Source organism: Lithobates pipiens, unplaced genomic scaffold, assembly GCF_037356315.1.
Source record: "Lithobates pipiens isolate NorthernLeopardFrog02 unplaced genomic scaffold, aLitPip1_a1.2 Scaffold_23, whole genome shotgun sequence".
NCBI classification, from domain to species: domain Eukaryota; kingdom Metazoa; phylum Chordata; class Amphibia; order Anura; family Ranidae; genus Lithobates; species Lithobates pipiens.
This window is the reverse complement of record NW_027507785.1, coordinates 107713614-107857792: the sequence shown is the minus strand read 5'-3', so window position 1 is coordinate 107857792 and position 144179 is coordinate 107713614. Positions and strand designations below refer to the sequence as shown.

Sequence of the window (144179 nt, the reverse complement as noted above, 5' to 3'; positions counted from 1 at the left end):
AATGCACTAAATAGTGCTGCAGCCCATTGGTTGCTGGTTTGAAACAATCAAATGCTGGTTTTCCAGCAGGACTGTTCAACCAAAGTTGGTCTAATAATCCTACTTCTGTTAAACAGCGAGGCTTATACACGGATATAAATTAAGTAAGAACCTGATGAATCTTGATACATGTATGGTAAGCTTTACATACATAGCTAAGGAGTAGCATGCACTATGGTGGCAATGGTGCAGAGGCTCTATGAGCCTGCAGATTATTGCCACCAAAAGGGAGGAAGGCCTAAAGAACTGCAAGATCAACAGGTATTATCTGATAGAGGATATTATAATAAGTAATCTGAGCTGCTCTTCACCATTAACATAATACACTTAACATCACAAATGTGAATATATCCTAAAAGTGACAAAAATGCTCTCTTTCCTGAAAGGCTCCATGGCAGCATACGTGTGGGTAGCCCCGCCTCCACGATTACCCAATAGGACCCAACTCCCATAAATCTTTGCTCCCGGCTACTATCAGTGTTCCTTTTTTGTCCTCCCCAGTAGGACCAGATGGTTTCTTTCCTGGAAACAAAACTTCACGACGATCGATTGGCTGATTGACTGAGAATTTTTCCTCCGATAGGCCCTGACTGTTAAGCAGGGTATGGAGAGTATTTGCAGAGTAGCGCTGAAGAAAGGATTTCCTACCTTAGTGCGCACGGTCTGTGTCCCGTTGCTATGGGTGACCATTATCTGCTTGGAGGTATGGCGTGTGTGTTCCAGTCCGTTCGGCCAGGTGATCGTTGGTGGAGTGGTAAGCCTTTTATCTATCCATGGCAGCATTGTATTTGTGTGTATTTCTCTTGTTTGTCTTGCGGTCTCCTCCATGCCGTTTGCGTTCGCTTCTGCGTTCCAGCAAATCTCTCTCCTACTTCCGGGTTATGCAGGCGTTCTGCGCATGTGCGAACCCGGTATGAGACCGAGGCTTGGTTCCCGCGCATGCGCGCGAGCGCCTCGCGTCTGACGTCGGCGATGACGTCACGGGCGCCAAATTTAAAAGGCTTTGGAAGCTGTCAGAACCCTGGGAATGTTTGCAGTGGTCGCAGCGACTTCCCGGGGCTGTCAGTGCGGCGGTTTAAGGTAAGAGCATGTCCCTTAGGCTGGGGAAATGCTTTAAAAAAAAAAAAAAAAAATGTATTTTTATTTTTCTCTTTGGTTGCAGTGTTTCTTAAACTGTGGGTTTATTTTGAATATGGACGCCTTACTGCCTCCTAGTGGCCAGCCCGCTCATGTTAGGTAGGTCTTTAGTATTTATGTTTTTTATATAATGGAGAGAGTGTTTGGCATAGGTAGGTTTGACTGTGTATCTTTTTCTCTCTCTGTCTGTTTGTTTTACCCTTACAGCCCTTCTGGGTCTGATCCACAGCCTAACACCTCTAGACGCAGTGGATCATCAAGATCACACCGCCATAAATCCTCCAAGATCTAGCCAGCATAGGTCAAGGTCTGAACAGCGTGATAAGAATTATTCTCACCCCCCTGCTGCTCACTCCAGCAAGCATACGGAAAAATCATGCTGGGGGTGCAGGATGCCTGTTCCTTCAGACAAATCCTTATGCGATCATTGCTTCTCCAAAGCTGCAGATGAAAGGGATGGTGCAGACCAGCGTTTGGAGTCAATAGTAAGACGGGTTGTGAAGGAGTCTCTGCAGGAGAGGGACGCTCTACAGCTGTGTGAATCCCCGTCAGAATTATTGGCTCCTTCACCTGGAGAGAACCCATTGCAGGAGACATGGGAATCCTCTCAGCCAAGCCGCCTATCTGCTCCCATCTCAGACAGTGAATCTGACTGTGAGGATCCTGGTTTAGGATTTGACTATGGACTGGTGCCTTCATTGGTCAAAGCAGTGAGAGAGGCTCTGAAGTGGGAAGACCCTATTACTTCCCCACCAAAGCAGAGAAAGTTCTTTAAACAGCTCAATAAGGAGCGACAATTTTTTCCCTTCCTTTCAGAGTTGGGTGACATTATTACCGAGGAATGGAGCAAGATGGATAAAAAAGGGTTCCATGCAGTCAAAAATCCTGAAGTTATACCCTTTTAAAGAAGAGGATGTGAAGCACCTGGAGTCAGCACCACTGGTGGATGCAGCGCTCATGCGTTTGGTGAGATATGTAACCCTACCCTTAGAGGATACGGTATCCTTTAAAGATCCTTTGGAAATGCGGATCGATTCAGACCTTAAAAGGATATATCTGACTTCTGGAATGGCTTGCAAACCAGTGCTTGCAATGGCAGCGGTATCCAAGGCCATAGAATCCTAGGCTGATTCTGTAGAAGAATTCCTGAGGGGTATTTCTATTGAATCAGCAAAAGACTCCCCTATTCAAGAAATCAGGATGGCGTCTGCCTTTTTGGGGGAGGCATCTATTGATGTTATCCGCCTGATATCTCGGGATATGTTAGCAGCAGTCTCCGCTCGCCGTGCGTTATGGCTCCGTCCATGGCTGGCGGATCCAGCATCCAAACAGGCCTGGTGCCGTATTCCCTTTGAGGGGTCATCTTTGTTTGGTAACAAGCTGGATACTGCCATATCCCGGGCTACAGGTGGGAAATCTGGGTTTCTTCCCCAGGACAGACGTCTTCAAAATCAAAGGCGTCCATTTCCTAGAAGACAAGGCCCTGGGAGGCGCGGAGCTATAGACCTGGTCGAGAATTCTCAAGGTCATGGAGATCCAGGCAATCTTCTTTCAAAAATACCTCAAAAGGGGGTTCGTCCGGCAAGCAGGATTCCGCGAAATCCTTTTGAAATTGGGCCCGCTCAAACTTGTCAGGTGGGGGCTCGTCTTCTCCACTTCAGGCATGTTTGGGCGGCCTCAATTCGGGATTTTTTGGACTGTTAAAACAATTTCCTCAGGTCACAAGTGGGGTTTTATCAGCGCCCCAAGGCTAAGATTTATTCCCACAAATCTTCCAGAATCAAAAGAGAAGAAACAAGTCCTATTGACCTACGTGAACTCTTTACTGGATCAAGGCGCAGCCGTTCCCGTTCCAGAAGAAGAACGTGGAGAGGGCATGTATTCCCCTTTGTTTCTGGTTCAAAAGAAAAACGGCACATGGAGGCCGGTAATAGATTTGACCCATCTCAATTCCTTCATTCGCAAAGAAGTTCAAGATGGAATCTCTGCTTACCATCCAGCAGTCCGTGTATCTGGGGGACTGGATGATATCAGTCGATTTGAAGGACGCTTACTTCCATGTTCCCGTGGCAAAGGAGTTTCAACAATACCTCCGCTTTGCAGTAGGCAATCAACATCTTCAATTTACATGTCTTCCCTTTGGGTTAACAACGTCCCCATGGGTCTTCTCCAAAGTTCTTTTGGCAGTTGTGGCCTTTCTCAGAGTCAAAGGTGTTCGTCTCCACCACTATCTCGACGACCTTCTTCTACTATCCCAGAACAAAGATCAGCTCTTGGAGCACAAAGACCTAGTCATCTCCACTCTACAGGAGTTTGGGTAGCTTCTGAACTTAGAAAAGAGTCACCTAGATCCAACTCAGTCTCTTGTTTTCCTAGGGGTGCAGTTCAACACAGCGGAAGGTACTATCGCCCTTCCAGAAGAGAAGGTTGGAGTCATACGAGACAGGATTCATGCAGCCCTTGCAGCATCCCATCTCTCGGCTCTCCAATGTCTGAGGGTGATTGGCACAATGTCAGCCACCATTCCCATGGTAAAGTGGGCCCAGTGGCACACTCGTCCCTTTCAGAAGGGGTTTCTACAACAGTGGGACTTATCCAGCCAGACACAGCGCATATTCCTCACTCCAGCCATGAGGATGTCTCTTCTTTGGTGGCTGCAGGGGAAGAACCTGCGCAACCACCATTTAATCATTCCCATCTCATGGGTCACGGTAACTTCAGATGCCAGCAACCGAGGATGGGGTGCTCACTGTCTTTCGGAGGTCGCTCAGGGCAGGTGGACATTTCCATCACAAAGAGTCGTCTCCAATGTTCTGGAGCTAAGAGCGGCCTTCCAGGCGCTTCGGTCATTCCACCATCTGACAGCGAATGCCTCGGTCATGCTAAGGTTGGACAACACAACCGCGGTGGCTTACGTAAAGAAGCAAGGGGGAACTCGCAGCTGGTCCCTGTTACAGGAGACGGAGCCAATAATGAATTGGGCTCAGAAGAATTTGTCCAACCTTTCTGCAGTCTACATCCCAGGGGTGCAGAATGTTCAGGCGGACTTCCTATCGCGTGTCGAGTTGGACAACAATGAGTGGTCTCTACACGGGGAAGTATTCGATTGGCTCCTGACCTTAGGATTGTCCCTGGAAGTCGACTTGTTCGCTTCCCCGTGCAATCGGAAGCTTCCGAAATATTACTCAAGGTTCAGGGATCCTCAGGCATATGGGATAGATGCCCTCACAGAACATTGGAAGTTTCAGACAGCTTACGCCTTCCCTCCAGTTCCGGTGATCCTGCAATTCCTTCGGAGACTCAGGTCAGAGAAGGTGGAGATTCTCGCAGTGATTCCTTTCTGGCCCAACAGACCTTGGTTCCCTCTACTGCTGCTCCTCAGTTATCAAGAGCCAGTTCCCCTGCCTCTCAGGTCGGATTTGCTATCTCAAGGCACAAGGTTACATCCATGCCCATCATGTCTGAACCTCAAGGTATGGTTTTTGAGAGGGAAAGGCTAGAAGCTCTTGGTTGTCCGGAAGAGGTCATTCCAACCCTTCTCAATTCCAGACGCGGGAGTACTAATAGGGTATATGAGCGCATATGGTCCAAGTTTTCAGCCCATATGTCCTCCAGAGAAAATTCTTGCAGTTCTCCAACAATACAAGACATACTAAGCTTTCTCCAAACAGGCCTTGATTTACCTCTAGCTATCAGTTCATTGAGAGTCCAAGTGTCGGCTATTTCAGCCTTTACGGGTATTTCCTGGGCAAACCATGCACTGGTACGACAATTCTTCAAGGGAGCTACCAGGCTCAGACCCCAAAGAAAACCAAGGTTTCCTAAATGGGACCTCCCTTTAGTGCTGGATTTTCTCTCAAACCTTGGAAAGGATTCTACGGAGCCTCTGTCCATAAGGGATCTCACTCTCAAGACCATCTTCTTGGTAGCTATAACCTCAGCCAAGGGAGTTTCTGAGATTAGGAATCTAGGTTCGGAGGAACCTTTTCTGACTTTCTTTCCAGATAGGGCAGTATTGATTCCCATGTTGGGATCGAATCCCAAAGTAACCTCGGTCTTCCATGAGAATCAGGAAATTGTGCTTCCCACTTTCAAGAACTCAGAGAGTCAGGATGTTCATCCTCTGGACGTAGGACACGCGCTTAAACAATATTTGGAAGTCACAGCTCCTTTTAGACAAACAATTTCTTTTTGTTCTCCCTCATGGCAAGAATAAAGGATTGCGAGCTTCGGCTAGATCTATCTCTACCTGGATCGTTCAGATCATTCAGAGGGCATACAGAGCAAAGGGCTTGGCTCCTCCTGAGGCATTAACGGCTCATTCAACACTGAGTATTTCAACATCGTGGGCAGCTTCTCGCCATGTGGCGCCTGAAGTTATTTGCAGAGCAGCCTCTTGGTCTTCTATTAATACCTTTGTTTCTCATTACTGTGTAGAGCCAGCGGCTCTGTCTTCTGTTAATTTTGGTTTGCAAGTTTTGTCGGTTGACAATGCAAAATAAACTTTTGTTCTTTGCTCGACATTTTGCCCACCCGGGTGTGTTTGGCGAGTTATTTCCCACAGGTATGCTGCCATGGAGCCTTTCAGGAAAACGGAAAATTTATATCAAATACTTACCGTAATTTTCCTTTCCTGATAGGCTCCATGGCAGCAGGAGTTCCCTCCCAAATGTCTGGAGTTGGCTAGTTACGGAACACTGATAGTAGCCGGGAGCAAAGATTTATGGGAGTTGGGTCCTATTGGGTAATCGTGGATGCGGGGCTACCCACACGTATGCTGCCATGGAGCCTATCAGGAAAGAAAAATTACGGTAAGTATTTGATATAAATTTTCTGTTTTGTAATCAAACACAATTGCAAAATCAAAAATTGCCTAATAGGAAAAAAATCAAGTTCATATATAGTGTCCATATATATATATATATATATATATATATATATATATATATATATATATATTTAAAAAATGTACTAAGATAAAAAAAAGTGTCTCTAAAAAATTAATACTTAATGATTCCCACAAGTAATGCTCTTAAACAAATCTGTGACTTGTGTTCCCTCCACCGGATGTGCTCTCACCTAGGGTATATGACCACAATTTTTAAATATGGTCTATATAGGCTTGTGTTTCTTCCAGAGGACTAGCAATGTGCCAAATCACAGGGTTTCACAAGGAGTTTCTTGACCTGCTGCAGCAATTGTGGATGTCTTCATTTACCAACATATGAAGAAAAGGAAAACACCAAAAATAGTGCTTTATCCTTAAGATTTATTTATTTTGCAATAAAAAAACTAATTTTTTAGACATACACTCACTTGGTTTAGGTGCTACCAGCAGACCAAACTATGCCTAATGTCCATAAACACATACAGAGTCATCAGAGTTGTCACTACACAATCCTCTCACTGGTATAGCTACCGCATTGTCGATTCCAGATAGTCCCCCTGATGAAGCCATGTGACCCTGTAGCGTAACACGTAGGGGAGGGGCTTGATGATGTCATGAAGCTCTACAGAATAGACAGTGGCTTACAGACACTTTAACATTGGAGCGTAATTTATTCACAGTAAAAAGTCCCCCAAATAATCCAGCAATTATCTAAATAGTACAATTATTTTATTGAAAAAGGCCCCAAAGTGCCCCCCAAATTCAGCTATCGACGCTGGATTGCAAGTGTTTAGCCGAAAAAAAAAAACTTAAAAAAAAATGATGTGCCTGTGTGCACTGTAATGAATGATGCATATTGGGCACCATTCTGAAAAGGACCCACACCAGACATTTTAAAAACAAATAATCCACATAAGAATGTAATTATTGCACTAAAAAAAATTGCCCCAAATTAATGTAATGCCTACTTGCACAGTAATGAATCACTTGTACAAATCTCCATTTTTAACAAGAACCCAAACACTCATTTTAAAATCAAGAAATCAACATTAAAGTGTAATTATTTGCCTGAAGAAAGCTCCCAAACTATTGTAGTGACAATGTGTACAGTAGTTGAAGTGATACTAAAGACAATTTTTTTTTCTTATACTTACCTGCTCTGTGCAGTGGTTTTTCACAGACGCTCCTGGTCCCTCCCTCCTGTTGAGTGCCATCCACAGCAAGCAGTTTGCTATGGGGTACCTGAGCCCAGCCACTGCTCTGTTGTGTCCATTCAGACAGGGAGCTGTGGTTTGGTCCCGCCCCCTCTCACTTCCCATTGATTAACTGATTTTGATTGACAGCAGTAGTAGCCAATGGTGCCGCTGATGTGTCTCAGCCAATCAGGAGGGACAGTCCTGGAGGGTGGAGGCACTTGTGCACATCACTGGTTCAAGTTGAGGCTCAGGTAAGTATTAGGAAGGCTGACGGGGGCTACTGCACATAGAAGGTTTTTTTTATCCTAATGCATAGAATGCATTAAGATAATAAAAAAATGTTTGCCTTTACAACCACTTTAACCTCCTCGCGCCCGCCCTATGGCCGAATGACGGCCGTAGAGCAGGCGCATTCGTCCGGGCGGTCGTCCCTGGACGGCCCGATGTTTACTTCCGCAATGCGCGCCCCCGCGGGCGCGCATCGCGGAAGCTCTGTGTTCGCCGTGTCCCCCGGGGACAGGCAAACACAGATCGCTGTAAACGGCCAATCACAGCGGCCGTTTACAGCGTGATCGGCGTGTCCAATGGGAGATGATCTCATATGTAAACATATGAGATCATCTCTCGGCGCCGCTCTCCTTCCTCGCACTGTCTGTGCGAGGAGGGGAGAGGGGAGAGATGAACGGCTGCAGCGGCAGCCATTCTGCCTGTGGGGGGAAAAAAAAAGTAAAAAAATAAAAATAAAGTGCCATCCGCCCCCAGCAGTGCCATCCGCCCCCAGCAGTGCCATCCGCCCCAATGCCATCTGCCCCAGTGCCATCTGCCCCAGTGCCATCTGCCCCAGTGCCATCTGCCCCAGTGCCATCTGCCCCAATGCCATCTGCCCCAGTGCCATCCGCCCCAGTGCTACCTGCCCCCAGTGCCATCCACCCCAGTGCTACCTGCCCCCAGTGCCATCCACCCCAGTGCTACCTGCCCCCAGTGCCATCCACCCCAGTGCTACCTGCCCCCAGTGCCCCCTGCCCCCAGTGCCACCTGCCCCCAGTGCCACGTGTCGTCAGTGCCACGTGTCGTCAGTGCCACATAGTGCCATCCGTCATCAGTGCCACGTATCAGTGCCATTTGTCATCAGTGCCACCTGTCAGTGTCACGTGCCATCTGTTGTCAGTGTCACGTGTCATCAATGCCACTTATCAGTGCCATCTGTCATCAGTGTCACGCGTCATCGGTGCCATGTATTAGTGCCATCTGTCATCGGTGGCACATATTAGTGCCATCTGTCATCAGTGCCACGTTTCAGTGCCACGTATTAGTGCCACGTGTCATCAGTGCCACGTATAAGTGCCACCCGTCATCAGTGCCACATATTAGTGCCATCTGTCATCAGTGCCACATATTAGTGCCATCTGTCAGTGCCACCTGTCATCAGTGCCACGTATAAGTGCCATCATTGCCACGTATCAGTGCCATCTGTCATCAGTGTCACGTGTCATTGTCCTGGTGCTTCAAAAGTGTAATAAATAGTCAACAAGTTAGATGTGTAATTTATGTTCCTAGAACACATGATGGCGCTACCTGCATGTTGGGCCTCTCTATGTGGCCAGGCTGTGAAAAAGTCACACACATGTGGTATTGTAATACTCAGGAGGAGTAGCAGAATTTTTTGGGGGGTGTCATTTGTGGTATACACATGCCACGTGAGAGAAATAACCTATTACAATGACAATTTTGTGGAGAAAAAAAAAAATGAAAAATCTTAATTTTGCAAAGAATTGTGGGAAAAAAATGACAACATCAAAAAGCTCACTATACCTCTTACTAAATACCTTGGAATGTCTACTTTCCAAAAAGGGGTCATTTGGGGGGTATTTGTACTTTCCTGACTTGTTCGGGTCACAAGAAGCGAGATAGGCCACCAGTACATCAGATGTGATCAATTTTGTGCGATTCGCACCACAGCTTGTAGACTCTCTAACTTTCACAAAGACCAAATAATATCCACTAATTTGGGTTATTTTTACCAAAGATATGTAGCAGTATAAATTGTGACCAAAATTTATGAAGAAAAATTAATAATTTGCATAATTCTGTCACAGAAACAAAGAAATATGCGTTTTTTTTCCAAATTTTCGGTCTTTTTTCATTTATAGCGCAAAAAATAAAAACCCCAGAGGTGATAAAATACCACCAAAAGAAAGCTCTATTTGTGGGGAAAAAAGGACAAAAAATTAATTTGGGTACAGTGTTGCATGACTGAGTAATTGTCATTCAAAGTGTGAGAGCACCGAAAGCTGAAAATTGGTCTGGGCAGGAAGGTGTTTAAGTGCCCTGTAAGCAAGTGGTTAAACCCTTTGAGCTGTTTTTTCAGCAGAACCCTTACACCAGCCAAGAAATGAAAAGTGTTTTTAATTTAGTGAAGCCCCGAAAATATATATACTGTATATATCTATATTTAAATTTATATATGAAATTGTTTATCTAATAGGTTTATTCATTATGTATTTAATTATTTATTTTTCCTATACACTTTGGTAATATAATTTGTTTGAGATTCATAAGGATTATAGGATCCACTTATATTTAGGTAGCGCCACATAACCCCCCTTTTTCTTTGATTATTTATTTAAGAGTGTAGAGAACACTTTTATGCATGTGAGCGGCTTTCTAGAATTATAAGATTAGTAATTAACTGGCGAGGTTTGTGCGCACCAGTACTGTTATTTTTATCCCGAAAATATTGTAGTGCGTGTGTGCATGGTTTTTAAAGAGGAACTACAGTTTGCTCACATAATTCCTAATAAAAACATCTTTGCCATTCTAAAGCTTCCCTCCAGTATTACAGCGCTGCCCCATTGATTTCAATGGGGAGCAGCGGTAAACACACCGCTCCTTCACTGCTCCAAAGAAGCTGCTGGCAGGACTTTTCCCTGACGTCCTGCCAGCGCACCGCGGTAGGGCTTTCACACTACAGACAATGGTGCAGCTTTTTTAGGGCGGATTGCAGGCGCTATTTCTAACGCTATAGCGCCTGCAAAACGCCCTGATGTGAAAGGGATCTGAGAGAGAGAGTTGCGCATGATGTCATAAGTCTAGGCTTTTTATCAGACACGAAACAGGAAATGGGCTGTATGAGGTATTTACTGTCAGAAAAACAAAAACAAAAAACAAGGGCAGAAGATTTAATAGATGGAAAGATGAAAAAATGACTGAAGATTCACTTTAAGCACGTTTACTAAACACTAAATCCCAGCCACCCCCCCCCCCCCTTTTTTTTGTAACCCTAACTGAAAGAAAAAAAATAAAATCTCAAAATTTGCAATTAAAAAGCAGCTCCTCCCCCTAAAAAAGATGGGACGTGCAGCAGCCAAACAGTCAAGGTTGTTGCTGACATATTCTTAAAGCGGGATTCCACCCTAAAGTGGAACCTCCGCTGATCGGATCCCTCCCCCCCTCCGGTGTCACAATTGACACCATTCAGGGGGGAGGGGGGGTGGAGATACCTGTCAAAGACAGGTATTTTCACCCACTTCCGGGCATAGACTCCCGTGGGAGTCTACGCCATTTCCTGCCCTGCCGCGCTGTCTGCTGGGACACACACGGGTCCCAGTGACAGCGCGGAGATTTCCTATTGCGCGGCGCGGCTCGCGCATGCACAGTAGGGAACTGGGAAGTGAGGCCGATTCGCTTCACTTCCTGATTCCCTCACCTAGAATGGTGGCGACAGCAGCCGAGAGCCGAGCGATCGATCGGCCTCGGCTGCCGGCATCGCTGGAACCCGGGACAGGTGAGTGTCCATTTATTAAAAGTCAGCAGCTGTAGTATTTATAGCTGCTGGCTTTTAATATATATTTTTTTTTTTTGGTGGAATCCCTCTTTAACCACTTGAGACCCGCAATACGTCTATTGACGTCATGGGGTTTCGCTGGTTATATCTAAATGATGCCTGAGGCCACAGACATCATTCAGATATTGCCGTTTTCAGCCAGCGATTCCCTACACCATAAGAAAGATCATAGCGGCTTGCTGTGGATGGCACTCAACAGGAGGGAGGGACCAGGAGCGTCTGTGAAAAACCACTGCACAGAGCAGGTAAGTATAAGAAAAAAAAATTGTCTTTAGTATCACTTCAACTACTGTACACATTGTCACTACAATAGTTTGGGAGCTTTCTTCAGGCAAATAATTACACTTTAATGTTGATTTCTTGATTTTAAAATGAGTGTTTGGGTTCTTGTTAAAAATGGAGACTCGTACAAGCGATTCATTACTGTGCAAGTAGGCATTACAATATTTGGGGCAATTTTTTTCAGTGCAATAATTACATTCTTATGTGGATTATTTGTTTTTAAAATGTCTGGTGTGGGTCCTTTTCAGAATGGTGCCCAATATGCATCATTCATTACTGTGCACACAGGCACATCATTTTTTTTTTTTTTTTTTTTTCGGCTAAACACTTGCAATCCAGCGTCGATAGCTGAATTTGGGGGGCGCTTTGGGGGCCTTTTTCAATAAAATAATTGTACTATGTTGATAATTGCTGGATTATTTGGGGGACTTTTTACTGTGAATAAATTATGCTCCAATGTTAAGGTGTTAAGTCACTGTCTATTCTGTAGAGCTTCATGACATCATCAATAGAGGTCGACCGATATATCGGCCGGCCGATATATCGGCCGATATTTGCCGTTTTTTAAATAATCGGCATCGGCCGATTTGAGCTGATAAAAAGCCGATTTAGAACTACAGCGGGACTTTTCTATTACAGAAGTCATTTCAGTCAGTGTGAGTTGCCTGAGTCGTCATAGCAACACTTTCCTCCTCTCTGGGCAGGCTGCCAAGAAAAGAACTAAATGATACAATGTTTACACTTGAATGAATGAAGTCATCTCTGTGTGTATAAGTTCTCAGTTTAACCATTTAAAGACTAAATCTTTTCTGACACTTGTTGCTTACAAGTAAAAATCTTGTATTTTCTGCCAGAAAATCACTTAGACCCCCCAAAAATGATATATATTTTTTTAGCAGAGATCCTAGGGAATAAAATAGCGGTTGTTGCAATATTTTATGTCACACGGCATTTGCACAGAGGTCTATCAAATGCATTTTTTTAGGAAAAAAATACACTATTTAAAAAATAAAAATAAAATAAAAACAGTAAGGGCCGGTTCACACAGCGAGGCGCGGCGAGGCGTCTCCGACTTGCCTCGCCGCGACCTGCGGGGATCTCAGCGGCGACTTGCAGAGGACTTCTGTATAGAAGTCAATGCAAGTCGCCCCCGAAGTCGCCCAGAAGTAGTACAGGAACCTTTTTTCTGAGTCGGAGCGACTCGAGTCGCTCCTCTCAGAACGGTTCCATAGTACTGAACGGGGGCGACTTGCGGGAGCGAGGCGAGGCGAGCTGTGTCGCCTCGCATCGCATCGCTGTGTGAACCGGCCCTAAGGGCCGGTTCACACTGCAGGCGCGGCGAGGCGTCTCCGACTTGCCTCGCCGCGACCTGCGGCGACCTCAGCGGCGACTTGCAGAGGACTTCTGTATAGAAGTCAATGCAAGTCGCCCCCGAAGTCGCCCAGAAGTAGTACAGGAACCTTTTTTCTGAGTCGGAGCGACTCGAGTCGCTCCTCTCAGAACGGTTCCATTGTACAGAACGGGGGCGGCTTGCGGGAGCGAGGCGATGCGAGTCGTGTCGCCTCGCATCGCCCGCTGTGTGAACCGGCCCTAAAGTTAGCCCATTTTTTTTTTTCGTCCAAAAGTTTTGACTACCTGTTTTTATTTAATATATAGGTTTTTTTTTTTTTTTTTTATCTAAATCATACATACAAGTAAACTGATTGGGGGTTTTGTTTTGTTTAATAAATGTTTAAATGTAAGAAATTTTCTGTATCACGTATGAAGGCCGCTTTCACACTGGAGCGGGCAGGCGTTGATGGTAAAACGCAAGTTTTAGCGGCTCTTTACCATCATTTTAGCGGTGCTATTTGGCTGCTAGTGGGGCACATATAACCCAGCTAGCGGCCAAGGAAGAGGTTAAATGCGCCCATGAAGCACTGCTGCCAAATCGCATTGCATGCGCTTCGGCAGTGGTGCCCATTCATATCAATGGGCAGGAGTGGTGGAGGAGCGGTATACACCACTCCAAACGTGCTGCTTGCAGGACTTTTTTTTTAAGATCCTGCCAGCGCATTGCCTCAGTGTGAAAGCACTCTGTCTTTCACACAGACTGCAGGGGAGCCATTTTACAGGCGCTATTTTTAGCCCAAAAGCGCCTGAAAAACGCCCCAGTGGGAAAGGTGTGTTAGATCAAGGGGGATTAAAAAATAAAAAAGGAAAAAAATAAATAAAATAAAATCGGCCTAACATATCGGCCCAAAAAAAATCGGCATCATATATCGGCTATCGGCCGCCATGATTTCTAAATATCGGCATCGGCATCGGCCAGAGAAAAACCCATATCGGTCGACCTCTAATCATCAAGCCCCTCCCCTACGTGTTACGCTACAGGGTCACATGGCTTCATCAGGGGGATTATCTAGAATCGACAATGCGGTAGCTATACCAGTGAGAGGATTGTGTAGTGACAACTCTGATGACTCTGTATGTGTTTATGGACATTAGGCATAGTTTGGTCTACTGGTAGCACCTAAACCAAGTAAGTGTACGTCTAAAAAATTTGTTTTTTTTTATTGCAAAATAAATAAATCTTAAGGATAAAGCACTATTTTTGGTGTTTTCCTTTTCTTCATATGTTGGTGAATGAAGACATCCACAATTGCTGCAGCAGGTCAAGAAACTCCTTGTGAAACCCTGTGATTTGGTACATTGCTAGCCCTAGACCTCCTCTGTAACCCAAAATATGTAACCAGTAAACAAAATGTAAAGTGTCGCCTATGGGGATTTTTAAATACCAAAGTTTGGCGCCATTTCACGAGCGCGTGCAATTTTGAAGCGTGACATGTTGGGCATCTATTTACTTGGCGTATCCTCCTATTTCACATTATGCAAAAAAATTGGGCTAACTTTACTGTTTTTTTTAAGCATGAAACTGTTTTTTTTTCTGAAAAAAACGCGTTCAAAAAATTGCTGCGCAAATACCGTGCAAGATAAAAAGTTGCAATGACCGCCATTGTATTCTCTAGGGTCTTTGCTAAAAAAACATATATAATGTTTGGGGGTTCTATGTAATTTTCTAGCAAAAAAATTAGGAATTTTACATGTAGGAGAGAAATGTCAGAATTGGCCTGGGTCTGAAGTATATCTCCCTGGAAAAACAATCTGTTCTGTGTTCCACATTTGCCATTGGAGTGTACACAACACAGCTTTTCTGTGACTGAATATAAATATGGATCAGCAGCATTTAATTCTCCTAATGCCGCATACACACGATCAGACTTTCCGGCAGACTTGGTCTGGCGGACCGGAATCCGTTGGACAATTCCATCGTGTGTGGGCTCCAGCGGACTTTTTTTCCCCAAAAGTCAGACGGACCTAGAAATAAAACATGTTTCAAATATATCCGACGGACTCAAGTCCAACAGACTAAAAATCGGGAAAACCGTTTGTCTGTGTACTAGTCCGACGGATCAGATACGACACAAGGGCAGCTATTGGCTACTGGCTATTGAACTTCCTTGTTTAGCACGTTTACGTCATCACGTTCAAAATGAACGGACTTTCGAATGGACTTAGTCTGGTCATGTGTGGCTAAGTCCGTTTCGTTCAGAAAGTCCATCGGACCTCTGCCAAGTCCGTTGGGAAGGCCGTCGGACCTAGTCCATCGAAAAGTCCGGTCGTGTGTACGCGGCATTAGAAACACTCCAAAATTTCACGGCACAGCACACTGTTAGGGCTCATGCACATGAGCAGCCAGGGGATGATAAAACTAGGAGGGTGAGCTGTAAGCAGTTTTACTTCCCCCCAACACCTGCCTGAACAGCATGCATTGCCGTCCATGGAAGTCATGGAGGCCACCCCAAAATCACCTACATGATAGCAGTGTGGTAGGGCAGCATTTGCAAGGATAAATCAGGTGGCAAGGAAGCGCCATATCACCACCATGCATTGCCACACTTGTGAATGAGCCTTTTGTGTATCTGTCACTCAGTGTTGGTCCTTCTAAGCCACTTATAAGCCAATGGACTACAGTTCAGAGGCCAGAAAGTGTATTGTTGTAAATTGGTTTCTATAAGCTTGAACAGCCACATTTCTTTTCTCCAGCCACGAGCGACTTGGGTTTGGTCAAACCAAACCAACCTCAACCCAAAGCTCATCACTAATAAAAAACAGCAAATATTTTCTCTGCAGTTCTAAATTAGCCTCTAGGAATACCATTGTGTGGATTTAAATCCACTTGTTGGTACTCAACTCTGCAGCCTGTAGGTTGAACACTAATGCCGTGTACACACGAGTGGAATGTCCGACAGAAAAAGTCAGACGGGAGCTTTTCAAAAACAATGCATGCTCTGAAGCAAGTACGCGGAAGCTATTGGCTACTGGCTATTGAACTTCCCTTTTCTAGTCCCGTCGTATGTGTTGTACGTCACTGCATTTTTGATGGTCAGACTTTGGTGTGATCGTGTGTACGCAAGACAGTTTCAGCAGAATTCCGTCTGAAAAACCTTCAGAGTTTATTCTATTGCTACCATTGGATGAATATAAAGCAACAGAAGCCCTGGGTACCTCTCCCAGAACCCAGATGGGAAACCCTGTTCTATCCATTCTGTAGAATGATTTTTAATATCTGTTATATAAATACAAAAAAAAATTATAATAATAATGTTCTTGAACCATCTTGACAGCACTTTAAATGTCAACAGCTCTTCTCATCAGATGCAAACCAATCAATAAACAGTATAATTATGCTGTAATTTGCTGTCTCACCCTTTCAGGTCCAGCTAAATCCTCTGTGCCAGGTCATTTTCACTGGTCAATAATTGCCTGTGGACCCTTCAACAGGTAAATTAATATACTATATCATCATGATCCTTTGTGACCTCGGGGAGGAATGTTAAAATTTAATCATTTTATGGATGCACCGCAATGAAAAGGTCAACTCAAAGGACTAATATATTGATCTCCCAATAAATCACTTTATGTGAACTGACACATCAGTGTAGAATTCCCATGGTTCAAAGTACAAGGGATTTACTGTAAATATACACTCACTAGCCACTTTATTACTGTAAATATACACTTACTGTAAATATACACTCACTAGCCACTTTATTAGGTACACACTATATATAGTGTGGGGCGTGTACTAAACCCCCTGAGCTATAATTGGCCACAGGCATCCTGCCTGTGGCCAATTATGGCTCTCCTTGCTGCCGGCGCTGTGATTGGCCAAGCATGCGGGTCACAGTGCATGCTTGGCCAGTCATCAGCCAGCAATGCACTGCAATGGAGCAGTGCATTGTGGGGCGTGAGCGACACGCGAATATGGTGCAAAACGGCCCACAAAGTTCTGGTGTCATGGTTATGCAATAGAGTTTGTCTGCTTACCTGTCTCCATGTGTTCATCTCTAGAGACCAGCCGACCCTCACCTGACTGCTTTTGTAATCCATCCTCTGGCATGGCTCCACCCTAGCTCCTATCAGAGAAGTCTATATTAACCTGTGCACTGCAGGCCAACCCTGCTGGTCATCCTTTGTGTGTTTGGCTTCCTGTTACCTGCGGTGTGCTCTTCTGTTGTTCTGTTACCGACTTTGGCATGTCCTTGACTATCCCTGTTTGCCTGTGATCCTGACCTTTTGGCATGTCCCTGACTATTCCTGTCTGCTTGTGGCCCCGACCTTGGCTTTATCCCTCACTATCCCTATCCTCCTTTTGCCTACTGTGGGTGTGAGCTGGGGGTCGCGACCTGGAGCCAGTTGCAGCCCAGTCCATCCTCACCACTAGAGGCTCTGGTAAACACCTGCTGGCTCTTAGACTCCGCGCCCCAGGGAATCTTACGCTCTAACCCCGCTAGGATCCGTCTTGGTGTTCTGGCGGCCCTGCCTTCCTTATCACCTTGACTCCCATCCGCAGCAGTCAGCCATAGGGTCCACAACCTTGCGGTGCACTCCTGATCCCTACGGTGTGCATCTGTCACCTGGCCTCAAGGTGACCTGACATCTGGCTTCGCCGAATGGGAAAACACCCAGTGTTCGAGTCGAACATGTGTTCGACTCGAACACCCAGCTCATCCCAAGTTACAAGGTCTCAGGTGTGAATGGGGAGCAGGTGTGTTAAATTTGGTGTTATCACTCTCACTCTTTCATACTTGTCACTGGAAGTTCAACATGGCACTTCATGGAAAAGAACTCTCTGAGGATCTGAAAAAACACAAAGATGACCTAGGCTATAAGAAGCTTGTCAAGACCCTGAAACCAAGCTGCAGCACAGTGGCCAAGACCATACAGCGGTTTAACAGGACAGGTTCCACTAAGAAAAGGCCTCACCTTGGTCGACCAAAGAAGTTGTGTGCTCAGCGTCATATCCAGAGGTTGTCTTTGGGAAATAGATATATGAGTGCTGCCAGCATTGCTGCAGAGATTGAAGGGGTGGGAGGTCAGCCAGTCAGTGCTCAGACCATATGCCGCACACTGCATCAAATTGGTCTGCATGGCTGTCGTCCAAGAAGGAAACCTCTTCTAAAGATGATGCACAAGAAAGCCCGGAAACAGTTTGCTGAAGACAAGCAGACTAAGGACATAGATTACTGGAACCATGTCCTGTGTTCTGATGAGACCAAGATAAACTTATTTGGTTCAGATGGTGTCAAGCGTGTGTGGCAGCAACCAGGTGAGGAGTACAAAGACAATTGTGTTTTGCCTACAGTCAAGCATGGTGGTGGGAGTGTCATGGTCTGGGGCTGCATTAGTATTGCTGGCACTGGGAAACTACAGTTCATTGAAGGAACCATGAATGCCAACATGTACTGTAACATACTGAAGCAGAGCATAATCCCCTCCCTTCGGAGACTGGGCCGCAGGGCAGTATTCAAACATGATAACGACCCCAAACACACCTACAAGACAAGCACTAAAGAAGCTGAGGGTAAAGCTGATGGACTGGCCAAGCATGTCTCCAGACCTAAACTGTATTGAGCATCTGTGGAGCATCCTCAAGCAGAAGGTGGAGGAGTGCAAGGTCTCCAACATCCACCAGCTCCGTGATGCTGTCATGGAGGAGTGGAAGAGGACTCCTGTGGCAATCTGTGAAGCTCTGGTGAACTCCATGCCCAAGAGGGTTAAGGCAGTGCTGGAAAATAATGCTGGCCACACAAAATATTGACACTTTGGGCCCAATTTGGGCATTTTTACTTAGGATTGTACTCACTTTTGTTGCCAGCAGTTTAGACATTAATTGCTGCGTGTTGAGTTATTTTGGGGGGGACAGCAAATTTACACTGTTATACAAGCTGTGCACTTCTTTACGTTGTAGCAAAGTCTAATTTCTTCAGTGCTGTCACATGAAAAGATATAATAAAATAGTTACAAAAATGTGAGGGATGTACTCACTTTTATGAGATACTGTTTATAAATACACTAAATTGTCAAAAATCATAATCCATAGGGCTCAACATTGAGTTGGCACACCCTTTGCAGCTATAACAGCTTCAACTCTTCTGAGAAGGCTGCTTACATGGTTTAGGATTGTGTCTATGGGAATGTTTTCCCAGAAGTGCATTTGTGAGGTCAGGCACTGATGTTGGACAAGAAGGCCTGGCTCACAGTCTCCGCTCTTATTGATCCCAAGGTGTTCTTGGGGTCAATAAGGTCAGGACTCTGTGTAGGCCAGTCAAGTTCATCCACCACAAACTCGCTCATCCATGTCTTTATGGATCTTGATTTGTGCACATATTTTGGTGAAGGGGGGATTATGGTGTGGGGTTGTTTTTTAGGAGTTGGGCCCCTTACTTCCAGTGAAGGAAACTCTTAAGACGTTGGCATATCAAGATATTTCGGACAATTTCATGCTCCTAACTTTGAGGGAACAGTTTGGGGATGACCCCTTCCTGTCCCATCATTACTGTGCACCAGTGCACAAAGCAAGGTCCATAAAGACATGGATAAACAAATTTTGGGTGTAGGAACTTGACTGGTCTGCACAGAGTCCTGACCTCAACCCCATGGAACATCTTTGGGATAAATTAGAGCACAGACTGCAAGCCAGGCCTTCTCGTCCAACATGACTGCCTGACCTCACAAATGCACTTCTGTGGGAAAGGTCAAACATTCACATAAACACACTCCTTCCCAGAAGAGTTGAAGCTTTTATAGCTGCAACGGGTGGGCCAACTCAATATTGAAACCTACGGACTAAGACTGGGATGCCATTAAAGTTCACGTGTCTGTAAAGGCAGGTGTCTCAATACATATTTTATATATATATATATATATATATATATATATATATATATATATATATATATATATATATATATATATATATATATATATATATATATATATATATATATATATAATTTAACAGGTGAGAAAAACGGCACTATGGCAGTCAGGGCTGGTGCAAGGATTTTTGACACCTTAGGCGAAACCTAATTTTGCCATCCCCTCTGGCTTGGCTCCACTCCTGACTCCACCCCCTTTTCCCTGCCCATCTATACCCCATCTATTTAATGAAGCGCCCATCAAATTCAGCCCACCAGTTTGCCTAGTGGTAGCACCGGCCCTGATGGCAGTATTTTAGTGCATGCAATCAGGCCTTCCCAAGTGGCCATATATAGAAACAAATGCTTGGATTGCAGCACTTAAAAAATGTAAAGGTATATTCACATACAAGTAAGTTTCATATCGTTGTTTTGGGCTGTAAGGCTAGTACCCTTCTTCCGGTAGGAACAAACATGAAATGGCAATAGTTTTACACAGGGCTTTTTTTCTCAAACAATAGGAGCTGGAACTCAACCACGACCCCCCAAAACCCCTCCACCCACACACACCCTCCAAATCACATCACATAGTGGGTGTGGTCAGTCAAATTTCATGAACAGTAGGAGGGTCTCAAAGGGGCATTAAATACCAGGATTGCATTACATACAGAGTGCAGAGCTGTCACTTGTAAACACAGAAACCGGACTTCTACGTTTACAAGTGATTGTGGTGAGCAGGCCCCTCCCAAGGGTCTGAGACAGAGGTGGTGGAACTGAGTTCCACCATGTTCACCCTGAAAAAAAGCCCTGCTTTTACATCTCTTTATATTGATACAGTTTTCATCAGGAATCAATTAGGTACTAATTATACAATTAAACAAAATAAAGAAATTTGAACAACTCCATCCTAAATCCTAGATAAACAGTTAAACGAGATGCAATTACCCTCCAACATCCCACAGAAAGTATTCCGTTAGCAATCTATCACCAAAAGACAGATATATATATATATATATATATATATATATATATATATATATATATATATATATATATATATATATATATATATATATACACACAGGTATTCCCTACAAATTATCTACAAATGACTTTATCTAAGATAAAATCTTTTAAATATATCCTTCCATTCTTTTAATATTAGGAAAATCTATTTATTATAGTAATAGATGTAAATCAAAGTCAGAGTTTAAGCCCCTAGGTTGTAATGTATGGAGGCGATTTATACACTGTACTTCCAGTTTTTGTAACCTTTCCACCTCGTCTATTTAAAGGAACTGAATCAATTACCATATATCTAAAGCCGCGTACACACGGGCGGACTGTATGGCCAACTTAGTCCGTCAGACAATCCGACGGACAGTCCGTCATACTTTCGAATGAACGGACTTGATCACACACACCACTTTTTGAGCGGACTAATACGGCGTACTAAGTCCGCCATACTATCCGCCCTACTTTTGAAATGAACGGACTCGCCCACACACGCGGAGGAAAGTCCGCTCATTTCGAGCGCGTCTTCAGGTAGGTGGGCCCACGAAGGAGATGTCGCTGGCCCCGCCGCCTGGTATGGACTTAAAGGGGAACCCCAACGCCGAAAAAAATCGGCGTGGGGTCCCCCCCAAGTCCACAACAGACCCTTGTCCGAGCACGCTACTCGGCCGGCCAGGAAAGGGGGGCGGGCGAGCGCCCCCCTCCTAAACCGTACTAGGCCGCGTGCCCTCAACATGGGGGGGTGCCTTGGGGAAGGGGGGGCCGCGCGGCCCCCCCACCCCAAAGCACCTTGTTCCCATGTTGATGAGGACAAGGGCCTCTTCCCGACAACCCTGGCCGTTGGTTGTCGGGGTCTGCGGGCGGGGGGCTTATCGGAATCCAGGAGTCCCCCTCTTCGGTTCTTCTGCCGGGCCACTGCGCCTTCTTATAGCTCTTTTACAGGCGGTGGCCCGGTCTTCTGTCGCCGCCGCCGCCGCCTTCCGTTCTTCTTCTTCTTCTTCTTCTTCTTCTTCTTCTTCTCCAGGAGATGTTGCCTCGACGATCTCTCCGGCCAGAATGCCAGGGACGCACTGCGCGGCCACTTATATAGGGACAAGGGGCGGTGTCACATGGCTTTATGTCACATGGGTTGGTCACATTGGTTGATGTCACATGGGGACTATGACATCGTAAGGGGGCGGGGTCACCATGTGACACCAAGCCATGTGACACCGCCCCTTGTCTCTATATAAGTGGCCGCGCAGCGCGGCCCTGGCATTGTGGCCAGAGAGATCGTCGAGTCAACTACTCCTGGAGAAGGAGAAGAAGAAGAAGAAGAACGGAAGGCGGCGGTGGCGGCGGCGACAGAAGACCGGGCCACCGCCTGTAAAAGAGCTATAAGAAGGCGCGGTGGCCCGGCAGAAGAACCGAAGAGGGGGACAAGACCCCCGAAGTCGGGAGAAGAGGCCGGCGGCGAGGAAGAAAGCCGGACACCTCCGCTAGCAAAAGAGCTACAAGAAGATAGCGGAGGAGTCCGGCGAGAAGACCCCCGAAGACGGAAGACCCCCCGGAGCTGTGCAATAAAGCATTTTATCTCGTGTGTTGTGTTTTTTTTTGTACTTTTATTTTACAGGTGAATGGGTAGGGGTACATTGTACCCCATACTCATTCACATAGGCTGGGGGCCGGTATCCGGGGGCCCCCTTATTAAAGGGGGCTCCCGGATTCCGATAAGCCCCCCGCCCGCAGACCCCGACAACCAACGGCCAGGGTTGTCGGGAAGAGGCCCTTGTCCTCATCAACATGGGGACAAGGCGGCCTGGTACGGTTTAGGAGGGGGGGCGCTCGCTCGCCCCCCTTTCCTGGCCGGCCGGGTAGTGTGCTCGGACAAGGGTCTGTTGTGGACTTGGGGGGGACCCCCACGCCGATTTTTTTTTTTTTTTCCGCGTTGGGGTTCCCCTTTAAGTCCATACCAGGCGGCGGGGCCAGCGACGTCTCCTTCGCGGGCCCCGCCTACCTGGATACCCGCTCGAAATGAGCGGATTTTTCTCCGGGCGGGAAAAGTCCGCTCATTTCAAAAGTACGGCGGACTGGCATACACACGGGCGGATTGTCCGCCGAAATGCGAGTCCGACGGACAGTATTACGGAAATTCCGAAATACTTAGTCCGCCAGACTGCACGCTGAAAAAGTCCGCTGAAGCCCACACACGAGCGGACTGTCCGCTGAAATGTGTTTCGGCGGACTAAGTTGGCCAGACAGTCCGTCCGTGTGCACGCGGCTTAAGTTGTGAGACTGTATGTCACAGTTCCACAAAGTTTAAGTTAAGTTTATCCCTTATTGAATATTTGTGCCTGGCAATTCTCTCCTTTACCTTCTTTGTTGTTTCACCCAAATATAAAAGGCCACATGGACATTTAATTATATATATATATATATATATATATATATATATATATATATATATATATATTACGTATGACGATTGGCACATATAATATCCCTTAATTTCTATATTATTGCCTCATTGCGGATGTTTAAAGTATTTTCCTTTTATCATTGAGCTGCAATGTATGCAGCTCAAACCTGGGTATGATCCATTATAGTGTGGTCCCAGGAAGGTTGAACTAGACATGTTTTGATGGAATTGATCAAACCTAACAAGTCTACTATATATGTTTCTACCTTTTCGATACAGGAAAAGGGGGACTACTAAATTCAGGGATTTTTGGAAAGTTTTCCTTTTAATATGTGTAAATGTTTCTTAATAATGTTATGTGCACAAAACGAGTATGGATGGACCGGATGGTATTGTGACACAAATGGTAACATTTTGTCCATTCCAATCTTTTTTTTTTTTTTTATTGGCCACATTTCTCCTTTCCCCTTTTATAGTCTGCATCGGATAACCCCTCTATTTTCATTCAGGCGTTTCTCCCGATCTACTTGATTACTGACAATCCTATTAACCCTTATTAGTTGACTTTTTGGGATAGATTTAAATAGCCCAGGGAGGTGAAAGCTTTCATAATGTAATAGTTGGTTACGATCTGGTTTTGTGTCTAGATCACTAAAGAGCCTGCCATTTTTCAACATTATACATGCATCCAAAAACTGCATTTTTTCTTGACTGCAGGGCTACTGATAGAAATCATGGGGCCCCCAGTACAGCCTACCTGATGGGACCCCCCCTCAGCCCCACCCTCAACCCCACCTCTGGCCCCACCCCAGACTCCGCTTTGAAACAAAGTGCTGGTTGTACTGGAATATTAGCGGCCCTGTCCCACCCCTTGCTTTAAGACCCAGTGAACGGGCTGAGATGGGTGGGAAAGAGTTAATGATGTCAAGAGGCCTCCATGTCTTACTTTGTAAACTTACAATCTGTTTATTTATATGCATTGTATTAAAGCATGCAGCAAAGTCAGTATAACTGGCAGACGATGCAGATATGTGGGCTCACAAAATATATGCATGGCTCCTTTATGTTTGGAAAATTATTACTGCCATCAGAACCTTATCACACAGGTGCTTTGCTACATGACAGGGTCTCTTAAAAAAATTCAGTGATGACAGAAATATGTAATCAGCCATTGTTGACCATTGCTTTTGAAAACGCTAGTTGCCTTCCTGGCATGCTGATGCATTGGCTTATTACATTCTGATTTAGATCGCTAGCAAAATTAATTAAAGTGGGTCTTATGCCACCTACACACGTAGCGGACTATCCGGCGGACTTAATCTGGCGGACTTCCCACCGGACTGTCCGCCGGACTTTTCGAACAAGCTACTTGCCCACACACGGCAGTTTTTCAGCGGACTAATACGGCGTACTAAGTCCGCCGGACTATCCGCTGTACTTTTGAAATGAACGGACACGCGGAGAAAAGTCCGCTCCTTTTGAGCGCGTCTCCAAGTAGACGGGGCCAGCGAAGGAGGCGTTGCTGGCCCCGTCACCTAGTATGGACTTAAAGTCGGCGTGGGGGTCCCCCCCAGGTCCACATCAGACCCTTGTCCGAGCACGCTACCTGGCCGGCCAGGAAAGGGGGTGGGGATGAGCGAGCGCTCCCCCACCTCCTGAGCCGTGCCAGGTCACCTGCCCTCAACATGAAGGGTTGCCTTGGGGAAGAGGGGGCCGCGCGCCCCCCCACCCCAAAGCACCTTGTCCCCATGTTGATGAGGACAAGGGCCTCTTCCCGACAACCCTGGCTGTTGGTTGTCGGGGTCTGCGGGCGGGGGGCTTATCGGAATCCGTGAGCCCCCTTTAATAAGGGGGCCCCCGGATACTGGCCCCCCACCCTATGTGAATGAGTAGGGGTACAATGTACTCCTACCCATTCACCTGTAAAAAAAAGTTAAAGAAACATAACACACAAGGGTTAAAATAGTTTATTGCACAGCTCTTCCGTCTTCGGGGGTCTTCTCGCCGAATGATGATGTCCCCACCCATTATGATGTCACAGTCCCAGAGGATGCTGGGACTGTGACATCATAATGGGCGGGGACATCATCCGGTGATGTCCCCATATAAGTCGCCGCGCGCCGCGTCCCCGTCATTGTGAGCAGAGACATCGACGAGGCAACATCTGAAGAGAAGAAAAGAAGAGAAGAAGAGTAGAGAAGAACAGAAGATGGCGACAGCAGCGATAGAAGACCGGGCCACCGCCTGTAAAAGAGCTAGAAGAAGGCGCGGTGGCCCAGCAAGAATAACCGAAGAGGGGGACAGGACCCCAAAGAGGGGGCAAGACCCCCGAAGTCGGAAGAAGAGGGCGGCGGCGAAGAAGAAAGCCGGGCTCTGCTAGTAAAAGAGCTAGCAAAAGATAGCGGAGGAGTCCGGCGAGAAGACCCCCGAAGACGGAAGACTCCCGGAGCTGTGCACTAAAATATTTTAACCCTTGTGTGTTGTGTTTTTTTTTACTTTTTTTTACAGGTGTATGGGTAGGGGTACATTGTACCCCATACTCATTCACATGGGGGGGGGGGCGGTATCCGGGGGCCCCCTTATTAAAGGGGGCTCACGGATTCCGATAAGCCCCCCGCCCGCAGACCCTGACAACCAACGGCCAGGGTTGTCGGGAAGAGGCCCTTGTCCTCATCAACATGGGGACAAGGTGCTTTGGGGTCCCCATGTTGAGGGCACGCGGCCTGGCACGGCTCAGGAGGTGGGGAGGGCGCTCGCTCGTCCCCACCCCCTTTCCTGGTCGGCCGGGTAGTGTGCTCGGACAAGGGTCTGATGTGGACCTAGGGGGGACCCCCACGCCAATTTTTCGGCGTAGGGGTTCCCCTTTAAGTCCATACCAGGTGATGGGGCCAGTGATGCCTCCTTCGCTGGCCCCGTCTACCTGGAGACGCGCTCAAACTGAGCGGACTTTTCTCCGCGTGGGAAAAGTCCGCTCATTTCAAAAGTATGGCGGACTAGCACACACACGGCCGTACTGTCCGCCGAAAAGCGAGTCCGGCTGACAGATTGGAGTGCAAAAATACTTTCTTAGTCCGCCGGACTGTTGGGTAAAAAAAAGTCCGCCGGAGGCTACACACGGGCTACACACGGGCTACACACGGGCGGATTGTCCGACGGACTTGAGTTTGACGGACTTTTTCACCGGATTGTTTGATCGTGTGTATGCGGCATAATATTTCAAGAAATATTTGCTGATTTACTTAGGGCCCCTCCTCCATGCTACAATGCTGCAGTACAGTTATAAAAAAAATTGCTTTAACAGATGGGAGGGGCTTATGGGGCATAGTTATATACAACCCAAGACTCTGAGAAGTATGTAATGTACAATATAGTGTATATAGTGGAGGAGTCTGTAGAGGACTAGGGTGTGCAATGCATGGAGTGTAAAGGTAAGGAGTATGTAACGCATTGCAAAGTTTGGGTGTAGGCAACAAAAAGTGTGGGGGCTACAAATTTACACTGCTATACAAGCGGTACACTCGCTACGTTTTATTGTAGCAAAGTGTAATTCCTTCAGTGTTGTTACATGAAAATATATAATAAAATATTTACAAAAACGTAAGGGGTGTACTCACTTTTGTGAGATACTATATACTGTATTTTTTTTATTTTTTTTTAAATGTATTAAGGAAATAAATTCCGAATGACCTCCAATTATTCTAGGGACTTTATATGAACGTATGGCTCAGTAAGGCTGATCGTTCCATCCCTGGGATTTTAAATGAAACTGTGGCCTGGTAAGGTCACACATTTCAATCCCTTGTCATATCAAAAGAGGGGGGGGGGGGAGGAGGTGGGACTTTCTATGAAGCACGTGGTTGCAAAAACGATAAGTTGGTGAACATATTGGAATTTTTATTGATTGCCCAACAATATAACTGAGCATAACAGATTAATACATATAACAATAATATCATAAAAAGACAAATACAGTAATATAGTACATCAGATCATAATTGAGTAATAGTACATGCTATGGCAAGCAAGAAACCTTCCAAAGTTCACCGGAACGTATATGGGGTTTAAGCAGTAGCATCCAGTAATACTTGCAAAATCTATGAGCTGCTTGGTCCCATGGTGATAAAGTATTGGAGGTGAGCTTAGTATTCAATTAATATGGGTTGAAAGTATAATATATGGCAGCTCTACGCGTTTCGTGGCTGAGAGGCCACTCATCAGGAGCAAGCACAAGGTGTATCTGTTGGTAAAAGAAGTTAAGCTTAAATAATATGATATAGGCACACATATATATAAGGATGGGATAAAAATATACCCTAGCCAAATACCTGTTGACTACTCCCTAGTTCATGTGGTGATGGTGTGGTACCAGGCACCAAATCCATCCATATGAAAGCACCCCACAGTGGGAGCCACGGCGGACGTGTGTATAAATATATATGTATTAGTAATGGCGGTGATCCACAACTTATAGTGGGACTGCAATGTTGCAGGAGACATTCTGACACTTTTTGGAAACCAGTGACACTAATAACGTGATCAGTGCAGCAATATGCACTGTTACTGTACTAATGACACTGGCTGGGAAGGGGTTATACAGGGCGATCAAAGGGTTAAATGTGCACCTAACCAGTGTTTTAGTGTAAACTCTGTGCTGCTTTTACTAAGGTAAGCAATGTTTTATTTTCCCCTGCTTTGCAGGGAAAGAAACATCATCTTTTCACTGCTAACAGGACAGAACTCTGCCTTGTTTACATAGGCAGAGTTCTGCCCTGTGTGTCTTCAGGACACGGTGGGTGCTGGAGGTCATCCATTGGCCAGCACTCGCTGATCAGCATCTGATATGTCACCGCGGCAAACGCACCAGGGTGCACAGGCGCCGCCCCCTCTCTCCAGCCACCCCCTATATGTATCATGGATAGATTCATGCATTGCATGAATCTATCCGTGGCCGCCGCTGCCACCCCCTATTCAGGCGTCCTGCCCCTTTTCGGATGCCGGGCACCTGAATTACAGCTGCGGGGGTGTTTTTAACAGGTTCTAACAGGCTTCAAAAAAAGGTAGACTGCGAGCGCAGAGCATTGTGCTCAGAGCCCACCCAGGTGTGTTAGAAAAATTAATGCATATTCACTTTTCTAACACTGAAACACCTCTCAGCAAAATAGGACGTGTGGGTCTAAAACTCATCACCTGACTGGATGAAGGCACAAGCGATCCCATTAGCCGCCTAGCAGAAGACGAGAAGAGATGCGATGAGGACACAGGAGCCGCCTCCTGACTCGTGCTACCCGTCCCACAGCTCGCGCCTATCACCTGCTGCCTGACCCGCCACCACAATGGGGTAAGTGCTGGGCAGACAGCAGGTGGGCGGGTGTCACAGTTGGTTGCATATGATGGGCACAGTTGGCTATATATGACGGGTACAGTTGGCTGCATTTATTGGCACAGTTGGCTGCATATGATCGGCACAGTGGCTGCATATGATGGGCACAATGGCTGTATATGATGGGCACAGTTGGCTGCATATGATGGGCATAGCGGCTGAATTTGCTGGGCACATTTGGCTGCATATGATGGGGCACAGTTAGCTGTGTATGATGGGCACAGTTGGCTGCATTTAATGGGCACAGTAGCTGCATATGATGGGCACAGGGGCTGCATTAGCATATGATGGGAAAAGTGGCAGCATATGATGGGCGCAGTTGGCTGCATATGATGGGCACAGTTGGCTATATATGATGGGTACAGTTGGCTGCATTTCTGGGCACAGTTAGCTGCATATGATGGGCACAGTGTCTGCATATGATGGGCAAAATGGCTGCATATGATGGGCACAGTTGGCTGCATATAATGGGCACAGTGGCTGCATATTATGGGCACAGTGACTGCATTAGCTGAGCACAGTTGGCTGCATATGATGGGCACAGTGGTTGCATTTGCTCAGTACAGTTGGCTGCATTTGCTGGGCACAGTTGGCTGCATATGATGGGCACAGTGGCTGCATTTGATGGGCACAGTGGCTGCATGTGAGGCTGCATTTGATGTTTTTGTTTCAGTATGTTTCAGAATTTTTAAGTTTGTTGCGTCCCCCCAAAAAATTTTGAGCACCAGCCGCCACTGAACAGCAGGAGCCTGTGGCTCCCACTACTCTCAGCCAGGACAGCTCTGAAGTCGTGAGAGGAGCCAGGTAAGTATTTAAGCATGGGGGGGGGGGGGTGGGCAGGGTGGAGTAGAAAAGATAGTAGGGAGTTTATTACCTAGATACGGAGGATGCAAAAAGAAACAAAAAACTTTAGAATCACTTTAGTAAAACAAATGTACGGTACTTATTTAAATGTAATTTTTGTTTTGCTTAGAGCATTAGATGATGGAAAAAGGGGGAGAAATCATAAAAAGCAAATGCTGTAGAAATAGTTCTCTCAGTATTACAAATGCTTTTATTGTAGGCTGTGATCGAATTTTGGAATGATTGCAGATAGATATTACATCCCTTTCATAGTCTGTGGTGTTGTTTCTCATTGCTTTAACTTTAAAATGAGTGGAGAAATGAGATGGCAACATCCAGGGAAGCGGGTGTATAAGACTGATATGGTTGTGGTGTTAGGACTGAATGAGGCTGCTAAAAATATATTAAATCTAAAGGTCACCCTGCAGTACATTACTGTCAGTTTGATGCGTAAAATAGTGTATTATCAGCCTGTGGCAAATAAAAGAAGGGTATTCAAATGAGTTACTAAGAAATCATTTCCTTCCTGGCTCCTTTGAATGCAAGATAAGTCTGGAACATTGGGTTCGTTTTGAACAGTTGAGCGCAAGTTGCAACTTTGCTGAGTTTAAGAAAATTGCACTGGACAAAGGTTAGTAGCACCGGACACAGGATAGGTAATATAACTGTCATTCCAGGTCTTGCTTTCTCTATCCTTGTATATACTGTATTTTTTGGCGTATAAGACTACCTTTTACACTTAAAAAAAATGCCCAAAAATCGGGGGTCATCTTATACGCCAGGTATACAATGCTGACCAATGGATGTCAGCCCCCAAATGTCTGCTAATACTGTATGTGGCTCCAGCTACAAACAGTATACGCCGTTGAGCCAATCCCGGCAAGCGATGTATTCGATTAATGAATACAGAGCCTGCATGGATTGGAGTAACAACCTCTGGCTTTGAGAGAAAGAGAGGAAAGGGCTGATAATGCTACAGCCTCTGCCAATCCAAGCAGGCGTTGTATTCATTATAATAATACACCGCTCACCATACTTCCCTGGGTAAATCCATTCACTGATCTCCTACTATTATACATCCTGCTGTTTGCCTTTGAGGTCCCAGGCACCCAAGAGGGACAAGTAAATCTGGGACATACGACAGGGGGTTTATTAAATGCATTTTGGTGGACAATTCCCATAGAATGTAACCCAAAAGTGGTATAGGTTTGGTTAGTGAAAAATTCTACTTTCCAGAGTTGTGGCATTCAATAGATCTGTTTGTGTTATTATTGTTTGATTTACTTTATGACATATCACAGCATGGCGGATGAGTAGTTGGCATTCTTGCTTTGTGTTTTTTAATGGTTCTAATGTTTTTTTTAAATGGTGTTGCCTCAGAAGGGGGGTAGTCTTATACCGCGAGTATTGCCCAAAATCTATGTTTTCACTTGAAAAATAGGGGGTCGTCTTATACGCCCAGTTGCCTTATACGCCGGCAAATACGGTAACTGTCATTCCATGTCTTGCTTTCTCTATCCTTGTCTATGGATTAAATAGACTGATCTCAATGTTTGCCATATTCTTAGCATTTGGTTAATAATTTTCAGTATGCATTAATCTTATTTTTTTAACCCATAAAAAGTATTAACATAATAGCCTAATACAGCCTTTTTCTACCAGGGTGCCTTGAGATTTCTTTAGGGGTGCCTTGGCAAAATGCCTAAAAATGTATCAAAAATTGTATACAAGCCAGCAGGTGAATCAAGCTTGCCTTTTAATTATTCAAAGCCACAGGTTTTCATTGTGCACCATTACGACTTTCTAGACACTGGTATCCTAACAACCAATGACTTCATCGATTTAATAAGGAGGATGTCTGTTGCCTCCACAGCATCTTTGTTTGACCCTCCTGTGCCCATCTGCCTTAGCACTGCGGTAACATTAGCAGACTTATGGAGAGAATTTGAGGGAGAAGAGAAACATTGGAATACTAGTCAGTATCCTTGTGCAAAAGTGTATTTACTTACAGGAGTTGTAAAGAGAATTTTTAATTTTTTTTAAAATAACAAACATGTTATACTTACCTCCACTGTGCAGCTTGTTTTGCACAGAGTGGCCCCGAACCTGCTCTTCTGGGGTCCCTCGGCGGCTGTCTCTGCTTCCCCCCGCAAGTACTTCTCACATTCATGCGAGTTCCCTCGCATGGTGAGAAGCACTTGCGGGCGCGCTCCCGTGATACAGCTGGCGGCTATAGCCGCTCGCTGTATCACTCGGCCCCACCTCCCAGCGCGCCACGTCATTGGATGTGCTTGACAGCAGCATGAGGCAATGGCTGAACTGCTTTCAATCCATCCACTCCAGCCAATCTACGGCCAGGCTGAGTGGTGAAGAAGATGTCGGGGGACGAGCGCAGGACTTTCGAGGGGTCAGGTAAGTAAAACAGGGGGGGTGGGGGGGCGGCACTGTCAGATGTTTTTTTTGCATTCTATGCATTAAGGTGAAAAAACTTTTACCTTTACAGCCGCTTTAAGAATAGAATTGAATAAATCACACCTAATTTTGGGTGCCCTATGTGTGGATGTTACTACATTTTAGAATAGGGTGCCTTGAGATTGTCCATCATTTTAAAAGGTGCCTTGATTGAGAAACACCGCCCTAATAAAGTGTATTACAATTTCTTCCTCTATCAGATAACAATTTTATGTGTGGTTTTAAATGACGGGGATGTTTTTTCACCTGCAGTAAATGTTAGGTGAATGACACATTCACTGCTTTATAATAATGCCTCTTAATGTTTGTATTTGTATCTGTTCCTTTCCTTGTAATAGCAAAATACATAAGCTTCAGCGCAGCCTGTAACCAGTGCTAGGATACTTTATTACTACTCTAAATACAATAATATTACTATACATTCTATAGTTTAAAACTTCAGTCTTCAATAAACACACAAACACCAGGAAGATTAAACTGCTGTAAATGTTGGGTGAAAGTCACTTTTACTGCTTTATATTATACCCCTAAGCTAGGGCGATCAAAGGGTTAAATGTGTGCCTAACCAGTGTTTTAGGCCGCGTACACACGGGCGGATTGTCTGGCCAACTTAGTCCGCTGAACCGTGTTTCAGCGGACAATCCGCTCGTGTGTGGGCTTCAGCGGACTTTTTCAGCGGACAGTCTGACGGACTAAGTCTTTCGTAATTTCCGTAATTTTGTCCGTCCAAACTTGGTTTCAGCGGACAGTCCGCTCGTGAGTAGGCAAGTTGGACGGACTAAGTATGACGCATGCCCAGAAAGGATTTACAGGGCGGACAGGGCGGAAGCGCTCGGTCTTGTAAAACTAGTGTTCGTATTGAAGCTAGCATATTCGTCATGCTGCTAATTTTGTGTTTTTTTAATATAGCCCGTTCTTTTCTTCTTCGTAATGCAAGAAAAGTGAAGTAGCTTTGCTGCTTATATTCACACAGAGTTATACCAAATGTTTTTATTCATCCTCATCCTATGATTAATCTTCCAATTTTAGAAAAATATATTAAAACATAATTTAAAAAAAAAACCAAAAAAATAAAATAAATAAATATATATATATATATATATATATATATATATATATATATATATATATATATATATATATATATATATATATATATATATAAATTTAAATAAAAACCCCCCAAAAAAAAAAAAATATATATATATATATATATATATTAAAAAACACATTTTTTATATATATATATATATATATATATATATATATATATATATATATTTTTTTTTTTTAATTATAGAATTTATCTATTACTATATATTTTTGGAACTACTATTGTCAGTTAATTTTTTTTGTGGGGGGGTTTGAAACAAGATGGACTTGCATTTTTTTTTGGCCAAGCAGGACTATGTAAGTAGAGATAGATAAATAAATAATAAATATTTATTTTTCGTCAGAACAAAACTAAATCAAGAGGGAGGCAACACTGGAGACAATTTTGACGTTTGTGAAGCCTTTTGTCCCCCAGGCACACATCAAGTGAGTGGCCACCAAAATTCAGAACCTGTGTAACATGTAAATAGGGAGCACAACATGGTCCTAGAATCCCAAAGACCAGGAACAGCAGCAGATGAGATCTATGTCCCCAGACTGTGGTACTACAACAGCCTGCGTCTTCTTTCAGAGCAGACTGAAGCCAGGCAGTCACTTCCGACTCTTCCGTCTAGCCTTCCCTCCACGCTTCGCTGGAGGCTGTGCCTCTGGTGGTGGACTTGTGGTAGGAGGAGGAGGAGGAGGAGGAGGAGCAGTAGGGTCTGCGTTATACAGTTTGGTGGTCGGTGTTAGCTCACCCTTCAGACCCCGTTGAATGGCATAAAAAAAAATGGCTTCGCACAAGTTGCGCTGTGCTTTTTCCATTTCTAGTAACTTACTAGCCAAATGAGTACCGTAGGCCTCCTCAGGATTGGGGGGTTTGCTCAGCACTTGGGTGGCTTGGCGTATAAGTGCCAAGGACTCCTCCTCTGTACGTGTCATCCTCCTGGGCCTTTTGCTGGCTAGGCGGAGGGGAGGGACCTGGCTTTCGGTCCGACTCCTGCTGGGCCCAGCTAGCTCCTGCGTGTGGCTGGTCTCCTCCTCCATACCACTGGTCCCGGCCTCCTCCTGGGTGAGCTCATCCTGTGTAAAAAAACAAAGCAATCAATAAATAAAATATGTCTATATTTTGAAATCATCAATCACTAACAATTTTACAGTTCTCACTTGCAAATACATTTGTCTTGAAATACAAAAGGCTATCATTTTGACACCATCATTTTTCCATCAGTTCACCAAGATTTGAGCCACATTTGTGGAAACTACTGTATCCTTCTATCTAATTTAATTTGTGATGAAATCCTAGATTTGGAAGCAATTCAAACATTGAACTTGACATCATTAATATTTGAGCAATCCTAACTTTAGAAACTAAAATATACCTGGCTACAGCTGGGCGCATCAACTTCGTCCAGCAAGGAAAGGTCTGGATCTTCCAGGGATGGCTCACCTGAGGTGGAGGGAAGGGTGGAGCGAAGGGTAGACGGAAGAGTAGAAAGTGACTGCCTGGCTTCTGACGTGTCATCCAGAAAACGCAGCCTGTCATAATACCACAGCCTAGGTACATAGACCTGACCTGCTGCTGATCCTGATGTTTGGGACTCTAGGATCTTTTTGCGCTCCCGCCTATACACGCTACGCAGGTTCTGAATTTTGTTGCTCACAAAGTCAGTGTCTGCCTGGGGGAGTCGGGTTTTCACAAACGTCAAAACTGTCTCCAGTGTCTTCCTCCGGCCAGGACGGCTAGAATATTGTGGGTGTTTGGAATCCCAAAGGCTCCTGTGTGACTCTATTATATCAATAAATGTAGAGAGGAAGGCCTCCTCCTTAAAGGGGTCTGGATTATATTTTTGCATTTCGATTTCTGAAAAACAAAAACAAAAAAAAATACATAAATAAATAAATACTAAAAAACAAAAAAAATGTCAGACCAAATGCACACTATTTATATTGTGACAATGTAGGCGAGACACACACTACCACACACGCTACCCCCCCCCCCCCCCCCACACACACACACACTACCCCCCCACACACACACACTACCCCCACACACTACCACACACACACACACTACCCCCACACACTACCCACCCCCCCCCCCCACACACACACTACCCCCACACACTACCCCCCCACACACACACTACCCCCCCACACACACACACTACCCCCCCCATACACCGACCTCCCCCCCCCCCCCCACACACACACACACACACACACACACACACACACACACACACACACACACACACACACACTACCCCCACACACACACCCACCCCCACCCCCACACTACCACACAAAACACCAACCCCACTCAAACACCAACCCACATAAAAATCAATTAACCATCAATAAGATGAAATTTCACTATACACATTCCTAACGCAGGCTTAAAATTAAAATAAAATAAAACGATAACTATCTTACCGTCGCGTGTAGCACTCGCTGCTTACGTTCGGACAAGCGTACGGCCTCGCGGCAACGCTTTATATACAGCGCATGCGTTCAAGCTCCGCCTGCGTCGCCCGCCCCTGACGTTCCGTGTGACCGTATTTCCCCGCCCCTTTTACCCTCGTTCCGCTGTGGGAGATTGATAGGTGAAAATGGTGGACGTAAATTCAATGAGCAGCGCGGAGGAAAGCCCTGAACCCCATGCTTCCGGAGAAAGAAAGAGATATAAGGCCACAAACATGGCCTTTGAAGAGATGGTGGAGATGGTGGCTATATTGAGAAGGGAGGATTATGATGGGGAAAATGGCCGTACCCCAAACCCAATGTCCGGAAAAGCGGCATCATGGATACGGTCGTAACAACTTTGCAGAGCAAATTTGGGGTACGAAGAGGCAAGGATCAGCTCCGGAAACGATGGTCCGACATCAAGTCCAGGGAGCCGGACCAATATCATCGCATCAAAAAGGCCCTGAAAAAAAGTGAGTAAACTCCGCGTTTATCGTGACTGTCGGACATAATCGTTCGTATAGGTATTATATGTAAATCTGGCGAATTTGATCGTTCGTGTAGTTAATAGTTCATGCAATGAGCGAATATGCTTGTTCGTATATGTGGACGTAAATAGCATGAATTTGTATATGGTGTAAATTTATCTGGTGTTGGATTAGATTTTAATTAGTTAATCATTTTTTTGTATTGTTCATGATAAACTGAATTGTCACACTCAGTTTAGGATATAAATTTTTAATAAAGTTTCATAAATTAATTCAGTGCAATGTAGTCTCAATAAAAAAAAAAATGAGATAGATAGATAGATAGATAGATAGATAAAATGCTGGTTCAACATCTGGACTGGGAATCATTTAGTGTAGTTTGGGACATCATAGAACATTTTTTGACATAATCACACACAGGTACTCCAGGGGATGATTCGAGTGTGTCCGTCTGTGAAACTTGGACAAAAGATATAAAGTATCACAGTTTGGTTAAAGGCTAGGTTCACATTGCTGCAATGTACGAGATCGAATGTGATTTGCACCGCACTGCAGTGCAAATCACATGTGATCTCTGTGTGATGCGATTTCAGCCATACATATAGTATGGCTGAATTTGCATCGCATCCGGCCCAAACTTGTACATGGCCCTTTTTTTAGTCCACAGCCGAATCGGATCACATGGGTGTTCACACCATGTGGTCCGATTCCTGTCCGAGTTTAAAGATTGCACTGTGATATGAGAACTAATTTGGAGGTGTCAATAAAACTTTAAAATGACACTCCCAGCAGGTCACATAGGGCAGTGTGAACTGCCTCCGGGAGGCATGCGATGCGTGAAACCACAGTAGATTTGCAGCGTTCGCACATCGCAGCAGTCTGAACACAGCCTAACTAAAAAAATGTCATTTTAATGATGTATTAAACTAGGAGCTTGTAATAACCAGCTAATAATTGTACACCACTTCAAACCAATGTTTCATATTCAAATTTCTGAACTCAAATATCACTGTGCTTAAAAGTATCCCTTTTTTTTTTTGTTTTTTCATTCTCATAGGGGAACAAAGACTCAGACAAGAGGCGGAGCAGCCCAGGACCCCCCGACCTCACCAGCCTGATTGGGCAATTAGCCCAAGCCCCGTGTCGGTGATGGAGCTGCCCAGCCCTGTGTCTGTGAGGGAGCAGCCAAGCCCCATGTCCATGAGGGAGCAGCCAAGCCCCGTGTCCGAGCTGGATCAGCCCAGCCCAGGGCTAGATGTGGAGGAGGAAGAGGTGGTGGAGATACACACCCCACAAAGTGAGTGTCTGACAACCCAGCTTAAGGTAAACAATTAATGGCTGTATATTTTAACCAATTTTTTATCTACACATGTTTTTAGGTGATGATCTGGTTGTGGAAGGACAAGCCGCGGAGCCATTTTCCACGGACAGTGCCCAGCGATTGATTGGTGAGATCATGGCCTGGAATGGCCAGATTGATCGAATGGAGAACCAAATTCGAAACATCCAACGAGAACTGGACACTATGAGGCAGGGAATGAAGAACATGATCGATGTTTTAGGGAGAATCTAAGCCCCTTTTCCCTAAAACCCAATCGATCATGTTCTTCATTCCCTTGTAAAAAAGTTTTTAATGTTTGTATCACATTGTTTTTAGAGGCCAAATTTTGAAGATGCACACGGTGTGCCAACATGTGCTATGTGCCATCAGAGGATCGCAATGTACGCATTTGGTGTTTGCAAACCCTTCCTCGTTCTAGTATGTGAGAGGAAGGGATTGCACCCACCAAACACGTCCATTGATCACTCATGATGGTACATAGCACATGTTGACATTACCAATTTTTGGTGTGCATCTTCAAAATTTGGTTTTACCCCTTGTTTTCTGTAAATAGTTAAAAATATGATTTTATGTATTTTTTTGATAATTGTATTTTATATATAGATATATCTATATATTTCTATGTTTCCAAAAAAACAAAAAAAAACAAAAAAATTACAAAAAAAAAACAAAACAAAAAGAAAAATATCTAAAAAAGAGGCACTGGTTGGAATGTGCACTATTAAAAAATCCAAAAAAAAGATGTGTGTGTGTGTGTGTGTGTGTCTACTTCTTTCAATACTCAATACCAGTTTGGGAAGTCATTTTGTGTTTTCTGTCACAAAGGGCCTTATTTACTATTGGCAAAAACCACTTTGCTATACAAATGCACTAGGACAGGAATATGCAATTAGTGGAAATCCAGCTGTTGCAGAACTACAAGTCCCATGAAGCATAGCAAGACTGACAGCCACAAGCATGAGACCCAGAGGCATGATTGACTTGTAGTTTTGCACCAGCTGGAGGTTGGCCAATTGCATATCCCTGAATTAGGACAATGTAGGAGACAAGCACCGTGAAAAGCAAACAAGAACCAAACTTAAAAATTTGAACAGACAATACATATTTCAAGAAAAATAAATTTTTATTGCACAGCTGGCATTGGAATAGCCCCCCTACCATTAAAATAGCTGACATAGCGGTCACGCACCTCACGTGCTGTTTGGGGGGCTAAGCCAGGAAGGGCATGATCCAGCCCTGTGAGTTCTGGGAATATTAGTCCGGCCTCAGGCCCAATAGGCTGCAGGTACTGGTTCCCTGAAAATTTACGGAGAAAATTGTGCAGAATGCAGCAGCACAGAATCACATAATTCAGTTTATATTCTGCTAGGTTGATCGCTGTCAGTAACAGACGGAACCGGCTGGCCATAATGCCAAAGGCACTCTCCACAACCCTTCTTGCTCTGGCCAGCCGGTAATTAAAAACCCTCCTCTCCGGGGTGAGGGTCCTTTGGGGGAAGGGTTTCATAAGATGGTCACTCAGACCGAACGCTTCATCAGCTAGAAACACAAACGGTAGACCCTCCACATTCTCGGCATCTGGTGGCAAGTCCAGGCCACCAGTGATAAGACGGTGGCAGAACTCGGTCTGCCTAAAGACTCCTCCGTCAGACATCCGGCCGTTCTTCCCCACATCCACATAAAGAAAGTCACATTGTGCTGACACCCCCGCCATTAGCACCACACTATGGAACCCCTTATAATTCCAATAGTAGGACCCCGAATGGGGTGGGGGCACAATCCTCACATGTTTCCCGTCGATCGCCCCTCCGCAGTTGGGAAAGTCCCAACGGGCAGCGAATTGGGAAGCCACAGTCTGCCATTCCTGTGGCGTGGAAGGACACTAGGGAGTCAAACACAGGAAAAAAAAATTAGTCATTAAATAAAAACAATTCATAACAAATAAAACTCAAAAACATTTTGGAACAACAGTTAAACAGAAATATTGCAAATTTTTTTCTGCAAAAAACCCAAAAAAATAGGCGGACCAATTCACAGATTAATCAGCCCTCTGATGGACCAGGGGACATAAGTTAGGTGGGTGAGTGGGGTGGGGGGACTAATTAATGAGTATCCAAAACCTGCAACCAATTTGAGTGGGGTGGGGGGACTAATTAATGAGTATCCAATACCTGCAACCAATTTGAGTGGGGTGGGGGGACTAATTAATGAGTATCCAATACCTGCAACCAATTTGAGTGGGGTGGGGGGACTAATTAATGAGTATCCAATACCTGCAACCAATTTGAGTGGGGTGGGGGGACTAATTAACCACTTTCAGACCGGACCATTTTGCTGGTAAATGACCAGAGGTCTTTTTACAATTTGGCACTGCGCTGCTTTAACTGGTAATTGCGCGGTCATGCAATGTTGTACCCAAACAAAATTTGCATCCTTTTCTTCCCACAAATAGAGCTTTCTTTTGATGGTATTTGATTGCCTCTGCGATTTTTATTTTTTGCGATATAAACGTAAAAAGACCGCAAATTTTTTAAAAAAATGATATTTTCTACTTTTTGTTATTAGAAAAATCCAATAAACTCAATTTTAGTCATACATTTAGGCCAAAATGTATTCAGCCACATGTCTTTGGTAAAAAAAAAGTAAATAATTGTATATTTATTGGTTTGCGCAAAAGTTGTCACATCTACAAACTAAGGTACGTTTTCTGGAATTTACGCAGCTTTTAGTTTACGACTGCCTATCTCATTTCTTGAGGTGCTAAAATGGCAGGGCAGTACAAAACCCCCCCAAATGACCCCATTTTGGAAAGTAGACCCCCTAAGGAAATTGATAAGTGGCATGTTGAGCCCATTGAATATTTTATTTTTTTGCCTCAAGCGATTGAATAATGACAAAAAAAAATTTTTTTTTTTTTTTTTTACACAAAGTTGTCACTAAATGATATATTGCTCACACATGCTATGGGCATATGTGAAATGACACCCCAAAATAAATTCTGCTGCTTCTCCTGAGTACGGGGATACCACATATGTGGGACTTTTTGGGAGCCTAGCCGCGTACGGGGCCCCGAAAACCAAGCACCGCCTTCAGGCTTTCTAAGGGCGTAAATTTTTGATTTCACTTCTCACTACCTATTACAGTTTTGAAGGCCATAAAATGCCAAGATGGCACAAAACCCCCACAAATGACCCCATTTTAGAAAGTAGACACCCCAAGCTATTTGCTGAGAGGCATGTTGAGTCCATGGAATATTTTATATTTTGCCACAAGTTGCGGAAAAATTACAAACTTTAATTTTTTTTTATTTTTTTTTCACAAAGTTGTCACTAAATGATATATTGCTCACACATGCTATGGGCATATGTGAAATGACACCCCAAAATAAATTCTGCTGCTTCTGCTGAGTACGGGGATACCACATGTGTGGGATTTTTTGGGAGCCTAGCCGCGTACGGGGCCCCGAAAACCAAGAACCGCCTTTAGGTTTTCTAAGGGCGTAAATATTTGACTTCACTCCTCACTACCTATTACAGTTTTGAAGGCCATAAAATGCCAAGATGGCACAAAACCCCCACAAATGACCCCATTTTAGAAAGTAGACACCCCAAGCTATTTGCTGAGAGGCATGTTGAGTCCATGGAATATTTTATATTTTGCCACAAGTTGCGGGAAAATTACAAACTTTTTTTTTTTTTTTTTTTCACAAAGTTGTCACTAAATGATATATTGCTCACGCATGCCATGGGCATATGTGAAATGACACCCCAAAATAAATTCTGCTGCTTCTCCTGAGTACGGGGATACCACATATGTGGGACTTTTTGGGAGCCTAGCCGCGTACGGGGCCCCGAAAACCAAGCACCGCCTTCAGGCTTTCTAAGGGCATTACAGTTTTGAAGGCCATAAAATGCCAAGATGGCACAAACCCCCCCCAAATGACCCCATTTTGGAAAGTAGACACCCATAAATTTAGGGGTACACTAGTGAGACTAGGTAATAAATGGCGGGTGCCCTGAAACTATAAAAAAATAACTAACCAACCAGCGTCACCTGTAACAGTTATATGGTGATCACTGGTGAAAGGGTTAACTAGGGGGCAATCAGGGGGCTTTATGCGGTAGTATATGGGGGTCCCTGGCACTATAAAAAGCTGCGGCGAACCTAAATACCTACCTGCCTAACTAGCGTCACCTGTGACAATAATACAGCGATCAGAAAAATGATCGCTTATTAGGCTGGGTTCACACTGGAGCGATGTGGGAACGCCGCGAATGCGCGGCGGGTTCCCGCATCGCATGCCTCCCGGCGGCAGTTCACACTGCCCTATGCGAACTGCTGGGAGGGTCAGTGAAATGTTAATGACACCCCCAGATCAGTTCGCATATCGCAGTGCGATCTGCAAACTCGGATCGCATGGTGTGAACACCCATGCGATCCGATTCTGCTGCGGACCAAAAAAAGGGTCCCGTGCGAGTTTGCGGCGGGTGCGACACGAATTCAGCCATACTATCTGTATGGCTGAACTCGAATCGCACAGAGATCGGATGTGATTTGCACTGCAGTGCGGTGCGAATCACATCCGTTCTCATAAACCGCTGCAATGTGAACCCAGCCTTAGTGACACTGGCGACGGGGGGTGATCACGGGGTTAAACCTTTATTGGGGGGGTTAGGGGGGTACCTTAGAACTAAAGGGGGCTAACCCTAACTGCCCTAACAGTTATTACAGTCACGAATGACACCCGCTGGGTGATCAGGGGGTTAAACCTTTATTAGGTAATAAATGGCGGGTGCCCTGAAACTATAAAAAAATAACTAACCAACCAGCGTCACCTGTAACAGTTATATGGTGATCACTGGTGAAAGGGTTAACTAGGGGGCAATCAGGGGGCTTTATGCGGTAGTATATGGGGGTCCCTGGCGCTATAAAAAGCTGCGGCGAACCTATATACCTACCTGCCTAACTAGCGTCACCTGTGACACTAATACAGCGATCAGAAAAACGATCGCTTATTAGGCTGGGTTCACACTGGAGTGATGCGGGAACGCCACGAATCCGCGGCGGGTTCCCGCATCGCATGCCTCCCGGTGGCAGTTCACACTGCCCTATGCGAACTGCTGGGAGTGTCAGTGAAATGTTAATGACACCCCCAGATCAGTTCGCATATCGCAGTGCGATCTGCAAACTCGGATCGCATGGTGTGAACACCCATGCGATCCGATTCTGCTGCGGACCAAAAAAAGGGTCCCGTGCAAATTTGCGGCGGGTGCGGCGGGTGTGGAGGGTGCGGCGAATGGCTGAACTCGAATCGCACAGAGATCGGATGTGATTTGCACTGCAGTGCGGTGCGAATCACATTCGTTCTCATAAACCGCTGCAATGTGAACCGAGCCTTAGTGACACTGGCGACGGGGGGTGATCACGGGGTTAAACCTTTATTGGGGGGGGTTAGGGGGTACATTAGAACTAAAGGGGGCTAACCCTAACTGCCCTAACAGTTATTACAGTCACAAATGACACCAATGCAAAAAATAAAAATAAAAATGACATTGGTGTCACTGTGACTGGGGGGCAGGGGTAATTGGGGGGGTGATCGGGGGGGTGTGAGTGTGCCTGGCATGTTCTACTGTGTAGTGTCGTGTTGGTGCAACTCACCGATCCTCTCTCCTCGGTGTCGGAACGAAAAATACCGACACGGAGGAGAGATTACATCACTTCCTCTCCTGTGTTTACATTACAGGAGAGGAAGTGATGTCACGGAGCATTTTCATTCGTCGGGAGCGATCGCGAGGGGGTGGCCATGAATGAATGGCCGTCCCCTCGTGCGGGATCGCTCCCGAACGAATACCGACCGCCGCGGGCACCGGCCGGGGGCCCGATCGGGCCCCCGACCCGCGGGAAGGCAGGGACGTACATGTACGCCAATATGCCTGCCCGTGCCATTCTGTCGACGTACATCGTCGTGCGGCGGTCGGGAAGTGGTTAATGAGTATCCAATACCTGCAACCAATTTGAGTGGGGTGACTAATTAATGAGTTGACAATCCATATATATATATATATATATATATCTATATACACACACACACACACACACACACACACACACAAAGGGTGTATACAAAGAGTATACAAAGGGTGGGGGGGCCAGTAAAATAGTACAATGGAGCTGACAATATGAATTATAGAGAAAAACTGTCTCGGCTGTGGGTGTATAGGGGCCCATATATGCACATGGGACACAAAAAGGTAAAAAGCTCAAAAAAAATGACACAAAAAAATAAAAAATAAACCATCAAAAAAATAAAAAATAAATAAAAATGCATGCATTCATATAAAGGGGACATTCACATCATATTCCTGTCATGGATATTAAAAGTCATGATGAAATGAATACAAACATACAATGCATATAACGCATATAATGCAATATTAAAAGAACAAACTTACCTTCATATATTCCTTCTGCAGGACCCGAATAATGGCAGAACAGGTCTCTGGAATAATGATCCCCAGAGCCTGGGGGGAGATGCCTGTCGAGAACTTGAGGTCCTGAAGGCTTCTCCCTGTCGCCAAGTACCGCAACGTGGCGACGAGTCTCTGCTCCGGAGTGATGGCTTGCCGCATGCAGGTATCCTGCCTGCTGATATAAGGGGTCAGCAAAGCCAGCAGACGGTGAAAAACGGGGTCCGTCATCCTGAGATAATTCCTGAAATCATCAGGATTATTCTCACGGATCTCACGGAGTAAAGGCATATGCGAGAATTGGTCACGCTGGCGCAACCAATTCTTTGTCCATGAACTCCTCCTCACCCTGTTCACAGACTGGGCTCGGGTCAATGTATTAACCCCAACACCAAGCCCCAATATAGCACAAACTCGTTCCCGAGTACGTCCACTCTCCATGGCTTTGAAACGGTCGGCTGGACAAACAAGCTCAACTGAACGCACTGAAGAACAGTCAGACCTATGAAGAACGACCTGAAACCCAGAAACGAGAGGACCAGAAGCGCCTAATAACAGGTACAACTGATCCACACGTACCGAAAGACAGATACAAACCTCACAGGTAGACTGCGCCGCAGTGAACGGACAAATTAAGCTGAAGTCTGAAAAGCGTGAATCGTCTCTAACCAAACTTCTACTAACGCAAAGTCAGCAGAAGGAGCCCAAAGGGTGCTTTGCTGTGTCTTGGACTTCCTATTTCTAGTCCCGTCGTACGTGACGTACGTCATCGCGCACGCTTTCAGCGGACTGTCTGTTCATCGTGTGTGGTCAAGTCCGTTCATTCAAAATTTGGACGGACTGTCTGTCGGATTGTCTGACGAACTCAGTTGGCCAGACAATCCGCCCGTGTGTACGCGGCCTTAGTGTAAACTGTGTGCTGCTTTTACTAATGAAAGCAATGCTTTTTTTTGTTCACAAAAAAAGATAATCGGAACTCATACCATCACTGAAACAATCAAAGTGGTCATGATTTGTATCCCCTATTATGTCTCTCCTCCGTTTACAGGAAGCTACTACCATAGCCAAAGACAGCATTCAACAAAAAGAGGGGGTTACCTTTCAAGTACAGTCAAGGGTTAACCATACCCGAAAAGAAAAAGACAGCTACTATGGCTGTAGTGGACAAATATAGGGTAGTACTAATTCATTCAAACTTTTTATTAGTTAACAAAAACAGACCACACAAGTATAAAATCACATTGCCCTATGACTAAAATACATAATTTATGTGTGAATGGTTCCCCAGAATAAATATCTAAAGAAAACAGGCTTATTTCGTATAGCGTGGTTGACGGAGCAACCAATTAATTCATGTCAGGTGTTACCAATGGACTATCACCACTTGAACAAGTCACTTTTCTCTCCATCAAATCTTATTTAAATCTTCTGAAGTTCTAATATTCCAAGAGATATGTTATTTCATTAACCACTTAAGGACCGCCGTATTGCCATTCTACGTCATCAGAATGGCACAGGCAGGCACAAGCACGTAGATGTACGTGCCTACCTTCCAGCGGGTGGGGGGTCCGATCGGACCCCCTCCCACTGGCTACGGCGGTCCGTTTCCCTCCGGGAGCGATCCGTGATGAGGGGATGGCCGTTGGTTTCTGGCCACCCCCTCTCGATCACTTCTGGCCAATGACGAACTTCCTCCCACTGTGTATTGTTTACACAGGAAGGAGGAAGTGATGTCATTCTCCTCGGGGCGGTCTTTTTGACCGGACTACGAGGAGAAGACACAAAGTAAGTGCACCAAAACACTACACTGACACATAGGTACACGTAGGTACAAAAATCCCCCCCTCCCCCCCCCCCCCCCAGTCACAGTGTCACTGATTGCATTAATCATTTCTTTACTGATCAATGCATTCAGTGTCAGTTGTAAAAGTAAAAACTGTCAGGGCAGTTAGTGTTAGGTCCAGGGTAGCCCCCTATCACCCCCCAATAAAGATTTAACCCCCTGATTGCCCCTAGAGTTAACCCTTTCACCCCCTTTTGCCAGTGTCACTAAGCGATAATTTTTCTGATCGCTGCATCAGTGTCGTTAGTGTCGCTAGGTAGCTAGTTATTTTTTTAGGTTCACCGCCAGGTTTTTATATCGCTACGTACTCCGATATACTACCCAATAATGGTTTTAACATCCTGATTGCCCCTAGTTAACCCTTTCACCCCCTTTTGCCACTGTCACTAAGCGATCATTTTTCTGATCGCTGCATCAGTGTCGCTACTGTCGCTAGGTAGCTAGTTATTTTTTTAGGTTCACCGCCAGGTTTTTATAGCGCTAGGTACCCCGATATACTACCCAATAATGGTTTTAACATCCTGATTGCCCCTAGTTAACCCTTTCACCCCCTTTTGCCACTGTCACTAAGCGATCATTTTTCTGATCGCTGCATTAGTGTCGCTACTGTCGCTAGGTAGCTAGTTATTTTTTTAGGTTCACCGCCAGGTTTTTATAGCGCTAGGTACCCCGATATACTACCCAATAATGGTTTTAACATCCTGATTGCCCCTAGTTAACCCTTTCACCCCCTTTTGCCAGTGTCACTAAGCGATCATTTTTCTGATCGCTGCATCAGTGTCGCTAGTGTCGCTAGGTAGCTAGTTATTTTTTTAGGTTCACCGCCAGGTTTTTATAGCGCTAAGTACCCCGATATACTACCCAATAATGGTTTTAACATCCTGATTGCCCCTAGTTAACCCTTTCACCCCCTTTTGCCAGTGTCACTAAGCGATAATTTTTCTGATCGCTGCATCAGTGTCGTTAGTGTCGCTAGGTAGCTAGTTATTTTTTTAGGTTCACCGCCAGGTTTTTATATCGCTACGTACTCCGATATACTACCCAATAATGGTTTTAACATCCTGATTGCCCCTAGTTAACCCTTTCACCCCCTTTTGCCACTGTCACTAAGCGATCATTTTTCTGATCGCTGCATCAGTGTCGCTACTGTCGCTAGGTAGCTAGTTATTTTTTTAGGTTCACCGCCAGGTTTTTATAGCGCTAGGTACCCCGATATACTACCCAATAATGGTTTTAACATCCTGATTGCCCCTAGTTAACCCTTTCACCCCCTTTTGCCACTGTCACTAAGCGATCATTTTTCTGATCGCTGCATTAGTGTCGCTACTGTCGCTAGGTAGCTAGTTATTTTTTTAGGTTCACCGCCAGGTTTTTATAGCGCTAGGTACCCCGATATACTACCCAATAATGGTTTTAACATCCTGATTGCCCCTAGTTAACCCTTTCACCCCCTTTTGCCAGTGTCACTAAGCGATAATTTTTCTGATCGCTGCATCAGTGTCGCTAGTGTCGCTAGGTAGCTAGTTATTTGTTTAGGTTCACCGCCAGGTTTTTATAGCGCTAAGTACCCCGATATACTACCCAATAATGGTTTTAACATCCCGATTGCCCCTAGTTAACCCTTTCACCCCCTTTTGCCAGTGTCACTAAGCGATCATTTTTCTGATCGCTGCATCAGTGTCGCTACTGTCGCTAGGTAGCTAGTTATTTTTTTAGGTTCACCGCCAGGTTTTTATAGCGCTAGGTACCCCGATATACTACCCAATAATGGTTTTAACATCCTGATTGCCCCTAGTTAACCCTTTCACCCCCTTTTGCCAGTGTCACTAAGCGATCATTTTTCTGATCGCTGCATCAGTGTCGCTACTGTCGCTAGGTAGCTAGTTATTTTTTTAGGTTCACCGCCAGGTTTTTATAGCGCTAGGTACCCCGATATACTACCCAATAATGGTTTTAACCCCCTGATTGCCCCTAGTTAACCCTTTCACCAGCAATCACAGTATAAGTGTCACTGGTGACGCTGGTTAGCCAGTTAGTTATTTAGGTTCCCCGTCAGGTTTTTATATAGCGCCAGGGACCCCCATATACTACCTAATAAAAATTTGAACCCCCTGATTGCCCCTAGTTAACCCTTTCACCACTGATCACCGTATAAGTGTTACGGGTGACTCTGGTTAGTTTGCTTTTTATAGCATCAGGGCACCCACCATTTATTACCCAATAAAGGTTTAACCCCCTGATCACACGGCGGGTGATATCAATTAGGTTTTAGGGTCAGGGTCTGCGTCGCCCCAGGAAGCGCTAGGTTAGTGCCAGTACCGCTAACACCCACGCGCAAAGCATACACCTCCCGTAGTGGTATAGAATCTGAACAGATCAATATCTGATCTGATCAGATCTATACTAGCATCCCCAGCAGTTTAGGGTTCCAAAAAAACGCATTGTTAGCGGGATCAGCCCAGATACCTGCTAGCACCTGCGTTTTGCCCCTCTGCCCAGCCCACCCAAGTGCAGTATCGATCGATCACTGTCACTTACAAAACACTAAACACATAACTGCAGCGATCGCAGAGTCAGGCCTGATCCCTGCGATCGCTAACAGTTTTTTTGGTAGCATTTTATATTTAAATCCGGAAGGCAGTGCTTGGTTTTCGGGGTCCTGTACGTGGCTAGGCTCCCAAAAAGTCCCCCACATGTGGTATCCCCGTACTTAGGAGAAGCAGCAGAATTTATTTTGGGGTGTAATTTGACTTCTGCCCATAGCATGTGTGAGCAATATATCATTTAGTGACAACTTTGTGCAAAAAAAAAAGTTTGTAATATTCCCGCAACTTTTGGCAAAATATAAAATATTCCATGGACTCAACATGCCTCTCAGTAAATAGCTTGGGGTGTCTACTTTCCAAAATGGGGTAATTTTGGGGGGTTTTGTGCTATTTTGGCATTTTATGGCCTTCGAAACTGTGATAGGTAGTGAGGAGTTAAATCAAAAATTTGCACCCTTAGAAATCCTGAAGGTGGTGATTGGATTTCGGGGTGCCGTGCGCGACTAGACTCCCAAAAAGTCCCACACATGTGGTATCCCCATACTCGGGAGAAGTAGCGGAATATATTTTGGTGTGCAATTCCACATATAACCATGGCATGTGTGAGCAATATATCATTTAGTGACAACTTTTTGTAAAAAAAAATGTTTTATTTTTATTTTTTGTCATTATTCAATCCCTTGGGACAAAAAAAAAAAATATTCAATGGTCTCAACATGGCCCTCAGAAAATAGCTTGGGGTGTCTACTTTCCAAAATGGGGTCATTTGGGGGAATTTTGTGCCATCTTGGCATTTTATGGCCTTCAAAACTGTGATAGGTAGTGAGGAGTAAAAAAAAAAATGTATGCCCTTAGAAATCCTGAAGGCGGTGCTTGGATTTCGGGGTCCCGTACGCGGTTAGGCTCCCAAAAAGTCCCACACATGTGGTATCCCCGTACTCAGGAGAAGCAGCAGAATTTGGGGTGTCATTTCACATATGCCCATAGCATGTGTGAGCAATATATCATTTAGTGACAACTTTGTGCAAAAAAAAAAAAAGTTTGTAATATTCCCGCAACTTGTGGCAAAATATAAAATATTCCATGGACTCAACATGCCTCTCAGTAAATAGCTTGGGGTGTCTTCTTTCCAAAATGGGGTCATTTTGGGGGGTTTTGTGCTATTTTGGCATTTTATGGCCTTCGAAACTGTGGTAGGTAGTGAGGAGTTAAATCAAAAATTTGCACCCTTAGAAACCCTGAAGGTGGTGATTGGTTTTCGGGTGCTGTGCGCGACTAGACTCCCAAAAAGTCCCACACATGTGGTATCCCCATACTCGGGAGAAGTAGCGGAATATATTTTGGGGTGCAATTCCACATATAACCATGGCATGTGTGAGCAATAAATCATTTAGTGACAACTTTTTGTAAAAAAATTTTTTTTTTGTCATTATTCAATCCCTTAGGACAAAAAAAATAAATATTCAATGGGCTCAACATACCCATCAGCAATTTCCTTGGGGTGTCTACTTTCCAAAATGGGGTCATTTGGGGGGGGGGGGTTGTACTGCCCTGCCATTTTAGCACCTCAAGAAATGAGATCGGCAGTCATAAATTAAAAGCTGTGTAAATTCCAGAAAATGTACTCTAGTTTGTAGACGCTATAACTTTTGCGCAAACCAAAAAATGTACGCTTATTGACATTTTTTTTACTAAAGACATGTGGCTGAATACATTTTGCCCTCAATGTATGACTAAAATTTAGTTTATTCGATTTTTCTTATAACAAAAAGAAGAAAATATCTTTTTTTTTCAAAATTTTCACTCTTTTTCCATTTATATCGCAAACAAAAAAAAATCGCAGAGGCAATCAAATACCATCAAAAGCTCTATTTGTGGGAAGAAAAGGACGGAAATTTCGTTTGGGTGCAATATTGCATGACCGCGCAATTACCAGTTAAAGCAGCACAGTGCGAAATTGGAAAAAGACCTCTGGTCCTTAAGGTGTTTATTGGTCCGGAGCTGAAGTGGTTAAATATTTTGTAAACAATATGCAACAAAAAAATGTCAAGTTCAAATACTGATGGGAAAGAGATCTTTTTCCATTGAAAGAAGGGTTTTGTGGATGACGCGTTTCGCAACGGCACGTTCCAGTTGAAGCTACGCAAGATGCCATTGCGAAACGCGTCGACATAATCACGGACTACAGGCACCTAGAATGTTACCCCCAGCATGGAGAGTGGTTGCTTATGTCAGTGCTATGTAAAACTAATGGACACGGTAAAAACCATTTACAGCGATTCAGTGCTCTGCCGGACGCCTTAATGTCTGTGACTTTTGATATAGCAGAGGACACTACCACCTGAACGGAGATCCAGAAAAATGCTGATAGCCCACCAGTATTGTACTGAGATATCGGCTAAGTAAATTACATCAACATATGCCTGTATTCTGATTGATTGGATAGGCTGAACAGCACTGTGTTGGGCATTGTCCTGTCCTCTGGAAATCTGAATAAGAAATTAGGATGTTTAATCACGGTTGTTAACCTGGTAAACTGCCAGCAATCGATCAACGCTCTGTCAGAAAGTGGTAATGTAGTAAAGCTCTGTAAAACTGAATAGCTGTAAGAGAGATAAGATGGCTACAAGGCTATTTAAAACCACTGTTTCTACAGTCTGCTACTTTGTTTGGGACTGAGGACCTGTATTTTGATACAGGAGACATCCGTGGAAGCTTTCTGTGATTTAAAATCATCCACAAAACTCTTCTTTCAATGGAAAAAGATCTCTTTCCCATCAGTATTTGAACTTGACTTTTTTTGTTGCATATTGTTTACAAAATATTTAATGAAATAACATATCTCTTGGAATATTAGAACTTCAGAAGATTTAAATAAGATTTGATGGAGAGAAAAGTGACTTGTTCAAGTGGTGATAGTCCATTGGTAACACCTGACATGAATTAATTGGTTGCTCCATCAACCACGCTATACGAAATAAGCCTGTTTTCTTTAGATATTTATTTTGGGGAACCACTCACACACTGAGCTCTTTGGTATAGTATAAATTATTTAAGTCTGGTAATAAGGAAGATTGTTCCCATAAAGGAGCTCAATGTGTGAGTGATCTGAGTGGCGCCTTGTCCATTTTGTTTGTCTTATATGTGAGTCTTTTTGTTTAAATGTATCTAGATCATTGGTTGTAGGACGCACTAAGGGTACACGTGTTGGACTTTTTGGTGTGTCGCTATCCGAGGTCCAGCAGGGTCGGATGAATTTTAGTCATAGGGAAATGTGATTTTATACTTATGTGGTCTGTTTTTGTTAACTAATAAAAAGTTTGAACTAATTAGTACTACCCTATATTTGTCCACTGCAGCCATAGTAGCTGTCTTTTTCTTTTCGGGTATGGTTAACCCTTGACTGTGCTTGAAAGGTAACCCCCTCTTTTTGTTGTTGTTTTTTTTTGTTCCCCTCCTTTCTAGGGAAAGAAAATCCATATTTTCCTTGCTAACAGAACAGAACTCTGCCCTGTGTGGCTTCAAGATATGGTGGGTGCTGGCGGTCATCCATTGGCCAGCACCAGGGGCGTTGCATCCATAAAGGGCGTTGGAGCGCCGCCCCCCTCTCCTGCTCCACTCTAATCACCATAGACAAATTCATGCATTGCATGAATCTATCTATGATCGTTGCTGACACCACCTATTCAGGTGCCCGGCCCATTTTTGTGTACCGGGCATCTGAATTACACCAGTGGGGATGTTTTGCTCTAATAGGCGCCCAAAAATGTGAGAAGCGGGCGCAACGCTGTGCATTCGCTTCTCACTCAGCTGTATCTCAGCCAGTCAGGTTGCCAGGTCTGTGTTACCTGTCACCTGATTGGCTGAAATGACAGGCGCTATGATTGGACGCCTATCGGGTGGCCAATCATAGTTGAGGTCGAGAGGAGAAGCAGGCGGGAGAAGACATTGGGGTCGGGGAAGAAATGGAGGACACTGCTCGCCACCTGCAACGTCACCTGCTGCCCACCTGAGACAAGGTAAGTGACATGCAGGCGGCGGGGGGCACAGTGGCAGCACTTGGGGCACAGTGGCAACATTTGGGGCACAGTGGCAGCACTTGGTGCACAGTGGCAGCATTTGGGGCACAGTGGCAGCATTTAATGGGCACAGTGGCAACATTTGGGGCACAGTGACAGCGTTTTATGGACAAAGTGGCTGCGTTTGTTGGGCAAAGTGGCTGCGTTTGATGGGCACAATGGCTGCGAATGATGGGCACAGTGGCTGCATTTCATAGGCAAAGTGTCAGCGTTTGACGGCACAGTGGCAGCGTTTGATGGCACAGTGGCTGTGCTTGGTACAGTGGCTGCATTGATGGGCACAGTGAGGCTGCAATTGATGTTTTTTTTTTATTACTACTCCAAATACAATAATATTACTATACATTCTATAGTGTAAAACTTCAGTCTTCAATAAACACACAAACACCAGGAAGATGAAACTGCTGTAAATGTTGGGTGAAAGTCACTTTTACTGCTTTATATTATACCCCTAATGCCGCGTACACACGTAGGACTTTCCAAACGAGCTACCTGCCCACACACGGTACTTTTGCGGCGGACTAAGTACGGCGTAGTAAATCCGCTGGACTATCCGCCGTACTTTTGAAATGAACGGACTCGCCCACACACACGGAGGAAAGTCCGCTCATTTTGAGAGTGGCTCAAAATGAGCAGACTCAGCGGCGACAGCGGCAACAGAAGACCAAGCTACGGCTTGTAAAAGAGCTAGAAGAAGGCGCGGTGGCCCAGCAAGAAGAACCGAAGAGGGGGACAAGGCCCCCAAAGTCGGAAGAAGAGGGTGGCGGTGAAGAAGAAAGCCAGGCTCCTCCGCTAGTAAAAAACGAGCAGAAGATAGAGGAGGAGTCCGGCGAGAAGACCCCCGAAGACGGAAGAAGGCCCAGTGCAATAAGACGGAAGAGCTGTGCAATAAACTATTTTAACCCTTGTGTGTTTTATTTTTTACTTTTTTTCACAGGTGAATGGGTAGGGGTACATTGTACTCCATACTCATTCACATAGGGTGGGGGGCCGGGATCCGAGGGCCCCCTTATTAAAGGGGGCTCACGGATTCCGATAAGCCCCCCGCCCGCAGACCCCGACAACCAACCGCCAGGGTTGTCGGAAAGAGGCTCTTGTCCTCAACAACATGGGGACAAGGTGTTTTTGGGTGGGGGGGCCGCGCAGCCCCCCCTTCCCCAAGGCACCCCCCATGTTGAGGTACAGCTCAGGAGGGGGGGGTCGCTCGCTCGTCCCCACCCCCTTTCCTGGCTGGCCGGGTAGTGTGCTTGGATAAGGGTCTGATATGGACCTGGGGGGGACCCCCACGCAGTTTTTTCGGTGTAGGGATTCCCCTTTAAGTCCATACCAGGTGACGGGGCCAGCGACGCCTCCTTTGCTGGCCCTGGCTCCCTGGAACCACGATCAAAATGAGCGGACTTCTCTCCGAGCGGGAAAAGTCCGTTAATTTCAAAAGTATGGCGAACTGGCACACACACGGCTGTACTGTCTGCCGAAATGCGAGTCCGGCGGACAGATTGGTGTGCAAAACTACTTTCTTAGTCCGCCGGACTTTCGGGTAAAAACACACGGGCGGATTGTCCGGCGGACTTGAGTGCACCAGACTTTTCCACTGGATTGTTTGATCATGTGTACGCGGCATAAGAGTTTGTTTATATGCATTCAGAATTTATGATAGACCCAGCCAGGACAGGGGCTTTTGGAGGGGACTGCAGGGTGGCCTCTTGCATACTGACTATGTGCCCTGGCTTTTAAGGGAACACTATTCTTTGGAAGGTGTATGCCTGGGGGATCCGTGGTGTGGTCTTGTTACTGATTCAAGTTCATGTCTCCCCAAAACACACAGACTCTGAGAACTGAAGGTTCCAAATACATATTTGGGGCCTCTATGCCTCAAACCAGCAAGGACTGTAGATGTTAATGTAATCAGCTCAAACCACTGGGGTTGTCTGCCATAATGTGTTTATTGTAAGTAGGTCTCTCCCATTGTGTGCCTCCATATTCCTCCCATTGTTAATTAGATCCCCTATTGTTTCTGTCCGTCTTCTCATCTATCTGTTTATACAGGCATACCCCACTTTTAAGTGCACAATGGGGTTTATTTACTAAATCTTCAAAAGCAAAATCAGGCTCACTTCTGCATAGAAATCAATGAGCTTTCATGCTTTATTACAAAAGCTTAATTGAATAAGCTGGGGTTAGAAGCTCATTGGTTTCTATGCAGAAGTGAGCCTGATTTTGCACTTTTCAGCTTTAGTAAATAAACCCCATTGTGTACTTAAAAGTGGAGTATGCCTGTACTTGTAATAATGTGTATTGTACAGTACTTTGTATTCAAGGTTGTATGTGCCGAATGTTCTGGTCACCTAGGCTGGTTTAAGGGCCTAGATAATTAGTTCATGTTAATTATATCCCTGTCAGCTAGATGTGGATTAGCATATAGTATATGTTGGTTGAACATTAGTTATGTTAATTATATTCCTGTATACAGTTTCCTTTGCAAACGATAATGTGATCAAGCTTCTATCTGATTTTGTGTGGTATATAAATTCTCTGTGAGTTTTCAGTAAACATTTTATGTTTTTCACCATCCTACACTGCGTCCCGACTAATGACTGGGTGGGGTGCAGAATCTTGTAGTGTTCTGTTACCGGGCAAAACTTATACGATGGACATACTCCTCTTGAGTACCGGGGTCTGTCACATACATAGACTATTTTATTATGTCCTGCCCCGCCCATAGTCACATGACATCCGCAGGAGGGATTTCCCATCCTGGGCGGGCATCATATGAGGTCCTAGGGGGCGCATGTGCTGCCACGTCACTCAGGAGCCGGTGCGTGATGTCCGCCAGGCAACCGCAATTGCCGGTTACAGAGCCAAGACGTGGATCTGTGTGTGTAAACACACAGATCCACGTCCTGTCAGGGGAGAGGAGACCGATCGTGTGTTCCCAGTACAGAGGAACACTACTCAGTCTTCTCCCCTTGTGAGTTCCCTCCCCCTACAGAATCCCTTCCTAGGTAACACATTTAACCCCTTGATTGCCACCTAGTGTTAACCCCTTCCCTGCCAGTGACATTCATACAGTAATCAGTGCATTTTTATAGCACTGATCGCTGTATAAACGTGAATGGTCCCAAAATAGTGTCAAAAGTTTCCGATGTGTCCGCCGCAATGTCACAGTCACAATAAAAATCACAGATCGCCGCCATTACTATAAAAAAAATAATAAAAATGCCATAAATCTATTCCCTATTTTGTAGATGCTATAACTTTTGTGCAAACCAATCAATATACGCTTATTGCGTTTTTTTTTCCAAAAATATTTAGAAGAATAAATATCGGCCTAAACTTATTTTTTTAAATTGTGATATTTATTATAGCAAAAAGTAAAAAATATTGTGTTTTTTTTTCAAACTTGTCACTCTTCTTTTGTTTTTTGCGCAAAAAATAAAAACCGCAAAGGTGATCAAATAACACCAAAAGAAAGCTCTATTTGTGGGGAAGAAAATTATAAAAATTTAATTTGGGTACAGTGTTGCATGACCGCGCAATTGTGATTCAAAATGCGACAACACTGAAAACTGAAAATTGGCCTGGGCAGGAAGGGGGTGAAAATGCCCTGTATTGAAGTGGTTAAATGGTTAAATGGGCATGCCAATAGAGCTTGGGACCATGTAAACAAATGGGCTCATTTACTAAAGGGTTTAACGGATATAGGGTGAGCGAGCCCTAAGGCTCTGTTTAGATGTGTCGCTAACATTGCCACAACACTGAAAAGTGATCCGTGGTGGATCACTTTTCTGAAGCACTTGACAGATGGTGAGGAGGTGATATGTCACCTTTCTATCTATTTTATGTGTGTGCATTACACATGTTAATTTAAATGGGTAGTGTTCCTTGACGTATGCAATAGGGGGTATATTTTTTTGCAGGGGCCAAAAACATTGCAGCTGTGGCATGCATGCACCCCTGGTTAAATTTATTTTGCAGCTTGGGGGTGGGAGGAGGGGTTGGTAAAAACATGGCTCAAATGCCAGTTTTTATTGCCCACCCAACTGCAAGTGTAGAGAAGCCCTAAAAGATTTGAGAATCTTCACTCAAATGAAGCCCCATACACACTATCAGTTTTTCTGCTTGTTTTTTCCTTCAGATTTACCAAAACCATATAATATGAGGTCAAACCTTAGGAGTTTTCATTTGTAAGTAATCAGGCAGACCCTTGCACTACATGGTTTTGGTAAACCTGAAGGAAGAACTCAGCAGAAAAACTGATAGTGTGTATGGGGCTTAATTGCGTGAATATCCACTTCAATTGTCCAATTAGGTGAAATGCATCTGCACAAGTTTGGGTATTCGAAGTAAACAGTAAAAATAATTTCAATGTTCAAACAATTTTTGGAGTGAAGATTTCAAGTTCCTCGCTCACATGGGTGACTCCTCGCTCACATGGGTGTCTTGCTCAAACAACTGTTTTCTATGTGTGCTCCTTCCACCATACAGGTGCATTTCAGAAAAATGCAACATGTCTGTAGTTTCACGCAACTCAAGAAACAACAGTGCGTTACAGCTAACAACAGTGCGCCACAATGCATTGCTGTACATATAGGTGAATGGAGTGTTTGGCAATATTAGCTGACTGAAAAGATTTCCCAGCCAAGGTGGGATACTGCCCCCCACTAGGGCGTATAATGCATTGAGTGAGGGTGGTATGATATTCAGGGGTGGGGGTATGCAGTAACTTCCCTGACCCACCCTCTATACCGTATACTGTATTTGCCCCTGATCTTAATGAAATGATACAAGATGCATGTTAATGTAAGTATCACGTTTAAGGTTAAGTTAAGGGTAAAGTCTGGACTAGTACAAAGGAGAGAGTTAGAATCGGGCTAGGGTTTAGCTTATGGTTCAGACAACAGTAAGCACGAAAAATTACCTTTGGACAGAGGGTTATACAGACCATACATGCTACAATTCTTAAGAGATTAGTTGTGCAATCAATTGCTAATTGATTTAGACAGATCATTAGACCATTTGAAACTTGGATCATCAACATATGAAGGTTTTCAATGTTCAAATGGTTTTGATCAGAATACTAACATTTATGGGTAAAGTTGATCCAGGGAATATCCGATTGACTCGCAGGGTATCAGGAAGGAATTTGTTCCCCTGCTGGATCTAATTGGTTCATGCTTTTTTTTTTTTTTGCCTTCCTCTGGATCAACTGTGGGTATGGGATTGTGTATATAGGATTGTAAGAAAAAAGCTTGTTTAGCTCGGCTTCTCCTATGGATCACAGGAGTGCAATTCGTTTTGCACCCACGTGACCCATTTTCAGCAGAGAGCGGACTGAAGTCTATGGGATTATGTAAACAGGATTGTATGCCCAATTAGCCATTTTCCCTCTTTGGTGTCATGTAACTCGTTAGTGTTATTATTTAACTATTATTATTATTTTCCAACACTGCCTTAATCCTTTTAGGCATGGAGTTCACCAGAGCTTCACAGGTTGCCACTGGAGCTTTTCACTTTTACCCTAAGCTTTTTTTATCAAGGAGGTGTGTTTGGGGTCGTTATCATCTTTGAATACTGCCCTGCAGCCCAGTGTCCGAAGGGAGGGGATCATGCTCTGCTTCAGTATGTGACAGTACATTTTGGCATTCATGGTTCCCTCAATGAACTGTAGCTCTCCAGTGCCGACAGCACTCATGCAGCCCCAGACCATGACACTCCCACCACCATGCTTGACTGTAAGCAAGACACACTTGTCTTTGTACTCTTCACCTGGTTATCGCCACAAACGCTTGACACCATCTGAACCAAATACGTTTTCTTGGTCTCATCAGACCACAGGACATAGCTCCAGTAATCCATGTCCTTAGTCTGCTTGTCTTCAGCAAACTGTTTGCGAGCTTTCTTGTGCATCATCTTTAGAAGAGGCTTCATTCTGGGACGACAGCCATGCAGACCAATTTTATGTAACGTGTGGCGTATGGTCTGAGCACTGACAGGCCGACCCCCCACCCCTTCAACCTCTGCAGCAATGCTGGCAGCACTCATACCTCTATTTCCCAAAGACAACCTCTGGATATGATGCTGAGCACGTGCACTCAACCTCTTTGGTTGACCATGCCAAGGCCTGTTCTGAGTGGAACCTGCCCTTTTAAACCACTGTATGGTCTTGGCCACCGTGCTGCAGCTCAGTTTCAGGGTCTTGGCAATCTTCTTATAGCCTAGGCCATCTTTATGTAGAGCAACAATTCTTTTTTTTCAGATCCTCAGAGAGTTCTTTGCCATGAGGTGCCATGTTGAACTTCCAGTGACCAGCATGAGAGAGTGAGAGCAATAATACCAAATTTAACACACATGCTCCCCATTCACACCTGAGACCCTGTAACCCTAACGAGTCACATGACACCAGGGAGGGAAAATGGCTAATTGGGCTAAATTTTGACATTTTCACTTCGGAGTGTACTCACTTTTGTTGCCAGCGGTTTAACATTAATGGCTGTGTGCTGAGTTATTTTTGAGGGGACAGCTGTACACTCAATACTTTACATTGTAGGAAAGTGTAATTTCTTCAGTGTTGTCACATGAAAAGATATAACAAAATATTTACAAAAATGCGAGGTGTGTGCTCAATTTTGTGAGATACTGTATATCTTCACTGTAAAGCACAAGGAAGTTCTCCTATGTCATGGACATTTGGTCCCTCTGTACATATCTCCTCTCCCAACAGAAAGAGGAGCGGAGAGCTCCACTCACGGAAATGCAGTCTTAATTGGATTTAAAGCTCGCAGAAAGAGTAGATGTCCAGTAACTTTGAACTACCATGTGATTGAACTCCTGTTCATACATCAAAAATCTGATCATAATTTGCGCCTAGTTCATAGCTAATTTGGTACAGTAACTGAGAGGTTATCAACAGATGGGTTCTGGTCTGCCACGGGCAGTTGTTTAAATGCAGGGTCTGCGAATGCCAATAAGGCAATATCTGAGGTGGGAGAGACTGAGAGCGATCCACATATGTGCTCTTTCCAGTGTGCCCAGGTGGAACCAAAACTTCTTCAGGTGTCCCTGCAGGTGGCAAGCCACTCTTCTGCCTCCCTAATCTTTTTCACCTTCCCAAGCCACTCCGTTTCACTCGGAACTGTGTTTATAGCTGGAAAGAAGCGGAATATGGAGGAGAAAGTATTAGAAGAATTGGGAAGGTCTATCCTGAGTCCATCCAACATATGTTTACGAACCATTACCCAAAAGGGTTGGACAGTCCCACCATATGTGGAGGAACGTTCCCCTCTGTCCACAGCCCCTCCAACACAAATCAGAAATCGAGGGGTAGATTTTAGCAAGAGTCGTGGGCAAATGGTACCACCTAGAAGATAGCATGTAGTTATTTTCCTGTGCCTTGGACTCCACTGAGCTAGAATGTGTCAGATGGTACAAATGCTGCAGTTGTTACATAATTACATAGTAGGTGAGGTTGAAAAAAGACACAAGTCCATCAAGTCCAACCTATGTGTGTGATTATATGCCAGTATTACATTGTATATCCTTGTATGTTGTGGTCGTTCAGGTGCTTATCTAATAGTTTTTTGAAACTGAGACCACAGCCTGTGGAGGGGAATTACACATCCTTGCCGCTCTTACAGTAAATAACCCTCTACGTAGTTTAAGGTTAAACCTCTTTTTTTCTAATTTTAATGAGTGGCCATGTGTCTTGTTTAACTCCCTTCTGTAAAAAAGTTTTATCCCTACTGTGGGGTCACCAGTACGGTATTTGTAAATTTAAATCATATACCGTATCAAGCGAGAGAATAAGTTTAGTGCCCGCAACATTTCTTCATAACTAATATCCTCCAGTCCCTTTATTAGCTTTGTTGCCCTTCTTTATACTAGCTCCATTTCCAGTATATCCTTCCTGAAGACTGATGCCCAGAACTGGACAGCATACTCCAGGTGTGGCTGGACCAGAATCTTGTAGAGTGGGAGAATTATAGCTTTATCCCTGGAGTTAATCTGTTTTTTTAATGCATGCCAATATTACGTTTGCTTTGTTAGCAGCAGCTTGGCATTGCATGCCATTGCTGAGCCTATCATCTACTAGGCTCCCAGGCCCCTTTACATCCTAGATTCCCCCAGAGGTTCTCCCCCCCAGTGTATAGATTACATTCATATTTTTGCCACCCAAATGCATTATTTGACATTTTTCTACATTAAACCTCATTTGCCATGTAGGTGCTCACCCCATTAATTTGTTCAGATCTTCTTGGAAGGTTTCCACATCCTGCGGAGAAGTTATTGCCCTGCTTAGCTTAGTATGGTCCGCAAATACAGAGATTGAACTGTTTACTCCATCCTCCAGGCCATTTATGAACAAATTAAATAGAATTGGTCCCAGCACAGAACCCTGTGAGACCCCACTACCCACCCCTGACCATTCCGAGTATTGCCCATTTATCACCACCCTCTGAACTCGCCCTTGTAGCCAGTTTTCAATCCATGTACTCACCCTATGATCCATGCCAATGGAGCTTATTTTGTACAGTAAACATTTATGGGGAACTGTGTCAAATGCTTTTGAAAAATCAAGATTGGAAGCTCTCACTGAAGATCATGCTCCCATTCTCTAATGAAATATGGTTTAGAAATCGACTTGGCTGCATCTAATAATTGAATAAAATATTTTGTATAACCACAGAGTGGTACTTAGGATACTGTTAAAGAACTCTGTGCCACGTCCTATAATTTGAGACAAAAAATTGGAATGGAGGGCTTGGACTTTGTAGGCACAACCACATGGGGTATTTGATATGTAAAAAAATGTTGTTTATTAAAGCGGGAGTCCACCGGGACTCCGCGTTTTTTTTTTTTTTGTAAAAGCCAGCATCTACAAATACTGCAACTGCTGACTTTTAAAATAGTGACACTTACCTGTCCAGCGCGCCCGCGATGTCGGCACCCGAAGCCGATCGCTAGGTCTTCTGTCGGGTCCTGCCGTCGCCATCTTGGGTATGGAAATCAGGAAATGGAGCCTTTCGGCTTCATTTCCCGGTTCCCTACTGCGCATGCGCGAATTGCGCTGCGCAATAAGGACGCTCCCCGCTGCCTCTGGGAGCTGTGTGTTTCCCAGCAGGCAGCGGGGCACTTGCGGGAAGGGGCGGGCACTTGCGGAAAGGGGCGTAAGTTATGCCCCTTTCCGCAGAGAGCTGTCCCGGAAGTGGGTGCAGTTACCTGGATTATCCAGGTAACTGCACCCCCCTCCCCCCTGAAAGGTGCCGATTGTGGCACCGGAGGGGGGGAGGGTTCCGATAAGCGGAAGGTCCACTTTAGGGTGGACCTCCGCTTTAAACATAGAAAATACATTTAAAACACTATATCAGCAATATAGAAAGTCAATGTAACAAGATTTAACAATATACTGTACATAGCCGTAGGAAATAGCTTAATTGGCTTGGAGGTGAAAAAACACTCATTAAATAGTGAGTTTGTTGAATTCAAAAATTAGGCTTTGCAGCAGATTCAGGTGGTAATAATATCCTGGGCTGTTACGCGCCTTGCGCTTCTTCAGGAGCATCAATAAGACTTAATGTATTTGACGATATAAGCAAAAAAACTAATATGGATAGTGAACACTTAATGACTAAACATGGAGATAGTGTTAGACAGGTGATCAATGATTAATTGGTGATCATGTGAGCCAGAGGATCCTGAACAGCCCATAAGTGTTCAAACTCCATAAGAATGGATCTAATCTGCGATACACGATGTGTCAAGGCAACAAAGTCCGCCAGCTGGCAGTTCTCCAGAAATCAAAAGGGAAATTCCCGTATCATTCCCTGAGGGTAACAAATGGGACTATGGTATGGCCCTCCACAAAACGTGTCAGGCTGACTATACCGTCCCTCGCCCAAGTTCCAAAAGAGGACAACCGCTCCCCTGGGGTAAACCAAGGGAATCCCCCTATTGGGGCCAGCGACGGAGATGTTGGGGGAGCTAAAGCCAAGGAACTACTGAGTCTGTCCCAGACGTTCAAATAATGGGTAGTCAACAGGGACACTCAATCAGAGAGACGTCTGTTCATCAATGGAACCCAGGGAGCATACGACAGATTGCGGCCTGCAATGTTTTTTTTCCAGTGAAACCCATAATTTAGAAGAAACATTACATTTCCAGTCAAGTATACGTTGCACAGCTATCGCTTAATAATATTGGAGAACATTAGGCAGACCCAAGCCCAAGTTTTCGCCTGGATCGCTGCAGCAATTCCATGGCTAATCGTGGTCTCTTGCATAAACATATGAAAACATCATAGCCATAGTAAGTATACAACCCTATCTGGCTGCCTTGGCAGCTTAAAGAGGAGCTCCAGTCTCCCCATAAACATTTGAAAGTCAGCAGCTACAAATACTGTAGCTGTTGACGTTTAATATAAGGACACTTACCTGTCCAGGGAACCCAGCGAAGTCCGCACATGAGCCAGTCCGCACAACTGGCTTCAGGGGCATCTTAGGTAAGGGAAACCATCAGCTGCAGGTAAGTATTCCAGCTGAACACAGTGTCCCCAAATAATTCCTACTGCACTGCGCTTTGTGAATGGAACTGCAGTCTTCTGAGACCTGTGTGTATCTCAGAAGGCTGTGAGGGATAAAGGAGAGGCCGAACATCCTCTGTGAAAACCAGGTATCCCCCCCAGAAAAAGTGCCAAATGTAGCAATGGAGGGGGAAAGGATGCAAACAAGTAGGGGCTGCCTGTTTTTATTACCCCCAAACTGCATATTTAAACCTAGCCTTACAATTGTAGAAAGGGTATGAGCGTTTCCTCTCTCCATTCCCAGCCTGCTGATAGGACAGCAGTCTAACAAAGTACAATTGCATGTAGTGCCCCTTACTAGCCCACAGTCCACCCCTCCATCTACCAGTCTGAGTGCCCCTGTATAGGAGATTGCAAGAGAACAATATCAAATTCAAAGTCAAATTCAGGTACTGAGATGGCTTTCATTAAAAAAAATATTTAATGATTTATTAATAAATACATAGCTGCATTCATTTGTGTCTTTTTTTATTTCCCAGATATTCATTAACCAATAAAATGTCAATAAAACACACTGAAGATTTCTGTATATAATAGATCAACTTTTATTTTAGTGGTTACATCAGACAGATTTTCATCATGGCAAGGAATGATCTAATTGGAAAAAGGGCATTATATTTTAATTATGACTCAATAATTGTTCTTAATGAAGTTGACAAATTTACTTTTATGAGCCATATTTCACCCACAGACAATTAGCTTCAACTTAAAAAGTTTCAGTCTTTTGCTACAGCCGGATTTTTTAATTAGAAAGGAGCTGGTGAGATGTGATGCAAATAGCACAATCTTCGGCTTTCACTCCTAATCTCCCACTTTTTATAGCAAAAAAGTCCATTACCTGGGCTATTAACATGTGGCTTCTAAGATTCACACATCTAACACAAAGTGAATGTTTGTAAATGGATTCGTTTAATTAACCAGATACATTTCTAATGTACAAAAATGAAGCTATTTTGCCAGTTTCTTGTTTAAATGTTACTGATTTTCCTTAATATATATATTATAGCATGAATTTCTTTTCTGCAATATTTCCACATTATACTGATATGATAATTTCCCAGTAAATTAGACTATTAAAAAAAATCTATATTCACAGCATACACTTTTATATTATAACATCAGAACTGTAATAGAAATACAAATTACAGTTATTTTTGACAATTCAATATAAACTTACTTGAAAACTCTCCTTTGATGTTGTGAGTGCTATCTATCTGCTGGCCATCTCTTTTATTTAGTTTATTTATTTAGTTTGATATAGAATGTGAAAAGGTTAGAGCCACTGTCAGGATGTTTTTGCTGTCAGTGTTTCTTCTGGGTAGATTTAGCATTTCTATTTTTTCTGACGGCTATTGTCTTTCATCATATTCCATCCAAGTAATGGGAAATGCCAAATTTTTAGCCATCACATGAACCAAAAGTGAAGGTAAGTCATTCAATTGGAACATCTTAACCACATCTTAACCAGTTACTTAACCACTTCCTGCCTGGGCTATAGCCAAAAGACAGCTACAGCACAGGCCTAATTTGCCAGGAGTGAGTATATAGATGTCCTCTCGTGATTGTGCTTTGGACTCAGCTGATCAGAGATCGGGGCGAAGGACCAATCACCAGGTGATCAGCTGTGTTCAATGACAGCTGATTATGGAAATAAACACAAACTGGTTATCAGCTGACAGCGTGAGAAGAGAAAAGGAGAGCCAAACTGGCTTGGGTTGAAGGGACATTGACGCTGATTTTCAGTGCAGTTCCAACAGTGCCTACCAGTACTGCCAATCAGTGCCACCTACCAGTGCATGTTAATTTTGCCTACCAGTGTCCATCAGTTCTGCCTTTCAGTGCCCATCAGTGCTGCCTATCAGTGCTGCCTCCTTATCAGTGCCAATTATCAGTGTCCATCAGTGCCACCTATCAGTGCCCATCAATGCCACCTATCAGTGCTCATCAGTGCCGCCTCATCAGCCCACATCAGTGAAGGAGAAAAATTACCTGTTTGCAAAATTGTATAACAAACTTTAAAAAATGGGTTCTTCTTTCAAAATTTTCTGTATTTTTTCATTTGTCCAGCAAAAAAGTAAAAAACCCAGTGGTGATTAAATAGCACAAAAAGAAAGCTCTATATGTGTGGAAAAAAAAAATTCATTTGGGTTACAGTGTATGACCGTGCAATTGTCATTCAAAGTGCGATAGCGCTGAAAGCTGAAAATTGGCCTGGGCAGGAAGTTGCCATGCACTAATAGATTTTTGATAGATTCGTACTAAAACTCATACAAAACAATTGCACAAAACTTCTCAGCATATTTTATGACTTAATGTATCTCGAAAGCACTTTAAAAATTTACCAGATGATTTGGAAATAAATGGACTTCCCTGATCCAATACCACATACACTGTTAAAAATTTGTTCATTCAATAAAAAAATTTCATCCCGCTTTTCCAGTTTTCTTGTCACTGCAGTTAAAAAAGGAGAGCCAATTTGACCCCACTGATAATTATAAAATAGAATGAACGAAAAATGTCGAAATTCTGCTAGTGTATGGCCAGCTTTACTTCCTGCTGTGATTCTGGGACAAAGCAATTCGGCGATGCATCGCTTTAACTGACAATTGCGCAGTCATGGGACGTGACTCCCAAATAAAAAGTCTGGTCGTGTGTACGCGGCATTAGTGAACACTGATCTCTGCTCCAATCACAGGGAGCAGAGATCAGTGTCACTTGCTGTTAAGCAGAATGGTTAGATGCTGTTTACTTCCGCATCTCCACATTCAGCCTCCCCGTGAGATGATCACGGGTATCCCCGCAGCGATCGAGTCCGCGAGACCCGAGTCTGGACTCACGGGGCCCCGACCGGCATGTGCGCGTGCCACTGCCGGCGAGCACACAATGGCACTGCGGCAATTTTAAATGGACGTACCGGTATACCAATTTGCCTGTCCGTGCCATTTTGCCGACATACATCATTAGGGATGAGCCGAACACCCCCCTGTTCGGTTCGCACCAGAACCTGCGAACAGACCTAAACTTCGTGTGAACTTTAGAACCCTATTAAAGTCTATGGGACTCGAACGTTCACAATCTAAAGTGCTCATTTTAAAGGGTAATATGCAAGTTACTGTCCTAAAAAGTGTTTGGGGACCCGGGTCCTGCCCCAGGGGACATGGATCAATGCAAAAAAAAGTTTTAAAAACGGCCGTTTTTTCAGGAGCAGTGATTTTAATAATGATTAAAGTGAAACAATAAAAGTGTAATATTCCTTTAAATTTCGTAGCTGGGGGGTATCTATAGTATGCCTGTGAAGGGGCGCATGTTTCTGGTGCTTAGAACTGTCGCTGCACAAAGTGTAATTTGTGCAGGAAAAAAGTCTTTTAAAATCACTTGCGGCTAAATTGTCGGGTCTCCGTAATACAGAGAACACTCAATGAGTGTTCTCTGTATTAGCCGACAATTCATTCATTCATTGATTAAAAAAAAAAAAAAAAAAGCGTGGGGGTTCCCCTAAATTCAATTACCAGGCCCTTCAGGTCTGACATGGATATTAAGGGGAACCCCGTGTCAAATTAAAAAAAAAAATTGACGTGGGGGTCCCCCCAAATATCCATACCAGACCCTTCAGGTCTGATATGGATATTAAGGGGAACCCCGCATCAAATTTTTAAAAAAAATTGACGTGGGGGTCCCCCTAAAAATCCATATCAGACCCTTTATCCGACTGACGTTTCTTATATTGGGAGGGCGGGGCCACCCGTCACCTGACCCCGCCCCTCTGACGCTGCAGAGGGAAGCCAGGGGTTCCCCAGTGACGTGTGGGTGACCCCGCCCCCTCTGATGTAACGCAGGTTTCCGTTACATCAGAGGGGGCGGGGTCACCCACACGTCACTGGGGAACCCCTGGCTTCCCTCTCCAGCGTCAGAGGGGCGGGGTCAGGTGACGGGTGGCCCCGCCCTCCCAATATAAGAAACGTCAGCGCTGTGCTCTCTGCAGTGTCTCCGGAGAGGAGACAGAAGAAGGATGTATGGACAGCGCTGGACTGAGAGATTCCCCCGTCGCTGGATATGATCATCCATCGCTGGACCCCGGAGATCCGTCGCTGGATAGCAAGAGTGGATTAGCACCGCTGGAATCTTTTTTTTTTTTTTTTTTTTTTTTTCATTTTTAATAAAGGAATTTTTCAAAAGTGTGTTTGTCTTATTTAACCATTTTGACACTTTCTTTGTGAAATGGTAGGGGTACTTTTGTACCCCCTTACCATTTCAAACAGGGGGGGGGGCGGGATCTGGGGGTCCCCTTGTTAAAGGGGGCTTCCAGATTCTGATAAGCCCCCCGCCCGCAGACCCTCACAACCAACGGCCAGGGTTGTGAGGATGAGGCCCTTGTCCTTATCAACATGGGGACAAGGTGCTTTGAGGGGTCACAGACCCCCAAAGCATCCTCCCAATGTTGAGGGTATGTGGCCTGGTACGGTTCAGGAGGGTGGGGGGGCCGCTCTCTCGTCCCCCCCTCTTTTCCTGTGGCCTGCCAGGTTGCGTGCTCGGATAAAGGGTCTGATATGGATTTTTAGGGGGACCCCCACGTCAATTTTTTTTAAAAATTTGATGCGGGGTTCCCCTTAATATCCATATCAGACCTGAAGGGTCTGGTATGGATATTTAGGGGGACCCCCACGTCAATTTTTTTTTAAAATTTGACAGGGGTTCCCCTTAATATCCATGTCAGACCTGAAGGGCCTGGTAATTGAATTTAGGGGAACCCCCACGCTTTTTTTTTTTTTTTTTAATCAATGAATGAATGAATTGTCGGCTAATACAGAGAACACTCATTGAGTGTTCTCTGTATTACGGAGACCCGACAATTTAGCCGCAAGTGATTTTAAAGGACTTTTTTTCCTGCACAAATGACACTTTGTGCAGCGACAGTTCTAAGCACCAGAAACATGCGCCCCTTCACAGGCATACTATAGATACCCTCCAGCTATGAAATTTAAAGGAATATTACACTTTTATTGTTTCACTTTAATCATTATTAAAATCACTGCTCCTGAAAAAACGTCAGTTTTTAAAACTTTTTTTTGCATTGATCCATGTCCCCTGGGGCAGGACCCGGGTCCCCAAACACTTTTTAGGACAGTAATCTGCATATTACCCTTTAAAATGAGCACTTTAGATTTCTCCCATAGACTTGTATAGGGTGTTCCGGCTTTTCGAATTTGCTGCGAACAGCCCAAATTGTTCACTGTTCGCTGAACAGGCGAACAGGCAATGTTCGAGTAGAACATGAGTTCGACTCGAACTCGAAGCTCATCCCTATACATCATCATGCACGGGTCGGGCAGCGGATAATAAACCCTTAAAAGTAAGATTTATAATGGCAAAGAATAGAGAAAAAACTTCATAAAGACTTCTCCTCTGTCTGTCAGCAACAATGATTTCATCACTTCCGGTTTTAGAGCTGTCATTCCCTAGCTATTACAGCCAGGGAGGCAGCTAATAGACCCCGGATATCTCTATAAAAAGAACCTGTCACCTGCCCAAAGCTATCAGTGAGCGTGAGTGCAATAATTCATTCTAAACTGGTGAGCCTGTGAAGGCTTTCCAAGCGTATGAAAAAAATTAGGCATTGAAGTTTGTCGCAATTTCACGGGTTCGTGCATTTTTGAGTCTTGACATGTTTGGTATCTATGTACCATGATTTGCAAAAGTATTCACCCCCCTTGGCATTTTTCGTGTTTTGCATTGTTTAGGAGATATCCCCTGTATCAGCAGGTGCCGATGTCATTGGCACATGTGCACTGAAGCAACGGCTCATACATGCCGTGGCTTCAGCTGATGCCGGTGGCTCCCACGCACACGTGCGGGAGTGACGTCATCGCGGCTCCGCCAAATCATAGCGCCGGAGCCCCTCAAACTCCAGGAGACATGTCACTGGGCAGAGTAGTGTGTCTGGGCCGCTGCAGGGTTTTCCCTCTAAGGTGAGTATTTAAAAATGAGCTAGTATGCTGTGCATACTAGCTCATTATACCTTTTTCTTGCAGGGTTTTATTTATTTTTTTCCTGGATTTACAACCACTTCAACACATTTAGCAGCATAGAAGTGATTTGTTGTATCTATGATTATTAGCTCATAAAACAGTGTTAATATGTGGATATGTCTCATCTGAGGGCCAACTTAGTCAATTTCATGGTTTCTATTTCGCTGTGGTCTCTGAGCTATCTCTTCTCTGACTAAAGCAGTAATTTAGCTGCAGTTTGTGCCAGGTGCCTCAACGTAATTTGCATTTTCTTATGGACATTTCCACAATTAGGTTTGTATTTTAATATTACATTTCTCAGCCGAGTGTCCAATGGAAATTACCTTAAATTGATATGGCATTAAAGACATTTAGTTACTGACATTCATTTACTATACTGATAACACTTGGTTACAACTTCCGGAAATAACCATATGTGTGTTCTGGAGAAAATAGCATCTATAATCAGGAGTATGTAATAAGGCTATACCAAAAGGGAGAGATGATGTGCCATGTGCATAGAAATTGGATTTCATATTACAACACATAACCGAAATTCTGAATCTGGATGACTTCTTTGGGCTGCTGCACATTTCTTTTGCCTTATTAAATAAGTTCAGCACAGTTACTATTTTCTGTGTAATAAGATAGAAAGCAGGCAAAGTCACTATATATATATATATATATATATATATATATATATATATATATATATATATATATTATACTATATACAGTGGTGTGAAAAAGTGTTTGCCCCCTTCCTCATTTCCTGTTCCTTTGCATGTTTGTCACACTTAAGTGTTTCGGAACATCAAACCAATTTAAACAATAGTCAAGGACAACACAAGTAAACACAAAATGCAATTTGTAAATGAAGGTGTTTATTATTGAAGGTGAAAAAAAATCCAAACCATCATGGCCCTGTGTGAAAAAGTGATTGCCCCCTAAACCTAATAACTGGTTGGGCCACCCTTAGCAGCAACAACTGCAACCAAGCGTTTGCGATAACGTGCAATGAGGCTTTTACAGCGTCCTGGAGGAATTTTGGCCCACTCATCTTTGCAGAATTGTCCTAATTCAGTTACATTAGAGGGTTTTCGAGCATGAACGGCCTTTTTAAGGTCATACCACAACATCTCAATAGGATTCAGGTCAGGACTTTGGCTAGGCCACTCCAAAGTCTTCATTTTGTTTTTCTTCAGCCATTCGGTGGTGGACTTGCTGGTGTGTTTAGGATCATTGTCCTGCTGCAGAACCCAAGTTCGTTTCAGCTTGAGCACACGAACAGATGGTCGGACATTCTCCTTCAGGATCTCTTGGTAGACAGCAGAATTCATAGTTCCTTTTATCACGGCAAGTCTTCCAGGTCCTGAAGCAGCAAAACAGCCCCAGACCATCACACTACCACCACCATATTTTACTGTTGGTATAATGTTCTTTTTATGAAATGCAGTGTTCCTTCTACGCCAGATATACTTGGACACACACCTTCCAAAGAGTTCCACTTTTGTCTCATCGGTCCACAGAATGTTGTCCCAAAAGTCTTGGGGATCATCAAGATGTGTTGTGGAGAAATTGAGACGAGCTTTGATGTTCTTTTTGCTCAGCAGTGGTTTTCTCCTTGGAACTCTGCCATGCAGGCCATTTTTGCCCAGTCTTTTCCTGATGGTGGAGGCATGAACGCTGACCTTAACTGAGGCAAGTGAGGCCTGCAGTTCCTTGGACGTTGTTGTGGGGTCTTTTGTGACCTCTTGGATGAGTCGTCGCTGCGCTCTTGGGGTAATTTTGGGCGGCCGGCCACTCCTGGGAAGGTTCACCACTGTTCCATGTCTTCGCCATTTGTGGATAATGGCTCTCACTGTGGTTCGCTGGATTCCCAAAGCTTTGGAAATGGCTTTATAACCCTTTCCAGACTGATAGATCTCAATTACTTTCTTTCTCAATTGTTCCTGAATTTCTTTGGGTCTCGGCATGATGTGTAGCTTTTAAGGATCTTCTGGTGGACCTTACTGTGTCAAGCAGCTCCTATTTAAGTGATGCCTTGATTGTGAACAGGTGTGGCAATAATCAGGCCTGGGTGTGGCTAGAGAAATTGAACTCAGGTGTGGACAACCACAGTTATAGTATGTTTTAACAAGGGGGGCAATCACTTTTTCACACAGGGCCATGATGGTTTGGATTTTTTTTCACCTTTAATAATAAACACCTTCATTTACAAATTGCATTTTGTGTTTACTTGTGTTGTCCTTGACTATTGTTTAAATTGGTTTGATGTTCCGAAACACTTAAGTGTGACAAACATGCAAAGGAACAGGAAATGAGTAAGGGGGCAAACACTTTTTCACACCACTGTAAATACACACAGTATAATGTGTAATAAATTTACTCCCTAATAGAATCTGAAATTTATTTGTTCTATTTAGAATATCCATTAAATCTAATTTCTTTTTGCTAGAAAATACCACACTACCACCTACGGGTTATGAAGTTCATTGGAAAAAAGTAATTAAAGCGGGGTTCCACCGCCGTTTTTTTATTGTCTTAATTGCACTAATTAAGTTTTCTAATTATGTTACATACTTGTATATTTTCTAAAAGTGTCTTGCTGCCGTTTTTCGTTCGTAGAAAGCCTTTTTAAAAACGTCTCCTGACGTTTTCCATTTTGCCTGTGGGCATGTGAAGCCCACAGGCATTGTCTTCCGGGACACTGTGCTGCTAATGTCCCAGCATGCACTGCCCGTATAATCTACAATCTCGCGCATGCGCAGATTAAACCGCTCGAGCGCTGACAACAACTCAGGTTGCCATCACAACGGGCGGCATCTTAGGAAGTCCTGCCCCATTGTGATGGCAACTGAGATGCACGCGCGCGAGAACTCGAGCCTGGGCGCCGCACAGACTCCTGGGAAATTGAAAAAACAATGCCAGGAGCCCGTGCGGCCGACAGGAAGAGCTGACCTGCCGCTGAAGCCCTGCCCATATCCGCAGCAGCACCGCCCCTTTCCGGAATCTCCAGGAGCAGGAGATTTGAAATAAGAAAAAAAGAGAAGAAGACATCAGCAAGGTAAGGGGGATATCCAGCGATTAGGGAAGCAGATGATCACATAGGCATAGGACTAGGAATTAGGAAAAACTCTGCTTTAAAGATAATTTATTAAAGCATCACTTTTTGGAATAATGGGTGTAAAAAAAAAAAATGTTAAGAAAAAGTGATTGTTGCCCATCTCAGCCAATAAGGATCTATCTATCTATCTATCTATCTATCTATCTATCTATCTATCTACAGTGGTGTGAAAAAGTGTTTGCCCCTTTCCTCATTTCCTGTTCCTTTGCATGTTTGTCACACTTAAGTGTTTCGGAACATCAAACCAATTTAAACAATAGTCAAGGACAACACAAGTAAACACAAAATGCAATTTGTAAATGAAGGTGTTTATTATTAAAGGTGAAAAAAAATCCAAACCATCATGGCCCTGTGTGAAAAAGTGATTGCCCCCTAAACCTAATAACTGGTTGGGCCACCCTTAGCAGCAACAACTGCAACCAAGCGTTTGCGATAACGTGCAATGAGGCTTTTACAGCGTCCTGGAGGAATTTTGGCCCACTCATCTTTGCAGAATTGTCCTAATTCAGTTACATTAGAGGGTTTTCGAGCATGAACGGCCTTTTTAAGGTCATACCACAACATCTCAATAGGATTCAGGTCAGGACTTTGGCTAGGCCACTCCAAAGTCTTCATTTTGTTTTTCTTCAGCCATTCGGTGGTGGACTTGCTGGTGTGTTTAGGATCATTGTCCTGCTGCAGAACCCAAGTTCGTTTCAGCTTGAGTACACAAGAAAAGAAAAAATATGTGTAGCGCTTCAATATTACTGAATATAATCAACATAAAATAATTAATGTGTAATCAACATAAATTGTAGAGTGATACAAAAATTCATATAGTTAATAATTTGAGAAAAAGAGTCCATAGGATGGGCACCAGTTTCACAATGGAGCTGATATAGAGATGACTGGACCGTTATAAAACAAAAACAGGTCACTGGGCAAGTATATTCATGTAGGCCAGCTTGTCTGTAAACGTCAAAAGAAGGTAGATAAATACTTCTTACCAGCTCTGTTGGACTCACAAAGTCATATGACAATTGAGTCTGAAAAGGCTTGAGGTCTCACTCTGGGACCAGAGAGTATATGGAAGGAGGTCCGTTGGACTGGTGGAGGAACTTCAAACAGCAGTGTACTCAATGGCGTGTTTCGCAAACTGGAACATCGAGGTAGTTTGGAATCCAGCTCAGACACGGTCCAATACTCCAATCGCCCCAAATGGGGAGAGAAATGTTTGAGGGTTTAAACCACACAGAAGGGAGAAAAAAAAAAAGAGCTCCACATGGTGCGGGTCAAATGATATAAAATACGGATTTATTGAAGTCAAAAAGTTATAAATGACTTGGTGATCACAGAAATAAAATGAAGTAAAGTTAAAAGCAATGTAGGGTGCCAACAGCTAGCCCGACGCGTTTCGACATAAAAGTCTTCGACAGGGGCATGTTGGAACCCACCACATTGCTAACAAATATATAAGGGGTCAGAGACAGTTCCGCCTACAAAGGGGCGGAGACTCCTGTTACAGACCGCCTTTCACAAAAACAATGAACAATTTAGATCAGGTCAAGATAAAAATGTTCAAACGCAATAATCAAGTACACATATCATCTAATATAACCCTTCTATTCACATAAGCAGTTAGTTTAGATTTAGTGATGGTGAAGGATAGATCATATAACATACATACCAAGTGAATCAGTTGCATATATTGATCTAAAACTCTTCCAAAGGTGTCTGATATAATCACAGGGCATATGCAAACAAACATCTAACACTAATGTAAAGTTATTAGCCATACAACATTACCTCAATATAAATTATGTTATACCATCATCTAAGAGGACTGATTCACATTTATATTGTATCACCGAAGTGGCTGAGGGAATCAAGAAAAGGTATCTCATGATGATCCGTCGTTGTATAAGCTAGATGTTTCTAGCTTGTTTGTTAGCGGTGTGCAGACAAGGATTGTGTATTGGTAACTATGGTAACTAGTATTACGTATTGTTTCATGGGTCAGAAATTCCGATCAGGTGACCGGAAAGTGTCATGGCGTGCAGTGTGGCAAAGAAACCTCCACCAATCACTCGATATACATGTCACATGACAGGATGTGGGAGTGATTGTGGAGGGCAGCCGTCCGCAAAAAAGGGCGTATACTTGTGAACGTCAGCTGGTCCTTTACCATGTAGGCGTATGAGAGCGGGGAAGGGCGTCTAAAATTGGCGCCATTTACCCTAATGTACGTCAGACGCCACGGGGCATGGTGGGCGGAAAGGGCGTCTAAAATTGGCGCCATTTACCCTAATATACGTCAGACGCCGCGGGACATAGCGGGCGGCGCCGTGACGAGTCTTCGGCGTTCAAATGTGTGACGACATTACGCATGCGTTATGGCTTGTGACGCAACTACGTCACTTTGTGCGCCGAGGTGTACAAAGAATCCCAAACATCCGGGACAAGCGAAAAAAATATTTATACAGAGGGCGCAGTTACGTCAGGCCGGACCAAATGACGGGTCACAGCGTAGCCATAGCAACTAAAAGAACATCCTGCATTTTAAAAGGCAGAGTATAGTAAAGTGAAAAATTAAAGAAAAAACAAAAAAGGGGACTTAAACTTCTTATCAAGATTAGCATGGAGCACTAATGATGGAAGAAAAAAACATAAAACAGGTTTAAAAAATATATAGATTTAAAAATTATATAATGGGTCTGATACTGTGCGTTTGAATACGCACCACTTAGTAAGACAGACCCTCGGGTATCTCGGTCCCTAAGTTAGATTTGGAATGTAATTAATGTAATGTATACACAGATCATACCGAATAATTAAGAGAGACAGATGAAAATATATGTTTTTCACAGAGGATATATACCCCCAATCACATAAGGTTAAGGAAATGCGATGTAATCGCACGAGGTTACAATAAAGGGTGGAGAAAAAATGGGAAACATGTGAAAAAATAAGTGAATCGAAATATGAGAAATTACAAATTATATCTATAAGATTGGGTGACGTGAAAATAGGGTACAGACCAAAGATTGTGGATTGTGTACCATGGAGGTAGAATGTTACATGAATTATTATGCAAACATACTGGAAATCCATGGAAAAGGTGAAAGGTGAAAAAATATTTTTTGAAAAAATATTTTGTAATACAGTGTGACAACTGTGGCTAAATTAAGCTTGATTGATGAAGCTATTGATGTCCCAATCTGTGTTCATGCCAAAGGGGGAGTAGCACCTCAATTCATAAATCCAAAATGTCTCGAGGCGCGACACCCCCCTCAGGCATGAATCTCCCCTCCAGTTCGGGACAAATTTATCAATAATTTGAAAGCGTGTGCCCGTAGGGTCTCTATTGTGTTTCTCGAGATAGTGTCTCGGGACCGTGTGTTTATCACAGCCTTTTTTAATTTTGCTGAGATGTTCGTTGACTCTGATGGAAAAGTTACGAATGGTACGGCCAACATATTGTTGGTTACAAGGACATGTGATCAAGTAAACAATATACCTGGTAGTGCAAGTGGTAAAGTGTTTCATAAGGTACCTGCGTGAAGTGGCTGTGGATGTGAAAGAATCACTTTTCCTTTTACCCAACGTGTTATGTATACAGACGTTGCATTTTTTACAGGGGAAGTATCCTTTGCTCTGTGGGAAAAATTTTATTGGTTTAGGAATGTCTATTACGTTGGGGGAGATGTCATTTTGTATTGATCGAGCTCCTCAGTAAATAGTTCCAGGTTTCTCTGGAATTATTCCCCCTAGGACTTTATCACTACTTAATACCTTCCAGTGCCTATTAATGATTCTCTTTATATCGTTATGTTGTGTAGAGAAAGTTGTGAAAAACGACCATTTAAATTTGTCGTTTATTCCTGTTTTAACTTTCTTTTGTATAAGGGAGGCCCTATCAGTGTGTAAAGCTGCTTTAATATCAGCATCCAGGGCACATGGATCATAACCCTTATCAAGGAACCTCTTGCGGATGGTATAAGATTGTGAAATAAAGTCACTAGTATTCGTGCAGTTACGCCTAAGCCTGAGAAATTGGCCACGTGGAATGGAACTAAGCCATTGGCGGTGGTGGCAACTATCAACCGGAATGTATCCATTCCGGTCCGTTGGTTTAAAAAAAGTTCTCAAGGCTAGGCGTTTCTGCACTACTGTCACCTCTAAATCAAGAAAGTGAATACTAGTTGTACTGGCCTCAAAGGTCAGCTGTATGCCACGATCATTTCTGTTAAGGGTTGCCATGAAGGTATCAAGGGATGACCTACTGCCTTTCCACAGGAGGAGGATGTCGTCTATATACCTTGCCCAAAGCACCAATTCTGGCCTATTAAGGGCATAGACGACATCCTCCTCCCACTGGGCCATAAACAAGTTGGCCAGGCTGGGTGCGTATTTAGCCCCCATTGCAACCCCTCTGGTCTGGGTATAAAAATTGCCCTGAAACCAGAAATAATTGTGGGACATGGCGAATTCTAATATTTGCATAAGGAAATTCCTGTGTATCACAGGGAGTGTAGAATCTCTGGAGAGAAAAAGTTCAACGGCTCCCAAGCCTAAGTTCTGTGGAATGCTAGTATACAACGCAGAAACGTCTGCTGTAACTAGAATGAGATCTTCGTGATACTGTACACTCTCAAGCAGTCGAATTGTATCGCCTGTATCCTGTAAATAGGATGGTATATTCCTTACTAAGGGCTGAAGATAAGAATCTATATATTTGCCTATTCGCGAGGTAATGGAATCTATACCGCTGACGATTGGACGGCCTGGTGGGTTCACTGAGTCCTTATGTATCTTAGGGAGTTGATACACAGTTGGAATCCGTGGAGCCAGTGGGATCATAAATTCTCTCTCTTTCTTATTTAGAATACTCAAAGAGAAACCTTCATCTATGATCTGTGTAAGTTCTTTTTTATATTTAAGGGTAGGGTCACCTGGTAGGGGGCTATAAGTAGTAACGTCACTCAATAATCTATTCATTTCATCAATGTAACGTGTTTTGTCTAATACCACTAAGCCACCCCCCTTATCAGCAGGGCGAATGATAAGGTTTTTCTTTTCACATAAGGATTTGAGGCCCTGTGCTATGGAGGGATCTTGATGTACCCTTTTAATAGGTAACTTATCCAAATCATTTAGAACGAGATTTTTAAAAACGTTAATAGATGGGGGTAGAATACCTGGGTTGAACAAAGAGGGATTGCTCAATCCAGAGTGTCTGACTGTTGTGGAATCAGGAATCTTGTTGGTTACACTAGGAGAGGACAAAAAATGTCTCTGAATGTGTAACTTGCGAATGAACTTCTGCACGTCAATGAATGTATTAAATTTGTTGAGTTTTCTTGGAGGGACAAATTTAAGGCCCTTGTCTAAAATGCGTTTTTCACTCACTGATAATGTTGCTGTACTAAGGTTAAAAATGCCCGCGCCTACTGTGTCCGTTTTCTTTTTGTGCTGGATACGCCTCCCCCCTCTGGTGCCTCGTTTGGTTTTAGGTTTGCCCCACGAATGGGGGTATCCCTGTGAAAATCCTGATGATAAGGGGGCCCTGGTGGATAATTACGATTATATGGAGGTCTAGAGGGGGGTTCATCATTATATGTCATATAGGGAGGAGGGTCACGTTGAAAATCGTAATGGTCCTCGTCCCTAAGGGGTAGATAGCGATTATAGGTGCGAATCGGAGTGCTATGTGAATAGTCATCCCTCCTATGACTATATTTGTCATCTCGCCGGGTTCCATTATGTTCACGGGGAGTGTGTTGATAGCCACCATTAGTGTCACCATGGTGTCTATCTTGACCGTGACTTTGATTGTTTCTACCTCTACCCTTATTTCGGGGTTTGAAGCCTTTACCTTGATGGTTAGGGTATGGTGCTTGAGCAGGGGATCTATATACATAATCATTTGTTCTAGAGGGCCCGATAGGCCTGGGCTGGGGTGGAGGAGGTTCGTAAATCAACCTTCTTTCCATCTCCATAGCTTCAGGCTGTATATTATCTGATGCTGGATTATTACCTGGTTCGGAAACGATTTTTTTCTGCCAATTAAAGACAGAATTAGATTTATAATCATTCACATCACGATTGTATTTTTTTTGCTTTTTAATTCGTTGGTCTTTTTCCTCTTTCTCTAGATGGTTTTTTAGATTGGAGGATAACGTATTATATTCTGATGTGCCTAATGCCGGTGTAAGTTTTTCTCTAATGTCTTTGATTTCCTTGTCAATGGAGGGTAGCCTAGCCTGTTTCTTATCTATCAAAAAATTCAACAGTTTAATACCCATGTCATTAAAAAAGGTAAACCAGACATCAAACTCCACCTCCCCCTGTTGGGGATGTATATCCCAACGTAATCCCCGGGGGACCATCTTTTCCTTGATATATTGCCTCAAAAAGGCGATGTCCCATTGGAGATGAACCTCAGAGACCATCACATTTTTGAGTCTAATAAAAAGGCCACTGACTTCAGTATTGGTGGAATTAGATGTAAATACACCATCAGTATTGAAGGACCTAGAGGTTCTATATTCAAAAATATCCATATGAAAGATAAAGCAAAATGAAACAAGGAGGAAGCTGCAGTGAATAATATGTCACAAAGAAAAATAAAGTAAAAGGGAAAACACTGCGCTAAAGTTAAACCTGTAACAAGACGGCCGGTGATGGCCAAAAATAGCAGCTAACACTAAAAACAAACAAAGTTCAGCATACAAAAGAAAAAATATGTGTAGCGCTTCAATATTACTGAATATAATCAACATAAAATAATTAATGTGTAATCAACATAAATTGTAGAGTGATACAAAAATTCATATAGTTAATAATTTGAGAAAAAGAGTCCATAGGATGGGCACCAGTTTCACAATGGAGCTGATATAGAGATGACTGGACCGTTATAAAACAAAAACAGGTCACTGGGCAAGTATATTCATGTAGGCCAGCTTGTCTGTAAACGTCAAAAGAAGGTAGATAAATACTTCTTACCAGCTCTGTTGGACTCACAAAGTCATATGACAATTGAGTCTGAAAAGGCTTGAGGTCTCACTCTGGGACCAGAGAGTATATGGAAGGAGGTCCGTTGGACTGGTGGAGGAACTTCAAACAGCAGTGTACTCAATGGCGTGTTTCGCAAACTGGAACATCGAGGTAGTTTGGAATCCAGCTCAGACACGGTCCAATACTCCAATCGCCCCAAATGGGGAGAGAAATGTTTGAGGGTTTAAACCACACAGAAGGGAGAAAAGAAAAAAGAGCTCCACATGGTGCGGGTCAAATGATATAAAATACGGATTTATTGAAGTCAAAAAGTTATAAATGACTTGGTGATCACAGAAATAAAATGAAGTAAAGTTAAAAGCAATGTAGGGTGCCAACAGCTAGCCCGACGCGTTTCGACATAAAAGTCTTCGACAGGGGCATGTTGGAACCCACCACATTGCTAACAAATATATAAGGGGTCAGAGACAGTTCCGTCTACAAAGGGGCGGAGACTCCTGTTACAGACCGCCTTTCACAAAAACAATGAACAATTTAGATCAGGTCAAGATAAAAATGTTCAAACGCAATAATCAAGTACACATATCATCTAATATAACCCTTCTATTCACATAAGCAGTTAGTTTAGATTTAGTGATGGTGAAGGATAGATCATATAACATACATACCAAGTGAATCAGTTGCATATATTGATCTAAAACTCTTCCAAAGGTGTCTGATATAATCACAGGGCATAGGCCGTCTTGTTACAGGTTTAACTTTAGCGCAGTGTTTTCCCTTTTACTTTATTTAGCTTGAGTACACGAACAGATGGTCGGACATTCTCCTTCAGGATCTCTTGGTAGACAGCAGAATTCATAGTTCCTTTTATCACGGCAAGTCTTCCAGGTCCTGAAGCAGCAAAACAGCCCCAGACCATCACACTACCACCACCATATTTTACTGTTGGTATAATGTTCTTTTTATGAAATGCAGTGTTCCTTCTACGCCAGATATACTTGGACACACACCTTCCAAAGAGTTCCACTTTTGTCTCATCGGTCCACAGAATGTTGTCCCAAAAGTCTTGGGGATCATCAAGATGTGTTGTGGAGAAATTGAGACGAGCTTTGATGTTCTTTTTGCTCAGCAGTGGTTTTCTCCTTGGAACTCTGCCATGCAGGCCATTTTTGCCCAGTCTTTTCCTGATGGTGGAGGCATGAACGCTGACCTTAACTGAGGCAAGTGAGGCCTGCAGTTCCTTGGATGTTGTTGTGGGGTCTTTTGTGACCTCTTGGATGAGTCATCGCTGCGCTCTTGGGGTAATTTTGGGCTGCCGGCCACTCCTGGGAAGGTTCACCACTGTTCCATGTCTTCGCCATTTGTGGATAATGGCTCTCACTGTGGTTCGCTGGATTCCCAAAGCTTTGGAAATGGCTTTATAACCCTTTCCAGACTGATAGATCTCAATTACTTTCTTTCTCAATTGTTCCTGAATTTCTTTGGGTCTCGGCATGATGTGTAGCTTTTAAGGATCTTCTGGTGGACCTTACTGTGTCAAGCAGCTCCTATTTAAGTGATGCCTTGATTGTGAACAGGTGTGGCAATAATCAGGCCTGGGTGTGGCTAGAGAAATTGAACTCAGGTGTGGACAACCACAGTTATAGTATGTTTTAACAAGGGGGGCAATCACTTTTTCACACAGGGCCATGATGGTTTGGATTTTTTTTCACCTTTAATAATAAACACCTTCATTTACAAATTGCATTTTGTGTTTACTTGTGTTGTCCTTGACTATTGTTTAAATTGGTTTGATGTTCCGAAACACTTAAGTGTGACAAACATGCAAAGGAACAGGAAATGAGGAAGGGGGCAAACACTTTTTCACACCACTGTATCTATCTTTTCTTTTTTGATATGTGCGTTCGAAATGGTTGGGAGCCATCGTCCTCCCATTAGTCTGTGTTAGTCATCTACATGCCCTAGTAATTCTAAATGGCTTTGTGCAGTTTAGTGTAATGGTGTTTACCATGGCAACTACAAAACCTAAATCTTTCCTTCTGGCTCCTGTATAATGGTAGATTTTTATTTTTTTTCTTTGTCATGTAAAGTATATAACCAAAATGTTCTTTGATCAAAATTATAATGTGCATGATCTAAGTAGAATTACTATAATAGTTATTGCTAATAATGAATCACACTCCTATAGAAAAAAATTTATTGAAATAGAGATATTTGTGAAATTATGGCCGTAATAAGTAGCAACTCATCACATTCAGTTCAGACCAAGGTCACCTTATCAAGACATTGTCTAGGTTGCCTAGCATACCTTCAGCTCTCATATATTCTCAGTAATACAAAGACAAGCCTAATGGCAAGGGGCTGGCAGTCAGAGGAAATAAAATATATATTTTTTCCAATTTGCAGTTTCATTGCAGCAGCAGAACTGTTGGCCTAGCACAAAGCGGAGATAAACTATATGGGCAGGTGGATAAATTAGGTCTCTTAGATGAAAAATTGATACTGAAGTTGAAAATGAATTAATGCAAGATACGACTCAGCAACTAAAATATAATCTATAGTAATAATGTTTTGCTGCAAGGTGTTTGGAAAATAATGTATTGAGGATAATTCATTGCACAGGAGAACAGCAATTGGAATTATGTGTCGGAAGTACAAGGAAATATGGAAGCAGTGAAAGAGCTGCAGATCCCAGAGCTGAACTAAGGCTGCTCTGATAAATGTGCTATGATAGTGTACTAGAGACATTACATTCTGTGTGAATATCAGCACCACAGGTGCTACAGTAGTGAGCCTCCTTCAGAGACATCAGTCACCGGCTGAGCAAGACTTTGCTACATTGAAGAATTGATAATAAGAAAGCTCACGTTTTTTTTTTTATTTGAAAATAAAATTTGGCCTGTATAGGAACAGGTTTAGCAGTTTGCAATGTTATAAGCCCTAACATAGTCGGTACTCCTAGCAAGTGCTCATGACAGGCCCAGCTGATCGTATTAACCCCCACAACACTGCAAGATTATGGCTGTGGGGTTATGGCATGGGCAGGGGGGGCATAGGACTTTGAATTTCAACTAAGAGACCAGCCAGCAGCACAAGGGACTTTTTGTATTGAATATGAGTGTCCCTTGTGATGATTTATTTTTCTACTATTAACTATGCTTGATGGAGTTGTAAAGGCAGAAGGTTTTTTTTATCGTAATGCATTCCATGCAAAAAGCCTTCTGTAGCAGCCCCCCTAATACTTACTTGAGCTCCATCTCTATCCAGCGATGTCCATGAGGTAAAAAAAAAAAAAAAAACTCTGCCTTTAGAACAACATTAAAGCGGAGTTCCACCCAAAAGTGGAACTTCCACTGATCTGCTTCCTCCCACCCTCATTTGGAACCTTTTAGGGGGAGGGGGGAACGGGTACCTGTCTTTGACAGGTACGTTTCCACACTTTCGGGAGATGGCGCTGCTGTGGCATCCCTCGGAAGTTCGGCCCCCCTCCTCCTTCCCCCGCCGCCGGGCACATTAGAAAGTGCAGCACGCTTCACGCACACATACGCACATAGGCAGTATGGAGCCGGCTGTGAAGCCTAGAGGCTTCACTGCCAATTTCCTTTATGACGAATGGCAGTGGCAGCATCCGCCAGCCAATCCAAAAACCACTGTTTATTTATTTTTTTGTTTTACTAAACAAACAAACTATTGAGAATTAAAAAAAAAAAAAAAAAACTGTTTTTCTTATTTACAAAATGTTATAGCAGAAACTAAGTAATTTTTCTCCTTCACTGATGTATGCTGATGAGGCTGTACTGATAGGCTGCATTGATGGGCATTGATAAGGTGGCACTGATTGGTATATTCTCCAGCCCAGGTTCCCATTGTTGCAATTTGGTATGCGTTTTGACATGATTTTGTGGTGCCACACCAATTCACAAAAGTCGTTTCTGTACTACTTTTGGCATGCAGGAACCTGCACAGATGTCTCCGAAATCGACCCACGAAAACAGACTGATATGCAGGTATGAAATCCTGCAACTTCAGCTTAATTTGCGCAATTTCAATCCCGCAGCAGCATGAACCTAGGCTTAAAGGAGAAGTCCAGCCTGAGCTTGTTTGGCTGGGCTTCTCCTATGGATCATAGGAGTACAATGCGTTTTGCACTCCTGTGACCCTTTTTCAGCAGAGAGCGGTCTGAAGTCCGCTCTCTGCTGACGTCACACAGATTAGTCCAGGCAGTCTGGGAGTCTGGTTCTATCAGGTGCCTGGACTGGTGGCCGTCTCAGCCTCTCAGCGAGTCCCTCCACAGCTCCAGTGAGTATGGAGGAGCAGGAGAACTGCTGATCGACAGGCATGAGTTGGTGAGCCGAGAGAACCGAATCATCGGTGATGTTAAATGGCTCGGGTCTCGGCACAGATAAAAAAATCATTTCCATACTTCTCTTTTAAGGTATAAAACCTTCATGTGTCTGTGCCCCCCCCCCCCTTTTAAACACGTACCTGATGCCAAGATGAAAAAAGCATGTTTTTACCCCCAAAAGAAAAAACATGCCACATACCTTATTAAAGCATATGAAAAAATTGGTTGGAATGAGACTTTTGAGGCAGGGATATCAAATAAAATATTTATAAAAAATATACACATTTTATTAATCAAGTCTTAATAACTCTTCATAAAAACAAGAGAACAGATGTAATAATGATCATAGTACAACTTGGCTCCTGCTGTTGTCAGTCAAAAACCTGTAGAAAGGGAGCAGAAGGCGGACCCGTATGAGTGGAATGTCTATGGGAGAACACAGAGAAGGTTGCCAGTGTAGGATCCCAGAAGAGAAGGTTCAGAATTGCTCTGTGCAATACTATTGAACCAGAGCAGACAGGTATAACATGTTTGTTATTTTAATTTGAAAAAAAAAATCTTTACAATCACTTTAAATATATATATTTTTATCTGAGGTAGCTTGGGAATCAGTTTGGTAAAAGCAAAATAGTTTCTTTATTTGAAAATGGATAAACAAAAGACAGCTTACTTCAGCCAAAATCAATCAACAATCCAAAGTCCTGGTATCACAAAACCTAAACAGCAGGCTCACCGCTTTTTGGTTTTGCACTGGGGTTGAACTCCTCCATGGTAGGGTGCTAGACAGACAGGCCACACAAAGGGTCAGCAACCCACGACTCAGCTTGTCTGAGAATTCACGCTTTACACCACAGCTTGTTAGCCTCTCTCCCCACTCACTTCCCTGACAGGGGTGCTGCTTTCACTACTGCCTTTCAAGCCTCCCCCTGCCTGGCACCTAACCCCTTCTGGACCAGAGTCCAGGTAGTCAGCATTTGGAGGTTCTTTCCACCCAAATCTCTTAGAACATCCAAAGTCCCAGGTCCCTGATAGGAACTTACCACTTCAGAGAGAACTGATAATCAGTGTATCCTGTACAATAAAAGTTGTGGTTATTAAATATCCCCAAAATGCTCCATCTGAAACCTCAACAAAAATGTAAAAAATGCAAACTATTAGCGCACTGAAAACTGAAAATTGGTCTGGAAAGTAAGGGTGTGTAACAAGCTGTTATTGAAGTGATGTCTTCATGTTTAGTGTTTACAGATTTCAACCTAAGCAGCAAAAACATATACATGGAATTATAATCGTAATAATAAAGTGTATTAAAATAATATTATAATGCAATATGATAAACTATATTTAATCTTATGTCTTACAGGCACTGTAGAGTAAAATGTCTTGGTTTCTCATGCTACTTTTATTTGGGTTTGGTGCAAGTAGTATCGATTTATGCCCCACCTCTTGCAGTTGTGGTGCAATTGAGACCCATGGATTAATAGTTAACTGCAGTTCGAAGCATCTCACAACTGTGCCAGATCTCCCAATTACCACAGTGAAGCTTTATTTGCAAAACAATTTGATGACTACAGTTTCACCAGGAGCTTTGGATCACCTAGCCAGCCTCCAGGAAGTTGATGTCTCTGGGAACCCTTGGAATTGTGACTGCAGTATCCTTTATCTCAAAGCATGGTTGGATTCCCAACCTGTGCAGAGAAACCCTGCAAAAGTGCAGTGTGCAACTCCACAATCTGCATCCATGAAGGCTTTCAAAGACCTAACGGGGAATGAAATACCAAGGTGTGGAAGACCATGGCCAATCAAATGCAAAAAATTCTTTGTGCGGGACTTGTACATAAATGGACTTGCAGTGGTGGTCCTGGTCTTCATGTCCTATATAGCACGGATGGCCCGGAAACTCTCTTGTCGCGTTGCAGTCTCAACTCCCTTTCTCCAAAAAACATCCATGAAAGAAACCTCCAAATCTAAATAGGACTTGCATTACAGCTAATCATAACCGATGCATTTAGCACATAATGTACAGTATACAGTTTTGACAGTTTTGGTGTTATCGGTGAAAAATATTGCCTTAGGGGCCCTTTTTATGCAACATATACCGCCGAGGTATCTGCCTGGTGCACAAGTTTTAGATTACACGAATATTTGCTGAATGTCACATTCATTGCTTCATAAGTACCTTTTGAGTCAATCATTTTCTAAAACTCAATAGTACTGGATGTGTTTTTTGTTGTAGAAAGAAACATTCTTGGAATATAATCCATACTAAATATGCCAATACATTTTGGAACAGTAAATAAGTCATAAGTAAAATATAAAAAATCCCCACAATAATATATAATAAACAGTTATTATCTTAATATTCAGGAAATGGTCACCAACCATTCTATAGGAATATGTTCCATTATAACAAATGCTGGGACCAGCCAAGAAACAATAAATAGATGGTTGTGTGCATGAATGTGTTTTCTAGGAGAAAGGATATCAGGGCACCAAGAGAGATCTATCTCATTCATATTCTTTGCAAGTAAGGTACTAGGTATCACATAGTAAAGGAATGTAAAGAAAAAACAGCATGCCAAGCATTAAAACACCCAACTTGGGTTTTATAAAACTATGTCATGCTGTATTAAAGTTAGTCATTTATTAGTCATTACCTTATTTGATAAATCATATTGTCACAACAATAAAAAAAAGTATGTATAGAAACTAAATAGTAAAAAAAAAAGAAAACACAATAATGAGTTCTGGATTTATAGATATCCATAAGTGTATTAGAAAAAAAAACACTTAAAGCCTTATCTATTAAAAAACAGAGCTATTTCTCAGATGTCAACATTCAAACTCAAACTTTACAGCAGGTCTGATGTTGAATGGCAGCTGAGGCGACTTTCATTTAAAGTGTTACTAAACCCAGGACCCTGCATTCATTATATCCGGTCTCCCACAATACACAGAACATGGAAATGCAATTATTTTAGTAAATATAAACTGCTAAATATCTTTTCTCATCGACAGTATATAGCGGTCTTGTGACTTCTAACAGTGTCTGGTTAAAGCTTGTAGCAGTAGTTTTCATTTAACTCTGCAGGACCCCTGATCCTCTGTCTGGACAGTGCTGATTGGCTCTGTGCCGATCACATGCACCCTCTGAAGAAAACAAAAACTCTCTAGCAATACACACCAAACTGAACATGTGCATAGTGCCTCCAAAAACTGTGTACTATCAGGAGATGAATTTGGCACTGTGGAAGAAGGGGAGGATCAGAGGAGACAGGATCACATAGCCTTTTTACACAATGTAGATGATTACCCCTTAGGTTCCACAGTGAGTATAACAAGCATGCTTTATTGCATATACAGAATTATTTAACAGTAGTGGGTTTAGTAACACTTTAGGTTCTGGAGCACAGAGGGCCACACACTGGGGGGAGATTTACTAAAACTGGTGCACCCACAATCTGTTGTAGCTGTGCATGGTAGCCAATCAGCTTCTACCTTCAGCTTGTTAAATTTAGCTTTTACAATAAAACCTGGAAGCTGATTGGTTTCTATGCAGAGCTGCTCCAGATTTAGCATCATGTAGATTTAGTAAATAAATCTCATTAAGCACTGGTTGGCCGCATGTTGGGAACTAGGACTTTGTACTATCATTCCCAATCCCCAGCCAAAGAGAAAACAGGCTGTAAATATTCAGGTCTGACATTAAAACAGAAGGATATTTTTAAGCTGATAGTGAGTTTTACTTTTTTGTATCAGAAATACTTTGCTATTCCTTATAGCTTTTAAGGTACATAAATGCCAAATGTTCTGAACCATATCAAAATGAGAATACGACAGGCGCTGATCTAAACACTCTTTATCTAAGAACTAGAGTTATTTCCCAGACGTCAACATTTAGATTCAAACTTAATGGCAGGTCTGATGTTCAATGGTGATTGAAAAGTAATGCCAAGTTGCTGCAAGAACGCAATAATAAATAAGGGATTGGATTGTCTGTTCCCCATAAAATACATTAGGTAATGCACATTTTGATGTGGAGAATGTTACTAATAAAATCCTCAATAAAAAACGTTTAACTTTTTTTAGATTTGGAACACAGTGGGCCACACACTGAGCACTGGCGGGCTACATGTGTAGGGCACCGGGGCTGTATACTATTTTCTATTCAAAGGGTAAAATATTTTTAGAAGGGAAATAAGGCCTGATGTTGAAACAAATGGAACTTATTATGCTGATGGTGAGTTTTACCTTGTATCAGAATTACTTCTGGTTTAAAGATTCTTTTATATCTCCAGAGCAGTCAGTGGTGCATCACTAGTCCTTATAGCATTCATGGTACACAACTGTCAAATGTTCTGAACCATATCAAAATGGGAATACAACAAGCATTGAGATACACTTTCTATTTACAAATGTTGTGCTATAACATACTATTGTATGTAGCACTACCCCTGCAGGAGCTGCTGCTGAATGTTTGGTTCGGCACTCTACCCTCTCAACTCCAGGAATGGACTTGACCCCTCTGGCACACCTGCTTAGTAATATTAGTGTGGAACCCAGCAGTATAGGAAAACACAGTAACAACAGAACATGAAATATATTCACCATAGCCCTGGATCCTGTCCCTTCACCAGTTGAAGGAGTAATAGAGACACACACAGATTATCAATTAACCACTCAGAAAGTTTAATAAAGTGGGTAATAAACATAAGGAACAATGTAGTGAGATATAAACAGTAAATGACATTGGATAACAATCAATATGGATATGAGAACGGTAGATTCAATAATAAACATATAGAATATAGGGGTACAGTAGGACAAATGTTTAATATTCTCAAAGACCTATATCAAACATCTTCCCAGTGAAGCCTCAACACAAACACCAAATTGCAAAGTAATGTCTTTCACATGTAATGACACAATGCAATATCTATCTTATCTCAAGGGCCCCCCCCCTTAGGGTTGCCACCTTTTGTTCAAGTAAAACCCGAACACTTTAGCGGAGCACGCCAATTTTTTTTTATAGTATAAACTATACATATATTTTGCTATTAAATGACATTTCTAATCATATGAAGTTAATAACAAGAGTCCCCCTTTACATCAGAGTCCACAGAGTTCCCCTTTTTACATCTGAACTCGCAGAGTCCACTTTCACTGTAAGGGGGGGACTCTGCAGACTCTGATGTAAGGGAGAACTCTGGGGACTCTAACATAAGGGATGCTCTGGGAACCCTGATGTAAGGGGGAACACTGAGAACTCTGATGTACGGAGAGGACTCTAATGTAAGGGGGAACACTGTGGCTTCTGGTTTAAAGGGGAAATCTGATGTAAGGGGTGCTCTGAGAACCCTGATTTACATTAGTGTACTCATTCAGAGGCAGGAGATAGAAGGGGGGAGACTTCAGTCACAGACAGGGATGGATGGTGAGCTCACTCACCCCTTGGCAGTCAGAACCTCTCATCCAGATGTATCTGAGGCTGCTGAATTCAAATTTTTCCGGCCCCAACTTTCCTTTTCTGAATCACAGCGCCTGGGATTGGAGTGTGGGCAGACGCATGATTCCAAACCCAAACTGTCCAGGTGAATCCTGGACAGGTGGCAACCCTACCCCCCCAGATTGTAATTTAGTGTCCCAACTTCCTAGTAGAACCATGACGCTTTGTAAAAGATGATAAAAGTTATTTTTCTTCAGATATCTTCAGCTAGGCTGTGTTTTAAACTGCAGTATTTGTAATCCACAATGCAAAGAGAGAAAAGGCAGACTGTAGAACAAAATGAAGCGCTGGTAATTGTAACTGAACATATATGGCACTTGAAACACTTCCTCCTTATCATTGGGTATTATATAGTACTGGCTCTTCAGCACAAGAAACAACAAAGCTCAGAGTTCAGCTATATGTAGCCTGTGGATAGGTGGAATCACTTCCGTGGAACTACAAGTCTCACCAGTAGTCTGTAGACAACTCACTAATAGTGCACTGTAATGGAATGGGCAGGTGCCTATTCACCACAATAGACCCAGAGGCTGTGAGGCTCCATCCAGACTCCCCTCCTGATGTCTCAGTCTCATGAGAGGATGGTGCCGCCGCACTGTACCATTCCTCTGGATGGCTGGGATGGAGGGAACTCCAGATGTCCTGACACTAAAATCGATCCACTTGCTGGACTCGTAGGGCCCGTATCCTGAAGTTCCTCAGAGGCTGGCGATCCCGCTTGATCACACATACCAGCTCTCCCTGCTGGTTGTTGAATGGCATCCGGAGAGAGAGAAGGCATGACACGCCTGTCCTTTTATCTCCTTACCCAGCAGGCTGTTCTGTGACTTGGCATTGTGGGTATGTGAACTGGGCATTGTGGGTCAGTAGTTCCCAGCCTGATATAAGCACAAGAGTCACTTCCTCAACAAACTACCAATCCACAATGCATAACTGTTTGCTTCTAAAATAGAGAAAAGGTCCTGACAAAGTTTTAGTGGTCACTAGAGGGAGCCAAACCCTTACTTAATAAACAACACATTACGTAGCCTGATAACTTGGGTAGCAAAACCCCTGTGTTACATGTATAACAGAAAAAAAGAAACAGTTGCCTATGAAGGCAGCCTAGAAAGTACTAGGGAACCTTATTGATGTATTATCTATCAAAAAAAGAGTAAAAAAAATCACATTTTATTAATGTTGATCCAAGCAAGCATAACAGGTTGACCAAGACTAAAATTCTGGACAAACTAAAAAGTTGTGAACAAAGCCCGCTATATATGCAGAGCCCCATCCACTGCGTTTATACCTACATACATAATACACTGGGTTTCTCCTTTGCCCAGCTCTGACTAGATACAACTCCCCTAAATAAAATCGCTTGTCCGTGTATCTTCTGCTGGCCGTTCTTTGAGTTTACGGCACTATGCATTTCCTCCACTCACACTGATCTGTGGATCACACCCCATGATGAGAAACATCCATGCAAAACGCAGGAAGAACAGCCAATCCTGGGAGAGATGGAGAAGAAAGAGGGGAGGGGAGGGGAGGGGAAGGGGGATGTGAATTGGGAAGTACACAGAATGTCTCTCTCAGGCTCGTGCACAAGTTATGTAAATCACCTGCCACTCACAGCAAGGGAGAGAAACAGACTCCTATTTCTCTGTCTGTCTGTTTTTATCTCACTGAAAAAAAAACTCTCACAGGCATCCCTGTGCTCTGGGGATGGACGGGACATGGAATCGCAGATGCAATCCATGCATACATATCTGCACTCCCTGCCCACAAAAAATGACTTTGAGCACTATGTCCCCCTCATGGAGAAGACCTATAGGAAAGAGATTGCTGAACTTAAAAAAGATCTGGGGACCCGCATAAGAGCTGCCAGCACACAGGATTCCATCCGGCTGAATGATACCCCCTGTCATGCTACTCCCAGATCTCTCGCGCCAAACTCTGCCCACGAGATACGCTCTTAAACCAATCACATCTCTCCTCCTGACTGATCCCCACACTGGGAGTGTTTAACCACTTCAGCCCCAGACCATTTGGCTGGTCAAAGACCAGAGGACTTTTTACAATTTGGCACTGCACTACTTTAACTGGTAATTGCGCGGTCATGCAATGTTTTACCCAAACAAAATTTATGTCCTTTTTTTCCCACAAATAGAGCTTTCTTTTGATGGTATTTGATTGTCTCTTATTTTTTGCGATATAAACGGAAAAAGACCGAAAATTTTGAAAAAAAATTATATTTTCTACTTTTTGTTATAAGAAAGTCCAATAAACTCAATTTTAGTCATACATTTAGGCCAAAACTTATTCAGCCACATGTCTTTGGTAAAAAAAATGTCAATATGCGTATATATATATTGGCTTGCGCAAAAGTTATAGCGTCTATAAACTAAGGTACATTTTCTGCAATTTACGCAGCTTTTAGTTTATGACTGCCTATCTCATTTCTTGAAGTGCTAAAATGGCAGGGCAGTACAAACTCCCCACCAAATGACCACATTTTGGAAAGTAGACACCCCAAGGAAATTGCTGAGGGGCATGTTGAGCCCATTGAATATTAAATTTTTTTGTCCCAAGTGATTTAACCACTTAAGGACCGCCGTATTGCCAATGTACGTCATTGCAATGGCACGTACAGGCACAAGCACGTACATGTACGTGCTTGTCTTCCAGCGGGTGGGGGGTCGGATCAGACCCCCTCCCGCTGGATACGGCGGTCCGTTTCGCTTCAGGAGCGATCCGGGATGAGGGGATGGCCGTTGGTTTCTGGCCACCCCCTCTCGATCGCTCCTGGCGAATGAGAAACTTCCTCCCACTGTGTATTGTATACACAGGCAGGGAGGAAGTGATGTCATTCTCCTCGGGGTGGTCTTTTTGACTGGACTACGAGGAGAAGACTAAAAGTAAGTGCACCAAACACTACTCTAACACATAGGTACACATAGGTATACAAACCCCCCCCCCCCGATCACCCCCCCGATCGCCCCCCCTCCCCCCCAGTCACAGTGTCACTGATTGCAGTGATCATTTATTTACTGATCACTGCATTCAGTGTCAGTTGTAAAAGTAAAAACTGTCAGGGCAGTTAGTGTTAGGTCCAGGGTAGCCTCCTACCACCCCCCAATAAAGGTTTATCCCCCTGATTGCCCCTAGAGTTAACCCTTTAACCCCCTTTTGCCAGTGTCACTAAGCGATCATTTTTCTGATCGCTGCATTAGTATCGCTAGTGTCGCTAGGTAGCTAGTTATTTTTTTAGGTTCACCGCTAGGTTTTTATAGCGCTAGGTAGCCCGATATACTACCCAATAATGGTTTTAACCCCCTGATTGCCCCTAGTTAACCCTTTCACCCCCTTTTGCCAGTGTCAGTAAGCGATCATTTTTCTGATCGCTGCATTAGTGTCGCTAGTGTCGCTAGGTACCTAGTTATTTTTTTAGGTTCACCGCCAGGTTTTTATAGCGCTAGGTACCCCGATATACTACCCAATAATGGTTTTAACCCCCTGATTGCCCCTAGTTAACCCTTTCACCCCCTTTTGCCAGTATCACTAAGCAATCGTTTTTCTGATCGCTGCATTAGTGTCACTGATGTCGCTAGGTAGCTAGTTATTTTTTTAGGTTCACCCCCAGGTTTTTATAGCGCTAGGTACCCCGATATACTACCCAATAATGGTTTTAACCCCCTGATTGCCCCTAGTTAACCCTTTCACCCCCTTTTGCCAGTGTCACTAAGCGATCATTTTTCTGATCGCTGCATTAGTGTCACTAGTGTCGCTAGGTAGCTAGTTATTTTTTTAGGTTCACCGCCAGGTTTTTATATCGCTAGGTACCCCCATATACTACCCAATAATGGTTTTAACCCCCTGATTGCCCCTAGTTAGCCCTTTCACCAGCGATCACAGTATAAGTGTCACTGGTGACGCTGGTTAGCCAGTTAGTTATTTAGGTTCCCCGTCAGGTTTTTATATAGCGCCAGGGACCCCCATATACTACCTAATAAAAATTTGAACCCCCTGATTGCCCCTAGTTAACCCTTTCACCAGTGATCACCGTATAAGTGTTACGGGTGACTCTGGTTAGTTTGCTTTTTATAGCATCAGGGCACCCACCATTACCCAATAAAGGTTTAACCCCCTGATCACCCGGCCGGTGATATCAATTAGGTTTTAGGGTCAGGGTCTGCGTCGCCCCAGGCAGCGCTAGGTTAGTGCCAGTACCGCTAACACCCACGTGCAAAGCATAAACCTCCCGTAGTGGTATAGAATCTGAACAGATCAATATCTGATGAGATCTATACTAGCGTCCCCAGCAGTTTAGGGTTCCAAAAAAACGCATTGTTAGCGGGATCAGCCCAGATACCTGCTGGCACCTGCATTTTACCCCTCTGCCCAGCCCACCCAAGTGCAGTATCGATTGATCACTGTCACTTACAAAACACTAAACACATAACTGCAGCGATCGCAGAGTCAGGCCTGATCCCTGCGATCGTTAACAGTTTTTTTGGTAGCATTTTATATTTAAATCCGGAAGGCAGTGCTTGGATTTCGGGGTCCCGTACGTGGCTAGGCTCCCAAAAAGTCCCCCACATGTGGTATCCCCGTACTAGGGAGAAGCAGCAGAATTTATTTTGGGGTGTAATTTGACTTATGCCCATAGCATGTGTGAGCAATATATCATTTAGTGACAACTTTGTGCAAAAAAAAAAAATGTAATATTCCTGCAACTTGTGGCAAAATATAAAATATTTCATGGACTCAACATGCCTCTCAGTAAATAGCTTGGGGTGTCTACTTTCCAAAATGGGGTCATTTGGGGGGTTTTGTGCTATTTTGGTATTTTATGGCCTTCGAAACTGTGATAGGTAGTGAGGAGTGAAATCAAAAATTTGCACCCTTAGAAACTCTGAAGGCAGTGATTGGTTTTCGGGGTGCCGTACACAGCTAGACTCCAAAAAAGTCCCACATATGTGGTATCCCCGTACTCAGGATAAGCAGCAGAATATATTTTGGGGTGCAATTCCACATATAACGATGGCATGTGTGAGCAATATATCATTTAGTGACAACTTTTTGTAAACTTTTTTTTTTTTTTTTTGTGTCATTATTCAATCACTTGGAACAAAAAAAAAATATTCAATGGGCTCAACATGCCTCTCCACAACTTCCTTGGGGTGTCTACTTTCCAAAATGGGGTCATTTGGGGGGGTTTTGTGTTATTTTGGCATTTTATGGCCTTCGAAACTGTGATAGGTAGTGAGGAGTGAAATCAAAAATTTGCACCCTTAGAAATCCTGAAGGCAGGGATTGGTTTTCGGGGTGCCATACGTGGCTAGACTCCCAAAAAGTTCCACATATGTGGTATCCCCGTACTCAGGATAAGCAGCAGAATATATTTTGGGGTGCAATTCCACATATAACTATGGCATGTGTGAGCAATATATAATTTAGTGACAACTTTTTGTAAACTTTTTTTTTTTTTGTGTCATTATTCAATCACTTGGGACAAAAAAAAAATATTCAATGGGCTCAATATGCCTCTCCACAACTTCCTTGGGGTGTCCACTTTCCAAAATGGGGTCATTTGGGGGGGTTTTGTGTTATTTTGGCATTTTATGGCCTTCGAAACTGTGATAGGTAGTGAGGAGTGAAATCAAAAATTTGCACCCTTAGAAATCCTGAAGGCAGTGATTGGTTTTCGGGGTGCCGTACGCGGCTAGACTCCCAAAATGTCCCACATATGTGGTATCCCCGTACTCAGGAGAAGCAGCAGAATATATTTTGGGGTGCAATTCCACATATAACTATGGCATGTGTGAGCAATATATCATTTAGTGACAACATTTTGTAAACTTTTTTTTTTTTTTGTGTCCTTATTCAATCACTTGGGACAACTTCCTTGGGGTGTCTACTTTCCAAAATGGGGTCATTTGGGGGGGGGGTTTGTACTGCCCTGCCATTTTAGCACCTCAAGAAATGAGATAGGCAGTCGTAAATTAAAAACTGTGTAAATTCCAGAAAATGTACTCTAGTTTGTAGATGCTATAACTTTTGCGCAAACCAAGAAATATACGCTTATTGACATTTTTTTTTACTAAAGACATGTGGCTGAATAAATTTTGCCCTAAATGTATGACTAAAATTGAGTTTATTCGATTTTTCTTATAACAAAAAGTAGAAAATATCATTTTTTCTCAAAATTTTCGGTCTTTTTCCATTTATATATCGCAAAAAATAAAAATCGCAGAGGCAATCAAATAGCATCAAAAGAAAGCTCTATTTGTGGGAAGAAAAGGACGCAAATTTCGTTTGGGTACAACATTGCATGACCGCGCAATTACCAGTTAAATCAGTGCAGTGCGAAATTGTAAAAAGACCTCTGGTCCTTAGGCTGTTAATTGGTCCAGGGCTGAAGTGGTTAATAATGACAAAAATTATTTTTTTTACAAAAAGTAGTTACTAAATTATATATTTATCACACATACCATGGTTATATGTGGAATTACACCCCGAAATAATTTTTTCTGCCTCTCCTGAGTATGGGGATACCACATGTGTGGGACTTTTTGAAAGCCTAGCTGCGTACAGGACCACGAAACCAAGCACCTCCTTCAGAATTTCTAAGGGTGTAAATTTTTGATTTCACTCCTCACTACCTATCACAGTTTTGAAGGCCATAAAATGCCAAGATGGCACAAAACCCCCCAACACGCTACTAAAAAGTCTCACACACGTGGCATCCCCGTACTCAGGAGAAGAAACAGAATGTTTTTTGGGGTGTGATTTCACATATGTCCATGTTTGAGCAATATATAATTTAGTGACAACTTTGTGCAAAAAAAAAAAAAAAAAAGTTTCTCATTTTCCTGCAACTTGTGGCAAAATATAAAATATTCCATGGACTCAGCATAATACCTCACATGCATGGTGCAATTGCTGTTTACATATGATGCCAGACTGATGCTTGCGCTCGCCTTTGCGTGAGAGCAGGGGGGAACAGGAGTGCTTTTTTTTTATCTTATTTTTAAGGTTGAACATATTTTTATTTCCAGGATCAATGAAAGTTCAGTAATACAAAATTACAAAAATACACAAGTACCGAGGTACATAAATATGGAGGACCTTGTGTGTAACATAACTTATTAACAGCCGTTTTTAATCACATACAGAGGGAGAAATAGGTTAGCAGGGGGGGCGGGGAGGAGGGGGGTGGGAAGGGGGAAGGGGAAAAGCAAGGTAGATAGGAACCCTAGAGATGGTGAGTGCTTGAGAACACAGAAACAAGGTGTGGGCCCAGTATCCCTGTGGCATCAGCAATTGCTGGTGGGGACACTATCAGTGAACTTAGGGCCCAATACCTTGTGACAGTGAAAAGAAAAAAAAAACTACATAACAGATATCATACGTCTTGTGGCATAACTGCAAAAAACGTTGTCAACCCCCGGAACAAACTCAGGGCAGTGTTCTAACAGCTAGCATAGATTGTCTCAAAGAAGGGGAGAAAAAGCCAGTAAAAGTGGGTATGTATGAGCAACCAAGAGAACCGACATCTGAGCCGTGTGGCCCTTTAGATAGTTTCCAAAGTAAACACTTAAGTTCAGCTCGATTTGCCTCTTGAGCGTAAACCATCTAGGAAGCTTAGCGAGGCTGAGTGATGGCGCCATATGGACCACAGGGTGACGAACTTGTCATACCTGTCATCAACCTTCGCCTGTAGTTCCTCCATGACCATCATATCATTAAGAATGTCGACCCAGCCAATCACAGATGGGGTACGATCTTTTTTCCAATAAAGGGTGATGTTATGGCGGGCAGCAGAGAGAAGGAATCTAAGGAGGCAATTTTTGTGCGATTTAATGGAGCCCGGTATGATGGACAGGAGAGCGACCAAGGGCGAAGGGGACATGGCAGTTTGATACCTAGCTTTATATGTCTCAAAGACCTTATCCCAGAAAGGACGGATCATGACACATTCCCACCATATGTGAAGAAATGTTCCCTTTGCTCCGTGGCACCTCCAGCACACATCCGTTGATCCGGGGAACATCTTGTGCACCGAGACCTGGAACTCTGTACCACCGTGACATCAGTTTGTAATTCTTCTCCTGAGTGAATCCTGATCTGGAGGATTGATGGGTAAGTATAAAGGCTGTATGCCATTGTGTTGGGATAATCTCTGGGTCAACGTCACTGGACCACTTGTTAGTGTATAGAGGAAGAGAGGTGTAGGTGAGTGATTGGATCTCCTTATAAAGTAGAGATAGAGTATGTTTAGGAGTGTGGGGGAGGGTGCAAAATTCCTCAAACAGGGTGAGCGGCCTATGGATATTACCGGAGATATGTAGCGATTTACAAAATTGGTTTAGGGATCGCTTGGAAAGCCAGTCCAAGCTGGACGAGGGTAATGATGTTGACGGTTCCCTTAGTTGACCTGTGGAAGGGTGAACAAATTGATTAGCCGTGGGCCAGTCCTCTCTATGGAATGCCCCAGCATGGGTTGCTGAGAGGAGAGTGGGTAAGTGTGCATTATCAAAGAGGGGGGAGAGAGGGCCGGGGTCCGTAGACAGGCCCAGTTTACAAGACACTTCATACCATTTGGTCAGAACGCGACCGTTAGTGGGGAAATCCGTCGAAGCGAGCAAAATTTAGTGTGGTGTCCCCATAAAAGGGCTCTAAGGTCAATTGGGATCATGTCTTGTTCAATAGCTACTGAGGGTTTAGACAGGGGTCTCGGGAACCATTCCAGGAGTCTGGATAATAAGGACGCCGTGTGATACAATTGAAAGTTGGGTAAGCCCAGGGGTTGACAAATTTGCTTGGAATCTAGGAGCCAGCTAAAAAAGTTAGGAGCCAGGTCCGTGACGGCGATCTGGACCTGTCCCTGGCCTGACATGGAGACGAGTGAGGGGAAGATAGCCCCCCACCTGTCTCCAAGTCATTGCCCATAGCTCTTAGAGGGACATTTTGTTTTTTTTATTTTTTTCAAATGATAAATTTTTTTTAAATTGCATTTTAGTGTAAATATGAGATATGAGGTCTCTCTGACCCCAGATCTCATATACAAGAGGACCTGTCATGCTTTTTTCTATTACAAGGGATTTTTACATTCCTTGTAATAGGAATAAAAGTGACACAATTTATTTTTATTTTTAAAAAGAACAGTGAAAAAAATAAAAGTTAAAATAATAAAAAAAAATATTTTAAACATGCCCTGTCCCGCCAAGCTTGCGAACGCATATATGAAAGCGGTGTTAAAACCACACATGTGAGGTATCGCTGCGATCGGCAGCGTGAGAGCAATAATTCTAGCCCCAGACCTCCTCTGTAACTTAAAAAGTGCAACCTGTAGAATTTTTTAAACGTCGCCTATGGAGATTTTAAAGGGTAAAAGTTTGTCGCCATTCCATGAGCGGGCGCAATTTTGAAGCATGACATGTTGGGTATCGATTTACTCGAAGTAACATTTTCTTTCACAATATAAAAAAACATTGGGCTAACTTTACTGTTGTCTTACTTTTTTTTTTTATTAAATAAATTTTCCCCAAAAAAGTGCGCTTGTAAGTCCGCTGTGCAAATACGGTGTGACAGACAGTATTGCAACGACCACCATTTTATTCTCTAGGGTGTTAGAATAAAATATATATATAATGTTTAGGGGTTCTGAGTAAAGGGAAGGAAGATAGGCTGGCAGGCAGGGGAATTAGCATTGCATTCATTAGCATTGCTGGTTGTAATTCCAACGGCCACCACAAGAGGGCGCCAGATTCCAGAAGGAACCATAGGATCGTAGAAGGCCTCAAAGCCGGGGGCTTAATTACGCGCCGCCGGCGGCGCGGCCCGACGTGATCGCGTCGGGGGGTCCGCAGAGACAGCATACCCCCAGCTGTGCTGCCCCAGGCGCCAGGTCACTAATTCTAGTCACAAATGCGACCTGGCGCCCGGGTTTTGTCGAGCCCTGGGTAAGCCAGTACCACCTCTAAGCTTGGGGCCACAGAGGACTTTATGTTTCAGTCTGGGAGGGTGGTTTAGCCATATAAATTTAATTATCGAAGAGCGGAGGGAGAGGAAGAAAGCCCTGGGGAGAAGTATGGGAAGTGTTTGAAACAAATATAAAACTTTAGGCAGTATATCCATTTTAATGGCGTTCATCCTCCCCCCACCAAGTAAGTTTCAATTTGTGCCACGATTCGAGAGAGCGCCTAAGGTTAGTCAACAGTGGGCTAAAGTTCAAGGAGTAGATGTCCTGTGGGTCCCTAGGGATTGCGGTCCCTAGGTATTTAACTGAACGCGATTGCCACCGCAACGGAAATTTTTCTTGGGGAGGGCCGTCAATTCCTGCTGGGGTAGAGAAATGTTTAGGGCTTCCGTTTTCGTGATGTTAAGTTTGAAATTACTGTAGCTACCAAAGCGGTCTAACTCCGCTAGAATAAGCGGTATGCTAGTGTGGGGCTTCGTGACGTACAGAAGTAAGTCGTCGGCATAGAGTGACAGCTTGCGGGGAGCCGCGGGAGTGGGAATACCATGAAAAGAAGCATTGTTACGTATAGCCTGTGCCAGGTGTTCCACTGTGATTGCGAACAACAAGGGCGAAAGAGGGCAGCCCTGTCTTGTACCGTTGCTAATTTGGAATGGTGCGGACGATTCCCCATTAGCTGTGACTCGAGCGGTAGGTTGGGAGTTCAGGGCCATGACCTCCGAGAGTAATTTGGGACCTAAGCCTATTTGTTGCAGGGATGCTTTGAGGAACTGCCAGCTCACCCTGTCAAACACCTTTTCAGCGTCGCAGGCCAAGAGGCAGGTAGGAATATTATGTTCTTTAGCGTAAGAAATTAGGTGAAGTGTTTTCGTGGTGTTGTCCCTGGCCTCTCGGCCCGGGACAAATCCCACTTGGTCCCCGTGTATCAAAGAGGGAAGAAGGGGGGTTAAGCGTGTAGCTAGAATTTTAGCGTAAAGCTTCAGGTCGACGTTCAATAAAGATATAGGGCGATAGTTACCGCATAATGTGTGGTCTTTCCCCGGTTTGGGGGAGAAGCCAAGGGTCAGTGAGTGGAGAGTAGGTTCAGGAAAGGGGAGGGCATCAAGAAAAATAAAAAGTTACCACCTCCAGCAGAGGGGCCTGGTACTAACGTCCAGAGGAAGCACACAGGGGCACCGTCACCCTCAAGGGGACCCCGGTGAGCCCGTGTGAATATGTTGGGATATGGTGCCCTCGGGCAGGGTAGGTAGGGTGCAGTCAAACCACACCCTCTAGTGTTCATTGGGGAGAAGGGGAATGAACACTACTCAGTATTTCTAAGAAATATCAGGAAACAGAGGCAATAAAGACTCTGCACGCCCTAACGTGGGGAACGTGGTAAGACAACATGACAAAACAAACAATAGAAAAAAAATGCTTGTCTAAAGCGCACAGCACAGTGCATTGAGAGAGCTTAAACCAACAGTTAACAGTGCAAACTTAGTAACAAAGTGGCTGAATTACAGCCCATGTCCGTGTTCAAAGCAGGTGCCCGACCCTGGCCTAAGTGGCCAACAGAGGGGCCTATGTCGAGTCTAGCTTTCCAAAGAGTTGGCAGAAACAGGTAGAACTAGTAGGCAGGGAGGTAGTCCTGTAGAGAAGGCAAAGCTTCTCAGGTTGTAATGAATCGTCAGAGTTCATTGGCCAGTCCAATGGTCTCCTAGGAAAGGAGAGGAGGAATCACCCTCCGTCGGCCACTGTGAAAAGGAGGGCCAGGACTTCAAAACAACAACAGTCAAGGAAAAAACTCAGGGGGGGGGACCCCCATAAAAAAGGGGCAAGGGAATCATCCTGGTGGAGATTTAGATGTACGAGATCTGGATCTCTTCTTCCTGGATTGCTTTTCCCATCTAGGGGCTTTAGGGAACCCTGGAGTGGCCGCTTCCAATGGCCAGTCTGGAATCCTAATCTGCGGCAGTTCAAATACTCCTAGGAAGTTAGGTAGATCTCCCAGGGTGCAAAAGGTGGCTGATTTACCCTCGTGGGATGCAAACAATGGAAAGGGAAGCCCCATCTGTATTTAATTTGCTTGGCGTGGAGTACATCTGTGAGCGGTTTCAGGGCTTTCCGCATAAGTAGAGTCTGCCGTGAGAGATCTGTCAAAAGCATGATGGGAGAGCCATTAAACAAGATGGATTGCTGATTCCGGGCGGCCTGCATGATTTCAGACTTGGTATGGAAGAAGTGAATGCGGCAGATAATGTCTCTGGGGTAAGCGGAGTTTGGATTGCGGGGGCCCAGGGACCTGTGAATTCTGTCAATTTCCAGATGATCTTCCTTAGGCTTGTTCAGTAGCTGATTAAACATTGTAGTGGCTGCTTTAGCAAGGTCCTTGTTCTCAACTGATTCGGGTACCCCTCGGATGCGAATATTATTGCGGCGACTTCTGTTCTCTTGGTCGTCGAGACCGTAAAACAGTTGTTGGATCTGATTTGTATGTTCTTGTAGGATGTGATCATGTTCAATGATTTTGGTCACAGACTCCTCCACAGTAGCTTCAATATCATCAAAGCGCTGTCCTATATCGTGGCGTAGGTCAGTGATTTCACGCTTATAGGAGCGCTCTAGTCTGCTGATGTAGGCCTCAATGTCCCCTTTAGTGGGGAGGGCTTTAATGTAACTCTCCATATCCCATGTCCCTGGCTGAGTGTGTGATTGGGGGCGGAGGGCTCCCGGGACACTGCGGGCTGTGGGGGCTCTGATTCCCTGGCCCGGGGGATTGCGGTGAGGGAGGGGAGGGTGCAGGTTGCTGAGCGAGTACCTGTGAGGCAGTAAGGGCCGCTTGTGCTGCCACCGCGTGGGTCGCCGTCATCTTGGAAGCCGGCGCGGTCCGGCCCTCGGGACCTTTCGTGGTGAAATAACTGCCGATTTCTCCGGATTTGTGGTTCCTCGAGGTACGGGGGGTGTCTCCGGTCCCTCTCCTGCTCATGTGGAAAGGCTGCGAGGCAATGGATGGCTGTGCTGTGCGCCGTTTCGTGGTGTGAGGTCTCAAGCTGCCGTCTCCTCCATGCGCCAAGCCCCGCCCCCCTTAATCTTATTTTTAAACAGTTCCTTTCACAGTATGACAAGCCTGTCAGTAGGTTTAAATCCAAATCTGTGTGAGTCATATGCATGGAATCATATAGGGAAACACAGAGTTTTTCTGCCAGTTCAAGGTTAAAAGTAAACATAGTTTATTTGAGCAACCCGGGCTCCATGTTATAGAACACACTATACTTGTGCCACTCCCCCCAGCCCAAGTTAGGTCTGCTGCTGTAATTCATCCCTGGCTCCATGGCTGAACAGGGAAGGGTATGGCACTGTGTGTCAGGGAGATGGCAAGGCGGGCTACCCCAGGGGCTAATAGATTTCAGGGGGGTGCATCAAATGTACTTACTGAGGCAATCTTTCTGTGTATCAGCTAGGCCAGTTGCTCCCGCCAGTCTATCCAGGCTGCAGCCGTAGCAGGATCCTCAAAGAATTGTACCGGACCGTCTTCTTCCACTCTGAGTCTGGCTGGAAATAACATGGTGTATTTGAGGTGCAATATCCGAAGGCGACGTTTAACATCTTGGAACTGAGATATTTTCCTTTGTACTTCATTTGAAAAATCAGGAAATACCACCAAATGGTATTACCCACTTGTATATTTCCTTTTTCTCTGGTTCGCCTCATAGTTTTGTCCTGATCTCTGAAGTTCAAGAATTTAGCAATAAAAGTGTGGGGGGGGGGCCTGCTCCTGCTGGTGGGGGTTTCACCGGTATACGGTGCCCCCGCTCTACCACAAACATAACCGAGAATGCCTCTCTGCTATATTTTGTTATGAGGCGGTTCTCTAGGTACTCGGCCAGGTCTTTACCTTCTGTACGTTCTGGCAATCCTATGAATCTGAGATTGCAGCGACGTATTCTGTTCTCCACGTCAGCCTGATGTGAGTGGAGCTGTTGAATTTGCCTTTGCATGTCTTCAGTGGTATGCTGCAAGGGGTGTAAAATGTCCTCTGCTGTGCTAATTAGGGTTTCCATCTCAGTTACCCTGTCCTTTAGTTTAGAAAGGTCCTGCCTCAGGAGTGAGATATCTATTTTCACCTCATCTATTTTGACCGTAAGTGTGCTTGAAGCTTAGCTATTGCATCCAGCACTTTAGCCGTGTCTGCTGCTTGGTGGTCTTCATCAGGACACGCGTTGGCACCATCTTTGGCCTGCATGTCGTTTTCTTGGCGGCGATATTTTACCAATTTATCCGCCGTTTCTGTCACCTTCTTTGGCGGCAACATAGTGTCCCCTGCTCCCGGTATCTGTAAGCAGCTTTGTGGGCGATTATGCACCCGGAATTGTGGTCAGGTAGTTAGACAGGAGAGACGGCAAGAGGAGCTCCCGCTAACCACACCCTACTCCATCGCTCTCCAGGCCACGCCCCCTTGATCAGCTGGTTTAATTTTGCTGATGTAGCTTATACCCCCCTCCTATCCCTAACCAAGCTCTATATCCCAAAGAGTTCCCCAGGTTTCCCTTTGTATTTGTACTACCAAAGAACGTGTGTGTGTGTGTGTGTGTGTGTGTGTGTGTGTGTGTGTGTGTGTGTGTGGGGGGGGGGGGGGGGGGGTGCTCACCTTATGTGGTGCATCTGTGCTCGAAAATTTTTATTCAATTAAATATGTATTTTATTGATAGTTGACTTTTGTTTAACAACAGTTACTGTACCTCTGTGGACCCCGGGACTGGGAGGCACTCAGTGTGCTTACCATGTTTACCCTCCTTAGGACTGATAGTGCTTGAGTGAGCACTGTACTTTTGTTAGTCTGCTCTACACATTAGACATGTTAAGCTATTTGCCTAATTATTCAATGCTGCCACCTAGTGGCTTGTTTTTTTTCCTCTCTATGCTCGCAGCCATGATTTCCATCTCCTACAGCTCTGACTCTCACCGTTACTGGAGCTGGTTCTAATCCACCCTTACTGCTCTCATTTCTTCCTCATCCCCCATTCTGTTCTCTCCCCCTTCCTATTCCCCACTGTTCTCCCCCCTCTTTCTCCCAGACTGGGCCGACCTTGGTGCTGACATAGTTAGAAACTGATGTCATTCCTTCTCAATGCTATCATGATCCCTCTTTATCAGATAACCTCTTCGTCCTTTAACTGCAGAGGCATCAATACTCCATATAGCCTTTCACAAATTGTTCCATCCTGAAGTCTTAGACTCCCTTATTGACCCTCTATGACGCTATTTGTTACGTTAAAATCTATCTCTCCCATCTTTACAGTGGCTAACGTATATGGACCGAACCAAGACCAGTGGAGCTTCCTGTCTGTGATTCTGAACAAGTTACTCTCTTTTGGCGGTCCCTGTTTCATTCTAGGTGCTGACCTCAACGTGGCCCTTTCTCCAGCCATGGACACTTCCCTCCATATCGTAAACTGCCCTCTTACACATAAAATCACTCCTGCATTCTGCACAATTGGTGGATGTCTGGTGAGTGCAGCACCCATTTGAGAGAGACTACAGCTGTTACTCCGTGGCCCACAACACCTATAGTTGTATTGACTATTTCTTAGTCTCCCAATCCCTGCTTGACATACCACTTAAGGCATCCCTAGGTAATATACTGTGGTCTGACCATGCCCCTGCACACCTTAGCCTAACTCACACTCCTACATCCCACAAAATGTTCTCATGGTGTTGCGGCGATTGAAAAGGCGACCTGTGACTTTGAGGACCATCGTACCAATGACACCAACCCCCTCACTAAATGGGAAGCCCTACATACCTCAGGGGACTCTCATACAACATTGCTCAAACTGGCACATAAAGGAGACCCAGACCCAGCAACATATGTCAACCTCTCTAACGTGCACAGGGAATTGCTCTGCCTCTTAGATGCCAACTTCCTCATAGTCAGGGATTGGGGACGCAACCAACACTACACTCTGGCCAACAAATGCGGGCAACACCTGGCGAGGGTCCTCCACCCCCGTCTCCCACATCGACCTATCCAACTCATATGTACTGCAGACCAACAAAAGATAAGCTATCTCGGGTATCTCAGGTGCTTTCAAGCATTACTACTCTAACTTATACAACCTGCCCCCATTGACCACATTGGCCGATGTGGGAGACTCACACCTCTGCAACATGAAGGGTTACATCTCAGAGACGGCCCTGCCACAGATAGATCCCGAGCAGGCTTCTGCCATGGATAACCTCCTAACGGTGGCGGAATTCCTTACTGCTTTTAAAGGCTTGAAATCTGGTAAATGCCTGGGCCCTGATGGGTTCTCCCCTAGGTTTTATAAGTAATTTGCCCAGCCCCCCATTACTGCCCACAGCGTTTAACTCTATAGACAATACCCACCTACCCTCCAGTAACCTACTATCCATGGGCGTCCGCAGCAGGGGGCAAGGGGGGCCAAGTGCCCCCCCTGGAATCCCCAAGGTGTTGCAGCCGCCGCCATGCTGCATTTTTTTTACTGAGTCTGCCGGTGGCTGCATCCTCCGCTCTCTCCTATGGATCACAGAGCTGGCTGCCTCTGTGTTCAGTGGCCGCTCTGTAACATGGCCCCACCCCCCTCAGACCTGCTTGTGTGATAGTAGAGAGAATCAACGTTCCGCCTATCACACGATTCGGTCTGGGGGGCGGGCCATGTTACAGAGCGGCCGCCATACACAGCCAGCCAACGCTTTTATCCATAGGAGGAGATGCTGAAGGTACAGCCCGCCCTGTGTGCCACAGTGCCTGGATAGGAGGATCGGGGGGGGGGGGGCTGCCAATTCTTCTATCCAACTTATTTTACTGTCCCCAGTTCACCTTGTGCTCCCTGCCCCCCTCCCAGTGCTCTCCTCCACCACACTCTCCTGCCCCCCAGTGCACTCCTCCACCACCACACTCTACTGCCCCCCCAGTGCACTCCTCCACCACCACACTCTACTGCCCCCCCAGTGCACTCCTCCACCACCACACTCTCCTGCCCCCCCGTGCTCTCCTCCACCACACTCTCCTGCCCCCCCCATTGCTTTCCTCCACCACCACACTCTCCTGCCCCCCCAGTGCTCTCCTCCACCACCACACTCTCCTGCCCCCCCCCATTGCTCTCCTCCACCACACTCTCCTGCCCCCCCCCATGCTCTCCTCCACCACACTCTCCTGCCCCCCCATTGCTCTCCTCCACCACCACACTCTCCTGCCCCCCCCAGTGCTCTCCTCCACCACACTCTCCTTCCCCCTCCATTGCTCTCCTCCACCACACTATCCTGCCCCCTCCAGTGCTCTCCCCCACCACCACACTCTCCTGCCCCCCCAGTGCTCTCCTCCACCACCACACTCTCCTGCCCCCCCCCCCCACAGTGCTCTCCTCCACCACCACTCTCCTGCCCCCCCCCAGTGCTCTCCTCCACCACCACACTCTCCTGCCCCCCCAGTGCTCTCCTCCACCACCACACTCTCCTGCCCCCCCAGTGCTCTCCTCCCCCACCACACTCTCCTGCCCCCCAGTGCTCTCCTCCACCACCACACTCTCCTGCCCCCCCCACAGTTCTCTCCTCCCCTGTTCTTGCTGCCCCCCCTGCTCTCCCCATCCTTCTCTAGCCACCATTCCAGTGCTCTCCACTCCCCCTGTTCACCCCCCAGTGCTCCTCCCCCACAGTGCTCTCCACTCCCCCCAGTGCTCTCCCCCTTATCCCCACCCCCGTGCTCTCCTCCACCACACTTTCCTGCCCCCCCCCACAGTTTTCTCTCCCTTGTTCTTGCTGCCCCCCCTGCTCTCCAGCTCTCCCCATCCTTCTCTAGCCACCATCCCAGTGCTCTTCCCCCCTGTCCCCCCAGTGCTCTCCCCCCTGTCCCCCTCCAGTGCTCCCCCCCTGTTCCCCCCAGTGCTCTCCACTCCGCCCAGTGCTCCCCCCCGCCCCCCCCCCCCCACAGTGCCCTCCACTCCCCCAAGTCCTCTCCCCTCCGTGCTCTCCCCCTGTTCTCCCCAGTGCTCTCCCCCCTGTTCTTTCGTTCTTTCCCTCCCAGTGCTCTCCACTCCCTCCAGTGCTCTCCCCCCTGTTCTCCCCCCACTGCTCTCCCCCAGTGCTCTTCCCCCCGTTCTTTCTCCCACCCAGTGCTCTCCTCCCCCCCAGTGCTCTCCTCTCCCCCCCGTTCTTCCCCCCCCCAGTGCTCTCTGCCCAGGGCTCTCCACTCCCCCCAGTGCTCTCCCCCCCCCCAGTGCTCTCCTCTCCCCCCCGTTCTTTCCCCCCCCAGTGCTCTCCGCCCAGTGCTCTCCACTCCCCCCAGTGCTCTCCCCCCTGTTCTCCCCCCCCCCAGTGCTCTTCAGCTCTCCCCATCACTCTCCAGCCCCCCATTCTCCCTACCCCTGTTCTTTCTGCCCCCTGGTGTTCTCCAGCCCCCTCCCCCAGTGCTCTCTACCCTCTGTGCTCTCCACCCCTGTTCTTTTTGGCTCCCCCCAGCACTCTCCACTCCCCACCCCTGTACTCTCCACTCCCCCTGCATTTTGCCCCCACCCATGTGCTCTCCAACCCTATCAGTGCTCTGCACCCCCCATAGTGCTCTCCAGTCCCCTGTGCTTCCCACCCCTGTTCTTTCTGGCCCCCACTGGTGCTCTCAAGCTCCCCCCCCATTGCTCTCCACTCCCACCTGCTCTCTGTACCCCCCCAGTACTTTCCAGCCCCCATGCTCTCCACCCCTGTTTTTCTGCCCCCCCCCAGTGCTCTTCACTACCCCACACTCTTAGCCCCCCCAGTACTCTCAGCCTACCATGCTCTCTACCCCTGTTCTTATTGGCCCCCCCAGTGCTCTCAAGTTCCCCCCCAGCGCTCTCTGCTCCCCACCCCTGTGATCTCCACTCCCCTCGCTCTTTGCCCCCACCCATGTGTTCTCCAACCCGCCAGTACTCTTTGCTCCCCCTTCTCTCCAACTCCCACCCAGTGCTCTCCACTTCCCCAGGACCAGAGGACAGGCTGACTGGGGCTGGAAAATGAGGACAACTGAAGGTCCAGGTGGCCAGGGACCACTCCATCTCACAGCAGACAGATCCTCTGGAAGGAGCACCGTCCCCATCCAAAACGAGAGCAGACCCTGCCTGCTGCTGGCCATCATGGATATCCTGCTGGCATGCAAGGTACCATACCAAGCATCAACAACACACCTTTCCACAGACAGGGACTGCAGACTGGGACATGGGGCACAGGAGGGGCTGCAATGATGGACACAGTGAGGCTACATTCATGCCACAGTAAAGCTGCATTTGATGAACACAGTGAGGCTGCATTTGATGGACACAGTAAAGCTGCATTTGATGGACACAGTGAGGCTGCATTTGATGGACACAGTGAGGCTGCATTTGGTGGGCACAGTGAGGCTGCATTTGGTGGGCACAGTGAGGCTGCATTTGGTGGGCACTGGTGAGGCTGCATTGAGCTCTTGCATCAAGTTTGCAGTCTCTGACCATCTCCTGTAGCATGTCTGCAGTCTCTGAGGGAGTCTGGAGAGGAGTCAAGAGTGGGAGCACCGCCAGGATGGGGGTCATGGGAGAAGTCAGACTTGTGTGGACTGTGGACAGGAGACTATAGGATAAAACCAGAGCCAACTGACTGAGCCCTGCACAGTGCACCTGAGAGGAGGTCAGTGAAAGCACTGCCAGGCCAGTCGGGGGGGGGGGGGGGGTGGTCACTGATGAAAGGGGGGAGTGAATACGATAATGTAAGGGGCACTGATATAAAGGGTTTCCTCCTTATATTAGTAACCCACCCCCCTTACCTTTGAGTAGTCTTTCTGCAGAAGGTGGCCCCCCCCCCCCCCCACGTTCTGAGTTCCTGGGGTCCCCCTTGATGATTGATCACTTACCACTATTAACTGGTAAAATGTATGGTTTTCCCTTTCATGAACAAGAAAATAATGACGTTATGCTGTTGGGCTGGTATAATAATGCTGTGAGGCTGGTATGAAATTTTTTCCAGGGCTGGTTTTTGAAAGCATGGGCGTCCGCAAGGTTACTCAGGTGGCTGCGTACCATGTCCATATAGCCTAGAGAATGTACATCTTTTTACATTGCAATACATCTGTTGTTGCCATATATTTATCTTTATGAAAACAGCCTATACAGTGACAGTATGAGATCAAAATATGGCAACAACAGATGTATTGCAATGTAAAAAGATGTACATTCTCTAGGCTATATGGGCATGGAACACAGCCGCCAGAGTAACTTCCAATACAAAGTGAAGATGAATTATCTGTTATATAACACATATGTATTACCAGTGGAAAGATTTTCATGAGATTGTCGAAAAGGGGCGGAGCATGAGTGGCCTTAAAATGATGCCCCCCCCTTGGAAAAAGTTCTGCGGACGCCCATGCTACTATCCACTAATATTTCGGTCATACCCAAGCCTGGCAAGGCTCCCTTTCAGTGCAGTAGCTATCGGCCGATATCGCTCCTCAACCTCGTTGTTAAACTTTACACAAATGTCTTCGCAAACCGTCTTTCCCCCCTTTTACCCTCAATTTTTCATAAAGACCAGGTGGGCTTTTTCCCTGGTCGTGAGGCCAGGGACAACACCACATATCCTACATACAGCGGCACAATCTGAAGGCATGCCTACTATTGTTTGATGCGGAGAAGGCCTTTGACCGGGTCAACTGGATGTTCTTTCGCCTCTCCCTGGAGCAGATTGGCCTTGGCCCTACCATTGTGTCCAAGGTTATGGCACTATACTCCCGCCCCTCTGCATCTGTTCTGGTCAACGGTTCCTCCTCCGCACCATTCCAGATCTCCAATGATACTCGATAGGGCTGCCTCCTGTTGCCCCTGCTTTTTTTTTTACTAATAGAACACCTAGCTCAGGCCATCAGATCAAATGCATCTATAGTAGGGATCCAGACACCCTCCTCCAACCATAAACTCTCACTTTACACGGATGACCTCCTGGTCTACATCCAGCAGCCACATACATTCCTACCCTGTTTGATGCAGAAATTCTGCAGATTTGGGGAATTTAGTAATTTTTAATTAAATATGTCTAAGAGGGAGGCCCTTAATATATCCCTACAGCACATGACCCTTACCCGAGTACAGGCTAACTTCCCTTTTCGATGGGGCTCCAGGGGCATCTCCTATCTAAGGATAACGATCCCCTCCAACCTATCTGATCTCTATGCTCTCAATTATCTCCCCTTATTGACGCGACTCCGGAAGGAACTAGATGTCTGGAACTCTTCTCCATTGCCCTGGTGTGGACGCATCAATACTTTGAAAATGGACACCCTGTCTAAACTGCTTTATTTGTTTCAAACTGTACCTATCACTGTCCCTAAATCTTTTTTTACCTCCCTGTGATCTATGTCCATACGATTCATATGGCACTAAGGCATATCCCGCATTCGTCATACTGTGCTCACGTACCCCAAAACCGAGGGTGGGGTAGGCCTTCCTGACCTGGCCTTCCTGACCTTGAACTATACCACAGAGCAGCGCTGCTGTCTAAGGTCCTAGAGTGGTTCCCTCATCCCTCCCCCAAAGTGTCTACCATGGTGGAACAAGACCTATCTGCCCTCGACCTTCGGGCCCTACTCTGGGGCTATGGGCAACATTTACACTTACTCTCTTCTGCCTCCCCGCTGACAACCGCAGCTCTGCATCTACAAAAAGGCATGCTATCATTATTGTCATCAGAACCCTCGCCCCTCAAATCTCTGTTTGACCACCCTGTACTGCCTCAAGGCATGGGATCCAACGCAGTATGCCCCTACTCCCACCAGGGGCGGATCCAGGGGGGGCAACGGGACAATTGCCCCCTCGGAGAATGTGAGTGGGCGGGCAGGCTGAGAGCACGGGCGGCTCTGTTGAGAGACAGCGGGTGGCTCGGCTCGGCTCACTGACATTGTGTGAGTGGCTGCTGGCCAATCAGGGAGCCGGCGGGCAGGGGAGAAGAGAGATGACATCATCTCTCACCGCCAGGCGCCCGCCCTGCATCCCTGCAGTTCCGCCCTCACTGTGCAGTGTGCAGGCAGCCACGGCAGCAGAGAGATTACTTCATCTCTCTGCTGCTTGACTGGTGATCTGCTGCCTGGGACAGAGCAAGAGAAAATCTGCATTGTGTGGCATGGGACATGGCAAATGACAATCCACATCGTGTGGCATGGGACGTGGCAAGTGACAATCCACATTGTGTGGCATGGGACGTGGCAAGTGACAATCTGCATCTGGTGAAAGGTGACGTGGCAAGTGACAATCTGCAACGTGTGGCATGGGACGTGGCAAGTGACAATCTGCATCTGGTGACAGGTGACGTGGCAGGTGACAATCTGCAACGTGTGGCATGGGACGTGGTGAGTGACAATCTACATTTGGTGACAGGTGACGTGGCAAGTGACAATCTGAAACATGTGGCAAGTGACAATCTGCATTGGGTGACAGGAGACGTGGCAAGTGACAATCTGAATCTGGTGACAGGTGACGTGGCAAGTGACAATCTGCAACGTGTGGCATGGGACGTGGCAAGTGACAATCTGCATCTGGTGACAGGTGACGTGGCAGGTGACAAACTGCAACGCGTGGCATGGGACGTGGTGAGTGACAATCTGCATCTGGTGACGTGACCAGTGACAATCTGCATCTGGTGACAGGCGACGTGGCAAGTGACAATCTGCAACGTGTGGCAGGTGACAGCGGCAGGTGACACGCTCGGGGCTCCCACTGATTCTGCATTATGGTAAGTTGAACCATTTAATTTTTTATAACAATGTAATAATAGTAATGTGCTTCAATCATCCTGACACCATAACAACCATTGCGCCGTGATGATTGAATCGCTAACACCAGCAATTTCCCTGATAAATTTACCCCCAAAAAACATATTTTCTGGCAGTGCCCCTCCTGAGACTAGGCTCTGGATCCACCCCTGACTCCCACCCCACTTGGCCTGTAGCGAGCTCATGCTGACCAGGGCAACTGGTTCATAGCCATTCGCATATCTTCCTTTTGTGCTGACCTTTTTTCCTATTGTCAAATTCACCGGCCCCTGACGAGCTACAAATAGCTGTGCTCTTTCTCAGAAACACCCAGACATTTACTCTCTACCATGTACACACTACAACACGTCCTGCTATATGCTGTATACCTTACAGCAGTAAGGTAATTACCTGGTGTGCCTAGTGAACACGTGGATATCACTTGAGTGGAGAGAGCATTGCACTGTGAATGCACAATTTCACTATACAGCTTTATCGTTTTTGTGACACCCTCACTGCAATACCCACCATTGGACTATTATATTGGTCACTTTGAATAATAACAACATTGTTTTATTTATTGATGTCTATTTGCTATAAGCGATATTATATGCACATTAGCACTTTATTTGTTTGATCACTGGTTTTATATCACAGCATGAGTGATACTTTATTGTTTACACATCAATTGCTTTCTTGGTCTATTAATTTATTTATTTATTTATGATATTCTCTGTAAATCATTCTGTTAGACACTTGAGCACTTAAATATCTGTTATAAGTTTCTTTTTTTACACTATTTAAATAGTGTTATATTCTTGCAGGATATTTCCACCTTCCTTTTCACCTCCTTGTGGTAGCGCAACATCAATTCTTTATCAATTTATATGTATATGAGAGTGTAACTCAAAGTGTTTGCAGCACCCAGTCAGGTATAATTTTTTCCCATTTCATATACAGCGCAGGAGCCCTTACATATAATTGACACCTGAATGTTACTTATGTTACCTTAAACTGTTAAAAACAATAAAAATATATTTTACTCTAGGTAAAGTCCCCAAACTGGCATCTGGCACCACGCTGACCGGCGCTGGCATGTGACGTCACCGAGTCAGATCCCCCACAATGCGCGTGTGAGGGCCACGAGCGCATGCACACTGGAGTCATGGATCGTGACTGAAAGGGAGCCGTGCCACGTCATATAACAGGCGGGGGGACGGATTGGGAGAACACTCCCCGGTACCACCCACCACCCGGGAGATCACATGTGACATGTTGTACACTATCTATGCTATAGCTCACAAAATAACTGCAGAGAATTATTTTTATTATCAAAATATTGGTACTGTCTTTGTGGTAAAATATGAATCCAATTTTTCAAATTTATATAAAGAAATGGAAGGAGAAGTTCTTAAAGGATACTTTTTATGATCAGTTATTACTCTGCAGATGACATGTTGAAGATTAAAGACGACTCTAAAATGTTTTATTGCATACATTACTAAGGGTTTGCTTTTCAAAGAGAGATAGCAATGGAAAGAAAGTCCGAAAAGAAAGCAGGTTCCATTGTTCGGATTGTGACGTCGGACTGTGTGCTGTACCTTTATCACACTCCGGATGTTTATTGAATTTTCTTTGACAAGTTTCATTATTTTGTATTACATTATTGAATAAAATGATTTATTAGATTATAATTCATGATTTTGTGTTTCAAACTTTATCACATCTGGGATGTCTACTAGAGTCTTGGTTGGTCAGGTTTAAGTAAGTAATTACTAAGAATTGCAGGCCTATAATACATAACACCAAATTTCCTTGCAAAAAATTGTACCGCTTTTGGTACAAAATTCCTGACATAATCATACCACCAGGGAGGTTAAAGTGGAACTTTACCCATAACAACTTGGTAAAAATAATGTTCTTTAGCAAGAAACATACATTCCACATTAATATTTATGCTACCAAAATTAGAGTGTACTGTAAATTGCCACCAGCATTGTTCCCGTTTCTTCTTACTGAAGGCAGCCATTTTTCTCAAAACCTGAGCCCCTGAACAGCAGTAAATTTTTAGGCTGTCAGCACATCGGCATCTACTAATTTGGCACAGTGCCTACAAATGGAGAGCAACTGAGGATTTGCACAGCAGGGGAGACAGTGTGTTACTGGATTTTAAACAGTATAGGCACTTATTATTAATGTTTTATACAGCTTTATCTGCAAAAGGGGCCAGCCTCATGTGAACTAGCAGGACTTAATTTTCTGACTAATGTTCCATTTTAGGAGTATGAAAGGATTAGAGCCCCTGTCAGATTTACTGCTATCTGGGGCTCTGTTAGAGGGATTTCTCAATTTTTTAGTGTTCCGGTGACAATCTTTTCACCAGACAAGAATTAATCTCTCCGACAGCAACTGATACAGTAAAAAAGATTTTAGTTATACAGGAGAATACCAGAATACCTGTTAGCTTTTTTATTGCTGTCTGGTTTCCTGTTGCAGACCTTCCCTCACTACTTGTCCAATGAAACTATTGCCACCAGAAAAAACAAATGAGTGAACATTTTTTTCAAACAGTGCCCTGGACAGCAGTAAAAACTCACACAGGCTCTAATTCTTCCATTTCTATCAAAACTAAAAAAGTAAGTTTTGGCTAGACTTACACTTTTAGTACACATTCTTCTTATGTTGATAGTACAAGTTGTCATTATACCCATGGCTTAGGAACGTACCCAATGGACAGCTTTCTAGATTATGCTCTGTTTTTTTAAAGACATATTTATGGAAGCAGAAAAAAGGAAAAACAGGATTTTTAAAACAGTTTACCTGTAAAATCCTTTTCTTTGATGTACATCAGGGGACACAGAGCCATAGTGGTTAATATGTGGGTTAATAAGGCCACCTTTAGGTGATGGACACTGGCACGCCCTAAGACCAGAAGTGCACTCCCTATATAACCCCTCCCACCACTGGGAGTACCTCAGTTTTGTAGCCAATCAATACAAGTGTATAACAAGAAGGGAGGGACCTGTGTGTCCCCTGATGTATATTAAAGAAAAGGATTTTACAGGTAAGCTGTTTTAAAAATCCTGTTTTCTTTTCATACATCAGGGGACACAGAACCATAGTAGTTACTATGTGGGATGTCCCATAGCAATGGCAACTGAAGGGAGGGAGACACAACAGACAAAGTAGGGCAAAAGAGGCTAGAGGACTCACTCATACTGCAGCCTACAGTACACTATGCCCAAAGGAAAACGTTGATTTGATAAATTCTTGCACCGCCCAAGAGGCACTAACCGCCCTGGTAGAGTGTGCTTTAACATGAAAAGGAGGTATTTTCTTCTTTAAGCCATAAGCTTGAACAATCACTTGACAAATCCATTTGGAAATAGTGGACTTTGATGCTGCCTGTCCCCTTTTTGGACCTTCTGGCAGTACAAACAAAACATCTATTTTGCGAACCTGAGCGTTCTTAGTACATCAAGGGAATGTAGTGCCTTCTCTTCCCTAGATTGAGGCTCTGGGAATAAAGAAGGTAGAATAATATCCTGGCTTAAATGAAAACCTGTCACCAGTTTTGGTAGGAATTCAGGATGAGGACGCAAAACCCCCTTATCCTTATGCATGATCAAATATGGCACTTTACAAGACAGAGCCGCTAGTTCCGATACTCTTCTAGGAGAAGAAATGGCAACCAAAAAGATTATTTTTCTTGTCAAAAGAACCAAGGGAATTTACCGTAGGCTGATTCTGTAAAACTGATAAGGCCAAATTTAAATCCCAAGGATTTAGAGGTGCCTTGATAGGAGGATTAATCCATGTCATCCCCTGAATAGAACTACGCACCAGAGAGTGAGAAGCAATAGGCTGTTGAAAAAACACTGACAAGGCCGAGATCTGGCCCTTGATAGTACTCAAGGCCAGCTTCATTTCTAATCCCATTTGCAGGAAATAAAGGATCCCACCTATGACATACTTCCTGGGGTGCCAACCCTGGATCCACACCAGGAAACATATGCCTTCCAGACTCTGTAGTAAATGATTCTGTTAGCCAATTTCCTGGCATTAACCAAAGTAGACACTACTGAAGGGGATAGCCCCCAGTCCTTTATAATGTGGGTCTCAATAGCCAAACGGTTAAATTTAGCATCCATAAGGTAGGATGGAATACTAGTCATTGTGTGAGAAGGTCTGGCCATAATGGCAGAGTCCAAGGGACTCCTACCGCCATCTTTATGATCTCGGCAAACCAAGATCTTCTGGGCCACGCTGGGGCCACCAGAATCAGCTGCTTTCCTTCCTGCTTGATCCTGCAAAGAAGGCGCGGAAGTAGCTGAACTGGAGGAAATGCATAGATCAGTGAAAACTGATCCCATGGGAAGACTAATGTGTCTATTCCGCATGCCAGCGAATCCCTTATTCTTGACACAAAGTTGTCGACTTTGTTGTTGAATCTGGACGTGAACAGGTCCACGTCCGGAATACCCCATCTCTGACATATCGCTAGGGAGATGTCGGGGTGAAGAGACCATTCCCCCGGAAATAACTGTTGGCGACTCAAGTAGTCCACCTGCCAATTTTCTATTCCTGGAATGAAAATCGCTGATAGGCAAGGAATGTTGTTTTCTGCCCAAACTAGAACATGATTCACCTCTTCACCTCTGCTGCATGACTTCTTGTGCCCCCCTGGTGATTGATGTAAGCCACATTGTCGGATTGAATCCTGACAGGACAATCCCATAACCTGAGCGTCCAAGACTCTAGGGCCAGACGTACTGCCCGAATCTCCAAAATGTTGATGGGCAAGGTCCTTTCTGACTTGGACCATCTCCCCTGGACAGAATCTTCTTCCAGGACTGCTCCCCAGCCTAGAAGGCTGGCATCTGTTTCCAGGATACTCAAGGATTTCACTTTTTGGAGGTTACTGGATATCAACCACCAATTTAGGCTCTGACTTACATCGAGGGATAAGCATATTGGAAAATCCAAAGCCTGAACCTTCTTGTTCCAGACCAACAGGATGGTGTTTTGTAGCAGTCTTGAGTGAAACTGCGCATAAGAGATGGCCTCAAAGGAGGCCACCATTTTCCCTAACAATCTCATGCACAGCCGAATGGAAGGATTTTTCTTTGCTTTGAGAAGTTGAATCAGTCCTATAATGGAACTGACTCTTGTCTTGGCTAAGAATACCTTTTTCTGTATGGTATCTATGACCAGCCCCAAGTACTGTAATCTCCTTGATGGTTTTAAGGAGGATTTTTCTAGGTTGAGTATACAACCCAGAGATTCCAGGTAGTTTACAGCTGTGATTAAACTTTGGTTTAGACCAGAGACTGAATGATCTATTAAAATTAGACTGTCTAAATAGGCTAGGGCCGTTATGCCCTGAGCCCTTAATCTGGCTAAAGGAAGTGCCAGAATCTTTGAGAACACCTGCGGTGCGGTGGCTAAACCGAATGGCAGGGCCACAAACTGAAAATGATGATTTTCTATCTCGAAGCGTAGAAATTTCTGGTGAGCAGGAAATATTGGCATGTGGAGATATGCATCCTTTATATTGATCAATGCCAATAACTCCCCCTCCTTGCAAGATGTAAACCACCGATCCGATTGATTCCATGCAAAAGGACCGGGTATTTAAGTGCCAGTTCAGATCTTTGAGAACTAGAATGGGTCTTACCCCTTTGTTTGGTTTTGGAACTGTGAAAAGGTTTGAATAAACACCTGTGCCCTGTTCCTCTAAGCGAACCTCTGATAGCACCAGCTGGGATAAGAGATGATCCAGAGCTAGAAAGAGAGACTTCTTTTTCTCTGGAACCCTGGGAACATTTGATCTTAGAAAATGAGGAGACGGAAACTCTCGGAACTCTAGTTTGCAACCTAGAGAAACTGAGGAAGCCATCCATCTGTCTGTCAGGGCTGGCTTAGCCTTCTCTGGGCTGGCCGCTCAGCTGTCAGCTAATTGCCAGCTCTCTTCTCTCTCCACAGTTATCAGCTGTTCCCAATGATGCTCGTCTGACCTGCCTACTTAAAGCCTTCCAGCTCACGTCACCTCTGCCTTCGTGTTGGTCACATCACTAGAAACCATCTCCTGCGGTTTGTTTCAAGACTGGCTTGCTGACATCCCTCCTGGCTCCTTATCCTGCTTGCAGTTGCTCTTCTTGGATCCCTGACTTCTGGCCTGGCTTATCACCCGATCTGATTATTGAAATTTGGACTGGCTGACTACCCGATCTGGTCAGTGGACTCTGGTTATGCTTGACTACGCTTTTTCTATTTACCTTTTTATTTTTATTAATAAACAACTGGGATTTAATTGTACTTCTGTCTCAGTCTGATTCATGGTTTCTGACACTGTCTTGACACTGTTCCTGCCAGACTTTTGAAAATTGCAGGAGCTTTCCCCCCACCCGAACGAGCAGAGGCGCCCCTTCATAAGGAGGCTTTAGCATTCTGTTTTGTGGGCTTTTTGCCCCAAGACCTCTTTTGACACTGGTGCTGCCCTTGGGGTCTTCCCCTTGAACCTGATGGTGGAGGCTTTCGAGACTGGTACAGGTGAGGAAGCACGCTTAAAAGGAGAAATGTTCAAACTTCTTCTTTACTGGTAAAAGAGAGCTTTTCCCATTAGAGTTCCTTTGGATGTATTTATCAAGATCGTCCCCAAATAGCCGTTCACCATGAAAGAGGAAACTGGCCAAGAGTTTCTTACACAGTGCTTTGGCTGACCAATTTATCAGCTACAGAACTCTGCGAGAATACACTAGTCCTAGCATAAGCCATGAGGCTTGGATGATAGAATCTTTCATAGCATCTACTATGAAACATAGTGTGTCTGATACGCCAGCCCATTGCTGGGCCTGCTGATCAGGAAGAATCTTAAGTATCTCCAAAAACTGTTCCTTAATGGACTGAGATACACCAATTGCCGCAAGAACTGGCTGCGCTACTGAACTTACTAAAGACATATTGCTTTTAGAAAGAAGTTCCCATTTTTTATCTGTTGGATCTTTTAACATCAGCGCATTATCCACCGGACACGTGAGACTCTTGTTCACTGAGGCGATTGCAGCATTAATTGCTGGAACCCCCCCCCCCCATTTCTTATAGAAATCCTCCTCCATAGGATATAGTGTAGAAAACTTTCTGGGAGGATAATACTGTTTATCCGGATGTTCCCATTCCGAATATATAAGCTTTTTTAGCCATGAATGAATAGGAAAAGCATCCCCAGATGGGAAGGATTTAGTGATCCCAAACCAGAGGTGGGTTTATCAAGAGCCTGCGCTGCAGGCAGTAAAAAGGTTGAACGAACCAATTTAATAAGAGAGTGTACAAGCAAACTGTCCTGTGACACTACTCCCTCCATATTAGGATCCTCGGAAGAGGATATATTAGTATCTTCCAAATCTCTTGGAAGATCTTCCTGATCCCCTGCTCTTTGCACCTCAATACGAGGGTCCTGAGCACTGGATGGCGATCTGCTACATTTAGACCCACTATAGAGAGTGATCATAGCATCAATCTTTTCCAAATTAGAAATGGTAGAAGAAAAAACCTCCTGTGTGATATATATAGGGGCTGAAGTGTCCAGCACTGCTGCAACATCAGTCTCCCCTGACGGCTCAATCTTACCGGCCGCATCACTCTCAGAGGAGGATGACATTCTTTTGGAGATGGATTTAGGTTGTTGTGAAACCATCAAGCCCTTAGAACCCTTTGAGGAGTTCCTGGTCCCTCTTCCACTCATAGCCTGAAGCACAAAGCAGAGGCACTACCAAAAGGAATGTACACTGTTAGGTTACAGTCCAGCACTACAAGCTGCTATTAATGCCTAGCCTGGTAAAGTAATAATGTGTCAAAGGGGAAGGCCTGTGCCACCAAACACCGTTAGCCCCACCCCCTGCGCTGGTTAAAAGAAAGTGCTTTATATTACTTAAAGGAGAAATTCATAAGAAATTCATAAGAAAATCTTCACCCTTCACAGTGGGCTCCAAAACCTTCAGGAGCAGGGGAACCTAGAGGTTACTCACAATCCTGGACCTGCAACAGCACCCTACCAGTAAAAACTTTATGGCTTTACTACCAAAAAGTACTGGATGCCAGGGTCCAGCTCTCTAAAAAGAGAAGCATTCGCAAGCAAAGCCTCGTTTCTTCGGACACGAGGCCCAGGTACTGTTCCTTAGGCCCATTAAAGAACACTCTGAACGGATCTGGTCAGCATGGCTAGCCCCAGCAAGGATTGTTCCAGTGGAGGTCAGCACAGCACATCTTTACTCGTGACCAACACCTTAGACACTGGTGAAAAAACGGAGGTACTCTCAGTAGTGGGAGGGGTTATATATGGAGTGCACTTCTGGTCTTAGGGCATGCCAGTGTCCATCACCTAAAGGTGGCCTATTAACTCACATAGTAACTACTATGGCTCTGTGTCCCCTGATGTATGAAAATAAATACATTTTATGGTTAGGAAATATACAGGAGGTTTTTGCAATTGTTAAGCAAGTAATAATAAAATGGAGTTCCGCCCCAACCTCAGCAACATTTTTTTAAATCAGCAGCTACACATACTGTAGCTGCTGACTTTTAACATAAGAACACTTACCTGTCCTGGAATCCAGCAAAATCAGCGCCCTAGCCGATGTTTCCATTGGCTCTCGGGTACCGCCACCACCATTGCTGGTAAAGGAAACTGGCAGTGAAGCCTTTCAAGTTCACAGCCCGTTCAGTACTGCGCAAAGCACACTGCGCTTTTGGGAATGGCGCGGCCAAACTTCGGATTGATCTCACCATGGCAAGATTTCTCGAAAGTGGGGGCGGGTACCTGTCAAATGTGAGAGGAGGCAGATAAGTGGAGTTTCCACTTTTGGGGGTGAACTCAGCTTTCAAGCAAAAACTCAAATTTTCTCCAGATATACTACCCGCTGCATATCTTTAAAAATAAAAAATGTTATGCATGCATTTTCCAGCATTTTTAAGGACTATTTAGAGATATGAAAAGTCAAGGCTTTACCAGAGGCTGATGCCACCCAAGGCAAGCAGTGGCAGGAAGTCCCTCCTTTTGGTATGAACATTGGTCAGTGCAGGTGTACTATGAGCCCAAGCTCCGGGATGATGTGTTCCCAAGGAGTGCAACCATGACAGCCTAGACTCAGAGACAGTGGGTCTAGCTATGATTCAACTGGAAGACCCACAAGGAAAAATATGCACACACTTATAAAATGAATGATTCGGTTGTATGAAGATCAATGAATAGAATGTCAGGCAAAGAAACATGTAACAAGAGCTAACAACAAGTGAGGTTATTCAGCAAAGAAACAATTCAGAAACACAGTATAGTACCCCTTTAAAGATATTCTCACCCATTCTGCAGGACTGAAGATGTAAACGATAGCTCTCAGATTTAGAGATTTTCCCCAAGTGAGCAAAAGAAGAGTATACAAAAACACAAGGCTAACTCGCTTGTAGGCCATCAGCCAAAAGAGACTAAGTTCAAGCTCCAGGAAGTTATGCATTGTGTTCTTCTGCTAGCCAGTTGGGGTCTATAAGATGATGTGTAGTGAAGGATACAGTCCCTTTGAGATGCGAAGAATAATCCTTTTGGCAGTAAAGTGATTTGCAGGGTTATCCTTAATAGGTGTAGAGAAAGGTTCACATAAATGATATTGATTTGTAAGCTAGAGACACTTTGGTGGTTACATTTGCTGGTAAAGGTCACTTTAGAAGAAGAGTGGGGTTGTAAAATGTATGTTCCTTTAAATACAGAAGTTGAACTTGAGCAGGTAATTCCTTCCTTAGAAGGCTTGAACCTGTGTTATATACAGAGTTCTGCATAGCAGGGGATAGCAGGGGTTACCTCCATCAAATAACCTGCAGGCAGTATTTGTAGAAGCGGTAAAGATTAAGAATGATAGACAGCTCAATGGATGGGCTCTGGTACATGTGCTGATTGCATAAGAATGTCAGACTGTGGTAAAAGATGGGCTTTGGAACCTGTCATTTGCAGAGGCCTGTACTATATAGTGTACTTAAACTTGAAATGCATTTAACAGCAGATACTGTATGCTTGAAACAAGAGTGGTGTAAAGTGCGTTAGGAACCCTCTCACCTGGTCCTTATGCAAAGAAGAGGGTATTGATGAGCATACGGCTGGGGTGCTCCCTTTGCTCTTTGAAGATGGGGCTGTAATCACAGCTCCCAAATGTCCCTGATTTTGTGGGACTGTCCCTCATTCCTCCTCATTTGTCCCTCATTTTGGTCTGATCTCTATAGTTGTATATAAAAATGCACTATTTATCTATCAACAAGTGATTCCTAGTGCTAAGTCTTTCATCCAATTTCTAACTTGCTGCATTTATTAGTTTCCAAAGCCAATATAAAGGAATAGGTGTGGTAAAAAAGTACCTGTGAATGAAACCAATAATATTTGTCATATAATTCTCTTTTAAGGGGGCGTGGCAGGGGATGTCCTATGTTTACATACTTTTGCTGATAGGTGTCCCTGGTTTCATCTCAAAAAGATGGGATGTACGACTGTCATGATGATGACTTTGCGATCCAGCAAAAATCAGATCTCCACCAGTCTGCTTGCTCAGGTTACCTGGCTTTCCAATGTCACTCATGGCTTTCTGGCGCAACCTGTTCCTGTCCTGACCCACGCACCTCGACACCGCTCTCCCACACCTGTCCTTCCAACAGCAAAGTCCCTATTTAACTTTCCCCCTGTTTTCCTGGGCTTTTTCTTTTATATCCTCCTACCCCCTGACAATTGCTCCTGGGCTTTGTAGTTTGATCTCAGCTAAACTATAGAAAAAGTTCTGCTTTCAGCATACAAGTCCCAGCGGACTTGGGACTTATGACGAACAGAGTTGCTGAACATCTTGTGGTCTAAATAAAATCTGCATTACGGTAATATTGCACAATGTTACACTGTTTTTTATTCAATGAAAGTTAACTATTTGGTTTAAAATAGAATTCCAGGTTTTATTTCACTTTAAGGTGGCCCAAACAAACTATTTCCATTACTTAACAATGTGGCTGCTGTGTGTACTGTAATGCACCGTTGTAGATTTAGTTTATATATACGGTAAGCAATACTGCATTTGGGCAGTAGTACAGATGACATCCTGTCTGCTGCTGGAATTAAAGAGATTTGGACTTAATGCTTCTTGGCCATTCAGAAGAACCCTTGTATTTTTATTAATACACAGGATTGATCTGATAGGCCAAGGTGAAAATTGTGATGTCACCTGCCAGCCGCTTCTCCCAAATACCAGAGACACACTCCATATCTCCTGTACTGCTGCTGGAAAATGGTGCCAATTAGTGTTTCTAGCTAATGCTACTATATTATATTACAGCACACACAGCAGCATCATAATTTTTATTATTTAGAAATTAATTTGTTTGGGTCAGCTTAGCCCAAGCTATTTATAGTGAATGAAACCTGTAATTCTACTTTAACCACTTCAGCCCCGGACCAATTGTCAGCCTAAGGACCAGAGGTCTTTTTACAATTTCGCACTGCACTGCTTTAACTGGTAATTGCGCGGGCAAGCAATGTTGTACCCAAACGAAATTTGCGTCCTTTTCTTCCCACAAATAGAGCTTTCTTTTGATGGTATTTGATTGCCTCTGCGATTTTTATGTTTTGCGATATAAATGGAAAAAGACTGAAAATTTCGAGAAAAAAATATATTTTCTACTTTTTGTTATAAGAAAAATCTAATTAACTAAATTTTAATCATACATTTAGGGCAAAATTTATTCAGCCACATGTCTTTAGTAAAAAAAATGTCAATAAGCGTATATTTATTGGTTTGCGCAAAAGTTATAGTGTCTACAAACTAGAGTACATTTTCTGGAATTTACACAGCTTTTAATTTACGACTGCCTATCTCATTTCTTGAGGTGCTAAAATGGCAGGGAAGTACAACCCCCCCCCCCAAATGACCCCATTTTGGAAAGTAGACACCCAAGGAAATTGCTGAGGGGCATGTTGAGCCCATTGACACAAAAAAAAAGTTTACAAAAAGTTGTCACTAAATTATATATTGCTCACACATGCCATAGTTATATGTCGAATTGCACCCCAAAATATATTCTGCTGCTTCTCCTGAGTACGGGGATACCATATATGTGGGACTTTTTGGGAGTCTAGCCGCGTACAGGACCCCGAAAACCAATCACTGTCTTCAGGATTTCTAAGCGTGCAAATTTTTGATTTCACTCCTCACTACCTATCACAGTTTCGAAGGCCATAAAATGCCAAAATAACACAAACCCTCCCCCCAAATGACCCCATTTTGGAAAGTAGACACCCCAAGGAAATTGCTGAGGGGCATGTTGAGCCCATTGAATATTTTTTTTTTTGTCCCAAGTGATTGAATGATGACACAAAAAAAAAAAAAAGTTTACAAAAAGTTGTCACTAAATGATATATTGCTCACACATGCCATAGTTATATATGGAATTGCACCCCAAAATATATTCTGCTGCTTCTCCTGAGTACGGGATACCACATATGTGGGACTTTTTGGGAGTCTAGTCACGTACGGCACCCCGAAATCCAATCACTGCCTTCAGAATTTGTAAGGGTGCAAATTTTTGATTTCACTCGTCACTACCTATCACAGTTTCGAAGGCCATAAAATGCCAAAATAGCACAAAACCCTCCCAAATGACCCCATTTTGGAAAGTAGACACCCCAAGCTATTTACTGAGAGGCATGTTGAGTCCATGAAATATTTTATATTTTGCCAAAAGTTGCAGGAATATTACAATTTATTTTTTATTTTTTTTGCACAAAGTTGTCCCTAAATGATATATTGCTCACACATGCTATGGGCATAAGTGAAATTACACCCCAAAATAAATTCTGCTGCTTCTCCCGAGTACGGGGACTTTTTGGGAGCCTAGCCACGTACGGGCCACCGAAAACCAAGCACTGCTTCCGGATTTAAATATAAAACGCTACCAAAAAAAACTGTTAGCAATCGCAGGGATCAGGCCTGACTCTACGAACGCTGCAGTTATGTGTTTAGTGTTTTGTAAGTGACTGTGATCGATCGATACTGCACTTGGGTGGACTGGGCGGAGGGGCAAAACGCAGGTGCCAGCAGGTATCTGGGCTGATCCTGCTAACAATGCGTTTTTTTGGAACCCTAAACTGCTGGGGACGCTAGTATAGATCTGATCAGTCAGATATTGATCTGTTCGGACCTACGGTGGGGCGGTGACCGGATGTGTGAGGGGGTGTGGTGCGGGTGGGAAGATGCGAGGTGAGTGAGACGCCGCTGCTCTGTCTCCTCCTCGCTCTATCTCTGAGAGACACACGCTAGATGGCTTGTCGTATAGCCCAGGGAGCAGCGCAACCCGAAGTCGGAAGTGCCGGCATAAGCCGAGTTTGTCTGAACACGCCCGAAGATACCTAGAAGCACGGCGAGCCCGGCCGAAGACCTTCGGGACAGTACTACAGCGAAGGCATGGTAATCTTCGCCAGCTACGAACGGCCGAGGTCACAGACAAACCAGCGTGGCCATCTTCCAGACGGCGTCTCCTTCCAGTATATGGTAGCCGTGAGTACCCCCTGTCCCCCACTGGGGGAATACAGCTGAGGAATACTCTCCCTTGGTGAGAGGAGAGGAGCCAAGCTTAGTGCAAGTGTTCCTGTGTTTTTGTGATGGTTTAAAAGATCACTACACTGGGGTCTTTTCCGTTTCACTTTTGGCATACAAAAACTAAATCAGCTGGATGTAATCTACATTCCCCCTGTGTCTCATACATTTGCTGTGTATTCCTCCGTGTTGGGACCTAAGGTATACATCGATATAATGCCATATCTTGAACTGTAAATAGCTCTGCATTTTTGAAGCTGATTTTTTTCTCTGGAAGCTGGCTTGGCAGGACGCAATTTATAAATCTACATGTGTCTTATATCTGTTATACTTCCCTCGGTGCCGGGATATAGGGCTTATATAGGGATAATGTTTTACACTGAACTGTTCTGTTTGTTTTTTGGAGGTTGATAAAGACTATCCCTTTTTAAGTGAAGAGAAGAGGGGGAGAAATAGGGAAAGGAGAAAGAAAAGAGAAACCCCCTGAATGATATTATATACATAACTGATTAACGGCAAGTTTACTATTGGTTAACTACTCCTGTTTAAGGTTATTAGTGATTACAGCCTTGCGCGGGTTTCCTTTTTTTTTTTTTTTTTTTGGGAAGGGGAAGAGAAAATAAAGGGAACATAGGGCTTTAGCAGGGATTCCATAGAGGGTGGTGGGAAATAGGGGGGATACTTTTTCTCTTGGAGGGATACTCCCTCTTTTTCCCCTTACAGTAGTCTTCCCCTTGTGTATGGTAAGGAGCTGGGGGTCTCCTGGGGAGGTCTTGATACTGGTACATTAGGTCTTCGGCTAAAATTCAGGCTCTATCTTGGGGGAACGGCCTACATAAGTAAATATGTCTAGACGCCGCGGGGAAGACCAGGGGCAGCAGGAGGGGCAGGGGACACAACATCTTCGCTCCTCTAAAGAAAAAGAAAAAGAAAAAAGTACACAAGCAGCAAGTTTAGCTGCGGCAAAACTAGAAAGGTTTGCGCATGCCCCAATGCATACCCCAGATCAAACACCAATAAAAGGGGCACAGGTGGTACAAACCAAAGCTCACCCCGGGGGTTCCACGGACAGAAAAAGTCAAGGCCAAGTGGCCCCATTGTCTACTTTGGTTCCTGAGGGTAAGAGTAAGAAGAGCATGGGTGGTACTCAAGGAGAACTGGAGGCTGATAGACCTGGCAGGCCGCAAGAGGAGGCCCCAACCCTGAGGGATGTATTACAGGCGGTCAATGTATGCCAACAGTCTTTGGGAGACCTGGCAGCTCAGCTAACAGGAATGAAAGAGGATATACTGTTAGTGCGACAGGACATCCAGAAAGTAATTGAAAGAACAGCGGAGCTGGAAGTCAGAGTAAGCCAGCTGGAGGACGAGCTAAATCCAATATCGCATACGGTTAAGAATATGCAAAAAAACTTGGACAGCTACGCCTTTAAGATGGATGAGTTAGAAAATCGAGCACGCCGGGACAATATTAGACTCCTGGGGCTACCTGAGAAAAGTGAAGGCCCAGACGCCGTAAAATTCTTGGAGTCCTGGCTGCCAGACAAGTTTGGAAAGGAAGGTTTTTCTTCGTTTTTTTCGATAGAGAGGGCCCATAGGTATCCCTCTAGAATACCACCGCCAGGGGGACGCCCCAGACCTCTAATGTTGAAGTTCTTTAACTATAAGGACAAGGTGACACTAATGCGTAAGGCAAGGGAGAAGGGGGACATCTCCTTTAATGGTTCAAGGATTTCTTTTTATCCAGATTATTCTCCTGACTTACAGAGGCGTAGAGCGGAATTCCGGACAGTTAAAGCCACTTTTCAGACATATAATTTAACATACGCCCTCTTATACCCAGCAAGGCTGCGAGTGGTAACCCCTTTTGGGGTCCAGATTTTTGATTCAGCACCCGGAGCACTGAAATGGTTGGAGGATAACAAGGAGTCTTTACGGTCTAGCCACAGGGAAAGGGAGGGGAGATAGGGGAAGAGAGTGTTTATAAACGAGTTTGATAAATTCATGGATGGAAAATGTAGCTTTTAGGATGGGGTGGGGGGGGGATTATTGCGGTGGTGTTTGTGTGATAGGGTGTGAGGAGGGTTATGGATGGTTTGGTCACGTTAAACGCCCGTAAGGGATACCTGGTTAGGTGGGGGGGAGGAAGGGAGGGTTTGTTTTTGTTCTTAAATGAGCGGGAAGGCGGGTTGTGGGAGGGTGGAGGGCCTAGAAGGGTAGGGATGGGAGGGATGGAGGGGGGAGGCGGGTTGGGGGGAGGTGGGGTGGGTGGGGAAGAAAAATTGCTTGTAAAAAGAAAACACATAGAGGTAGAATTGGAAAACAGCACGATAATTACACAAGAGAGTAAAAACCCGAAGGGGAAATATGTAGGTGGTAGGATAAATGCACAGGATAGAATGAATATAAACACAAAGCACCATTATAAGATATTCTTTAGGGTTAAATCTAACTGCGTTTTAGGATGGCACATAGCTGGGAAACACCAATGGGTTATGATATTTGGTAATTACCAATGGGTTATGATATTAAGTGGGCTGTACTTGACGAGAATAGATATCCTAGTAGACCCAATAATCGATAAGTCTTATATACTCCCCTCCTGCTTGGCTGTGTGGTGCTTTCTGTTTGTTAGCATGTCTTCTTTTATAACAGATGGTAAATTTGGTGCAGGGTAAAGTTATTAACATTGGATCTTGGAATGTGAGGGGCTTGGGTACCCCAGCAAAAAAAGCGATAGTTTTAGCTATGCTGGAGAGATTTGATATTGGTTTGGCATGTTTGCAGGAGACCCACCTAACTAACATGTCTAAGTCACTGTTAAATAATAGGAAATATCAACAACAATACCATTCAGTTTATTCCTCCTATTCAAGAGGAGTAAGCGTGTTAATAAAGGAGGGGGTGAGCTTCTCATGCATCCAGGTTAGCATAGATGAGTTGGGGCGATATGTTTTCCTGTTTGGTAAACTTGAGGGTATTAGCTGTATACTGGCAAATATATATATACCCCCCCCGTTTAAAATGGAAGTTATTTACAAACTGATGGAATTCATCGGGGATAAAGAGGACATTCCTATTATTGCGATGGGGGACTTCAATGAAGTCCTAGATGTAAACTATGATAGGTTTCCCTCTAAGGATCGTTCCGGGGACTTGGGTGAAACTAGGCTGAGTCGCTTCCTGAGTGAAATAGGCTTGAGGGACCTTTGGAGAGAGAGATACCCGAGAGTTAAGCAATATTCCTGCTTGTCAGGAGCGTATGGTACCCTGTCTAGGATAGACATGGTTATAGGAAATTCGGAAATGGCACAAAAAATAAGGGAGATAGAATATCTGCCAAGGGGGATCTCAGACCACTCTTTGGTGAGGGTTGTGTTTAATACTGGGGTTAAAAAAGTTCAAGGGGGTTGGAAGATTAGCCCTTTTTGGCTAGAACTCATGAAGGATGAAACGGTAGTCAAACTAAGATTAAGAGAATTTATAAGTTTTAATCTGGGCTCGGCGCCAATGAATGTGGTCTGGGATACCCTAAAGGCGTTTACTAGGGGCGTGTTGATTCAACAGGTAGCAGGAATGAAGAGAAAATCTAGAATATGGGAGGAGAACATCAGGAAGGAACTCTTAGAAGCAGAGAATACCTATGTCATGGACCCAACTCCAGAAAATCAAAAAATTTGGCTAAATAAACAACAAGGTTATAAAACAGCGATAGTAAAAAAAGAAGAGAGTAAACGAATCTTCGTGAAACAGCGATATTTTGGAGAAGGAGAAGGGGTGGGAAGATTGCTTGCGCAGTTGGTTAAGACAAATTCTTCACCCTCACTCATTTTAAACATTAGAAATATAAACGGGGCGATAACATGCAATAGTGAAGAGATCGTAGAAATCTTCGGAAATTATTATAGGGAGTTATACCAGTCACAAGGTACAGGCGAGCCAGGTGCAATGGATAGCTTTTTGGAAAACTTAGAAATGGTGACCCTTAACCGGGAGGAACGGGAAGTTCTAGACGCCCCGATAACCCTTAGTGAGCTTCAACAGGCAGTGGCCGGGATGCCAAATTGTAAGGCCCCAGGCCCGGATGGGCTCCCGGTAGAATTATATAAATATTATGGAGAACTGTTACTCCCTGAGCTGCATAAAACTTTAATAGATATAACGGATGGGAAACACCTACCGGCATCAATGACAGAGGCAACGATCATAGTGATCCCCAAAACAGATAAGGACCCGATGGAAGTGGCCTCGTATAGGCCAATTTCATTACTGAACGCGGATGAAAAAATTTTAGCTAAAGTACTTTCAAATAGGCTGAATCAATTTATGATAAAGTTAATACACCCAGATCAAACAGGGTTTATTATGGGAAGATCTACTAGTATGAATATCAGAAGAACTTTCCTAAACATGCAGATCCCAGTAGAGAATGCAGGAGAGAGGGCTATAATGTCTCTGGATGTAACGAAAGCTTTTGACAGCTTAGAATGGAACTTTCTGTGGCGGGTGTTGGAGAAAGTAGGAATGGGCCCCAACTTTATTGGCTGGATCAAAAAGATGTATAACGCCCCTAGCGCTAGGGTAAGGGCTAATGGCAGATATTCGGAGAGGATCGAGATGAGTAGAGGGACAAGACAGGGTTGTCCCCTGTCCCCTCTACTCTTTGCGTTGGCCATAGAACCTTTGGCCATAGCCATTAGGGCAAACTCCGGGATTAAGGGCTTTCAAAGAAGTGGAGGGGGACAGGAAAAGATAGCCCTATACGCAGACGACGTGTTACTGTTTCTGGGAGATACTGGTTCATCCTTAACGCAGGTAGTCACTTTAGTAGAAAGCTTTGGAGACCTCTCAGGGTTGGCCATCAACTGGGCGAAATCCGAACTGCTCCGAGTCGACCCCCCGGCTGTTGCGTCTTTGCCGCCGGGTATAAAGGTAAGAGAGGTAGATGCGTTGAAATACCTGGGCATATTTTTGACACAGAACCCTGATCAATATATCAATAAAAATTTAATTCCCCTTCTGCATAAATTTAAGCGTAAATGTGACGTCTGGAGTAAACTTCCGCTTTCGGTAATGGGCCGTTGTAGCTTGATCAAAATGATTTGGTTGCCTCAGCTGCTGTACGTTTTGCACAATGCGCCGGTATGGATTTGTAAAAAATGGTTTAGGAAATTAGAGACCCTCTTTCGGGAATTGATCTGGAAGAAAGGCAAGGCCCGGATACGACTCCGAACGCTGCAAATGCCAATAGATAGAGGAGGCCTAGCGGTTCCACATCCTAGGAGCTACTACTTGGCGGCGCAGATGCAGCACCTGGCGGGTTGCGACTCGGAGCAGGGAAGGAAGCTAAAAGGAGGGATTAGAATGATAGGAGCCCCACATGAACTCATGGCTGAGGTCCTGGAGGCCGACTCCTTTCGACATAATAATTCGATAACTAAAATGCTAATTAAGGTATGGAAAGAGGTGAAGTTAAAACTGGGTTATTCAGGGTTATTAGAATCTATACCCCTCTGGGACAATAAAAATCTACCTGAAATATTAACCATTGGTAAGATTAAATCATGGGAAAGAAAGGGTATAACTAAGTTGATCCAGCTTTATGATGGAGGGGCCTTAAGGACATTCTCGGATTTAAAAAATAAATATGATATACCACAGTATTCATTTTTCAGCTGCCTGAGGGTGAGACACGCCCTGGCAGCACAATTCGGGGGAAATATGCCCACGTGGGATAAAACCCCTTTGCTTCAGAAGTGGCTCACTACAGATGGGGTAAAGGGGTTTATCTCAGGTATCTACAATCAATTAGGTATGATTCTTAATCAGGAAACCGCTCACCCGAACTTGAAGAAGAAATGGGAAGAGGATGTAGGAGAAATACTGGATACACAGTGGAGGAGAATTATGGAATTAGGGCCGGTAACCTCAACCTCCCCTTCCCAAAAAGTTTCACAGTTGATGTTGATCCACAGGGCTTATTACACACCCAAAAAATTATGTCAGTTTGGCAGGAGGATAGACGACAGATGCCCCAGGTGTCAGGGACAGGGAGATCTCCTACACATGCTGTGGCGTTGCCCGAAGCTTTTTCGTTATTGGAGTGAGGTGTCGGCGAGTATTAATAGGGTGTTTAAGTTGGAAATGGTAATGGACCCGATTCTGTGTGTATTGGGATGCAGGCAAGAGCCGAGAGAAGGGAAACATATCACGGCAGCAGTGGTAAGATGTTTGTTTCAGGCACGTAGACTGATCACGCAAAGATGGCAAGCTGAAAGAGCCCCCACAGTAGGAGAATGGATCCAATGTATTAATGACTTGGTCTGGAAAGAGAAAACTTTGTATGTAAGGAGAGGAAACTATAGAGAGTGGAAGGGAATTTGGACCTCTTGGATAATAGAGATGGGATTTCCTATAGATTAGTCTGATTAAGAGATATCGTGGTAGAATACCGATGTGCTTGAGTATATGGGTTTGTGGGCGACCTACGGGAAGGGGGGCTTGGGGGGGAGGAATTAGGATGGGTAGGGATAGGGTGAGTCTGCGTGGGAGGGTTAGGGAAGGGGGGGGTGGGGGAGCGGAACTAGGATGGTATGGGCTGGGGGGGTAGGAAATAAATTTCACTGGGAGTTGTTGCTGGTTAGATATGATTTAGGAAGGATTGTAAATGCTGTTCGGTTATGTAATAATGAGAGAAAAGAAAAGGGGGGGAAAAAAAAAAAAAAAAAAAAAAAAAAAAAAAAAAAAAAAAAAGTATAATAAAAAAAAGAAAAATTTTTTTTTAAAATAAATAATAATGCATAAACCACGATGATGAGATATTGTGCAGTGATATAGATGAGAGGCAATATGAATGAGTCTCTAGCACACGAACTCTGACGTGGGAGAAAAAAAAAAAAAAAAAAAAAAAAAAAAAAAAAAAAAAAAAAAAAAAGATATTGATCTGTTCAGATTCTATACCACTACGGGAGGTTTATGCTTTGCGCGTGGGTGTTAGCGGTACTGGCACTAACCTAGCGCTGCCTGGGGCGATGCAGACCCTGACCCTAAAACCTAATTGATATCACCCACTGGATAATCAGGGGGTTAAACCTTTATTGGGTAATAAATGGTGGGTGCCCTGATGCTATAAAAAACAAACTAACTAACTAACCAGAGTCATCCGTAACATTTATACGGTGATCACTGGTGAAAGGGTTAACTAGGGGAAATCAGGGGGTTAAAATCTTTATTAGGTAGTATATGGGGGTCCCTGCCACTATATAAAAACCTGACGGGGAACCTAAATAACTAACTGGCTAACCAGCGTCACCAGTGACACTTATACGGTGATAGCTGGTGAAAGGGTTAACTAGGGGCAATCAGGGGGTTAAAACCATTATTGGGTAGTATATGGGGGTACCTAGCGCTATAAAAACCTGGTGGTGAACCTAAAAAAATAACTAGCTACCTAGCGATACTAGTGACACTAATGCAGCAATCAGAAAAATTATCGCTTAGTGACACTGGCAAAAGGGGGTGAAAGGGTTAACTAGGGGCAATCAGGGGGTTAAAACCGTTATTGGGTAGTATATCGGGGTACCTAGCGCTATAAAAACCTGGCGGTGAACCTAAAAAAATAACTAGCTACTTAGCGGCACCAGTGACACTAATGCAGCGATCAGAAAAACGATTGCTTAGTGACACTGGCAAAAGGGGGTGAAAGGGTTAACTCTAGGGGCAATCGGGGGTTAAACCTTTATTGGGGGGTAGGGGGCTACCCTGGACCTAACATTAACTGCCCTGACAGTTTTTACTGTCACAACTGACACTAAAGGCAGTGATCAATAAATAAATGATCACTGCAATCAGTGACACTGTGACTGGGAGGGGGAGGGGGGCGGGGGGGATCGGGGGGCGATCGGCGGGTGAGCGGGAGGGGTTTGTGTGCCTATGTGTGCCTACATGTCAGTGTAGTGTTGGTGCACACTTACTTTCACTGTTCTCCTCGTAGTCCGGTCAATAAGACCGCCCGAGGAGAATTACTTCACTTCCTCCCTGCCTGTGTTTACTATACACAGCGGGGGAAGCGTCTCATTCGCCAGGAGCGGTCGAGAGGGGATGGCCAGAAACCAACGGCCATCCCCTCATCCCGGATCGCTCCTGAAGCGAAACAGACCGCCGCATCCAGCGGGAGGGGGTCCGATCGGACCCCCCACCCGCTGGAAGGCGAGCACGTACATGTACGTGCTTGTGCCTGTCGGTGCCATTGCACCGACGTACATTGCCATGCGGCGGTCCTTAAGTGGTTAAGATAACAATCAGACAACTTGCATTTACAAAACAAGAGTTCAGCAATGGCAGCCTACATGTTTTCGCAAAAGAGTTTTCCTTTCCTAATAAAGAATATTGTCTCTGGCTGAATTCCAGGCAGATATAAGAGTCAGAAATGAACTGCTTTCCAAATGTAGGCCGTATATTCGGGTTAAGGGTTGAAGTGGTTATACCAGGATCATGACTATCTACAATCATGATCCTGGTATGTGTTTTTTGAGCTGGCGATTCTCTTTCTAGTAAAATAGACCCCCTATCTCACCATACAGCGGACCTATCAGGGCTCATGCTATCACAAGGGATGTTGTTCGTCCCTTCCAATAGCAATAAAGTTGAACCAAAAAAGGAAAATGAAAAGGTGCAGTGTAAAAAATAAACAAACAATAGAATAAAAAAACATTTTTTGAAAGTGCCCCTGTACCCCTGAGCTCACATGCAAATGCACATGTAAGTCCTGTATTCATAAGTAAACGACAATCGCATAAAACATGTGAGGTATCATCAGGAACATCAGAGCGAGAGCAAACATTCTAGAACAGTAACTCCTGTGTAACTCTAAACCGGTAACCTGTAAAGGCTTTAAAGCTTCTCCTATGGATATTTTTTAATTTGTCGCTGTTTCACATGCGCGCAACATTATAAAGCATGTTTGGAATCTATTTACTCTCTTTACTATCTTTTTACAATCTACCAAAAAATTGGGTATCATATTGTGTTTGTGTATACTAAAATTCATTAAAGTGCATTTTTTCTAATAAAATATGTGTTTGAAAAACTGTTGCGCAATTATCATATGACATAAAAAGTGCAACACCCATCAGTTTTTTTTCTCTACGGCCTCTGCTTAAAAAAAATGTGATATTTGGGGGTTTCTAGCATAAAAATGCAAATTTTTACATGTATGGCAGAAATGTCAAAACTGGCCTGGGGGTCAAGTAGTTAATGCAGTTTTGTATTTATGAATACATCCCTAAACTATACAGAACAAAAGGAGAGCAGCCCCATCTAAGTGCAGCAACTAATGTGAAATTTATTAAGAGTAACAATAAAAACTCACAAGATTACAAAGATGTACTCAGATGGTGCTGCTCTACTGTTCTGCATCTCCACAGAGTTCCTTCTAGCTTATACCAAAGCCTGCAGGCATCCAAAGCCAGCACCCTACCCTCTGCAACTTCAATTGCTTTGGAACTTGCATTTCATGAACTTTCATCTTATGAACTTTTTATGACAGAGATTCTAATTGCCCACTCTCCCCACCCGGCCCAAGTGCGCATATGAGTTTGTTAAACTATACATAAACTCTAAGCCCTTGTACACACAGTCGGACATTCCGACAACCAAATCCTTTGGATAAATTCCGACGGATTTAGTCTGGAAGTGGTCCGGAAGTGGTGTTGCATACACACGGTCGGACTAAGTTGTCGGAATTTCCGGTTGCCAAGAACGCGGTGACATAACTCGCGTACGACGGGGCTAGAAAAGGGAAGTTCAGCACCACGTTCGGCACCCTTTGGGCTCCTTCTGCTGATCTCGTGTTTATCGCATGTTAGTAGAAGTTTGGTTTGCCTAATGTCAACACGTGCTATCTCCCATCATGGGGTATCAATGTACATGTTTTGGGGGTGCAACCCCTTCATCTCAGCCACTTTAGTAGCATGGAAGGGGTTGCACCCACAGAACACGTACATTGATTCCCCCATGATGGGAGATAGCACATGTTGTCACACTGTGTGCATCTTCCAAATTTGGCTTTTCTAAAAATATAAAAGTGTTTTTTAAAAATTAAAAAACGATGCTAGCTAGTTTGGGGTGTTTCAGACTCTTCCCAAAACATCAATGATGTTCTTCATGTTTTGTTGAACATCATTGATGTTTTTCTGTATATTCTCTAAATCGCGATTGCACCCCATTATCTCCCCATTGAGGATCTGGGCACTTTCACTGGTAAAATGTGATTCTTTTTCCACATCACCTAAAAAAACAAAAAAAACACACCATGTATTATAAATATGCAGACATACATTGATTAGCTTGCTTACCTGAAGCTGTGGTCTCCGACACTCACCTGTTGTGGTGCCAATTTTGCCAATTTCAACAATCTCTCCTTCCTCCTCCTCCTCTGCTTGTGCTTTTGGTATTTCCCCTTCTTTGGGAGGTGTGGGGTCCCTGGTGTCCTCAGATGTCCCGAGTCTTCTCTCCCCTATGAGAATGTAAAAAAAGGAATACTTAGCACACTGATATTTGAGGGCAGAACTAGGAATATGAAACATTGCTTGGAAGTGTCATGCAATTGTGTTTTTTGGCAGAGTTTAAAGGTGAAAACATTATTTTTGACACTTTTTAAAGCTGGAATACTTACCTGTAGTGTGAACAAATGTAGTCAAGTGCAAGTTGGCAAAACAGCGTTTTTGGAGTGGGCTAACGAACGATGTTTATTACGAACTATTGAACCCATGAACATGAAAGTGGCCATTTTACACTGTACAACATTAAATCAAAGCACATGGAGCAGTATGCAAGCAATAATAATAATAATATGAACATACGACAACTACTTACTTTTTTGAAGAACTCGCTTGATCCTTCTGTGCTGATAGTGCTCCCTCAGTTTCAGGTCTGACCAGCGTTTCCTCAGTTAATCCTTGGATCGTCGTACCCCAAAATTCTTCTGAAGGCTCTTCACAACTGTAGTCATGATCTTGGCCTTTCTGATATTTGGGTTTGGGTAAGGTCCGTACTTCCCATCATAGTCGTTCCTCTTCAATATGTCCACCATCTCCAACATCTCAACAAAAGACATATTTGAGGCCTTAAATCTTCTCCTCCCGGATTAGGACGTTTCTGGCTCCAGACTTTCCTCGTCCTCCTCCTCGTTAGTGGAATTATTATTGCGCACCTGCTGTGTCTCCCCCATGTGCTCTCTCCACTGCGCCAAAAGAGAAGGGGCAGGGAATAGTCTAGAAAGAGCGTCAGGGGCGGGAGGAGTTTCACGCATGCACACTGTATATAAAACGCAAGACGCGTGTGTCGTACGTACGATCTGTGAGCAGAGTGAGGAGCTGACGCGCCGATCTTCCAAACGAAGATACAATTTTTAACTTGGTACATCACTAGCCTATACTGCTTCTATATAGGCCTATGTTGGAACAAGATTAGGAGTTTCGCATGGCATTATTATTAGGGTTTGTCTTGTGTTGTGTCTTGCAGACAAGATGAATCCCTTCCAGAAATCGCATTTTATGGGGCTATTCATTGATCTGCTCAGGGAGCTGCCATGCGTGCCTGTGGCAGATGAACAACCCCTTTTATAATGACCTAAGAAAGAGGAAGGCAGTGCTGGAGAAACTACTTGGTTTTGTAAAGACCATGGTCCCCACGGCAGACATGACCTATGTGAAGGCCAAAGTTGGTGCCCTGAGGAGTACATATCTGAGGGAGTGCAAGTACCACCAGAATTCCCTGAGATCAGGAGATCCAGATGCCATTTATATCCCCAGGATGGTGTACTACGAGAGGCTGCATTTTCTGGCAGACCAGGGGGAACCCAGACCAGCACTCTACAGTCTTAATTCAAGGCTTTCTTCATCCCCAGCTGAGGCTTCCAACGTCCAACCTGGGCCTTCCAGGCTGCAACATGTGGAGGGGCCCAGCTTGAGACAGGTATAGCATTGTTCAAGATATTTCTTGTTGTACATTTAATGATGTTAACTAGATGTTATTATTGATCAGTAAGTTGTGATTTAACAAAGTGGTTTACATATCAATAGACAGTAGTGACCAAAAATTATTGGGACAAGAATGAAAAATGCTGAGCTCAGAATGATAGTCTGTTCTATTTGGTCTATTCAATTTGCGACAGTCATGAGCACAAAATTGTGTGATGGATGACCAAAAAACTAAAACTATGTCCCACTTTCATACACAGGAATACCTCAGCCGGGAGGAGGCTGTGGCAAGTGGCAGCCGGGAGGTCGACCATCGCCCTCCTCCTACCACAACTACAGGAGCTGAGCCACAGCCTTGAAGGAAGCCTGGAGGGAAGTGCCTAAAGAGTGATGGCCTGGGTTCAGTCTGGTCTGACAGAAGATGCAGGATCTTGTAGGACCACAGCCTGGAACATAGATGGCATCTGCTCTTCCTGATCTCTTGGACTTCTGGACCAGTCTGCTCTCCCTGAGATATGTACTCCTCAGGCCACCAATTTTGCATTTTCAAATTATTTCATGTCTGCCCTGGGGGCCATAGGCTTCGCCAAATTGACCAGTTTCTCCAGCGCTGCCTTCCTCTATTTGTTTGACACCTAAATAAAGTTTTTTTTTGGTTGAAGAAATACTTGCCTATGTGTTTTACTTCAAAAAGGACAGTTTATTTGTGAGTAAGCAGGTACATTTCAAAAATACAACGTCAAATTATTAACAAGGGGCACCAACACCAAACAACCTCCTCTAGATTAAAAAAGAAAACAATAAAATAAAAAGATAATAATGGTGTTGTGGTAAGTTGACACACAACAAAAAACTGCAAAGATGAGCAAACTGTCAAAAAAGTAGATGTTGATTAAAAAAACCAACCACCAAATTTAAAAACAACAAAAAAAATGATTGGGGAGATGTGACGAATTAAAATATTGTATTCATGAAATGAGTAAAAAGAATAAAGAAATACGTTTGGGAGAAGTGTGTGTGAATATGAGCAGAAAAACAACTTCATTCTTGTAGCATTGTAAAGAAAAAGAGAATGTGCTGCATTAAAGAATTTTTAACATTGCAGCGCGACGAATGTGCTATATCGATTACGAGCGGTAGTTTTACCTGACCGAGTGCTTCCGTCTCAGAATTTTATTGTGAGCATGCGTGGCACCTTGTCCGTCAGACTAGGCTACACACAATTGCAACTGACGCGATCGGATCATGTTGTTGGAAAGTATTATAGCCAAGCTCTCAAACTTGGTCCGTCGGATATTCCGACGGAAACAGTCCGATGGAGCCCACACACTGTCGGATTATCCGACAACACGGTCCGATCGGACATTTTCCATCGGAATGTCCGACCGTGTGTACAAGGGCTAACTATTAATTTCTCATACTTGCTCTTTCTTGGTCTATTAAATGTAATAATGAAAGCATTTTCTTATAGCCGATAAGTGCAAAAAATACCGTAACTGTTGATCCTGTGAGAAATATAGTTAAATATTTTTTGCTAATCGGGCACATAACAATTAATGCCAAGTAGGGCATTTAGTAGAGACAAGAAAGTTGTGTTTCTGGGGTGGTACAAACAAAACCCTTTAAATAGTGTGGCTGGACTAATAATTTTATCTCAGGGTCCAGTTGTAGGTGTATAGCAGGGTAGAAAAAAAGTTTGGCACCAGTCCCTTAACCACTTGCCGACCGCCTCACGCCGATGTACGTCGGCAGAATGGCACGGGCAGGCATAAGCACGTAGATGTACGTGATTTGCCTCCCGCGGGTCGGGGGCCCGATCGGGCCCCCGCCCGGTGCCTGCGGCGGTCGGTTTTCGTTCGGGAGCGATCCCGGACGAGGGGACGGCCATTCATTCATGGCCACCCCCTCGCGATCGCTCCCGACGAATGGAAATCCCCGGTGACATCACTTCCTCTCCTGTAATGTAAACACAGGAGAGGAAGTGATGTATTCTCTCCTCCGTGTCGGTATTTTTCGTTCCGACACGGAGGAGAGCGGATCAGTGAGTTGCACCAACACATCCCACACACAGTAGAACATGCCAGGCACACTCACACCCCCCCTTTACCCCCCGATCACCCCCCCAATTACCCCTGCCCCCCAGTCACAGTGACACCAATGTCATTTTTTTTTTTTTTTTTTTTTTTTTGCATTGGTGTCATTTGTGACTGTAATAACTGTTAGGGCAGTTAGGGTTAGCCCCCTTTAGTTCTAATGTACCCCCCTAACCCCCCCAATAAAGGTTTAACCCCGTGATCACCCCCCGTCGCCAGTGTCACTAAGGCTGGGTTCACATTGCAGCGGTTTATGAGAACGAATGTGATTCGCACCGCACTGCAGTGCAAATCACATCCGATCTCTGTGCGATTCGAGTTCAGCCATTCGCCGCACCCGCCGCACCCGCCACACCCGCCGCACCCGCCGCAAATTCGCACGGGACCCTTTTTTTGGCCCGCAGCAGAATCGGATCGCATGGGTGTTCACACCATGCGATCCGAGTTTGCAGATCGCACTGCGATATGCGAACTGATCTGGGGGTGTCAGTAACATTTCACTGACACTCCCAGCAGTTCGCATAGGGCAGTGTGAACTGCCGCCGGGAGGCATGCGATGCGGGAACCCGCCGCGGATTCGCGGCGTTTCCGCATCGCTCCAGTGTGAACCCAGCCTAATAAGCGATCATTTTTCTGATCGCCGTATTAGTGTCACAGGTGACGCTAGTTAGGCAGGTAGGTATTTAGGTTCGCCGCAGCTTTTTATAGCGCTAGGGACCCCCATATACTACCGCATAAAGCCCCCTGATTGCCCCCTAGTTAACCCTTTCACCAGTGATCACCATATAACTGTTACAGGTGACGCTGGTTGGTTAGTTATTTTTTTATAGTTTCAGGGCACCCGCCATTTATTACCTAATAAAGGTTTAACCCCCTGATCACCCGGCAGGTGTCATTTGTGACTAATAACTGTTAGGGCAGTTAGGGTTAGCCCCCTTTAGTTCTAAGGTACCCCCCTAACCCCCCCAATAAAGGTTTAACCCCGTGATCACCCCCCGTCGCCAGTGTCACTAAGGCTGGGTTCACATTGCAGCGGTTTATGAGAACGGATGTGATTCGCACCGCACTGCAGTGCAAATCACATCCGATCTCTGTGCGATTCGAGTTCAGCTATACAGATAGTATGGCTGAATTCGTGTCGCACCCGCCGCACCCGCCGCAAACTCGCACGGGACCCTTTTTTTGGTCCGCAGCAGAATCGGATCGCATGGGTGTTCACACCATGCGATCCAAGTTTGCAGATCGCACTGCGATATGCGAACTGATCTGGGGGTGTCATTAACATTTCACTGACACTCCCAGCAGTTCGCATAGGGCAGTGTGAACTGCCGCCGGGAGGCATGCGATGCGGGAACCCGCCGCGCATTCGTGGCGTTCCCGCATCGCTCCAGTGTGAACCCAGCCTAATAAGCGATCGTTTTTCTGATCGCTGTATTAGTGTCACAGGTGACGCTAGTTAGGCAGGTAGGTATTTAGGTTCGCCGCAGCTTTTTATAGCGCCAGGGACCCCCATATACTACCGCATAAAGCCCCCTGATTGCCCCCTAGTTAACCCTTTCACCAGTGATCACCATATAACTGTTACAGGTGACGCTGGTTGGTTAGTTATTTTTTTATAGTTTCAGGGCACCCGCCATTTATTACCTAGTCTCACTAGTGTACCCCTAAATTTAGGGGTGTCTACTTTCTAAAATGGGGTCATTTGGGGGGGGGGGTTTGTGCCATCTTGGCATTTTATGGCCTTCAAAACTGTAACGCCCTTAGAAAGCCTGAAGGCGGTGCTTGGTTTTTGGGGCCCCGTACGCGGCTAGGCTCCCAAAAAGTCCCACATATGTGGTATCCCCGTACTCAGGAGAAGCAGCAGAATTTATTTTGGGGTGTCATTTCACATATGCCCATGGCATGCGTGAGCAATATATCATTTAGTGACAACTTTGTGAAAAAAAAAAAAAGTTTGTAATTTTCCCGCAACTTGTGGCAAAATATAAAATATTCCATGGACTCAACATGCCTCTCAGCAAATAGCTTGGGGTGTCTACTTTCTAAAATGGGGTCATTTGTGGGGGTTTTGTGCCATCTTGGCATTTTATGGCCTTCAAAACTGTAATAGGTAGTGAGAAGTGAACTCAAAAAATTACGCCCTTAGAAAGCCTGAAGGCGGTGCTTGGTTTTCGGGGCCCCGTACGCGGCTAGGCTCCCAAAAAGTCCCACATATGTGGTATCCCCGTACTCAGGAGAAGCAGCAGAATTTATTTTGGGGTGTCATTTCACATATGCCCATGGCATGCATGAGCAATATATCATTTAGTGACAACTTTGTGAAAAAAAAAAAAAAAAAAAAAAAAGTTTGTAATTTTCCCGCAACTTGTGGCAAAATATAAAATATTCCATGGACTCAACATGCCTCTCAGCAAATAGCTTGGGGTGTCTACTTTCTAAAATGGGGTCATTTGTGGGGGTTTTGTGCCATCTTGGCATTTTATGGCCTTCAAAACTGTAATAGGTAGTGAGGCGTGAAATCAAAAATTTACGCCCTTAGAAAGCCTGAAGGCGGTGCTTGGTTTTCGGGGCCCTGTACGCGGCTAGGCTCCCAAAAAGTCCCACATATGTGGTATCCCCGTACTCAGGAGAAGCAGCAGAATTTATTTTGGGGTGTCATTTCACATACGCCCATAGCATGTGTGAGCAATATATCATTTAGTGACAACTTTGTGTAAAAAAAAAAAAAAAATTTTTTTTTTGTCATTATTCAATCGCTTGAGGCAAAAAAATAAAATATTCAATGGGCTCAACATGCCTCTTATCAATTTCCTTAGGGGGTCTACTTTCCAAAATGGGGTCATTTGGGGGGGTTTTGTACTGCCCTGTCATTTTAGCACCTCAAGAAATGAGATAGGCAGTCGTAAACTAAAAGCTGCGTAAATTCCAGAAAACGTACCTTAGTTTGTAGATGTGACAACTTTTGCGCAAACCAATAAATATACAATTATTGACTTTTTTTTTACCAAAGACATGTGGCTGAATACATTTTGTCCTAAATGTATGACTAAAATTGAGTTTATTGGATTTTTCTAATAACAAAAAGTAGAAAATATCATTTTTTTTCAAAATTTGCGGTCTTTTTACGTTTATATCGCAAAAAATAAAAATCGCAGAGGCAATCAAATACCATCAAAAGAAAGCTCTATTTGTGGGAAGAAAAGGACGCAAATTTTGTTTGGGTACAACATTGCATGACCGCGCAATTACCAGTTAAAGCAGCGCAGTGCCAAAGTGTAAAAAGACCTCTGGTCATTTACCAGCAAAATGGTCCGGTCTGAAAGTGGTTAAAGTGATTGTAAAGTCTCGTATTAAAAAAAAAAAAAAAAAAAAGAACAACAACAAACATGTTATGCTTACCTGCTCTGTGCAGTTGATTTTGCACAGAGCAGCCTGGATCCTCCTCTTCTCGGGTCCCTCTTCGCCACTCCTGGCCCCTCCCTCCTGTCGAGTGCCCCCACACCCAGCAGCTTGCTATGGGGGCAAAGAAGCTGAGTCACAGCTCCGTGTGTCCATTCATACAAAGAGCCCCGACCTGGCCCACCTCCTCTCTTCCCCTGATTGCCTAATTGGCATTAATTGACAGCCGCAGGAGCCAATGGTACCGCTGCTGTGTCTTATCCAATCAGGAGGATAGTCCCGGATGGCTTAGACACATCGCTGGAGAGAGACAGGGCTCAGATATGTAATTATGGGGTGCTGGGGAGGCTGCTACACAGAAGGTTTTTTTATCTTAATGTATAGAATACATTGAGATAAAACATTATTCTGCCTTTAGAACTCCTTTAAATCTTTTTACCTTTTAATGCAAAACTCAATTGCAGGAGAGAAGGTTTAGAGGTGTAGGCTACCCACAAATAGGACAAGTATTCTGAAAGTAGCAGTAGGCCCTTTAAAAACGTGGAAATTTCTGGTCCTGTGAGAACAGCCAGGCTGTGATATGAGATGTGAGTGGTAGCGAATATCTCTTTGACTTTTTAGAGTAGTCAAAGATACCCTAAATCAACCTGTGGCTCTCCAGCTGTTGTGGAACTACAAGTCCCATCATGCCTCAGCCTTTGGGAGTCATGCTTGTAACTGTCATGGGACTTCTAGTTCTGCAACAGCTGGAGGGCCATAGGTTGAGCACCCATTCCTAAATGATGGGTCACCGTCGGCGGTAAAGCACTGGTATTTTTAGCGGCGCTTTACCGTCATTTTAGCAGTGGTCTGCGGCCGCTAGTGGGTGGTTTTAAGCCCCGCTAGCAGCCAAAAAAGGGTTAAAACCGCCTGTAAAGCGCTGCTGCAGCGGCGCTTCGTGCCGGTATAGCCGCGCTGCCCCATTGATTTCAATGGGTAGGAGTGGTTTAGGAGCAGTGAATACACCGCTCCTTTCACCGCTCCAAAGATGCGGCTATCAGGACTTTTTTGGTGGGGGAAAGATGGACAGCTGTAATTAGGGTGTGTGTAGTTTTCCAAATGAACAAAATTCTGTTGGAAGTTTACTGGGGAAAAGTGTTCATTCCTGCAATTTTATTGTCACTGCAGTCGAAAACATGCTTTAATTTGCTCCATTAACATTCTGAAAATCAAATGAATGTTCCCGAAGAGAAAGAAGATATCTTCAAACAAAATTCTTTTAGTGTATGGCCAGATTAAATCTACAAAGCAGGAACCTAAATAACAATAAAAATATTTTGGAGCTCCCTTGCCTTTCTCCTCTCCAGGGCAAGTCTCCTCTCTCTTCTCCTCTTCCCTTTCCTTATTGTCCATTGGTAGCTCTAGGCAGTTACTCCCCACTCTGCATTTCCCTGCCTTCCAATACTGAGCCCTATGTTAGGCTCCATATCATTCTTGTCTCTTTTCCCCTCTTAAGGATGCAAATGCCTTAATTGGTATTGGCAGCCATCACTGGTGTAGCACTACCCCCCAAAAGAGCCACTTATTAGATTGCCCGCAGTCCTTTCCCCAGTAGCTGCCCTGCAGCCTGGCACACAGTCAGTCTTTGTGAATGTCAGTCTTTGTGAATGTGAGTAGGGGGCGCTAGTGCATTAGTTATTAGGCTAAAACATATAATCATACAACCAGGTTAATTAAAGTGCTCAGTGCAAAAGAATATTACATTCCATATACAACAATAAACATAAGTGAATATATTCAC

At 44.4% G+C, this 144179-nt stretch overlaps 2 protein-coding genes across 2 annotated transcripts; both read left to right on the top strand.

The window, feature by feature from the left end:
- Nucleotides 1-29775: 29775 nt before the first annotated feature.
- LOC143927793 (platelet glycoprotein IX-like) lies at nt 29776-87179 on the top strand. The gene is made up of 2 exons (XM_077452157.1): nt 29776-29895; nt 84469-87179. Exon 2 carries the CDS (start codon nt 84484-84486, stop codon nt 85078-85080), a length of 597 nt encoding a protein of 198 aa, XP_077308283.1. The 5' UTR covers nt 29776-29895; nt 84469-84483; the 3' UTR covers nt 85081-87179.
- LOC143926976 (uncharacterized) lies at nt 36844-37474 on the top strand. Its single transcript, XM_077450993.1, has 2 exons — nt 36844-37079; nt 37162-37474. Exons 1-2 carry the CDS (start codon nt 36932-36934, stop codon nt 37353-37355), a joined length of 342 nt encoding a protein of 113 aa, XP_077307119.1. The 5' UTR covers nt 36844-36931; the 3' UTR covers nt 37356-37474.
- Nucleotides 87180-144179: the final 57000 nt, after the last annotated feature.

Bases quoted from the DNA above. Each gene is read 5' to 3' on its own strand.
- LOC143926976 (XM_077450993.1), top strand. From the start codon at position 36,932: ATGGAGCTGCCCAGCCCTGTGTCTGTGAGGGAGCAGCCAAGCCCCATG. The intron at 37,080-37,161 runs GTGAGTGTCTGA...ACATGTTTTTAG, and splicing joins GGAGATACACACCCCACAAA to GTGATGATCTGGTTGTGGAA.
- LOC143927793 (XM_077452157.1), top strand. From the start codon at position 84,484: ATGTCTTGGTTTCTCATGCTACTTTTATTTGGGTTTGGTGCAAGTAGT.